Genomic DNA, 144,179 nt, shown 5'->3' on the forward strand with positions numbered 1-144,179 from the left:
GATTTAAAACAAAGGTAAAATAACAATGCAAATAACAGAAGTTTCAGTTGCTATGGCAGATCAATATCAAAGTATATTTGCATAATTTATGTACCTAATTATGGCGTGTAAAAGAAATAAGTCCAAAATAAACGTAAATATATAAAATACAAATAAAAATACAAAGTGCATGTATAAATATATATGCATATATATTTTAAACCAGAAATAAAACAAATAAATAACATAAAAGTGAAATGATGAGGTAAGATTCTGACAGGTAAAAACGAGAGAAACGGCAAAGTTGCAAAGATTATATTTCAGGCAAAATAAGTATTATCAGAATTTCATTACAACTCTGAATTAAAGCAAATTTTGTTATGGCAGCACTTTCAATTCACTCCATATTCATCTTATGCTTTACATATTTTCTTTGAAATTATTTACAAGTTAAGCTAGTGTGTTCATACTTTTTGTCTTTATAAGCTATATAGTTTCCATGCTAGAGGAGGATTGTCCCTAAACTTCTGGGCAATCTCAAGCCTTCGGTGTCTAAAATTTGTTACTGGGTACAGCTGGCATCAATTTTTAGAAATTGAAATTTAAGTTTCAAAATCTGCTTGCTCCAAGTATTCTAAGTATTAAGAATCTTACGAAGTTAGTGGGTTTTGACAAAAAAAACAAACTTATAAAAGACCAGATAAAAATATAAATTGAATGACTGATAATGAAGTTCTAATAAAAGTACAGAATAAATAGGTTCATTACAAGAAATACAGACTACTAACTCTAATGTATCAACCTTACTCTCAACATCTGTAAATGAGAATTTCCCTCTCCTGATTTCATGCTAAGATACCAGCACTGTAAATCACTAAAGTACTGTGAACAGAAATCTCCAATAACGTAAAATTCACAATAATAACAATTTTAACATAATTGTTAATCAGCTTATTAAAGCTGAAGAAGTCAATATTACTTGTACTACTGACTTTTTTCGTATTACATTCATTTACCTTCTGGATTTCTTGCAACACTACTGAGTGAATCCATTTTGACTTTCAGCTTCTCCTTTTCTTTAGTAGTTCAGCTGCAGCTATTTCAGGAGACAGTCTTTATTGAAAAACAATTTTATTCTAACCAATTCTTCTGTTCTAACTTTTTAAATTATCACAGATTTTTATAAAAGTTTCTTTTTTTCCATAGTATACTTTGAGACCCTATTGCCACTAAAGTTGTCCTTTTGAAGGTCAAAACAAGATTCTCCTCTTTTTCTGAGTGATTTCCCCTCCCCTGAGTCTTAATTCTTTTACTGTCAGCTGCTCCTACTTACAGTTACTATTTCCTTCAGGATCATAAACACAAGAGTTGATATAAGGATAAGATCAGTGGTTCCATCAGAGATTTAAACAGGTGCTGGAGACGGAATCTGAATATATAACAGGACCCCCAGCTTTGATGATCCCCTCTCCAAGCCTGGCTTATTCTCCTCTGCCTTGGGGACCTTACGCTGACTGTCATTTAAATTTCCCCTTGGAAGGTTCCCCTAGGCTAATACCTGCTACAACTTGAGTAAATTAAAAACTGACGAAAGCAGCATTAGCAAAAGGTAATGATAAATATTGGTGAATCGGCTGCACACAGTTATCTTGGCGCGCGTTGCAGAAGATGGTGTTAAGACTGACAATGTTTCATACTGTCATAAGTGATCTGCAAGGACTAAAGACTGTACTAGTGACACTCTCGAGTACATGCGGGGCATAATGAGAGAATGTACAAATCACATAAAAGGCAAAGAAATCGACAGGAAAAATAAATAAGAGGAATAAATAAAACACAGATTTTTTCAGTTAACAGAAAAAAATAAAACGTAATACCTCCAGGAAGAAAATAATCTCGAATATACTTGATGTTTCAGCCCAGGATGATCTCCTGCCTCCAACTGCTGACTGTGATCTCTCTCTCACATGCCATGTACTTCGGAAGCACAGGCACTACCTCGACTTTTCAGGAATCCTTTTACTCTGAGTTCCCTTTATTCTCCTTCCTGGGAGTTCAGGCCTCGTGGCTTGTCACCCATCTAAAGCTCTGCTGCCCTGCTTCTTCTAGGGCTTTCCCTGACACCCACTCCAGACCTTCTGAGAACCTCTGGTAACATTTCACTCTGGGTAGGATGACATTTAAAGCAAAGGGCACACACCTTGGGATGGAATTTCTCAACATACACATAACTAGACATTAGGCAAAGCCTAACACACATACACAAATTTCTGGCAACAGGCGTGTCTGTGTAAAAAACCTATTTCAATCTCTGCATGACCTTAGAAACCTGAGGGCGTTGCCTGCACCAGTGAACACCAGAGAGTGTCGGGGCAGAGAAGTTAAACCACCTATTGCTGAAATGCCAGAATGCTCCCTGGTGCCCTTTTGGCACTGGTCATCCGGCACTTCCCCATGTGATACCCTACAACTCAGCCCAGGTGCTGGCACAGGCCAAGGACCATCCCTCAACAGCTGCTTTGGACGCGGCAACCCTGATTAGAAGACTATGAGAATTTAAGTTGGTTTGATGGCCAGAAGAAGGTCCTGGCGCTGGTGACGTGGCCAGTAAAGGTGCAGCCTTTGAATTGTGTGCCTCGCAAGGGTGGCACACACCTTGCACACCTCACAACAGGAACTGCAGCCGGCAGCACCGCAGGCAGGGAGCCATCTAAAGCCAATGTGCTTAGGAAGGCCCTGCTCAGAGTTAGTCACCGGGAGAGTAACGACAAGGATGTGTCTTAAATGTAACCCTTTATGCAAAATGATAGGAAAGTACTTAAGTGCCTAATGCATCCAGCGCAATGTATGGAGGTTTTGTACAAGCAGCTGCAATAAGCACAAGGCAGGCTGCAATCACACAAGGCAGAACAGGTACAGTCACAGCTAGAATTACTACTCTCCAAGCATAATAATGTTATCAGAAAGTTATTATCAAATCACCTCACAGGATATCAAGAGAAATAATTCCACCTGGAAAGACTGAATCATAGGGGACAGTCAAGAGAATTAAATGAAAGCAAATGAAGAATATAAGATCTGACCAGGGACACGGAATATTAAATGGATTTATTCCTGTTTATCAACATTTGGTAGCACATTACCAAGACAACATGTAAAGCGATCTGCTGTTCATCAGTCTGGAAATTAGTAAGATATTTGTTCACTTATAATTTCGAATCTTCCTTTAAAGAGCTGCTGACATGAGTTCTGTCACTGAGCCTAGAAGTGGATTTGATGGTTTGGTTACGATAAGCACTTTTCTTCAAAATGTTTTTGAAAATAATCCATCCAGAACAAATATAGAGCGCAAAAGGAAAACTACACAGGCTTCTTCATCAGTGTCATCTATGAGGTTTTTGTCTGTTCTGCTCTCTGGGGCAGGAGTGCTATGGGAGCTTAGGACTCAGGCCTCTGCTTTCCTGTTAATTCCTGCATCATGTGCGTGTCCTGCAGTTAAAATAAATTAATAAACCAGAAACAGGAACAAAACCCCCCACCCTCAGTTACCCTGAGTAAGGAATGTAAAATCTAACCCTTAGTTATGTCTGTGAGTTTGCAGCAACCAAAATAAAGGTGAAACACCTTGCAAAAATAAAATAGGTAAGAAAACCTCAGGAATGTTTCATTTTAAAGGTGATCACACATTTTCAGTACTTCACCCTTCCTGTTAATTGCCAAGCAGGTACAGATAAACTCTCAGTGTATGGTCTGCCTACCCAAAGATGAAGACATGAGGGAAGGTGTTAACAACGAGGGCAGATGTGATATCTGTGTGCAGTCTAGTCACAAAATGCAACAAAGCCTTTCAGCCGTCAATATTTTCCCCTGTTAAAAATGAAAACCCTTAGGTTATTTCAAAATAACCATAAGGGCACTTTGTGTGGAACAGGATCATTAACGTAGCAGTGAAATGACTTGAGTGTAACCTGCCTCTAGTACCCTTTTCTTCTTTTACTAGAAACTAACGAGTGAAAAAACAGAAAGTGTCAAAAATAATTCCAGTGATATACATTGACTGGCATGTATTTCTTTAATATTTGTTTCATTTATTGCCTTAAGTGATTTTCATACTACAGCATAAATTAGTTTAAGCAGATGTTGCGTGAAACGGGGCCAAGCGGTTTTGGCAGAAGATAAACCCCCTTGCGTTCTAACACTCCTCACCGAGGTGGGAGGCTAGGTGCGGCTAGGTTTAAATTCTGAGTGATGCCCAATTGAACACTATCAGTCCAATCACGTTTAATATGTATTAAACTATTATGATTTGGATACACTAATAGTGGACTGCACCTTCAGTCTAGTCGTGCTCCTGAACTAGCACGGCCTCTCTGTAGTTTTGGTCGCGTTCAGTGAGAAAGCGAAACGACTAGCTACTTAAACAGTGCAGTTTATTTAAACAACAGATATACAGGTTCTTTAGGATTGCCGGTGATAAATACACTGTCTGCAAAGCACGTGCAAATAAAGATATTGCTAAGTATACAAACGCGCGACAAAATTATAAACGATACAGCCTGGCTATAAATGTAGGGTAGAGATTCTCTAGAGAAATTTCTAAGTCCCCGAGAAAGCGCTCGGTATAATCGAAGTCTTACCCAAAGGCGTCCCTATGGGGGGGAAGAAAGGCTCAGCCCGTCGACTGATCCCGGAAATCAGCGGTGGAATTCTTCGCGATGGTGTCTTCCCTGACATCCCCCCTCTCTTGGGCTATTTTTATATTATTTTTTTATCTTCAAAGTGGAGTTTGAGTGACTTTAGTCATACGTACTTTTATTATGATTAATGTATTCAAGGAGGAGTGTTCACACCTCGGGGGCGGATAGCCTCCGGGATGGAGGTGTGTTTTGGTACACTGTGGTGAGCAAAGTTCGCACAAAAGGACAGCATTTCATCAACATTTGACGAAATGTTGGCTCGAGTAGCGTGTAGGCCGCTTATCAGTTCCGTAGTACCATCTCGTCCCCATATCTGCTATTCGTCACAAGGGAAGGCCACGGAACAAGCGTGTTCCGTTCCATCCCTCGTGTAGTTTCGCAAACAACCTTGTACAGGGAATTGCAGATGTTGCATTCTTCATGTGCTAGCTGCGGCTGTATTCTACCTCAGAAGCCTCTTGATTTTATGACTTTCCTTAATGTGTGAACAATGCTGTATTTTTGTATTCTTGGCCAATTTAGTAATTATTCCACAGCAGATTTTCTTTCTCATTTGGAGCAAAAAACTAGAAACGCCAATGAGAATCCTAAAGTTCACACTCAGTTTACTTCTTACAGTTTTGGATGTCTACTTTGGTTTATATAATCATTAGGAGGAAAAAAGCACAGTAGAGTGTGCTGCTCAAGAGTGTACATTAATAGCACACAGAAATGCTTGCAACAATACCTTAGTGCAATAAGGAATTTGGAGTTGAGCGGTACCCATGTGGAACAGGCTTCCTTTGTGCTTCTATTAGCTTCTAATATGTGAGTATACTTGCAAAGGATCAAATAGTACAATCTGTTTTCTGAATAGTAGAACAAACTGCTGCACCAAAAATCTCCAAAAGAATCTATTCCATTATACTCTAATGCTGGCAGACTAACATTTAAAATGTTGCATAATTTCTTACCAATTCTCTGTACTCAAAAGAGCCTTATAAAAACACAAAAAGAGAAAAACAAGGTCTCCTTTGAAATAAAGGGTTTGTCTGTGTGCCTAAAACTAAGGGATAATTAACAGGAAAAATTAACACTGAACGGGATTTTAGCAATCTTCATTGCCCATTTATGAGGGATTTCTTAACTTTTTTTTTTTACAAAAACATATGAAAAACTGCAACTGGTTCTGTATTTAGGAAGCAGACTATGCTTAGTTTTTTTAAGATCGGTAGTGAACTGCCCCGACAAGTGTCCAGGTGCCAGCCCTGGCGATCCAAACCGGTTCTTTCCTGCAGGTCCCAGAGGTGCACGGTGCTGAGGACACTGCACTAGGTTGCAGGAACATTGCTCCCACTGCCTGTGTCGTCCCTGTGCTAGCGCCAGCCTAACGGCAAGGACCCTGCAAGGCTTCATTAGTTGATTTGGCCATGCTACTTGGACTCTTAAAAGGATGACACACTGTTGAAGGTTTTTAACAAATTTCAGTGGAGTTTGATGAGACCTCTGGGAGGTCTCATCAGGGTTTGTCTTTTTATTTCTTTTGTTTCTTTGTTTTTCGCATTTTTTTTTCCTTGCATTGTGAGGACAAGACAGACTCAGAGTAAGATCAATAGGGAATTATCTTAGCCCTTGGAGCCATTTTTATGGGTGCCTACTAAAATAAATTTAAAAATGTAAAGACACTCCATTATCTCTAAGGCCTGAAGAACCTTCATCTTGATGGGGCTCATTACCAGATGAGTAAGAAGTACAGTGAGGTACCAGTGAGGCATCACGATACCCTATAAAACTCAGAGTCCTGAAAAGAGGTACTGAGAGTCCTCCTGTGGAAAGAGTTAGTCCTCTTTCCTCTCCCAAAAAAAAAAGGTTCACAGGAGTCAGTTACTACGAAGAACAGTAAGCTACAAGATTAGTCTTTCATTCTTTCTTTTTCTGGCTAAAGACATATTTCCTCATCTCTGGTATGAAAGACAAAGCCCAGGATATCTGATGGCCAAAAGTAACAACCTTTCAGAGGAAGACGTAGTGAAGGGTTGTGAAGGTCAGAGATGACACAGTATCATTCTCAAGTAACAAAAGGAGTAGTATCTAAGTGTGTTCAAAGCCTTTTGTGGATGTAAACACTTCTTGTTAATTCCACGTGTCAAAAAGGTTTAAGCAAATTAGGCTGACACAGTTTTTACTTGCATTCAGCAGAAACATGCTTCACTAAATCTATGGAGCTCATTTATGTTAGATGAGAAGAGATTAGGCTCTGTATTTCCCTTGTAATAACACCTCTGCTTTCAATGCTTTGTCTTCTTTCAGGACATAATACTCGTTTACAGGAGTTTCAATTTCTGTTGTTTTCTCCAGAGTTTTTGCTTCGTAATATTCCTCTGGCTGTACAAACTTGGCTGAATGTATCAGAGAGTATACTTATGAAATTTGTAGGTGTCATCGTACTGGGGTCAGGGCAGGACAGTAACTCAGGCGGACAGAGTCAAATTTCAGTCTTCACAGGCTGGAAAGAAGGTCTTCAAAGAACATAACTAAATTCAACAATGATAACTGCAAAAAGCTACACTTTTGACAGAAGAAACACCAGAAACAGCAGCTGACAGGAGGATGCAAGAAATCACCAAGACTTCTTGGAGGAGTAACCAGCACCAGTGCTAAGATCTGCAGCGCACAGTTTCTCGTGCTGCTGTGATGGAGAATGTGCCGATGAATGCCTGCGTGCTGCTTTTTAAGCCCCACACGCTGAAGAGTTGTATTCTGTCAGGTGCCGCGATTGGACTTCATCAAGTCACGGGAATTTCTGGCAACCACAGGAGGAAGAAAAGAAAGACTGCCATTTTGAACAATCCCAGAGAAAGAGCTTGTGTTGGAACTATTTCTGTTCACTGGAGGATTTTCCTGGCTGGCAGAGACTGTTTCTTCAAGTGTAATTTGAAAGAGTTGCCTCAAACATGAACTCAAGCCTTGTAAGCTGTTGATATGCAAACAGTGTTCTTTTCAAGGATGAACCTCTCTTCAGTATAACTGTTTTAAATGGTGGGCATAACCCCAAAGAATTTGGGATTAATTTGAAATCAGTAAGTTTAGAGAAACCAAGTTGAAGGAATGGAGTAATTAAAGCAAGGATAAAAACCAGCTTCGCTTGTTCAATTAAAGAAGCAGGTGCAGACTAAGTAAATTTACTTGTAAGAAAAAAGGGAAAACTGAAAGGAAACACAATTAAGGTGGGCAAAACACTTTATATAAGTGGGAGGTGATTTAAAGAAGCTCTAAGTGAAGCACACCATCTGGATGAAGTTGCAGAAACTCTCTCAAATCAAGGCAGTTAAGAACTGCTAAACAGAAAAAGACCCTTTCTGGCACGCAATAGAAGAAAAAGCACAAACCAGGGAAGCTACAAGTATGTAGAGCTGGGCAAAACTTCTCTGAGCTCTAAAGGGAAATGTACATATATGGACAGCTGCTCAGAGAATGAAAGCAAACACTGAAGGAAAACGTCTAAAACTTCATCTTTTGCTTTTCCTGGTTTTGTACTCAGCGTTATGAATAATTAAAAATATTTTAAAACTTGCCCTTTTTTCACTATTAAGCTGAAACAGAGTAAAATGCTAAAGTTAATGTCATCTGTTGATTATTATCTGACTGTAGTTCTTAAGTACTTTTTTCCCAAGCTGACCACTGAAATCTGTGCAGGGACACTAAGGTACGGAAGAGAGTTTTTTAAGGGCTTAGAATTGAAGAAGCTGAAGTTGGAGGCAGATCTGTGGCTGTAAGGGAGTAAGGTGACAATGCCTTAGCTAAAAACAACCTAATTTTGCCCTTGTCTTTTCCCTTCCCTCTGTGAAAAGAAGGATAAATGATGGGTTTTTACAGTACTGATCTCTCTGCACATTGTGTCTCATTTTGTCGCCCAGCCATGTGATATTCCCATACTCTTTGTCTCACCTAGCACCCCCAGGAATGTCAAAGGCTCCTGCTCGTCTGTAACTCCTTCCTCATTTTCTGCCTAGTCTATTTTTTAGGTTAAGCTGCTTCTCCCCTTGTCACAGGATGCTGAAGATAGCTAAAGGAATTACTACTGTGCAAGAGCTAGAAGTTGTTCAGCATGTAAATACTGTGGTTTTACTATCCTTACTCAGAACTCACTGCTATTTTACCTCTCAGAGAAGAAGCACTGCAGCGCTCTCTTGCCGTCGGGAGTTTTGGAGAATGCCCTGCACTTCTGAGGTGTGAAATGAATTATGAGCAGGCCCTTCCACCTCTGAGAAGTAAACTTTGTTTTGGTCCACTTAGTTGTCCCTGCAGGCCAGACATGCTCATGGGTTGTGGGACTAAAAAAAGCAGAAGCTATAACATTTTTTTGTTTGATGAAACAGTCATTCTGGGTTCTCTATTCCCATACCAGCAAGAGATCTAAAGACTAAATTCCCTTGTCTAGATCAATAAAATATAAACATATATTAATCACTCCCAAACCTATGGCTTTTTAAAAAAGGCTAAGGTGAACTGAATTTCAGATTAAATAATTTTATACAAATATGATGTTAATTCTAAAATTTCAAAACTAGATCCTTTAGAAACACAAAGATAAACTTATTTATATTATTGATGACTTTCAAAGTGATTTACATCATAGTATTTCACAGATGGCTTTCAATCAAATTAAACATTTACAAAGGATGAAATTTTTAGTGATTGTAGGCGCAGATAAGGCTAAGGAACTGATGCTTGATGCTTTCTTTGCCTCAATCTTCAACGCAGTCCCCTAGGCCTTTTGCTTAGTGAAATTGTTCAAGGAAAGGAACTATTAGGAGTAGCTGAAGATCAAGTTAGAGTTTTTCTTTGTGAGATTTCAGCCCACATATATCCATGGAATCAGGTCGTCTACATTCATGACAGAATTAGCCAAAGTCCTTGCAAGGCAAGGACGGGATTTGTCTGGATGGGTGAAAAAACATGTGGGTAAAAAAATGGTTTGTGGTCAAGCTCATGCTGTAGTGGTTGATTGGTTGTACTTTACCTGGATGCCTGTGACAAGTTGGGTATCACAGGGAGCTATCCTGGGATGTGTCCTGTTTAACGTCTTTATCAGTGACCTGGAGGATGTCACGGAGTGCACCTGTACCAAATTTGCAGACGACACCAAACTAGGGGTCCTGGTTGATATGCCTGAGGGCAGGGCTGTCATTAGAGGGACCGATATCAGCTCGAAGAACGGGCTGATAGAGACTATGAAATTCAGGAAGGACAAGTGCAAAGTGTCCAACCTGGGAAGGAAGAGCCCCTTGCTTCCTGATACAGGCTGGGAGTGCCAGGCTGGGGAGCAGCAATGTGGGCAAAGCCTTTGGGCGCCATAATGGGCAGTGAGCTGAACGTGAGCCTGCAATGGCCCTGGCAGCAACAACGGCCAAAAGCATCCTGCACTGCGTCAAAAGGAGCACAGATCTAGGGAAGGGATTCTGCATCTAGGCTACTGCTGCCCATTTGGGCCTCCCAGTAAAAAGATGTTGATAAACTGAAGTGCGTTCAATGGAGGGCCACCAAGATGGCTGGGTCTGATGCATCTGCGCTGTGAGCTGGGTTAAGGGACCTGGCCTTGTTCAGCCTGGGAAAGAGATAGTTTCAGGGGGACCTGACAGCAGCCTCCAGTGCCTATGGGGAAGGTATCAAGGGGACAGAGCCAGGCCCTGGGTGGTGGGAAGACTGAGCATAAAATAAAATAAAAGAGGTTCAGAATGTGTATCAGGAAAAAAAAAAATTCCACCACGAAGTCAGTCAAGCAGAAAAGCCTGTGCAGCAGAAGAGCTTGTGAAGTTGTGCAGTCTCTGTCCTTGAAGGTTTTCAATACCTGACTGAATATTTAACCACCAACAAACAATGTGGTTTGACCCCACAGCTAACCTTCCTTCGAGCAGGAGGTTGGACTAGACACCTCTTGAGGTCCTCTCCAACCTGAATTCTCCTATGATCATGTGAACGTCAGCAGAATGTTGTGCCACTGTAAACTCTAAAGGGTTACTCTGTACCTAGCAATGCACAGATAACTGAAAGAAAAAAATTAAAGATTATTACAGGATTAAAATTAGGAAACATTTCATTTCCACCATTACCAATATATACAAGCAATAGCTACCTCCAAAAAAAAATAATCAGTAAATCACAACCAGATTATAACAAGATTCCAAATTAACTTTACAAAATATCGTGAGACAGTTCACTTCAAAATCCCACCCACTGCTGTCATTAGGAGACATGTAAAATTCTTTAGCGAATAGAACAGTCAATGGAGCAGCACTAGAATAAAAATTTATTTTCTTTGTCTCATAATTTTTCCAATCTCATAAAAAGAGACACCCTATCATAAAATTCTTTTTAAAACAGATGGAGACAGGTACAAAACATAGCCAAGCTGGGAAGTTAAGAATGCAGCAAAGTAACAAATTAAAAAATCATAAACCGCTATTAGGCTAGTAATTGATAAGCACTGCTAATTCAGCCATATAAAGATATAATTCAACCATATGTGTGTATATATATATACACATATATATAAATATATGTATAAAAGCCTGAACAATTTGCATTTGCAGAACATTAGCATTTTGCCAAATTCTCAAGTACATATATTTACAAAAAAGAAGTCAGCAAGACAGAAGAAACGTCATTGAACTGTTAATTCTAAAACTGTAAGGGTAACTCAGGTGAAACACTCCAGGGAGCGATGACAGGTCAGACCAAGTTCTTTTTTTAGTGTTTCCTATTCTTTAGTTCGATGACATGTTATGCTCAGCACATGGGACTTTGAGATTATTCGTTTCAGACATCTAATGGTCTCCACTCAGCAAAGACCATAGGTATTTTCTCTGGATTTGGGATTCCTCTCTGGAGGTCAGATATGTAAAAGTTGGATGTCTACATACCTACTTAGTAAATACTTTAGGACTTAGTTAAAAGTTCAAGCCGCAGGAAGGTTTCTTCCAACTGGGTTACAAATCCTCACCTGTAACAGCTAACTCCAGGGGTTGTCTCAGTCACGGAATCACGGAATCTTCAGAGTTGGAAGGGACCTCTAGAGATCATCTAGTCCAACTCCCCTGCTAGAGCAGGATTGCCTAAAGCACATCCCTCAGGGCTGCACCCAGGCCGGTCTTGAAAATCTCCAGAGAAGGGGACTCCACAACCTCCCTGGGCAGCCTGTTCCAGTGCTCTGTCACCCTCACTGTAAAGAAGTTTTTCACAAAAAAACCCTGTTTTATCAGTTTTCTTTTTTTCTTTTTTTTCAGTTTTTTTTCTTTTTTTTTTCAGTTTTCTTTTTTTTTCTGTTTTTTTCACAAAAAAAACCCCTGTCATCCTGTTTTATTTCAAAACTAGAGACAGGGATGTTTACATCTAAAGCTACATCTAAAAGTGACTGTACAAGAGCAGAAATTGTCCAAAGAGCATGGACTTAAACCTGGGATTTCCTATTCCTAAAAAGAGACAAGATATCACATGGGTGGGATTTAATTTGCACATTAAGACCTAAATGCATGTTCCTGCCAATGAGCTACATATCTAAGCTCATGCTATCATCACTGCTCGATTCAGTTCCCTAAGCAGACACATTCAGTGACAGCACCACTGAAGATCCTCCAGAGCATGAGAGGCATCTACGCAATCAGAGAAAACATGACACAGGACTTACAGAAGATCCGCAGTCCTTTGGGGTAGCAGTTGTAGACCCAGTACCATTAAGGTACTTTGTACTTGTTTCATAGCTTAGACATCATAACAACTTGGAGATATCTAAATATTGAATACCTTTGTGCATCTTCATCTTAAGGCAAGTCCCATCTCGGTGAAAAACCTCTTCAAGAAACATGAGACAACAATCTGTCTAATAACTAGTCTGGTTGCAGAGGTTATTGTCCCCATCAAAGCTGAGATGCATTCACTGACATGGTTCAACTGCACTATTTAATTTTGCACTGAAACAGATAAGGAGAGCCCAGGTGACCAGCAAATAGCACGTCTACAGAGAGGCTAGTGTGCATCTGAATTGCTACAATGGCATTACAAGGGAAACTCTCACTCTGCCCAAACGCTTTCAAAGCTGCAGAACAAACGGTTTCAAATCTTTGTCAGAGTGTAAGTGCCACGTAGTTATTCCATCTCTGGACACAAAACCCCCTCTCTCTACATGCTGTGAAAAAGATTTCAAAAATCAGGTCTCAAGTCAGCAGTTACTTCAAAACTTATCAAGGATGCACGTGTTTCCTGAAATATCCATTGCTCTTCCAGTGGCCTTGAGAGGTTGCTGGTGAGAAAATGCTACAATCTGCATAGAAGAAGATATGTGTCCATTTGTGGACAAAAATAATTGACAAAAAATGACAAAAATAATTTTTGCCAATAGATCAGCAAATATGCAGTGGTGTGCAATCTAGTGTTGAAACTGTTCTTTAGAACAGGAGTCTTGAAACAATACACATTTTGCTATTATACCGATTCCAATATTATCCTGTGTTTTGTGTCTTTTCTTTACAAAATACTTTTGAATAAAGCTTTATTAAAAAATGAAAATGATATCAATTAGCTACCAGTTCTTTCTGTTTATTCCTTTCCTTGCTCTTTTTGTAATCATGCTTTCAGTGCTGTGGAAGGAGACGGAAGAACTGATCCTCTACCTTAATGAAGCAAACACACAAACAACCAGTAAAGCAGTAACAAAAAGGGCAGAGTAGTTCCTGAGTGGTTATCAACCTTACATACCATTTAACTTCATTTTCTTTAATTTGAATAAACTTATCTGACTTTTTAATGTGAATATTCAGGAACACTTGTTTTGCAAATCAAACAGGTTTCTGTTGAAAGCATGCTTGCTAAAAGAAAGCACTAAACAAATGTTACCATATGACATACCAAATACGAAGTTTAAGAAACAGAACAGTGGCCAGTGTCTAAATAAGTATATCTTTGGGGAGCCAATTCAACATCAAAGTAACTTTTTTGTAAATATTAATTTATTTCACATATATAGAAAACAAAGGTTTAATATCTGAAACAAAAGCATTCAAATTAACAAGATAAATTATTTACAGTATTAAAAAAGTGGTGTTTCAGAGAATGTTTCTGACATAAAAATGGATCTGAAGAAACAAGTACAAGAGGAAGCATAAGGACTAATGCTAAAAATAGTTTATATTTACGGCGAATATACACTATTGGGAGACATAACAAAACAAAAATGTTTAGTAGAAAAAAATGCCATTCATCAGAATAGTTATCCTCTATATTTATCAAACACTGGATCAGTTAAGGTATTGTTGGACTCATATTTTAAAGACCTTTTATTTTTAATATAATTCCTGTTAAATTTGGTTATTATTATGCATATAATTCCATCACAGAAATAAAAATTTAAATATCAGATAATACATAAATATACAAAGGGGATTTTATCAACATTCATTAACTTCGAAAAGAAAGGGTAAAAGTAATCATTAAAGGTGTTAAATTTATTCAGATTAAATCTTTGAAATCATTAGTCTACTTGGAGTGAATTAGGCCTTTACTCAAGTGAAGCCAAGCAGTAGACAATAAACGTAAGGAAGTTGTAAAACTAAGCACCAGATTTTATTTTGATCAGATAATGACTCTTTTGATTAAATCAGAAACTAAGTCTGTCCCATAAGAATTTGTAGCGATAAGTTACCAAGTTTAAAAACAAACATTTTTGTTTCTGCCAACCACTCACGTTCTCTAAAGCTCACAGAAGCTATACAACTCTTTACACACACATTATGTCTTGACTGTAAAATTCATAAAGTGCTTATTTTAAGCATCTCCTGAAAGAACTTACTTTGCTGTCATTTTCACTGTGTATGCAAGCACTAACATGCTGTTTTCTATTAAGAGGAATTGCATTTATTCAAAACGACACCTGGATTATTATATTTTTTCTATATTTAAAATTGGAAATAAATTGCATTATCTCTGAAACTGCTGTATAGCTTAGTTGTTTAAAGTAAATGTTTTCCAATAACAACAATTTTCCTGTCTGGCTCAAAAATTTTCCAATGCAATCCCACAACAAATGCACTGTTAAAAAGTAGGCTACTGGTTTTAATCCATTTGTATTTGAGACGAGTTCAAAAGAACACTCGCTCTCCATAAATATAAAGAAAACAAAGGGAATTCATCTGAGAGGTGAAGAATAATTTGATCAAGGTTCTTCAGAAATTTGATTTTTTCTTCTCCATCATAGTCTGAGCTTGAAACATTACTGTCTTCTGCCTCATTTTGAAGAAGTTGTTCCAGAATCATGCACAAAAGAAAAATATTCTCATACCGGGTAATATCGTACATGGCCTGGATCTGGGAATAAAGAAAAATCGATACATAAGCACAGTATGAAAATGCTTTGGCAGCCCACCATCTCAGGTGACAGTTTAAGGAATAATTTTAAAATTTGCAGTGGTATTTATATAATCAGAATGGCTACATGCTCAGTATGATTACTTCTAAGAAACGTTTTCCTTTTTGTGATAGCAGCCAAACCAACTCTCCATCACACTACCAAATGAAAAGTCAACATGAGCTCCTGTTCATGAGTCAAAGAGGGTTTTCTCTACCTAATTATCCATAGGCTGTGACATACAATAATGATCTACAGATAAAAAACAACAGCAAAAGCTTTGTTTTAGGCATGTAATTAAAATTGGTGGATTTCTGTTTTCTGAGAAATAAAATAACAAGTGAAAAAAGAATTTTTTTTACTCTGAAATATAAACAATCATCTATTCAAATGACACCTCTAGAAAGCCCAAATTCCCAGTCTCAATAGAAAATACACAAGCCAGTAGTACATATCTGAGTCAGTCACGAAGTGAAAGAGTCAGTTTGTCAAATAAACTCACTGACCAAACTACAAATTCATTAAAAGCCTTACAGCTTTTACAATTTATAAATTTACCTGACCTGTGTTTGGAAACTGCAATTTCAAAACTGAAGCTCTCAGAAACTCAGCTGTACATAAGGAATAACTGGTAAGATAAAAACTTAAACCTCTGGAATGAAATTCTGTGTTCTCCTTAACAGCAAAATCTACCAATAATATGAGATGACCTTGTTCTGAAAAAGGCTGCAATTATAGCAGCTAGATGATCAGAACTGGAATGTAAAATCATAGCTGCTAGAAAATTAATTGCATATTTTAGAAAATGTATGGATAGCTACAGCGAGCCTAAACAACTGTTTAGGCCTGTGGTACAAAGCCAGATGGGTCTAGGCTTCGACATGGGTCTATGAATCAGTATCAAACCATCTTACCCACCCTAAACCACATACTGCTTGACTTTCCAAAGTGTGAAATTTATTACATATTAGTTGTTTTTACAAACAATGTAAATCTTTTTGATTCCACTAGAATGTAACAAAAAGACAGCACTTTACCTTCCTCAGGTAATGCTGCTACTATCCACCTCTGTGGTAGATGGTGGCTCAGGGATTGCTCACTTTGTCTTTCTGAGATAGTAGTTCTTAAGCCCGAAATCTGTGTTCGAAGCTCCCCAGGGTAATGTCTTTCAGGTAACCTCCCACCTCAGGGACAATACTAAGACACCATAGCCATCCTACTCCAAAGCCTCAGTGTAGCAAAGTCATTTTGCTGAGTTTTTCTAGACATCTTGAAAATTAGGTTAATTGCTGGAAAATATTACCCCTAGCCTTGCATGCTCCAGTTCTGTCTCTCTGGTATGAAAAATCTGCAGTTCAAAAGCTGCTGCTAAGAATTCAATATTGACATTCTTATCACAACAGACAGCAAAAAATATAAAAAGGACAATATTAAGCATTTGCATACTTTCAAATTCCAATTAAATCAAGTTGTATAATTAGGGAAAACCTCCTTCTAAAGCAGAGTTAACAAGACAGTCTGTTTCTTCAAATATCAAGCATCTGACTCTACGACAATCATGCCTATACAGTGATTGTTTTGACTATTAACTAATACTGGTGAGCTAAATGTATTTATTTTGCTTATTAGACTAAACTACAGCTTTCTGAGTTGAGAAAACAACTGTTATTAATGACTTCCTGAATTTCTAGGGAATAGATGATTCTAAAAGCCTACAAAGTCTGCTCTTAAGACTGTCAGTGTAGGAGTCATCTGACCAAACACAGGCATCAACAAGCTGAGAGTTATCCTCGATTCTTGTTTTAGTCAACAGAGGGAAGCAAGGGGTGGACTCACCTTGCTTGAATGTAGATATCTATTGCCATTTTGGATGTCCAAGGGTATCCAAGGCACGTGCATGAGTAGAAATTTACATAAGAGTCATCAGCTGTAAGCCAGGAGTACCACCTTAGGGCAGCCAGTATGGTATTAGATGGATGAGTTTTGGCAAGTGAGTAGTTCCCAGGGTCTTTGAGGATGTAACTCATCCCATTCTAAACTAAATCCTCCAACGTACCATGTCCTGAAACTCTTTACAGTGATAAAATATGATTGTGTCCAGAAAAATGACTATGTGGAAACAGAAATTGAAGTTCTATGCTTTTAGTTCCTGTTATTTGGATATCAGAAGTACAATGTTACAAGCAAAAACCTTGCTTTTGATTCTTAAGTGTTGGCTTTGTAAATTCACTCAGACCTTCCTTTCACATGAGGAATCAATAGAAAATGTTTTAGGAAGGCAAATTATGTCACTTCACTTATCCCCGTAACTTCTCTTCCAAGTAGTTAAGCAATTGTGTCACTTCCAGTGGGTCTTGAAAAGCGCAACTAATTGCAACTTAGTAAAACATCTAATTGATTATGGATAATAGAAACCACAAGCTAACTAATTCTCTTTCCTCTGCAAATACTACTGCACTAAAGGAAAATTATTTTAGCCACATAGAACTGACTTTGAACGGAAAGGCTAAGTCTGATGGCAAGGAGGAAGTATTTTTTTTTGAGGTAATTGCTTTTCAGTGGACAAATGCACCTTGAAATATTTTTTTATAAAACCCGGGGGGGAAGAAGGGGGAAACAGTCTAGAACATTTTCTGGCTCAAGGCTTATTAACCTTTCCAACCCATTTAATAACCTGAACAAAACGTATCTCCATTTCTTTTGTTGGATGTCTTTTGTAGCACTAATTGATGCAATTACTACCAATGCAAATTTATGCCACAGAATTTGTAGAGGAACACCTTTTCCTGTTACCTAGTGGTGCACAGTCAGATAACAGACATATTCACCTTGCTCACCAACATGTGTAAGCGGGTAGCAGCACATGCACATGTACACACATACGCACAGCTAGTCCATCCAGAAAGTTCAGAAGATATGTCTGTAAAGCAAGCCTTATATATAGACTGCAGTTCCAAAATACATTAATATCAACTTTAAATAGTCTTAACACTAACTCTGTTTTCAGAAAGAATTTTAAGACAATCACTCTTTTTACAGATCAGATGGGTGTGCAATATAGGTTTTGGATGCTATTTTTTTTTTGTGAGGTCAATCCTTGCCGATTTTTCTTCACCAAGTATTTGGAACTGTATTTTTTAGCCATCTGTGTTCCAGGTCCCTCGGCCTTTATAGTATACTCCTTTATATTATATTCCTTCTTTGCAAAGCAACAGGTCAGATGGCCCTGGATCAAATTCCAAGCCACTGCTCTCTTACTGGACATTTTTGGAGTTGGGGTCTTCATCAGCATTTTGGACAAAAAGTAGGGATCTGAAAGCACAGAATTATTTGAAGTAACAATCACAGGATGGTGGATGTAATTTCTGAAGGTTAAAAAAGAAAAAAAATCCCAAGTGATATTCCACATGCAATTTTTGCACTTACTTAGAATATTTTTGTTTTCATGTCTTAGTGGTTCATGCACTTTTAAATCACCTATTCAAGTGCTCTCAGTAACAACAATATAAAACAAGAACAAGAGAATAAATACTAACTTTGGAGAAATTCTCTACAATTCTTAAGCCATTTACCAGCTGCAAGTTATATTTTTAGTGATGCAATCTGTTGAGGCTGGAATTTTCACATGCAGAAGACTGATGCTACCTTCTAAGTACAGGCAAATAACCTTTACTACTTTTGCATCTCAGAGGATCTACAGAATGGAGACAATACTTGAACAGTGCAAATACAGAGTAGATGAAAAGAAAGAGATTATGTTCCCAGCAACTAGTATTTGCTTCCATGCAGCTCAGATACTTATGTAGGCTATGGACAAAACGTCAGCAACACCTGCATGCTTTCTGGAACAAGCCAGAAAAAGCTCTAACTCAGGAAAACTTCTTCTTGGTTTTGAATGGAACGTTGAAGTGCTGAAATTTCTGACAATATTAAAACAATTAAAATTAATCTAGAAGCACCATTATGTTTGATTAATGACAAAAAGCTTTCCTCCTTTTCTGTCCCTATAATTTAGTTAACACCTGAGATACCAAGTTTAAATGTATTTTGCAACAAATAATTATACACAACATAACGTTATATAAGATACTGACATACTGATACAAATTTCAATCAAACTGGGAGGATGAGTGTTTATACACCTCTGTTGTTTAGAAAATGATAACGCTGACATTCCTAGAAGATGGCTATTTTAGCAGAAAAGTGTTATGTCCAGATCTCCTCAATCCATCATATTCTAACAGTTTTGCTTCTTGTGAATTTTTTTTCTTGCAACTTTTGTCACTTCCATTTCTTGGCAAACTTTTACTACTCAGCAGGGAAATAACTTTTGTGCTAGCAAGGTGTCTTTTCTATGTCCCAAGAAATACTATTTCAAATTTCACTGAGATATCAAGTATTAAAAGTTGGTATTCCTCTCCTTTTACATGCCTATTTTTCAGAGAAGCATAAAAGGAAGATCAAAATAAACAACAGGAACTTCTAAAGCCTGGCTAATACTGCCTTTCAATGGAAGCTGAGGCAGTAGGACCTGCAGCACCGCCAGCTGCTGGGCTGTGATCACTTAGTTAAGGAGGACAGAAGACAGAACAGAACCAAATCTGCCATCTAGCCATTTCCAGCAAAAATCCCCCATGGCCCATCTCCTCCTTTGGGAAGCAAACGGAGCCAAAGCTCCTAGACATTCCTTAGAGCAGGTAGAAGCCAGCAAAGAGCATGTATCTACCTTGAAATAGTCTATCACCAACCAACACATCATCTGTTGCAAGCAAACAGCCCTAGTACCCCTCGGGCAGGTGCATGTGCAGACTGAATTCTTAGCAAGAAAATGAAGATTCATGGGCTAGGAGGCCACAGAATGAGTGTAAGCTGATGTCCCATGTAACACAGAACATGGGACATACCCAAACTACTTCAAACTGTTTGAAGTATGCCTGTTGGAAAATATCTAAGCTTGATTTACACATTTCTAGAGACACAGAATCCTGTATATGCTGTTTTATGGTGAATTATCCCAACTGTTTTTTTAGATCTATTTGCTCGTTGAATTTCTGGAAGTAGGAGGGTTGCTCCATTTAGAACTAAGAGGAAGGCAGATATGGGAGTAAACAACAAGGCAGTGACAAAGTAAATACAGCCACTGATGTCCACAGAAATGAAAAAATTATTTCTGAGCTTACTGTGCCTCCATATAGGAGAGATGCTTCTCTGAAACTGTTTTCTGTATTTTAACACTACATTTGTCCTAACAAGTATATCATTATAAAAACAAGTCCCTAAATGGAGACATATTTGAAAGTACCACTTTTTAGGAAAAGTGTTTCTGAATCATTATAATGAAAAATAAGAAAGAAGTGACTGGCTGGAAACTCTATCAACAAGTGATCAGCATTTAGTAAATTTTGTTTACTAAAGTAATGCTGACAAACTTAAGTTTTCAGTAAAAACAACACTGTTTTACTCTACCAGTCCAGTCTGAGTCAGAGGTTAATAGAAATATATTTCAAGAATGACTGAATTGTTTCCTCAGGTGGTAATACATTCTCAATTTATGAACAAAGAAGATAAATTCTCACAGGGAATTCTGTTTTTGACCCTGCGTTTTTCCTTTAAGAAATCTCTATCCGGGCTACTCATTGCTGCGTTCAAGTCCCAACACAAGACAAACATTTTTCGGAGTGCAGCATGTACATTTGGATAATAGGCCTTTTACTTCAAAACAACACAAAGTCTTTTTAACTGCATGTTCCACAAGCATGTAAAAAACCTCTGCGTGGATCATTAAAATTTACAAAACCAACAATATCCATCACATAAGAAAGCACACAGTAGGATAAAAGAGGTTATCTCTAATTGCTGTTTAGTGTTTTTATAACATGCTGATAAGCATCTCTAAAATATTTAAAGCAGGCATGCATGAAAGACTTAGCTAGAAACCTTTTTGTTCTGATTTTAATACTATTTTATTTGGTTAAAAGGCAATTACCTTCAAAATTGCCATGACTCAGGATTCAGTTTTTAGATGATTAGCATTTATCTTTAATTGCTTTTTGTTTTGTGATTTTGAAATGCATATTTCCCTAACATCCTTCCCAGTAATCATAATCCTCATTAACGACATCAGTATTCACCTGCTGAGAAAGTTCAAACTAATTTACACCCTCTTTCAGTATCTAAAGCAAAATTCACACCACCTCCAATTCCTTATTTAAATTTATACCACCACCACCCCTCAAACTTTCAAAGTATTTTGATCTTTTATTCAATGAGATCAGAAATTCTAGTTGTGTTGTCTTTATTCATGCTATCATTTTCTTCTCAAGACTCAACAATTCTACTTACAGATCAAAACCAAAAGTGCCAGCAGAAAGGGTCAAGGAATTACTAACATTTGTGAAAGTTAAATTCCAGAGGAGGGACCATCATCTAAAATCTCAGAACAAATGAATCTGCAGCTACAGTGTGTGCAGCAACTACAGTCATGGGTAACATTTTGTCAACAACACTTTAGATGTCCCAGCCAGCCCCACACTAGTAAGGTTTCGGAAGCAATAGAAAAAAATCTGAAAATTATGTCTGCCCAGACACGATAATTTTGGCATACCCTGGAAAATACTTTTGATAGCAAAGAGAACAAGCACTTTAAATTCTATAACCCAAGGGGAAGATGCTTATCCCAGAGACATCTATGCATCGTGCCTCTTCCACATATCATTTAGCAGGGTCATCTGTTACTAGCTCTTAATATGACACACTGAATTACAAGAAATTCCCAAGCCAACTTAAGCAATATTATTCTTATCTAGTAATATGATTTCTACAACATATCGTAAGAAATTAAATTTAGCAGCAGTAGAGCATTCAAGCTTCCATTTTGGAGTAAGAATTACGACAACTGCCTTGCAAGCAACATAACGAAGACAAAGAAAGCTTTAAAAAAATACATTCTGATCCCCATTATCCTGTTAAAGAAAGCTAAAATATGAGTCACTAAGAAATATCATTTAGAGAGGACAACCAAAAATGAATATATGAACGTTCCTGGGATAATAGGAATTTATAAACCTATTTTATTCCAAAGTTCAAGGCATAAACCTCAAGTGTCACTTCTGTCATATATGTTATTTTGGAAATCTATTCTAGAATAAAAAAATTCTATTCTTCACAAGCTGAAACATGAAATATGTTGGTTTTTTTTTTTCATAAAAGAATCTGAAATAAAGATTGTGAAAGTATCTATCATAGTATGGGTCCTTCCAAACCAAATGGGCATATTTCTAATTAAAGAAAAAAAAAAAAAAAAGTAAACTTCTAGACCAGACAGTCGCATGCAAAGTCACTATGAGGGAACGAGGAAAAAGAAACCAACAAAAACATTTTAATGAAAATTTCTCAGTTATGAATACTTCGATATTACAGAAAGGCTTCTGCTGTGTTTTTTTTGTTTTCCTGGTTGAGGAGGAGAATTGCCTCCATTCCTGTAAACTCATAGGAAAATAGAACTGTGGGAAAGAGGAAGAAAGAGGTTTATCAATTCAGCTATTAAGCAAAAACTCCCTGGTTTTAGCTCCTTCAGATGTATGCTTCCCTCCAAATAGGAGCTTCAATACAACTTACATTGACTTTCAATTCCAATCAGTCATAAAAAACTGACAAGACTGTACCACATACTTTGTTCTGCCTCACCTTCTACTCCATCTTCAAAGTCCTATTTGGGACTTCTACTTTTCTATCCATATTCCATTTAGCTTTCCAGGAGCCAAAGGACGGAAGATGGATGATAATTTACATGTGGTTATGAACAAGCTGCTAATTGCTAGTGGAAACTGAGACAATGACAAAGAGAGGGGCCTTAGCACATAAACATCCAGATTTTATAACTAGAAGGTCAAGTATCACATCAAAGTTATTCTAACATATCAGAAAAACAACCTAAAAAAGCAGGAAGAATATAAACTGTCAATCCATCTGTTTCCCAATTTAGTAGCTACTGCCTTTAAGAAAAGCAAGGAGTAGAACAGAAGAGAGCTCTCATGTTCCGTCTTTTCAAGTGTTCTTGAAAGTGGTAAGGAAGCCCCTCCTGACCAGAAACCCTATGGGGCTTTGATTGCTGGTGACGTCTCAACGGGCCTTCCCAGACAGAGCTGTGTTCTGTTCACAGGCAGACTTGTCTGTCCTTCAAGGTTTCCACTCAGTTCCCTGGGTCAGCCTTATACATATCAAGCTTCTGTTTTTAGCAAAAAGGCGAGAGGTAACACATTCACAACATCACTTGATTGTCTGATGTATTTTTCCTTCATTTACTGCAAGCAAGTGCAGGAGTACCATGTGCAATAACGGTATCATTAAAATAAGAGACACTGTTTGTTGACATAGAAATTATATTCTCATCCTACAGGAAATACAGCAATGCTAGTTACCTAAGTAGGTCTTGAAAGTAAACATAATACATGTAACACATAGGTGAAGAATGACACTAAGGTAAAAAAATTAAGTTTTGAATAACAACAACAATAAAAAGTCCTCTATTAATTAAAATCACAGTAGAAAACAATGTATTGCTGAAAAATACAGCTATATTAGTTTCAAAATATTTACTGACAGATGTTTAGACATCTTCAGAAAACACACAGAAGTACTGAAAATAAACAGCACTCCCTTTGCTTTGCTCTAACAAACACAATCCTGACAGCAATGCAAGATACACACTTATTAGTACTTAATCACAATTCATTCATTTTTGAAAATAAGCTTTTGAATATGCTTTTCATCTCGTAAGGCCTTTTTTGTTTTTCTAAAAGCATGATAACTTTGCCTTACTTGACTTACTGAAATCATCTCTTCCAACACTAGGGATGGAAAGCATCAAATTAAACTAACAAGTGGCAGATGGCTGGTCTGAAAAAAACCTCAGAATAGCAGGTTATCACACAAGGTGCATTTAAACTGCTTGCCACAGGATATTGTGAAAGCTGAAAGCTCTGATGGGGTGAAGGAAAGTAAACAGCTGTATGATAGTGAAATCCAATGATAAACATGGAAAAATGGTCACCCCCCACTTTAGATAGCCCACTTTGCTGGATACTGGGGGAATGTTCCTAGAAACATCTCCAAACTCTTCCCTGAACTTCTACTATAACTACTGTCAGAAGCAGAGTATTTGACCTATGGTCTGACAGCGTGGCCATTCTTGTGTTCTTCTGTCTCCCAGTTTACTTTGCTGCCCTACCACCCACTAGCAACATTAAACTACTGCAGAAAAGAAAATCCCCTTCACTTTTCCAAGGGAAGTAAACTTGTTTTCAGTTCAGGAAGCCTACAACTAATGGCTCCATACGCACCACAAACATCTCCAGTTTCAGTGAGCTCAGTCCTTCCTCCAATGCCAGAGACAGAAGCCACCGCTCCAGGTTCAGAGTCACACAGAAAAGAAGTCTGAACAGAAGCAAACCTCGGGGGAGTTGGACCAATTGAAAATACAATACATACTCAAAACTGGTATTTATCTGATGCAAAAGAAAATAGAAAAGCCATAAAAAACCAAGATAAAACAAAAACCCTAACAAAGAGCAAGAGGAATGATTCTAGGCATTGCCCTGTGTGAAGACAAGGACAGAGAGGTTCGAATACAAGCCTAAGATTCATAAGAAAAAAAAGTGACATCTGCTTTCTGAATCACTTTCATCCAATGAATCAGAGTCTCTGTACACTTTTCATAAATAAAAAAGGATAATGCTAAAGAAGATTCGTTTCCTTCTAATTATGCAGCTATTTTGGTTCTATTTTAGTTCTATACCATTCTATGATTCTATTTTTCCTCTTCCATAGTTAGAGGCTGAATATTGTATAACCATTCAAGGCAATGTTCAACTAAACCAACCTTTGTCTTTGGTTTACGAAGAAGTGTTTTATTTATCTACTTATCCTTCCTCTCGTTTTGGAAAAAATCTTACATTTTATTGTACAGAAGAAAGTCTTTAGGAAAACATTTATATTTCATATAAATATAACGTTTTCACAATCTAGTTGCCTAAAATGGATTAATATTCCCCTTAGATCTGGCTATGAAACAAGACAAAAAAAATAGGGTGTTTTAATGATTCTAGCATCTGCCTAAAACACCAGCTTTCCACTACAATTATGCCACCAAATCCCATAACCTCCTCCCAACTTTCAGAGAATATCATCACACTCTTCCACATTTTAACTGGAAGACTCAAAAGGCATTGTAGGATATCAATTTCATGACAATTAGACAGGATAGACACGCCGTGCTACTTTCTTATTTAATGTATTTAAAACTATGTGGAATATGTATGTAGAATAAATCTTGAATGGATTAACAGAATTTAACAATATGAAGATGATGTTGCTTATTCAGTTTAAATATGTAAGAAAGTACACAAGCAAAGTATTTAATTGAAAATCATACAAAATATAAAATATCAGGAATAGATCACAGTGTACCTAAAAGTTTACATACATGTTGTAAACCTTAATTTTAGAAGCAATTAATCCTTTGACTAAAACATGACAAAACAGAAAATGGAACAGATTGCTTCCTACAATCTTTTTAGGCTTTACAGAAACTAAATAGGTATGACAGTGAGCAAATACAGTTTCTCTTTCAAATTTTACTTTTCCATTTATTTTCCACTATACTCTTCTGGAAAACCCCAAACCAGCAGTTTTCTAGACATTTTCACATTTTTAATTTGTTTGTTTGTTTTTTTTCAAACGCTACAGTGGCACAGTAGTGTAAAAAGACAGGTTTTTAAGACATTCAGAGCAGCTATTTAGAACTTGTGTCACAGTGAAACAGGTGCTGGAAAGTGGTGATATGCAGTGCAAGACTGGCCCTCTAAAATTCAGCATGACAGGAGAACTCTATAAAGACAGTTACATTTAGAAAGATCCTTTTGAAACTGAAAATCTGCAGCTTGTGTGAAAATTGCAGCATCCTGACAGAACACAAAAAAAGCAAAGCACACATGAAAGGGATTAAATTATAAATTGACCGAGAGAAAGCCAATTAGTTTTTCTTTCAATTTTTGAAGCAGAAAAGGCTGTAAAAACATACAGGAAGGATTATGTACAGGAAAATGCTTACAATTCTAGAACTTATGACAAAATGAAACAAATAATGGAAGAATTATAGAAGAAATATCTGTGGTCAATAACAACAATTATTACTATTGTTGTTGTTTAATGAAACATACATGGTCATACCAAACGAACCCAAGTCCTTCAAGGCCTTCCTACACCTAAATCTTGAATAGCTTGAGTCCCACTAAAGGTAGTTTGGGAAAAGTTCTCTGCTATGCAAGTTACAGTTTGTGCATGGGCAAACATGTCATCTCAATTGTTCCGAAAATCTCAAATGTGTCAGTTAGAAATGGTATAACTGGCCTTAACTAAAGAAGCAGATTCTGGAGAGTGCAAGGTGAAGCCAAAATCTGGATGTATAGCACCACCATTTTCAGCAAGCAGTTACAGTAGGCCTCATTCCATGTGCTAACAGGATGCCATCAAGAAACGATGAATGTGGGAATGCCAGGATTTCGAATGACCTAGAAGAATGCTGAAGAAAAATTAGGGAGATTTACATATGGCAAGAGAAGCATGTGGTTTTTCACTTTTTGGTACCATTTCTTATACCAAAGCTTCAACACAGCTCAGTAAGACTACCTAGAATTGACAAGTAGTGGTGGAGAGGTACAGGCTAATTTAACCTTCCCAGAGTCTGTTTGAAGAATAATATTCCGTAGTTGAGTTGTATATCTAAGAGCTGAGTACCCTAGCAAAAGTACACATGATTTTACCAAATGGCTGTGCTAAGCCAAAGACCTGAGAACAATAAAGCTAAAAATGACCAGAAGTGCACTCTATTGCACCCAAACTACAGAGATATCACAGAAGTTTAAAGCAATTAAGTTTGAGACAGAAGCATCAATTCAAGAAATAACTAGAAACAACATCCCAATGAGAGCTCAAAGTACGTTCAAAGTCAGAAAAGATCTGTACAAAGCCCAATGAAATAGCATCTACATTCAGAAACTGAAAAGACAGTGTTTTAGGCAAATGACTGAGGTGCCTGGTGGACCTGTTACAGAACACTGACATAAATGTATCTGCAGAGACCCATGTGGGAGCCTGATGACAGTCAGTAAGCTGAAGTTCCAGAAACAGATTGTTGTTCATGTGAACACGGCATGACAGCTACATAGAAGAAATGTCTGGTATCAAAAAAACAAAACAGCCAGAGAATAATAAACAACTGCAGCAGTGTGTCTGTCTGTGACACCACTGGAAGTCAAAAAACATACTTGCACTTGGTGGAACTGAATTTTGTAGGAAAAAAAAAAAAAAAGAAAAAGGAGTCAAATCTACCTTTCAACTAAGGTTGTGATGTCCTCTAATGGCCTGAACCAACCATAATATTAGGTGAATTACACCCGAAGACCTCTCCTCAGTCTTCCTTAGCAGTTACAACCTGCCCTGCCATCCCTTTCCCTGCTGTACCCCCATCTCCATCCTTTTGGCTCTTCTCCATTTTTTTCCCCTCTGTCACCTCAGGAAAACAGAAGGTAAGATAAAGTATCCCAGTGGCATGACCATTTTCTGGGCCATGAGTGGAATCACAAGAATCTGAAATACACAGGAGGTCGTACTTCATCAATCACAACAAATTCTTTTTGTTCTTAATGTCTCCAAATTCTGAATCTGAACAAAATGTATTTTGCTTTTTTCCACTTGATTTGGACTTCCCACAAGAACATGGTCTTGGGTAAATAAATAAATAAATAAAAGAGTAGAAAATAATCAACTCTGCAAACTGAAGAAAAAGATACAAATCTCTACATTCGCTTCAAAACTATGCATGTTTTGAAGGGGACTGGAATAGCAGAATAATTAGCAGTATTTAAAACGTGGCATACTGCTTCTATAGAAAGTGGAGTTTTAAAATGCAATTAGAGTATCATAATTACCTAAACAATTTCAGATCTTAATACAGTTTCAAGAAGGTTACAGAAAACAATCCCTAATCCGCACCACCATTAAGACAGCACATGACCTTTTGTGTAAAACAAGTAGCACTGTACCAGGATTAAGGTAACTGACATTCAGAGCAGATTCTCAGCGATGATTCTCTTCTGTCTGCAGGTGCTAGAGTACTTGCCAATTACTAAATGAGCAGACATAGGTGGAATGCAATGTTAATGTCAGATTTACCATGTAATCAGAAGGCAGTGTTCATGATATTTATTAAAAATATGTCCTGAAAAGATAAGAAAAATTCTAACATTTCAGATATTGACTAGCCTTTCAAAAGGATAGCTAAGCTTCAGTTTGAAACAGCTTTTTTTAAAAAATTAAATGGTCTGGGACAAAAAATAAAGCATCTTCCTAACTGTGGACCTGACATGATAATTCAAAATACCTGCTACTTCATTTTATGCACAAAGCGATTTGCAATCAGCTAATTCGGTTTAATAACTACCAGCAGGCAAGACATACAAGAACATAGCAATGCTTCTTTAAGTGCAGAGTAACACAATAGCATTCCTCTTTTATCAGATATTGAATTTTGCTATTTTAAACAGATATAATCCTGTACATTTAATGCAATTTAACATAATGACTTAATTTATTAGGCAGGATTAAAACCACTGTGAAAGATATTAAAAGATTGCATTAACAAATCATACTACATACTCAGGCTACCTAGCTCTTCAAAATTATTTCAGATGACTGCAGGAAATAAATTAACAAAAATATGACAGGAAATCATTACAGATTGACTCATTAAAAGAGAAGAGAAGAAACAAAATCAAATCCTATCAAAATTAAGGCATGCAGATCATCTTTGTTACGCTGTAACTGGCTCCTAGTAAATTTCTAGTTATTACAAGGTCTTGCCTACCCGGCACAGTAATCACAACATTACTAATGAGTGAAAGACATCAGCTGCAATACAAAGAAAACCTTCTATTTTAATGCTGAAACTTACTTTACTAGAAGAAAGTCACTATCTTGAATCTGACCTTTTGTACGTTCCACTGCTACCAGTGCTCTTGTAAAGAATACGTACGTTATAGTAGAGGGGAAACTTCTGGGGTAATACAGCAATTTGCAGACTGTGAACAAATAAGAAATAGACTACTGCTACATTTTAATGGCTGTAAGGTTGCCATGCAATGCAATCCAAGTTTCCCTGATGACAGCAAATTCGCCAATAAGTAACTCACGCTGTGACTGTTTCTGCTACCAAACTTAACTCATTTAAATCAAACTCAGAATCTCCTATACTATATGGGCATATAGATGTTGATTTAGAAAAGTTTTTAAGCCTTCCAGTCTGCGAATTCTTAAAAAATTTCTCATTTCGTTTTGTCACAGGTCCATCCCTCTTCCTTAATATCATATATTTTATATTCCCTCCTGGAGACGGAGATGGGATTATCACCATGTAGAACTATGGTTCATTTAATGTTCTTTTCAGTTCTCAATCCTCTGGCCAATAAGAATTGAAAGACTTTGACTTCCTTAATCCTAAAGGGTTAATTAGATTTCTTCCACCTGCTGCTCCCTCAGTGGGATCTCAGTCCAGTGTTCAGAACTGTACAAGGGTCAGCCTTGGGCCATTACCACTCTGTATGTTGCTTTACCTTCCCACGAAACTTTCTCGATAGCTATAATCTCCTTCCATAATAAAATATGCCTCACGATTTGTTCCAAACACCTTTGTCCCCAGCTGACACAGGGATTTATCAACAAGCAAGAAATCAATTTATTTTTTCCCCTCAACTCTTGAATGTCTGAGATTACGTCAGGGCTATCAACTCAAATGCTCACGTGTAAATGAAAGAATTTAGCATCTTGGCTCTAAACTGACTTTAATTCCACTCCTTTTTGAAAAAAAAAAAAAAAAAGCAAGAACCTATGAGCTGGAGAGCCTTCTTTCCTTTTACAGGAAACTGATCTTGCCTTCAAGATCAGAAGAAAACTTAACCTGTTGTGAAAGATCTTCATGAGGACCATCCTTGAAAAGGGGCAGAGTAACAGTGGTTCAAGATGACAGTAAGGAAAACTAAATGGACCAGCTTCTGGCTGTGGCAATACAAATCTATGCACATAGATACATAGTAAATGCACTTCTTAAAGAAGGGATTATAGCCCAAACTGGAGAGAGTAATAAAAAGGAAAAGCAATGTATCAGCCCTCTTGGGTATGTCTACAATGTGACGGCCAAACTACGCCCTCCCTCTGGGTGATGTTAATGCCATTATTTCAGCTCTGGCTGTATTTGTGGAACAGCCAAGAAGCATGTCCTCAGAAGGAAAATTCTTCTTGAAGTCAGTACAAAAACATTGGTGAGGGAAGATTAAGAGATCAGGTGGGTAGCACTTAAAATATTTTTACGTAAGTAATCCACATGCATTGTTCTTAAAAGTAACCACCATTTAAAGGTGGGAGGCTACAGGGATAAAGAAATAGTTATTCCACCCATATCCAGTGTTCCCATCCTTGCCACCAGGTGCCCTGTTTTCCTTCTGAAAAACTGAAACAGCTTTGGAAACATTCAGAAACAGTAAGGGAGGGTCTTCAAGGAGCAATTTCAATTTTTGAATTCTTTAGCACATTTAGGACTTCTTGTATAAATTGCAGCATGTTCTAACATTTTCCAAGAAGAAAATAAAGGTTAGAAGCACCGTACCTTCCTGAATCTACCCTTCTTACTCACCCTTTAGGATCCATTAGATGTGGATCCTCAGAGAAGCACAAAGTACTGGCTGAAAATTACTGCCTTAGAGAGAAGCACATCTGCAGTGATATCAATAGTCCAAAGATAAAAGGTAAAGCGGAGAAGAAAAAAACATTACAGAGAATTAACTCATATGACAAGAATTTTCATGGAATAGCCACACAGAGAAAGCAGCTAGAAAGTTCTTGCACAGGATTGGAAAATATACTAGATATTACCTTTGAACAAAGGTGTTTCTCTCGTAGCAAAGGTTTTTTATGTTCAAATTTCAATGCCATCTAGTTTTCCATAACGATAAAGGGCAGAAAAACACTCGATTTATCTTCTTTACATCATACACTAGTTTATATACTTCTGTTGTAATCCCCATTTGTTTCCTCTTTAAATCACAGTCTCTCTCTCAGAACAGATACTTTACAAGTCTCTAAATCTGTTGATTTTATCCAAACCCCTTTATTCTGTTACATACTTTCTGAGAAGACGTTATCACATGACCAAGTCTGCTACTGTCGCGGGTGGAGTGAATAACTTCACTTGTAAGAGAGTAGTGAAATGTTTATTAACATAACATTTTGGTTATGTTGCCAGCCATCTCCCACAGTTCAAGTGCAACTCATAACAACTCCTGCTGATGGCCATGGCTTGAGCAGGAGCCGGGGGGGGAAAAGGGGAAAAGGGGAGAGCACACCACCACAGCTACAACTCATCATCTATATCTTTACCAGTTTATATCATTATCCTAATAATATTTTAGAACAGCTGCTCTGCATGGAAATAATAGCTAAGAACCTATTTTCTGTACTTGGTAAGTGACATGAAATTAAATTTAAAGAACTCACTCTTAAGGGTTAAACAAGATAACCATTCATTACAGTTATGAGTAAAAATTACACCAACTACAATCTTCAAAATTTAAATCTACAATAGCTAGCACCACCTTGCTACACTAAGTGATGAAAGAATAATGACAAAATAGTCAGAGCGGTTTTTAATTTGCTGCTCTTCCATGCAGTATGATTTATCTTAGGATTTAAAACTGTGCTTAATTGCATATTAAGAAACGGCAATATGTGCAACAAGATTTTATTAATACCACTGCATGTCATATTTCATATTGAAAACAATCTACACTGGCTCACCTATAAAATGAACTCATAACAAAGGCCTACTTCATGCAAAGTAACACATTAATATTCTGCACAGACTGTAATTGCCATTCTACTGTTTTTTTATAATGTTCATGTTTGTAAGCAGTTTTGAATAGCAGTCAATTACTTGGTTCCTTTGGAATGCTCCCCTTGCATTTATATTACAAGCCCTTGAGAAGACAGTCACTGACTGGTGAGAATAATTTTGCAGGAACATAGGTATATTTTTCAGGTTTAGTTTGACTTTGTGCAAGTCTGAAAGGATTACTTTTGTCTTTGTTTTTGAAAAAGTTAACTAATTCAAGTACAGTGATTATGCCAATAGCTGCAGTATTCACCACAGAGATACACAATCAGGTTCTGAATGGCTTTAGGAAGATGCAGCACGATAGTAACACCATTAGAACATACTGACACAGATGCTTAAAAGACTAATGCAAATTTGATAGTCTATTTTCAGCAGCAACTCTGGATGTTAATGGTGTGTGTAAGTAAATAAAATGAAAGAGGAGTAAATGCAATACAAATATGAATGACCTATAACAAGATTAGCATAAGGGTAATACTTAAGGGTAGTTTTGATGTGAAACTTCGAGTTAGCAAGACTGGAAAAATGTAATGTGTCAGACAAACATCGTCCTGTGCTGCTAACCCTTTTATGCTGGCCAAGTGTTGTGAAAAGTGATGCAAGAAACAAGTGTTTTCCATGAATTACATTCCCTGTTTAGTCCCAGACTGGTTTTGCTGTGCTTGTTAATCAAATGTGAATACTATATAGGTGGTATTTCAAGTAGTCTAGTACGGAATTTAGTCATCTGTGAAGAACAGTGCAATCTGTTAGCCTAAATCACTGATTAGGCTGTATGTATCTATCGTTTCCTAAGAAAGGTTCTCGGTAAGAAAATGGGACATCAGAAGCCCTGGTACATACTGACTTAATTTAAAAAAGGACATATGGAAGTCTCCTTCCTATTTCCAACTTGAAATAAAAGATTCAGGTGCTTCAACTAAGGAAACCACTTTGGGTTTATAAACTGCAACCCTACAGGTGAGTTGCACAGAAAAATAAAATTTAAGAAACATTGATGTCTTTAACTTTTTCTACTTCCTAGAACAGATGTCTCTCACTCATTGTACCTACTGCTGTCAAGGCTGTTCTGAAATATTTACCTCTTTCCCAGCACTGTACCAGGAGCTTACTAAAAGATTTCACACCGGGAACTAGACATATACAAGTGGAAACACTGTGGTATTTTTTCAGTTATCCCCCTCTGTGATACAGCACTTAGTCTTACAGTACAAAGAATTTCTGTCATTCTTTAAAATCAAGAAATATACAAGATAAAAATATAAATATTTAATAAAAATAAGATTAATAGTTTAGCTTTAAACATAGTCAAACAAAACTGAGAAGTTCTGAAACTAGGAAAATCAACAGCCTTAGAGCAAATCATGCAGTGAAGTGACAGGAAACAATTATTAAAAATGCAAAGTTGACAGAGTTGCAAAAAGCTGTGAGAAAGGCAGCAAAATCTGGCTGGCAGCAAAAAGCCAAATGGACAGTGACGGTGACTTACTACCCCACTGTGGGAAGTACACCCTAACTAGAAAATCACAGTTATTGCTCAGTCTCAAATATTAGCTACAAGCAGGCACACAAATTAAGAACCAGAAGCAACACTAAGATGATAAGAAATCAGTTATTTTAGAATTTATAACTAGACAGTCCTTCTTTGTATATTATGTGTAGCCTTTCCTTAAGTTTGTGACAGGCATTATTATTTCTATTCTGTGTGTGTGTTATCAGACTGCAGAAGGCTGAAATTCTACACACTCCATAAAAACAAAACAGAAAAGTCCCTTTGCTGCTTTGCTTACTTAGAAATCAATTCTCAAAGGTTTTTCTTTTTGCTGCTGTTGTTCTTGCATCTTATGACACAGTCACTTTACCTTTCCTAATTCCAAATTCATATCCACTCAGTGGCATTTCTACAGCACAACTGCCCTTGAAGTGAAGACAAGAACATACAAAAACAAACTAAAACAAGCACATATTTTTCATAACAAATATTTTGATTTAGAGTTCTTACAGCAAAGAAACATAGACAAAAGCACAGTACTAATTCTGCCTTTTTATAAAAATAATTTCAAGTTCTTGGTGATGATGTATTAAATAATGTAGTATGTTTTTACATAGCCTTCAATTTTAAATCTAGAAGGGACCCCAAAGACCACACTGCTTGATCTGAAAGTTCAAGGAAAAAATAGCATCTTTTTTTCCCAGAAAATTAATTTAATCATCTTTCAGAAAGATACACAGCTTTGTCTTAAAGATGATAAACTACGGAAGTCACTATTTTTCTTTGTAAATTGCCTGTATGGCAGCTGAATTTTCCAAGTATCAACATTACAAAGTATGCTGATATAAAAATGAACCCATTAAAAGAAAATGTGAAAGCACTGATAAGATATTAAATAATCTATACGTAGGGAATAGAAGAGGAGGCAATTAATGGCACTGAAGGTAAGGTAAAAATTTATAATGCAAGTAACTGATGAGAGAAGCTGAAGGGATCACAGATTATCAGTAAGTAGTAGAGTTAAAAAAAATCAAAAACCAAAAACCAGAAACAAGAACTTTAAAGCATGATAGGAAAAAAAGAAAAACCACAGATGAAAACAAAATTATCCTACTAAATGCAAGTAGGAAAATTCTAAGTACTTATGCAAAAAATCAGAAATAGTCAAGAGTGGCTTCTTCTCCAATTCTGAAGTGGAAGAAGAAAAGGATATTTCTATTCCATATGATATCGTGGACAGAACTGAAAAAGTGGGGATATGAAACACCATCTGCCTAACACTTTATTAAGAGATGCTCTCAAGTTCTTTCTAGAGCACCTTTGTAATATTTCTCACAATGAATATATATCAAGACCCACATTAAAACATCAAACATAAATGTATATTAAGCCCTAGATCACCACTTGGAAGATCTATTTCAACAGGATATTGCATTTGTGAAAAAGGCAATGGGGCCTGTCTGCTAAGGAATTTCCTTTACGTTTGTACTGATATGAATTAACTGGAGCACAGTTCTGTCCCCTTTGTTCACAGTGAATAGTAGAAAAAAATAGAAAATTAGAGAAGTTTGCTGTGCAAAAAGTGTTATATTCAATACAAGCACAATATTTCATGGTTTGGACTGTAAATAAGGAGTATCAAAGGAGGCAGACCTTTCTTCTCCCCCAGAAAGATCCTGGCACTAACAGATACTTGATTAAATCACAAAATCATAGTTTACTTTAATATAGTTAATTAATTTTAAAATAGCATGAAGAAGTGGAGAAGTAAAATTCATTATTATGGATAATCATTTCAGGTATTATAATTATTTCTCAAATAGTATTTGTAAGATGCCAATTTATTTTAAGTATCACAGTTCACTGCCTGCGTTCCTGGATACAATTGGCAGGTGCCTTTTATTTATTAACTTAGCAGGCAGACATGCACTTACTAGATTTCACATTAATTGCTAGAATTTCCCTACAGTAATGAAGCCCTGAAGGTCTTGTTAGAAATATGTCAACTGCAACTGGATGCTTATACCTGAGTTTGTTTTTCAAATGCAATGCTTTTACATCTGCCAATAATAGAAACAGTTATAATTTGATAAAAGAATTGTTCATTGCTGCTCCTGCAGACCCTTGATATACCACAAGAGCCATTAAATCAATATGACTTAATTTCAACACAATCATAAAAAAATGTCCACAGACTGCACTGTCAACCTAGCTTTATAAAAGTTCCTGAAAATCTTGTTAGTTCACATGATGCATTTGACTGCAAATCCTGACTCTCAAACTTCCTACTGAAGGAAACAGGTTCCTTAGAATAAGTCAGTCTTTAGACTCTTGGCTTTGGACTATTATTTTTTTTTAAGTCTTTGCAATTTAGAGCTTAGCACCTGCTGATATTTTGCAAATAAGATATTACCAATCAAATGAGTACTGGCATCTCATCTTTGTAAGTGAAATTCTAGAGATCTGCCTCCTGCTGAGTCAAATGCAATGAAAAAAAAAAAACCACCAAAAAAACCCCACTGCCTTGTGCACAGATTACAATAAAATTTGCCATGTTTATGCTATACCATTTTCTGCTTGTGCAGAAATTCATTGGGAGCCATCAATTCCAACACGTAAACTGTCCTCAGTCATTCACAGTGAATTCAGAACTGTATACTGATGCTGAGTAAGAAGACAAAAGTAATTTTCTTTCCTAATACTGCACTGCTTATTAGAATGAAGTGGGCATGAGGAATGCATCTTTAAAGACAACAAAATAAATGCAAATTTGAGATCTTCGGGCTGGAGCTGGTGTTACATGTAGAGTTAAAAATAACATTATATCATAGAATCTTCATGGTTGGAAAGGACCTTTGAGATCATCGAGTCCAACCATACATACACAAAAAAAACCCCTACAATCTCCGTCACTAGAGCATGCCCTGAAGTGCCAAATCTACACGTTTCTTAAATACCTCTAGGGATGGTGACTCAACCACCTCCCTGGGCAGGCTGTGCCTGCCCTTTCAGTGGTCAGGCACTGACCTCTTTCAGTGGTCAGGCACTGGAACATTTCCTAATTTCTAATATTCCTAATATCTAATCTAGACCTCCCCTGCCACAACTTCAGACCATTTCCTTTGGTCCTGTCATTATTCACCTGGGAGAGGAGGCCAACACCCACCTCTCTCCAACCTCCTTTCAGGTAGTTGTAGAGGGCAATGAGGTCTCCCCTCAGCCTCCTCTTCTCCAAGCTAAACATGCCCAGCTCCCTCAGCCTCTCCTCATATGACCTGGTCTCCAGACCCCTCACCAGCCTGGCAGCTCTCCTCTGGACACGCTCCAGCACCTCAGTGTCCCTCTTGTAGAGGGGCCCAGAACTGAACACAGTACTTGAGGTGAGGCCTCACCAGTGCCGAGTACAGAGGCATGGTCACTTCCCTACTCCTGTGTATGCTATCTGCTATTCTGAATTTTTGCAAAAGTGACAGTAAGGTCTCTTTAAGTCTGACAGCAAAGATATTTAAAATACCCTGCTTTGGTTCCTCTGCCCTCACTTTTCCAGCAGGAGAATCAATCAGGAAGCACCTGAGGATGACAAAAGATGTGCCAATGTGCCAAGTCAGCAAATGGTTCTTGGGCTGTGAGGGGAGAGCTGCCGCTTGCAGGCTTGGCATAAGCTGTCTGGGGTGCTGTCCCACAGGACCTGAGACTGATGGGGTACCAAGGTCATACAGAAAAGCAAGAGCCCTCCCAGTTGCTTCGCCTGTCACAAGAACAAAAGCTTTGCCATGGCAACTGTGCTATGCATTTTTCATCTTTGCTATGTTTAGTACAGCTTATTTTATCTGTATCTTTTGGGGGCTGCACTAAAAACATAAAATTTCTTCCCCATTCCAACACTGTTAAGGAATAAGACTGAATTGCTGAAGCAATCTCAAATACCTTATTTTTTTGTATCCTGATAACCCCTCAAAATCTCCACTGTATTTCTTCTTTGAATATCTTATGCTGCAATTTAAAACTGTTCAAACAAGAGGAATAAGGAAGAGAAAATACGTGACATGAAAATGATCACAAATAGTACAGACAACTTACACTATTAAGATTTTTTCTCTCTTTCAACCACATTTGCATTTGTTACTGAATACAAGTTACTGTAACTATTGTTTTCTTATGGGAATCATAACAGAAGTGGCCGATAAGGAGAAGTTTGAAAATGCAAATAGAGTATTTCAGGTTTGCTAAATGTGGTACTTTCTGTGAATAAGGAGACTGATATAGAGAATGCGATTTCAGAGCATCAGGTAAGAGAGACAAGCAAGGCAAGACATCACTGATAAGTGCAGGTAGCAGTAAGAGTTTGTGTTTCATTAAAAACAAAAGAATTACGAAGTCATGCCTTACATAGGGTCATAATAAAAATTACTGATTCAAAGTCCCTTCCAACCCCTGTCATTCTGTGATTCTGTGAAAGTAAGGATTATGTGAAGAAAAAGTTATAAATCCCTAGATAAAAGGAAACTCAATTATGTAAACAGATTTTAAATACTCGTTCTATTATTTTAAAAGTACCCAAACTCAGCAATGTATAATACTATCATACTATAAACCCAAAGGTTTAGCACAATTTGACTGCAAAATGGAGGTCTCTAGTGCTTCCAACAGGCTCTGGATCTGGTTTTTGAGGTAAAACAGGACTAGCAGCCTCAGAACACTATTAGACCACAACACAGCCAGGACTGGATAATTCCCAACTATCTTAACTGATACTGAAAATTTTGGAGTGTTCTAAGCATTTGTAATGCTTCTTTCAAATGAGTTCTAGTAGAAATTTTGTTTCTACCAGCTGGATTTCTTCCTCAAATAAATATTTTAACAAATACATAATAAGTAACAAAACAAATCCATATTTAGTTAATATTATTGATTCAAGTTGATTCAACATAAAACTAATTACTTGGACAATTGCTTACACTTCATTCATAATTTATCTAGCTTACTTTATAACTTTAAATATAGCACTATACAGCTTTACGCAGCTGTACTACTATTTCAGCACATTCTATCAATCTTGATCGGGGCTTTTTTTTTCCCCCTTAAACTATTACTTAATTCAAAGCAATAAAATTCAGATAGCAAAAGCCAAAAAAATCATGAACTATCATTAAAGAAGGTGGAGAATAATAATTGTAAAAAAATGAGCAGAATCAGTAACAGATTTCAGAGATTCTGGAAGAAAAAAAAATAAAAAATACATTGCCTGTATAGAAAGGAGTTGGGACTAAATGACTCCCTGTGACCTCAGAATCTATGAATCAATAATATAATTTAACTTTCAAATGCATTTAAAATTGTTTGCAAGGAAGTTAAGATGTATGTTCGGAAATTGAAATGTATGCTAAAAAGCATTTTGAAGAACAGCTCTTATGATAAATAGAAATATTTAAAAAATGAGTAAAAAGGCTCTTGAATATTATTAATTTTGCTATTAGCATAAAACAACCCAGAACAGTACATATTATTTGAAATGCTATTCAAGTGAACACAGCTGTAAGCTACTAGTTATTCAGATCCTTATACATACGTATAGCGCTACGGTAACTGTGCATAACTCAATAAGGTCTAGATCAATGGTACAGTCCAGTCTTCAGCCGCTCTTTTCTCCCAGTTTCCAAGAAATCTTGTAAAATTACTGTTTCCTCCATCTTTATAGATAAAATATATTATACACAGGTGTTACAGTGAATACTGAATGTAAGTGAGGTCATCAAAAGTAATCTGCCCAAGAAATACAGAATTCACAGGACTCCAAACATGAAAACCCCAAGAGGCTTCCTCTGACGCAAACCAGTCACTTCAGCGCAAAAATCACCTGTTTAAAACCCCTGCCAGGACACATCTAATCTACAACGTGAATTTTTATTACTGCCTGAAGAAGGGAATTTTAACCTCTTGCACTTTGAAATCATGACTGTGTGTTAGTCATTTTCTAAAATGAGTCAAATTTTGTAAATTTTCTGTAAAACCTCTTTTCTGACCTACTAGCATTAAATATTAAATCCTCATTATACCAATCCCCCCCAAACTAGCACATCTAATTAGAATAGTACTTCAATTTGTTCCAAAACTCAGGAGCAGAGCAAATCTGCAGTGGAGTTTCGCCTCCTTCCCTCTCCCTTGTAACTGATGAAAATTTTTACCATAATTATCAATGTTTATAATATATAAATAGGAGTGCAGAGATCAGATTTATGGCTGAAAGGGTCTTCAAGTATTCTACTCCCGGCCCTCACCCTGAGGCTTTAGGTCACCGCCAAAAGATGCTCATCATGAACGTACTTAAGACCTTCAGTAAAAGAAGTCTAATACCTAAAACCTTAGTCACCAAGTACACCACTTCTTGTTCGCACCAGAAGTCAAAAGGACTACTCCTTGTATAGCAGCTTTTCACGTTATGGAAGACTATTACAACTGTTTTTCCCCCTCTGTCCTCTCTTTTCTAGTTTAATTTAGGGAAACTCACATTTCGTCAACAATACGTTAAAATACATTAAACATGCATGCAAAGAATCCCATGCAAATTCCCTATCGAACATGAAAATACCCTATTCTGTGATTTACTGTATTTTTAAATAGATCAAAAACTTTAAGAAAAACCCAAAACACAAATTACCAATAATCATTATTTTTAGTAAACATAATATATTCTTGATGTTTTGATCAACTGGTTCTTTATGTCACAACTTGCCTAGTTATATACTAACACAATTGTAATGAATGTTGGGCAACATTCCACACTCCTCATCATAAAGCACCTTTTACAGTTTGGCCTATTTAGCAACATGATGGAAAATAGATTAAACCAGCCTTGAGGAATCTCACATCTCTGAGACCACTGGGAAAGTCTGGAGGCAAGGAATACTTACCTGCAAAGGAGAAGAACTAGGTTAGGGAACATTTAAAGAAACTGGACATACATAAGTCTACAGGACCTGGCAGCATTCAACTGTAATTGCTGAAGGAGCTGGTCAATGTCACAGAAAGGCAACTCAATTATCTTTGGACAGTCATGGTAATCAGGGGCGGTTCCTGAGGGCCTTGATTCCTGGGCAAGCAATGGAGCAAATAATCCTTGAAACTATTTTCCAGGCATCTGATGGACAAGATGGTGACTGAGAGTAGTCAGCATAGATTTACAGGCTCAGTAAGTGGACAGTGAGGTCAACTGAAATCTGCCTGAATTGCCATTCTCAGACGGTTGTGATCAGAGGCATAAAATCCTGCTGGAGGCCACTCACTGGTGGTGTACCTCAGGGGTTCACACTAGCACCAGTACTATTTAACATCTTCACGAATGACCTGGACAATGGGACTTTTGCATCATCTCCAAACTCAGGAATTTTGGAGATGATACAAAAGCGGGAGGATCGATGGACACACCAGAGGGTTATGCTGCCATTCAGAGGGATCTTGACAGGCTGGAAAAACTGGCCAAGAGGAATCTTGAGTTCCCACAAAGTGAAGTACAAAAACTTATCCCTGGGGAGGAATATCCCAGTGCACAGCACAGACTGGTGACTGACAGCCGCAAAGCAGCTTGGCAGAGAAGAACCTGGGGGCCCTGGCAGACAACAAGTCGAACATGAGCCAATGCTGAGTCCTTGTGGCAAAGGTGGTCAACTGTGTCCTGGGCTTCATGAGGGGAAGCGTTGCCAGCAAGTTGAGGGAGGTGATCCCTTCCCTCTGCTCAGCACTGGTGAGACACACCTGGAGTGCTGGGTCCAGTTCTGGGCTCCTCAGCACAAGGGAGACCTGGATACACTGAAGTGGGAACAGTGAAGAGTCACAAAAACTATGAAGACCAGAACATACAAATGAAAGAATTAATTGTAAGGATGAAATAGAGACAAAACTATCTTGTCTCAAGACAATATACCTAGAAGTTTAATTGTGTTTTGCCAACTCAATTCAGGGATTGACAGATGCCAGGAAATTCAAAACATGGGAACTAAATCTTGAAAGGCTGCACTGTAATCGTGTAACCTGGGATGCCATCATTTATAAAAAAGGAGAAATACAACCACACACATTTTTTCTTCTATTTTCCTAATTTTCTTACTGTATGCATTTGACTCAATTAATTTCTGCCAATGTGAATTGTTACTGGAAACAAGTGAAAATAATCCATTCTTACACAACAGGAAGTTAAAACTGGAGTGGATTCAAGAACATTATTTCCTAAAACTAGTTTTAATTCTGTAATGTTAGTGCAACATGCATTTCAAATGTATACATCAGCAGGAAAGAAATAATTATAGAAGATATGCAATAGAGATTGCACTGCTGTAAATTATTCTGTGAGTATGTATGTGTGTATATGCATTCTGTGAGTATGTCTGTACTGTTTACAATTGTAGTTCATCTCACCAAAGGTATCTGGTTGCCTGTATTTCATCCAACTCCAAGAATGCAACCAACAATGTCTTAATCCTAAATCTAATCAAGACATATAAATCATATCGTCCCCAAGCACAATTCAACTCCTCCTTCTGGAACACCTCCAACTTTAGCAAAGCATTCTCTGCCGTACAAATCCCAGACATCCAAGCCTTGCCCTCTACCTTAACACCAATTACAGCAACTCATGTCACTAACATTCAGATCTAAACATGCTCAGCTGCTGCTCCCTTTCTCCTTCACCGCAAACCTAGCCCAGCATCCCATTCCTGTGACTCCAAAGCCCCTATAAGTCCCAAAGGCATTAATAAACTCACTTCTAATTCTTACACTTACCCAGGCCCACCAATACATTACTTCCACAGAATTAGTTGTTGATTCAGAAGACTACATAATCAGTGCCTACTTAAAACTGAAACCTTAGACTACTAAGTCCTCAGCACGACAACCATAAGTCTAGCTCTGCGTCTTCTGTAAACATGTTCAGCTTTATCTCATCACATCCTATCTCCCTAAATTAAACCTATACCAGAAATCCTGTCAATCTAACAATGAATAGGAGTTGCTGCTGAGACCAGTCCTGACGCTTACTTGCCCCTCTAGGCACAGCTTTAGCAGCAGTTTGCTACCCTGCCAGATCAAGCCTTAACCAGACAGGTAAGCAACGTCAGCCAAAATCTAGGCTAAGTTTAAGATAAGCTATGGAACCAGTTTTAACCTACCATCTCAGGTATGCAAAACATAATTCCAACCTCAGCTACAAAACAAACTCCAGGGAGCCAATTCTTTCATCCCAGACATAAACCTACTCTATTTATCACTTGTACATCAGTCAAATCCTAGCAACACAAGCTCTGCTTGTTTTGGAGACAAACTTGGGACAGCAGCTCCTCCTGGATGTACTGGCAGTTCATAAGCATATTCACTCAAATCCATACCACCACCACAACTGTAGCCTATGATAGTTTCAATTGAAAACTTAATCAGAGAGTCTGTTCTAACACTGACTCTAACCTAATTAACAGTGAGCAGCTGAATTAGTCTGGCAGGTCAAACACACCTAAGCACAGTCTTTCAAGCATTCCCCTCTGTGGTGAGGATCTTATTTTGCCATCCTAAATTTAAATCCTGCTCTAACCCTAGCCCTAACTCTAAACCCGCTACAGCCATCCCTCCCAACTAACAGCCTAAGCTAAGTCATACGGTCCCTTTCCAGAGTTCAATCCAAGTAGTACACAGACAAACAGAACATAAAGGGAAAACATTGCTTATCAAAGAAGAACATGCAAAGAACAGAGGCAGTTTTCTATGCTTTATGGCATACTGCAGCATACAGCAGAAGATATGCCACTGTGTGCATGCTTACAGACCACAGAGTTGCCGAGGTTGGAAGGGACCTTTCCAATCATCTAGTCCAACCTAACTCTGACAAAAACCATCACTAAGCCATATCTCTAAGCACCACATCTATCCGTCTTTTAAACACCTCTAGGGATGGCAACTCAAGCACTTCTCTGGGCAGCCTGTTCTAATGCTTAGTGGTTATAACATCTCACAGTGAGTACTTTAACATTTTTAGAAAACACTGAACAAACATTAGTTAATCTTCCTGGTATTGTGATTTAAAGTAGTGACGGTTATGCATAAGCTCTATAAGTACACAAACATATCTTCAAGGGTACAGTATGCGAGAATGCTCCGTGAAGAAAGGAGGTTAACGGGAGCATTAAAACTACCTATTTGGAGACACAGATTAAGTAATAATCAAATGGTCTTCCAGACTATCGGGTATACCACATATGCCACAAAAATCAGATGCTGCTTCCTTATTCACATTCTGCTTTCAAGCATGCAAAGGATTAACTGAGCTGTAAAGAAAGCAATAGGAAAAGGACAGAATTAACACTGAGAATAAGGAAGTAAATGCAGCATAAACTCAGATAAGCTTTCATTGCACTTTTTTTTTTACTGTACCAGGAATTCCAATAGGTTGTTTTAGAAGATTTCTAGGAATATTACTTATTTACTTGTTGAGGTACGATATATTGATTTCTGTGATTAAGCATTTTTCCTTTTTCAGTATTATGTTTCCATGAATGAGATGATTCACCAATATTAAAAGTAATAATTGTCTAGACGACAGTAACACAGAGTTCTCACGTAATCAATATTTGCTGCTTCTATTCCCAAACACACCTGAGGTTTTCTGATTACATGTCATCCTCAATTTTGCCAAGCACCTAAGTGTAAAGCACTGCTACCTTTTAGCTCTGTAAGAGCACGTCTAAACTCCTTTCTCCTTAGCACTATCATTTTATGATGGCATGAGAGGGAAGAGAGAAACCACATGAACCATTTGTCATTTTCCAGTTCTGTCTGAGACGTATGCATCTTAAAATCTAACGTGTAATAGGGGATGATATATGCAGCAAAAGCAGGTGTACACTTCAAAGGTGTATTGCACTCTTCCGACATATACCAAATCTTGACTGATTCTTTCCCTCCTGCCTTTCAGGGGAGAGATTTGTATTTTCACAAGTCTGTATCTCCAAACATGAGATATGAGGCAAAAATATGAGGCAAAAATATGAGGCAAAATGCAGATCCACTGATTATTCTATCCAGCCATTATTTCCTTTGTTAGCAGTAGCATCAGCAGTCACATGGAATAAGAAGTAATCCTACATTTACCCAGAGTACTGTTTTGCAGCATCTTTAATCATTCACAATTTGAAATATGTTACAATCTGTGCTTACCAGCATAATAATGAAATAAATGACATCTTAAAAAGGATGAACAGATGCAAGTTTAATTATTTTCATGATGTCTACATGGCATCAATCTCTTTTCTTTTACCTGGGTAATCTGAATGCATTAGTAGACGTCAACAGTAGAAACTACAAGAAGTGAAGTATGTTGGATAGCCCTTTCAGTACCTTGAACGACAATGGACTGTAAAACACATTTAGCTTTCTAGTTGCATAATATTTTCAGGCATTTTTTTTTTCTAATTAATGATTTTAGCCATTTTCTATCATACTTGGGGAAAATAGCATATCTTTTTTTCTAACCTATATAAAAGCTGTATTACAACATATATAAACTTATGGCTGAAGAGCCTAGACATACTGTGTAAACGAAGTAGACTTCTTGGAAAGAGGAGCTTATCTAAAGAATTCTCTACATCACATCAGACATGCTTGCATTTGGAATAAAGCATGTGGTGGGTACCATACCTGCTCAGAACACCCACTGGATACAGAATGGCTGCATGGAGAAGCGCTTACGAAGACAAGAACTGAGCTATTAATGACAGGGCTTAGCACTTTAAACCTTTCTGTTATCTCACTGAACACAGCTCCAGTCAAACTCCATTTTCCCCAATGGACTGATTACCAACTGAGCTAGTCCATCATTTGCAACGCCTCTAATTTGCAGGTTCCTGCTAGAAACAGGAGTATTTCAGCCCTTCATTTGCTTCCACATAGAGCTGTTGTCGTGTAGTTTGACATTTCAGTGACATGACTGTTTGCTATGCAGTGCTGAATGGCAACAAAAATCTCAGAAAATGCTCAATATCATACTGCATCCATGCTCCCCCTTGTTCTTTTTCTTCCTATGTACACTGCCTGCATAGACAGTTAGTTTCACAGAGCTTCCTATTTAGAGGCATATACATCAGATACACCATAGCTGAATGCATGTTACAAGAAGGTCCAGAAAGTGTATCCTGCACCCTAATTCATCATCATTCTCTTCCAATGATGAGTACGCTTAAAGAATTTGAATATCAGGGAACTAAGTTAATTTAGTCATCTGTCATTGGCCAATCCAGCCTAAACCACGACACTTATATATTTCAGTTAGGATAATTTAACTTCTTACAAGCACCTAATAAGGTTACTTAAGATAAGTTAGTCAGTGTTCAGACAGAAGAATGCTTTTTTATGACTACTTTTTACAACTGTTTTGCAGGATCAGGGCTTTCCTGGAATAACAGCTTGTCCTGTTTTCAGCAGGGACAGTTAAATGTCTTACTAGCAGCTGATATAGTGCTGTTTTGGATTTAGGATGAGAATAATGTTGATACACTAACATTTTAGATGTTGTAAGCAGTCAAGGACTTTTCAGCTTCTCGTACTGGCCTGCCAACAAGAAGGCAGGGGGCACCCAAGAAGGTGGGAGGAGATAGAGCCAGGACAGTTGACCCCAGCTGGCCAAAGGGATATTCCATACTGTCTGATGTCATGCCCAGCACATAAAGCTGGGGGAAGAAGAAGGAAGGGGGGGATGTTTGGGTTAAGGCATTCTGTCCTCCCAAGTAACTGTTACATGTGATGGGGCCCTGCTTCCTGGAGATGGCTGAACACCTGCCTGCCGACAGGAAGTTGGGAATGAATTCCTTGTTTTGCTTTGCTTGCATATGAGGCTTTTGCTTTACCTGTTAACCTGTCTTTATTTCAACCCATGAGTTTTCTCACTTTTACTCTTCTGATTCTCTCCTCCACCCCACTGCAGGGGAGTGAGCGAGCAGCTGCGTGGTGCTTAGTTACCGGCTGGGGTTAAACCACGACACAGCTCTGGTTCAGATCATCTAAAAGAGATCTTCAGAGAGATATAATGGGATTTTCCTCCCTTAACTTTAGATGTATACAACATAAATATCTACATTTCAGTTGATCAACTTAAGTGTCCTTCCTCATAGCTAGAAGAGAGAAGCAGACAGCTCTAGGGCCAATTATCATAATTATGTACATCCACAATAGGTTGGACAAAAAATGCCTCTTTCCCTCCCTTGGCTATGAAGGAAAACTAAAGTAAGCAAATCAGACAGAAACATAGAAATCTGAAGTGAGACAAATCCCACCATATGTCTAACTCCTTTGGCTCATTTGAGCCAAAGCTATTCTGTCATAATGAGCCTGATGCTTGAGAATTTATGTAACATTCAACAAAGCCTTGCACAACTATCTATCCTCACTTTTGCAAATTTTTTAGTTAACCTTAGCTGCTCGGTTGACTTCTATGAGAAGCAGACACCAATGTCTACCACATACATCTAAACTAAATAGGATGAATCCCACCCTGAATCCCGTGTTAAAGTCTAACTGTACCATTCATTTCAGGAGGAAAGTTAGCACCCACATTTGGATTTGGACTTAATGCTTACATATAACATTAAGAATTACATATAACTTGGTGGTTTGATTTAAAAAAAAAAAAACAACGATATTCAGTGCACAGTTTTTGTGACAGAAATTTTAAAGTTTTGAAAATGGAAAAACAGCGTATAGAAAGTAATGTGATATAAAAATGTAATGCTAGACAAGCTATGTCTCAGCAATTACTGAATAACAGGCCTTTCCAAAACCACACAGTATGTCTTCCTTTTTCTATTTTCAAATATATTTTCTGGTTTTTAATTTTCTTTTTCAAAGTTCTTGGAATTAACACCTGGGGGGTTAGAAATGGGCACCAAACCAATATGTGCTTTCCACTTCTGGTCCTCTATCTTCAAAACAGTTATCATAAAGCAAGATCAGCTATCATGGTGAGAAGCTCAACATTTGAAAAATAATCCATCTTCCACAGTATCATTCTGAAATCTTTGTATCTTATAATTGTATCTGCTCTGCAGTAGGAATCCAATTGGGGAACAGAAGATATCTATTCCATTGGAAGATAAGGTTCAGTTACTGTATTCTTATAAACCGTATTTATGAAGCATGAAAGGTTCCTATTACAGATAAAAATGAAAAGTACATGTCCAACATCAGTAAAAATTAAGGGATACAATTGAGTTTATATTAATATGCTTTTGCATAGAAGTCAGTGTCCTGCTGTCAGCAAAGCACTGAAGTATGAGCTTCACTTTAAGTACATGATGAAGTACTTCGATGAATTAAAGCAAACTACTAACTTGCTTAAGAGTTTACTACCATAAAACTCATCTTAACTGAGTGAAAAAAAATAAAATAAAAAATCAGGATAACTATACAGTTTTACACACTCCTTAGTTACTTTGATTTTCTATATTAACATGTCTGAATATTGGTCCAAAATATTAAACATAATTCTATTATTCATATATTTCACATTAATTTGTCATATTCTAAGATTAATGGATTTAGCCGATTAGGGAACAACACAAAAATATGCAGAATAGCCTCTGTACTTTTCTGGTGTAGTTCATTAGATACGCTCTCCTACAGTCAATCTATTTTTTCAATTTGTAAAGCTAGGGGCATAGATAGCTCTTTAAAACTGTGGGTCATAGACAGATAAACTTGTTCTAGGAGTACACAGATACAAACTCACTAAAATCAGTCAGAATTTTAAAGTAAAAAATTTTCAATATTTATCAAAGGATGTATCCGTAAACCTACATAACCTGAGCTGAGTTCCTATTGAAGAAATGACTGAATTTAAAGTTGCAAATTCTGGGATGCAAACATCTTACAAACTATTTGTAGCTTAGCTCAAGTCTTAATGAGGAAGTTATAATAAAAATGTTGAGATATCTGGATGATTCATTTAGAAAAATTAAATGGGATTTTGTTTTCAATCCAAGTCAGTGTTAAAAAACATCTTCAACTTAAAAAAAAAATAAATTATAATTATAGAAAAATAAAACATAGAAATTTGCTTGGATTAATAAGTTATTTTTTCAATTTCTGTTTTTCACCAAATGTTTAGAAGTTAACTGCAAGCTAACCTGAATGCATGTCTCAGATGATTGCTTTATTTCTCCTATCTGCCAACAACAACAAAGAAACAAACAAAAAAATAAAAAGAAAACAGGTATTTGCACACTTCTAATCATAACTAAAATTCAGAGTCCCTGATTTGATTGTCTTGATTGTTAGTTTTGGTTATAAAACAAGAAAAAAAAGTATTTTAATCCAATGCCTACCCTAAAGTAAGAAATATTCAGGAGCAGGTCTTTAAATCAGGCTGTCAGAAAAATTAGAGTTTAGTGTCCTGTTGTGATAAGTAGAAAGGTTTTTGTTAAGCAATATTTCCCAAAATAATCATCACATACAGAACATAAAAGGGTTTATAAATGAACACATCTATCTGGACTAAACTCAAGAATGCATAAACTTTAAAAACATTGACTTTGCAGCAAGCTAAGCAAACCAGAACTTCAGTTATTTTCCCTACATGAACCCCAGCTTTTCAAAATCTTATAGTCCTACAAAGTGTCAGTTACAGATTGACACGCAGCTCCTGCAGCTTCAAATTCAGCCACCTTGAACCTTCTGCTATTCCCAGAAAAAGTCCAACACTGTGCTGAGGGTGCAAACATTTCAAGACTACTTTGTCATGGTAAAATTAGTCACTGGAATTTCTACCCTAAGTGCCTGAAGCTCACTTATTCTTCCCATCGTCACTTAAATGCAAAGTGTTTTAAAAGGACTCAAAAGAAAGCCCTATAAGCTTTGGCAAGATTATATGAAAGTCCAATTCTAAGTTGCGATTGGTTGATCAAGATGCATTAATCTTCCAAGAAACGCTTAAAATGCTGGATGAGGATGATATAAATAAATAAATTATTGTATGAGTTAAAAAAAAAAAAATAAAAGGAAAGAGAGGGTCTACCACATTTCAGTAGCAGAAGGCAGACTGACAATTTAATGGGATGAAGCAGAAACCGAGCAGGAAACTCTCCTAATGTAAACATGGCTCTAAATTCTTGAATATGGGAGAATTTTATTATTTCTCTGAGTAAACAAAAAGGGTTGTTAAAAAAAACCAAACCAAAACAAAAAGGGTTAAAGGGAACCTTATTAAGTGTTTTGTCACAAAATCTTTCCATGTTTCCTGTTGCACAATAATAAACATACATTCCTCACCTGTAAAGTTGGGAGGCATTTTGAGGCTCTTGGTAGTAGAAAGTCTGAAAATTGGTATATTGTGGACTGATAATGGGTAAGATTTGCAGCAAGCACAACTGCAAAGTAATTAAAATGGGACAGATGGAGGGCTGCAGTAGCAGACTGAACCGGAAAAAGGATTTGGTCCAGAAGCTGAAAAGGTCAAGTAACAAATGCATTTTACTGTCCTGAATTTTAGTTCACATACGCTAAGTATGAAGAAACAGAATAAATTTACAAGATCAAAAAATTCTTTATTTTTTCTTTTTAATAAATGAGTACAAGTTTCTGTCCCCTCAGAAATTGTCTCCCACTCCACGGGCACCTTCAGTGCTAGATACAACTTTCTTCAGTTGCTCCAGGAATCTCTTACTCATTGCAACAAGCTAAATACAAGTTTAAGTGTTGGATAACTTTTGCATCATGAAAATTAATATTATAACAGGAAACATGAAATGTAATTCTGAAATAAAATAATGGCACATTCTTTCCAGTTTCACATGAGCTAAAATGAAAACAATTCTTTGTGGGTCCAGCTGGATACCTAAGTTGTATTCCCTGAATAGCCAACAACTTACACATTGCAATAATTGTTTTAACTAATTATTTCAAGTATTTTCCAAATTTCATAGTATGATCTTAAAATCTATAGAGTCTATTTATTGTACATTATATTACTTTTATATTATGTCTCTTTTTTTTGAATCTGCTGTTAGAGTTAGGTGTTAGCATGTCTTGGGTTCTTAAACCTGCATATTCTATGGAATGATCCATTTATTACATTTTATGAAACAAACAGATACAGATAAAACACTCCCCAACACCACTCTTCATCCCTTCTCCAAAAGAAAAGATGACAGTACCTGGTGAGCTTGCAACAGCTGCTCAGCAAACTGACGTACTTCTGAGAGTAGAAGAGATATTAAAGAATTTCTTAGTATGTTGTTCCTTGCTAGCAAAACCAGCGTGTGTGATACAGCATGCAATGCCTGAAACTAAAGAGAAATAACAGTAAATTTAATCTTTCAAAAACATGTCTCCATCTTTTTTTACTCCAAACAATTACCTGAAATAGAAATGAGATTTACATATTAAAATTTTCATGAAAAAAAGTAAAATTCAAAATTTTAGAGTTTAAAACTCTTATTAATTACATACACATGAAATCTACGGGAAACCCACATCTATTACCTAGAAACTTTCCTTTCTCAAAAGATTAGCACTACAGGAAACTGTCATATGAACAAACTCCTCCAAAAGTGTGAATTCCCCAGGAGGCAGCTTTTCAGCATTAGCTGTCATCATGCCCATCTGCTGTCATAGAAAGTAGGTAACTACCCTGCACATACAGTAATTCTCTTTGTCACAGGTAGACAAATGAACAAACGAATCCTTTGAAATTCAAACACATGAGCAAGCTAAGAGCTATACTGGAGTTTTCTGTCAATAGAGTTATCAGGAATAAACTTGATTAAATGCTAACTGATAGAAGATACACTATATTTTCAAATTCAAATGATTCACTGTCTACTTGCTGTAACAAAGGCATTTCTCCTGAACCACAGAAGGATTGACATGAACTTACATGAGAATTATAATAGTAATTTTTTTTTTTTTTGCCACAGCCTTTTCTATCAAAAAAAAACCCCAAAACTGTTTTCTTTTTTCTCTGAAATGGAAACGTATAGCTATTATGAAATGAAACATACTACTCTACAAAGTAAACACTACATTATTTTGTAAAACATTACTGGAAGAAATTATCATATATATATGTATATAGGAGTTCTCTGAAAGAAAAAAGTAATACACACTAAATATGACTATAATTTATATTTTCATATAAATGTATAACCCTAAAATTAACATTCAGTACCTCTTTGTAAATGAGTATTTTTGACTGACAAAAGGACACTCTCACCCATATTTGCACGTCTAACTACCATGTCTTAACGACTCAAAAGTAGACCACCACTATTAACAAACTAGTTTATTGCTCCAGCCAGCTCACGTATATATACACACACACACGAATAAGAATACTTGCCCACCATTTACAAGTTTGCATAGGATGAATCCTCTTGGAAATCATTTCCAAGCGCATGAAAGACAGGAAGGCGATCCAGTAGCAGTCAGCGTGGATTTATTAAGGGAAAACCGTACTTAACCAACCTGATAGCCTTCTGCAGTGAGGTGGCCGGCTGAGTGGATGAGAGGAAAGCAGTGAGGATCATTTACCTTGACTTTACCGTGTTTTTCAAAACTGGCTTCAGTAAAATCGTTACTGATAAAATTTTGGGCTAGGTAAGCAGACAGTGAGGTGGACCAACAATTTTTGCTGTACAAACTGTTAATTAGGCAGCTTCCCATTTACAGTTACTGCTTGTCTGCCTGATCAGATGGTCAAACTGCCCTGTCAGTTGATGCAACGCTTATTTACCACGCTCTTACAGCTGAGGAGTTTGAACAGCTTAGTTACCATTTGCCCAATATGACACAATCTCCTATTCACAGTAATAACAATCAAACTTCAATAAATCTTTACTGCTCATCACCTCACTTTAGCATGTAATCCCAAAAAAATCAAAAAAGAAAACTATAAAAGACAAGTCTTATGTTCAGAATCAAATCTGCAGAGATACAAATTAAACTCCTTATATTAAAGAAAATTCATAAATTGTACACACACAGCTTTGAAAATCTGTGAGATTAAAATCATTCATAAATTTATATACGAAAGATTCTACAAAGATGAAATGTGAATGAAGGTGAGATAAAAACAGGTTTCTAAACAACTGAAATGATATGAAAGGTTAATGTAATACATGCACCTACATGTGCTTTGAGGATATGTGAATTGAAATAAGACTTCCATATACTGGAAATGTACAACCTTCCAAACAAAACAATAACTCCTCTTCCTAAAAATAATCTGGACTTTTACAGTTTTGAAAGATCTTCCATAGTATCTGCTAAAACTGTATGACAGAAACAAAGCGTGCAACACCTGGATAGTTCTGCCTTGACAGCACCCATGCTCCAAAAGGGTACAACTGCTTCAGATCATTACTTGAGGTTTAATCAATGCTAAAAACCTGCACATTTTCCATTGAAGTCCCCATTCACTCTTACTTGTTTTTATAAATTAAGGATGGACACATATTTTATAGTTCTATATTTTCAGAGCATAACATTGAGTATACTTGCTAATTTGCCTTTGGAAAGCAAACAAACTAGACAATCCAGAGTGCTTTTTCAATGCTACCTCTCCCAAAGAGCACACTAAATGTATATATTTACACACAAACATGACTATGATTGTTCTTTTTTAAGTTCTCTTCTATTTGCTTACAAGATTTTTAGACAAATAAACAAGTAATTTTTTTTCTTTTGTAGTTATTAATGCTAGTAGCTAAGATTTAATTAAAATTGGACATTTCACAAAATTTCTGTATCCTTTCTGGTTTGGAAAGAGTTACCACTTTGTAGTTGGAAATTTGTAGGACTAGATAACAGGGGATCTTCAAATTTAAAGCCTGAGCCTTTACTAAGGGAAGCAAATACGGATTTTGTAATGACAGTAGTTTGGGTAGTTCAGATATGGGTATCGATGCAACTGAAAAATCCTACCTATTAACTGATTTATTAAAGAATGTGGATTTAATATTGCTTTTTGGTGAATCTCAGTATATTTTAAGCAAATAAAGAGACAAGAATTAAGGTTAAAATAACACTTGCAAACTGTATGCATTAAATTCACACAGAACAAATTTATAGCATAGAAGCAATAAATCTGTAAATAGCAAAAGAAGTAAGACTTTGTGTTTCAAAGAAATGCTGATGTATTGCTAAACTCTGGAAACATTCACACTGATAATAGTTCAAATAGCATGCAGTTTCATTAAAGATAAAAACCTATCTTCAGCTCTCAAATCTATCGAACGTTAAAAAAGGAACAGAAATCTAATCCCTTGGGCTTGCTTAATGGTATAGATGAAATAAAACCTATGCTCTTCAGGGATTCTTAGGTAAACGCAGTCAGAAAATTAGACTGTAAAAAAACATATGATCAGAAACAAGAAAATAACAGAGCCTGGTTCACTGTTCAGGAGCTGCATCACCTGTCCCTAACCGTCCTCCCACGCCCCAGGTTCTGCTCTCTTCCCACGTTCCTCAGGATGCAGAGTGAGAGTGACCAATGCTGTGCCTGTACCTGGGAAGGATGTGTGAATTATTTGGCAACCTGCCTGTTGCCAAAATGAATATATAACATCAATGTTCTGCATGCCTCAAGCATACTAATTTGGTCTCTCCTACACGCAGACACCAATTTTAAAGCCTATTAGAAGGTATTTTTGACCTTCCACTTCTTTCCATGTGGTTTCAAAGTGGCTATCAGTCTCAAAAGTTACTAAAAGAAGAAAACATTGACGAGCAAAAGAAACAGCACACTCCTATGAGCCTCGTTTCCCCAGGAAACCAGGATAAAAGTCTTTACTTATGAATTATTTGTTTAGAATTCATTTATCAGAATGTGTTAGACACTTCTTTAATAACGGTTATCCAAAAGTTGTGAGTTTAATCCCTTCATGAGTTGCATGATTCACTACAACCTGCAACTATGAAGACTGCACCTTAGTTTCCGTTTCACTAGTTTACAGCTTTCTTGCCAAATAACAGCTCTCTTCCCCAAGCAACTGGCATATTTGGCAATTCAGAACTAAGGCAAATAACTATTACAGGTGTCCTCAAACTGTGAGGTGTTAAAAACAAAACAGTATTTTTGCCTTTGAATTCACATCACATTGCCCATTTAGTCCAATCTGACTTCTACTCTTAACTCATCAATGTCAATTGAAAAGTTTCACTTTTACACAGAGATCATTAGTACTCCTTATCTCACTGTCATATTGCTTCCTTCGTTAATTTGATGGTTGTCGTTTCGCTCTCCTCCTGTTTATGCTGCACAATTTCTCCTACCTTCAAGTCTTGGATTTGATATTATTCCAATTCTTTGCTCTATAAACCTCATCTCAAGCCCTTACTCTGCCTTTACCCCTTCCTAATCTTGTTCATGCTTCTCTTCACTCTTCTAAACCTGATGTTCTCTGCTAGGACCATCAATTAGCTTCGCTGCTGCAAGCTGCCTTTTATATGACTGTATTTTGGTACTTTTTTGCAGAGCTTTAATCTGAAAAATATTCTGACAGAATATTCAGACAGTGTGACATACAATAGACGCAAGTCTATTTGCAACACGTTTGACTGCATGCACCAAAAATGTTTACAAAAAACAAGAAAAAATGAAAAAGGGATGAACAATTTCTTATGTTTTTTAAGAAAAGATTCATAAAAGGTGAAAAAAATTAATGAAAATTAAACCAAGATATTTCAATACCCAGGAAAGATTTTTTTGTAATACAGCACCTGCATGCCGTGTGGAGAACAGAGATGAAAAAACAAATAACCTGCAGTCAGTCTACTAACCATTCTGAAAACCAGAACGCTTTGGTGAATGGTGCTGGAAAAGCCAAAAATGCCAGCCGTAGGTATCATGGTACTCACTGGAAGAAATGTGCAACCTACTGGCTTAAGTACAGCTTTGGTGAATTTGAGTGAGGAGGCAAGATCTCCAAGGAAGCGTACTACATGAACTCCTCCCAGTCGTCTTTGCTGACCACGAAGTCTGTACGTCAGACTGGGAGCGTGAAGGTGCGATTTCTTCTGTGCACAGATTGAAAATATCTTTCTTAGATTTATTCCTTCATGGCTGCCCAGAAATCACTCTGATTCCCTGGTCGCTTTGGCTCCATATATGCTTTTATCCAACCCCATACCAGTGCCCTAGCGAAACAGGCAGGAATTAGTGCATCTGCTTGCTCCTGTCCAGAGGCTAAACAAAGCCAAGTCGGCTGCTCCTGCCACATCAGCAAGCAGAAGGAGAAATGAGAGACCACAGAAACTGGTGTGAAGGAGAAACGTACTTGCAGCCACCTTCCTATTCCCCCCTTCCTTACTGCTTCTTCACACCACCAAGACCTCTGGCAGAAGCAAGTTTCCCAAACTATTTCCTAGCTGTTTATCCTCTGCTTCCCTGCACAAGGGAAGACTGTTACTGCTGAAGTAAGGAGGACAGACCCAGCACCTACAGAGACTGGACTACCCTTGAGTGGTATATCCTCTGGTTGACTGACATATGCAAACCATTACGCTCCTCTTCCTGTCAAGTATAAACACACAGTACATAGCACAACTTACTGCTACTTCTCTAACTGCTTTCTTATACAATTACAAAAGAACATATTTTTCAGTTTCATTAATATTGTTCTCGTATGAGTTCCATAACAAATGCTTTACTGAACATCAGATAGATAGAAGCTACCAATCTCCCATTACTTTACAAAGAATGCTCTTCGTTATTCTGCCACAATTTACCTCTCGTAAACTCTTGTCACATTTTATATAATTTATATCTAAATCTTTAGTTATTCTTTTCTTTTAACTTTGTTATAAGGCTTTGTATGCTACTGAGATAAACTGCTACCCAGGTAACTTCCTTTTAACCTTCACTTTCAAACGTAGAACATGCTATATTAGAAATTCTATACTTAAAATAATATAATCTCTAAGTATTTGATTCTAAACTTATTTAACTTCTTTTTCTTTCAGTTTCATAGGATAAAGACTTATCCTGTCTTTCACGTTTTTAGCGCCTTACATTCTCTTGAGTTGGATAATATATATAAAACAATGCCACCTTGTTGATGGGATAAAATACATATCACAGACCCTGTTGTGAGTTTCTGTGTTTTTGTTTGTTTTAAAAAAACACAACAAAAAAAAAAGGAAACCAACCAACAAAAAAACACCAATCCAAAACTAAAGCACAACCTGGATGTCCTTAGAGGAATTCAGGGCTGCAAATCACTGTCATGTCTAATTTAGCGTCTATCCCAAAACAGTAATATCCATTTCCATACACTAAAACCAATTGCCTTGCTTATATCGCCTCATCCCAATCACCTTCACAGAAAAGGCAATGCTTTCCTTGAGGGCACGTAAACACACGAGTCATCAGTTCCTCTGAAGACTAAGTACAAGAAATCCAGCTAACTACTGAAGACACTTGGGATCCTGCTGGCATCAGAGTTTTCACCAATAAATTTACTTTAAACAATGCTACCTTGACAGAAATCAAGAATGTCTGCACCTTCTTGGGTTTCATGAATTAGGCGTCTAAATATACAATTCATCCAAAAGGCTGGAACCAGTAAACACTGTCAAAAGGAATACAGTATCAATCCCAGTTAAACAAACAGCATTCACAACAGCTGCCACTCAGACAACTCTGATGTTACTGCTGCCCATTTTTTTTAAATATCTACTGCAAATATTCTATTGATTATGAAGAAGCAGCTCTAGATACAAAGTCTTCCCTGCCTGAGAGATTAAAATTTGTATTACTCTTGATTCCTTCTTCTTAACTATTCCTGGTCAGAAGCTCAGAGGAGTGAAGAACTGCCTATTCAGCCTGCTGATGCTGAGTTAATGTTAATGGATGCAGAAGGCACTAAACGGCAAGTGTGAGCTCACTCAGAGCAAAAGAGTTACGAATTCAAATTTTTAATCTGAGGACTGCTTAGAAAAAGTCACTGGATAAATTACAGAAAACAGGTATTCTTTAGCTTTTAGGTTTTTAAACTAAAGAGCGACCTGGTCATCCTTAAAGAAATTCAGGGATGTAAATCAATGTCTCATTTAAGTGTGTAAGATTTACAGACAGTCGTTGCAAACAAAAATGGATTTCAGATGTTTATTTCCCAATCCTTCACTCTTCTTCCCTCTGCCCAAAATGTGCGAGCTACTTTGAATGCCACTTAAAGATGCCAAGTATCTGGCATGCATACCTAGGAAGCACAGAGGTACCTTGTTCAGGGTTGTAGATTTCACTGCAGGAGTTGAGCACTAAGAAGTTAGGCAAGGAATATGCAACTGTCTTTGCAACTGGGTAGATAAGTAAGCTCTGTAGAGCGTGTTTTCATTTCTATCCTATCGTGAAAACACAAAACACACACCCTATTTGGGCACAAAAAAGTATTTCCTAAAGAAGCATGACAAATTTAAGCTATGAGAAAAGGTTCATTAGTAAACAGGCAAAAGAACAGAGAAACCCTAAGATTCTCATTATTAAAGCATGTACACACATTTTAAGTAATGGTTGAGGACTACTACCAAAAACCCCTTGGGATATACAGCCACCTTCAAAAACTAGAGGATGTAAGAGGTAATCTTCCCCCAAGACACAACTGGAAAAAAAAAAAAAAAAAAAAAAGCACCATCTCCATTAAAAGCAATACACTGAATTTTTTTATGAAGAGAAAGACAACCTTACAGCAGAACAGAGCCTTAGACCTCCATCTGGAAGTGACCAGAATAGAACTAAAGAGCTGGGGTAAGTACTGATGTGATGGAGCTGAGGTGAATAACCACTCACTATGGTACCCCTGAGACCAAAAAAAACCCAAAAAACCACAAAAAAAACCCCCAAACAAACAAAAAAACCCCCACAAAACAAACCAACCCCCAAACAATTTTAGGTACTTTTGTTCAATAACATGGCTAGAATAACAGAAAACAAGGCCTAGATAGAATTCAAATGCTTTTACACAGGTACAATAAGTGAAGGACTGAGGGATGGGCTTTGATGTTGCTGTTCCACATGGTCTCAGCTGCAAGTATCACAGAGATGCCAAAGAAGCAAAATGACACTGCTAATGAGACGCTACAGAAAGTTGAAAGTGCCATTCACTGGAGTGAGACTAGGGGCAGAGGAAAGAAAGAAAGAAAGAAAGAAAAAAACAGGTTTTGATATATATTTCCTACCATATTCAACAAAACCAAGAACTTCCTTTATTCTTGTGTTAAGGGCCCCCATTTATTTAATCTGTAAATGAACAGCAAAGGCCTATTCCATCCCTTTTTTTTGTCCCCTCTTCCTAGTGGAAATAAGCTGTAATACCCTGAATACTAGTTAATTACTTGGATAAAAAAAGGCAATGACAGCATTTCTTATTAGGAAAAGGGACAGTGCTGACAAAACAGTATTACGGGCAGGTTGGAGAACATGAATATAACTTTTTTGCTCTAACGGTAAAAAAAAATCTTGCTAAGTTCATCCTGTAACTGTTCACTAATTGCAGCTTTAGTGCATGATGTATATCAGCTGAGGCTGGCTGAGGAGGGAAGGTGGACAAAAGTCTAGAGGCAGAGAAAAAATTTTCTTTCATTCATTCCTGTCTGGTTACTCCTGTGATCCACTTTACTGAAGTAAATGAGAGAGTCAGTCAGTTTGGTGATTGCTTTAGACTGTAGTGATTTACAAGACAATGGATTTTGATTACCATTTGACTTAAATAGCTCTCCACACAGGACAACAGATTGCTGTGAAAATTTAATTCAACAGTCAAGAGATTCAAACATTGACTCTTACTAGACCATAAAATCCTGGCAACATGTTTTAATATTCATAAGAATGAACTGCTCTTTCACTATATGAGCAAAATTCTTTGGCAGATGAAAATGTACTATGTCTCAAGAGCCATGATATTCCCCTTGGGACTCAATTAATTTAGGAAAACTGAAGCCCACTGGTTTTATACTTGGGAACCACCAGTGACATGAACAACTATTTTTAAATCTTATTCGTCCTTGAGCAGGCAAGACTCTTGTAAACTGATGAGTTAAGTACTGTCCTGGCAGTCACTGACAAAAGACGTGGCAAACTGTACACGGCCGGGGGAATTTACTGACACCCACAACTAGTTGGAACATGTATTAAATACATACTATTGCATGTATTAAAACCATCAGAGTAAGTTTATGATTACTCTCTTCCAGGCATTTTCAGTCATTAATGAATCATACAATTTGTATCCTAGATAAGAGAAGATTCAAAACCATGGTTCTGATTAATGTGTACTTTTTCCGTTACATGAGCACACTTCTATACATTTCATTATATGATTGCCAATGAGATTCAAACATTTCTCTTTTTGCTTTTCACTGTACTACATTTCAACTTGCTATTTGCATGAAGAATTGTGAATCCCTTCTCACATAAACATCCGGTAAAGGCATTAAACTACTACTAAGAATTCTTGCATTTGCTTTTCTGCTAAATATATCAACAGTAATATTTGAGCATTTGCAAAAGTCTACATAAAGAGGTTTTGATGGAACATAAGAGAGAAAAATGAAAACAGGCAGTAAAGTCCCAAGCAGTATAATAAAATTTTCTAGAGACTATGTTCATGTCTCAGCATCCATTCAGATACTGTTAACACAAAACAACTTCAAAACAATTACCCTAATGCTAGGGTAGCTAATTTCCAAAGGGGACAAGGGTAAAAAAAGAAAGGAAGTAGTACATAATTTTTTTTTTCCTTTGTTTGAATGGAGCAGGCAATTCATGACTCTTGACAGCATCTTCGAAGTCAGTATTGATGTTTTAAACACAGCATGAGAAGAAGCAAACAACCACAGTTCACTGAAACACATCTCTCTTCCTTCTGTGTCTTGTTCGAAAGAGATGGTGATTAAGGTGGGGCAGATGGATGAGGTATTTGTTGAACAGCTACAAGGCACCAGAAAACAGTCTCTTCTGAGAGCCCTACACAGCTTGACTTTACTCTACAATCCTGAGGAATCCTGTAAGATTGTCGTCTGTTTTTGATTGTTGTCGTGTTTTGATTAACTCCTTAAAACAAGAGGTGCAAGAAACAAACGTAGATCTCTGTACAGAGATGAAGGATGAAGGCCAGGATCTTCTGGCACACAACTGATACATTAGCCATGCTCCAAATTACAGTATCAGCTGCACCTAAAAGAAGTACAATCAGTGAACTGAACTTCAATGCTGATAAACTAGTGTGACACCACTAGGGATCGCATCACATAAATCCTACGTAATGCAGCACTTTGTGACTGTATTTGGCCACAACACCTTTGAATACAGCTGAACTGGACTGAACGAAGCCAGATATAAGAGTCTTTTTCTTCTATCTCCAAAGTAACAACCGAGACTCTGAATTCCTTAGCAATAACTGTTTTGAAATTTTACAAAGCTGTATATATAGAGAGATGTAAATAAGACGTGTATGAAGTACCTTAATTTCTGTTGTAGGGCCTTGACTTCTAGAGCTAATTCCATATACTATGAAACTACAGCCAGTCCAAGTTCACCACAGAAGGCTTCCAAGAAGCTTCAGGACACTGCCGATGTAAAACAAATTTTGTGTCCCCTCTGAAGTGCCCTACTGCAATGAGCTGTGCAAAACCTTCACCGAACATAAAACACACATGCTATTCTGAACAGCATGGGGAGCTGGGAATCCCCAGCACCCCCAACTGTTGAATTTTTCTGATATAGGAGAAATGATCCCTTGTTCCAACACACCCTGGACAACACAGACAAATCTCAAGAGAACAGGTACGTCTCAGTGCCAGTGAATGAGTGATGCATCCAGGAGCAGGAGAGATGCACATTCACTATGTCCCTGTGGAGGTGGATAGAGATAGCTGTTGTCAAATCCCAAATGGGTACCTTAAGGAAAAAAAATGTCCTGTGCTTCCCTCTGAAGGGGAAGAGAAAGTTTCTACTCCACTGTGCTTGCTCCATAGATCAGCAGCGACTACCATAGATTTTACAACACGAGAGCAACAGCTCATCTGTACCAGAATTAGACACAGGATCCTCATGAGCTTTTCTGTGGCAGCCATACAGGAATGTGAGACACAGGATCCTCACAAGCTCACAAGCAGCCACACAGGGATGCAAGACCACGCCAGCACAAGGTGCAGAGACAGGCTTTTGAGCAGATGATTTAACTTCAGAGCATTCACGCTTCACCCTTAGCCGCTGTGACTCGAGGCTCCTTCTAGGTATTTCCAGGCTTCTTCCAAAAGATTTTGTGCATGACAATCGTGTGCTGCTCTCCAGACATGGAAGGAAAGGAGAAAAATTAAAAAGGGAAATTCAAGAAGCTTCCTTTATTTGTAGTTCTTTGATTTAAATGGGTTTATATTTTAAGTAATATGTCCTTTTATTTTACCTCTCATACCTTAAATGACAGATTATTCTTTCCCCCTTTTGATGCTCCTGTCAATTTGGAGTTTCAGGTCAAAAATTTTATCAAAAGTGCAGTTTTAGACAACTGAATCCAGGCAGAAAAGCTCTGAGTACACGTCTTTGCTGGTTCCCATAGCTTCCAGTGCTTTATAATTAAAAACATCTCAAACAATAGGACTCAAGAGTTACAGCAAGTAATTCTGCTTCCTTTACACCCAACGTTGAGACAATCCTCTTTTCCAATTCTCAAAGGTTTTTTTAAATTATTTAATTTGCTCTGCAAATTAAACACTGGGATCGCTTTTGAAGATGAGGCAGGCATTAGGAGTAGAGTTTCTCTCTTTGTTCACCTTTTGAAGGTGTTTCTCACAGCCCTTTGTCCTCCCTGACAGCTCCTGACAGTTTTATAGGGGAGGATGGCAAAGGGAAACTTGCGTCAAATACTATAGCTGTATTGGTGCCTGTCTGTACAAATGCTTTTTGGCAGTTAGTAAGGTTAGATACAACAAAATTCCTGATGTTTTTATACTGGAGGGATTTAAGCATCCTCCTGGAACCAAAATTCATACAGTTTGCCACTCTTTCCAGATGACAGCCTTATAATTAATGGTAATTTTATTTTAAACCTATAATCTTGATATTTCAATCACCACTTGAGTAAACAGTGATGATTAAAAGTGAAGCATAAAGTGTCCCTGGGAGATATCTGGTACACAGCACATGAAGAATTAGTTATACAATTTCCACTGCTAATTCTGAATTCAACATATTTATTTCCATTCAGTTTAAAGAAAACCAAACCTCTAAAAAGGATTTTTCAGTAAGTCTTTATAAACATTGCAATTACTACATACATCTTCCCTTTTTCCCCTAGAAATCTGGAAACTAACAAGATTATCCCTTAATAATTAGTTTATACAATTTTTAAACTCTTTAAATCTGTTTGATTGAAGTTAACGGCTGCTGATAGGAACGACTGTTAAGTCAATATTTTGGTGGAAGCAAGATATAAAACATCTCATAAAAAGCCATCTGTTTCAGTGAATTTATTCAGAGAAAAGATGCCACTTACAAATTATATGGACATACTTCACTTTTCCTGAATGATTTATAAAAGCACTTTGCAGACTTGAAACATCCCTAATCTACCAGGGTATTTTCTGTCATTTAAAATGTGACACCTCTCACTTAAGCTTTGTCAGGTTGCTCCAATCAACAAGTAATCCCTCTCTGGATAACCTCTTGGATGCTCTCCTACAATTAACATTAATTATTTATTAACTTCAGGTAGAGGAGGAGAGCAGGTAGAAACACTGGACATCATCAACTATGAAGTCCTTAATGAATGCCTGCTCAAGTTTTCTTTGTTCTGTATCCTGTAGTCACACACACAAAAAAAAAAAAAAGGAGTGACACCTGCATGACTGTATTCCTACCAAACAGTATATATTCTCATATCTTTCAAAATACTGGCTAGCAACACCTCTAATTAAAAACCTAAGTCTTTAAGTCACACAATGGCGACACTGATATAGAAAGCACCCTGGTATTTGAGACACAAGGCTCCAGTCCTGGAAAAGATTTCCTTCTGAATGTTTTCTAACCAAAATCAGGCATATCTGCCCCACCCCCTTAGTTTGTTAATAATACTTGTTTGATATTTACATTCTGGGGTAAATACTTAATGCACAGTGAATGGGATTCATTTTAAATTAAGACAAATGGGTACATCTTTCCACAGGTCTACAGATGTCTAGGCTCTCATTTTGCTAAAGGCAACTTTAGAGCTCATCCTGAAATAGGGACCTAGTACCTGGTCAGCATTCTTTAGGGTCCAAGGATTATAGGGATACGATCTTCATTTACTATAACGGTAGTGTAGTTACATACACATGGACACAAAATTGGTATATCTAAGTCTCAAACAATTCCACCATCACGTCTGTTCCAAGTTACTCTAAAAGACAGAATAAAACCCAAAAATCCTAAAACAGAAAATGGAATTCATTATTTATGGGAAGTCTTGTGAGGACAGACTAGGGGTATTTCAGTTGAATGAGGAAACTAACAAGATGATGTATGGAACAATGCAGAATGATGAATACAGACAAAATGCAATTCAGTCCTATTTGCCGTTTGTGCCGGGGACATGCTATTTCTGAATTCTTCACTCATTGCTGATTTATTTTTGAAACACAAATTTGCAAATGTCTAGAGAGTGACAGAGATCTTCTGAAGCAAATCAACCTATTTAATCTAGGTGCACAAGAAAGAACAAAAAAATTGTATAGTCATTACTTCATAAATATCTACAATATATCTTCATATAGCAAGAGAAACATGGGGGTTTCTATCATATTTTCTGCAAAGTTGTTTTAATCTGCCTTTTTAACAGTTTTTTAAAGTTCTATACTGAGGAACAGACCAGAACAACTTGCATGCATGAGCAAGAACTTTTTCAAATGCTTTAGAGCATTTATTGTCCATATCACAGAAAAGAAGTGTCACAAAAATCTCTGAGAAGTACTCTTCAAAATATAGCGAGATAAACTAATACTAAAAAAGTGCATAAACCCAGGAGAATATTACAATATGCTGAAATGGTATAGGAAAGATGAAAGAAGTTTTAAACTTACCCTATTGACAGTGCTGTTTCTTAAAATAATCTGAATCAGGTTTTTCTTAAATTCTTCCAGCTTCTTGAAACACTTCTTCAAAACATGATTAGATAATTTACTATCAGTTATTAAACTGATCAAAACACAAACTGCTTCACTAAGAAAATTCGAAACTGGAAATTTAGGGCTGTTGTAAAAAATAGTCAGTCCATCAAGCAACTGAGACACTGAATTGCATATGGTGAAAGAATCATTCTCAAGCTCTGTGAAGTCTGCTTGAAGAATTCCTCTTTCTGACAGTTTTCTTATTTCAAGCAGATGTTGCAAAAATTGTACTGGAACAGTCAGAGATTCCTCCTTGCCAGTACAGCAAAGATTCAATGGAGGAATTCTTTCCAACCAACGTTTAGAAGTGTTGACATTATGTTCAGATTCGTGAAAGTCAGAAGCTATGCCTAAAGAATCAAATGCATAATCATTAGAGACATCACATCCAGAGTCTTCTAGCTGGCTTGAATAACTCATAGGGTCTATACATTCCTGATCCAGAAGAGTTTCAGCAGAGGCATCTGGTTTTCCTGAAACAAACATGAAAGTTATGTTCGTGTAATACTTAAATACATGCTTATGAAAAGCGTATATTACATGTATGGAAAGCATATATTAATCCTTTCTCCTTTTGCTTTCATGCAAAAATCATTTAATACATATGTTATCTTTGCTGCCTAAGAACTTCCCATGACTAGAATTTAGCTGTGGAAGAAGGTGGCATTTTTAAATTAAAGTTAAAACTTTTAGAAGGTAGTGTCTATTTGTGAACATGATGTTTTATGCTCACAGTAATAAGAACAGTAATTTTGAGTTTAAAATTACTGATGTTTTAAGTTTTCACATATATAATTTAAGTGGACATCAAATAAACAAGTTAAGCGGACATCTGTACTTCCATTGATTCTCAGGGAAGGAAATGCATGTAAATTTCTGGCCCCCCAAACATTTACACTACTTCTATTTTCAATAACTCAGACTGCTTTTAAAAGACAGTGAAGGTCCGTTATTTTAACTGCATCAAATAAGATCTTCTCCGTTACACGTACTCTTTCTCCCCGGGTCAGGTAAGGAATTCTAACAGAGTCAAAGCTGAACAGAACACTACACTTGAGATTTTTATTATTTAACAAAGAAAAGCATTCAGAAACAAAAATTTCTCCAGTCACCACCTATCTCATACCATCATCTTCAAAGACACACAAAATACATTACAGAAGGTATGCGCTGCATTCACACTATTAAGTTATTTTCGTACACCATTGTAGAATCTCTTTCATCCTATTTCACACATTAGATACATTTAAGTCAGTGCCTCAGGGCATAAACTCTGTACTAGGTGACAACAGACTCCCTCTGTGCTGCATGATACCAGTGCCAAAAGATTACAGCCCAAACAAGCAAGAGATATTAGAGCAGTGAAGTGGCAGACCAACACACGTGAACATCTCAGTGCCACAAGGCAAGGCTAGAACACCATCTGACCACCTCCTGGCTGAGCCCTGCTTACTGTGGCACAGCCACAAACTTTTTTTTCATCTCACTCTTAAAAAACATGCATATACTGTTCTCACTTTCCACAAAGATCCAAAGCAATACCATACTCCTCTGTGTTTGTATTCTTAAATGAATAAAAAGATTTAATAGATGGTTTGGCATGACAGGAAATAAACATTCTATTTCATGGCAAGTTAAAAAAAGCATTTTTAACAGAGAAGACATCACTAAGTACCAATCTACAGTGTTCTGTACACTAAGGAAACACTACTCAAAAAAGTTTAAACAGACTTCATTAAATACATCATTTAAAATTGAATTCTGACCATTACTTCAATCTCTGAAGACATGCAAGATTATCCAATGAGGGTACCACTATTGAGATCAAAACTGGAAACTTGGCTTATTTATTTATTTATTGTTTAGTTTCGTGCCTTTAACTTTCAGACATACCCAAAATTGAACAGGATTGGTGCCAACTGATTCACAAGGAGAGGGCTAACTGCACAGGAATCAACCCACATTTCCAGGAGGTAGGAAAAGCGGGGCTTGCAAGGCCAGCCTAGCGTTTTATATATTAACACTGTCCTCAAATGCCCTGCATACCCAAAATTGGAAAGCAGGCAAAGAAGCAAAGTGCACTTCCCATAGTCTGACTGACAAAAACAGGCATTGATCTTTCACATGTTCTCTCCCTAGGGTTTTGAGCAAAAGACATTCCAGAAGAAAAAAAGTGAGAGTTTTTTTCTGGTGCTGTTTAAGCAAAATAAGCCCTTCCAGGGAATCCATCTACTGTGAGTTTCACTATGTGGATATTTTGGTCCTGTTCTTAATCCCATGGAGCAACATGAAAATTGCTTTCGAGGATGTAATGCCAAGAGTAAAAAGAAGCAAAGCAAGAACTAGGTGCAAAAAAAACCCATATGTATGTTTGCTGATTCTCTTGGGGGGGGGGGGAAGACGTGAAAGAAAGAAGAAAAGAAAAGGGGAAGGAAAGAACAATACAGAAATATCCACTGGAACCAAACTTTAGACTGCCCCCAAATAAAAGAGGCAGCATATTCAACGAAATACTCCTACCAGTAGGAGACAGTGTTGAATTTATACTTAGGTTCCTACTCACTGAGATATCAAACTCCCGTCCCATGATGAACTTCCATAAAACCCTGTTATAGTAAGTCCCCAATAGCAGCACATTTCCAGTTCAACGAATAACACAAAATGACAAAACGCTTTGTAATTTATATGTTCTAGTAATTTGGGGAGGAAGTAGAAGTTACCTTTTTAAAAAATAAATCACCCACCAGGAAATACTCATTATTTCTCTAAAAATATCTAGAAACAGTTTATCATTTACTTCTTGAAAAAAGGTAAACAAATCCCTTTGTACTTACCTACTATTTAAATGACAAAGCAGTCTTGATGTTCACACCATGTGGTTATCAAGTGAAAAAAAACAAAAGGGGGAACAGCACTAAGCCTATTATGCCTGCCTCACACTAAAAATAACCTTTAAACAATAATTTCAAGAACATTTGACAGTAAATACACCAGAATAAGAAATATGAAAGTTTAGTGCAGATGATAAATTAACCACAAAATTTTACAATGCCTTTATATAGGTAATGAAATACCTAGTTATGAGCAATTTTACAGTCTCCTTAAACATGTCACATCAGATTCAGGACATCTTTAAACTCTTTAGGACCTAAGCTCCTTACTAAATTAAGATCCTGAGCTCAAAATCAGAATTGTGTACTGCCCAAACAAAGCAAGGAAGGTTACAAGAACAGCCTTGGGGTGCAAAGGCTGAAGAACTGACATCCCTCTACACATACCCACCACTGCAGAGAGTGTTTGGCCTGAAAGCCACCAGTCGTTCAAGGGTCAAGGCAGTGACTTGCATACTGTGTATAGTATGTAAGGAAGGTTTGTAAGCACTTCTGTGAAGCATAAGAACTCGGATATACATACTGCTGTGGGACCACAGAATACAGAGGCTTTTATCAGGGGAGTGAGATGCAAATCAGTCTCACGATTGTGTAGAGTCTTCAGCTAGTCCTGAGGAAGCAGAGTCTGGCAAACACCAAAGTCCACTCCATCTCTCACGTGAATTCTGTCTCTTCTGAATAGCCACCTTAAAACAGACACCAAGACTCAGTTTACCAACAAGAAAGGGAGGAGGAGGAGCCTGTTGCTTCATCAGGCCAGGAAAACACCTGTTGTGTCAGAGCTATGAAGAGACAAGGGAACGACCCAGCTCGTGGTCCTACCCAACGTGGAGTAAGAGAGGCAGCATTTGTAACATCCATGTAGCAGGAGCAGGGGTGGTAGAAGACACTTTCTCAGACACCTGTTGCGATAGGACAAGGGGTAATGGTTTTAAACTAAAAGAGGGAAGATTCGGACTAAATAGATAAAGAAGAAATTTTTTATTATGAGGGTGGTAAAACACTGGAACAGGTTGCCCAGAGAGGTGGTAGATATGTCATCCCTGGATACATTCAAGGTCAGGCTCGATGGGGCTCTGAGCAACCTGATCTAGTTGAAGATGTCCCTGCTCATTGCAGAGGGGTTTGGACTAGATGACCTTTAAAAGTCCCTTCCAATTCAAACTATGATTATCACTTGAAAATCAAAACCAATTACATTAGACATGTAAAGCGCTCTTAAAACTCAGTTACAATTGAGAGGCTCAGTTCTACTTCTAACAAAAAAAAAAAAAAAGACAATTAAAACAAAAAGAGACAATCTTAGAAACCTCTTTGATGATACTGCACTCTGCTTTCCAAGTAGGTGTTCAGACAATAACTTCTAAAAGTAAATGAAACCATATGTGAAACTATTCATATTTCCCCCTATTGTCTTCACTTCTCCACTTCTTAGTTTTTCAGGACTCTGTTATTCTTCATTTTGTCTTCATTGATTGGTTTGTTACAAGTGCACTTTCCAAGAATGATGAATTAAGTTTATTCTCTTCTTTTAAAAAAAAAAAAAAAGTCTCCTCACACATATTAAGTGTTTTCTTCACATTTTGTTCATGCGTAAGCCTGTCTCTATTCTGCTGTTTTCATTACTAACCAAGCTGGCTGGTTGAGAAAAAACATCTCTCCCTCCTCCCTCATGAACCCCATCATTGTTCTGATCTGGAACCAAGCCAAACTTCTGTATATATCTGTCGTGGTTTAGCCTCAGACGGCAACAAAGAACCACGTGCCGCTCGCTCGTGCCTTCCAAATACAGGAAGAATCGTAAGAAAAGGCAAGACTCTTGGGTTGAGACAAAGGCAGTTTAACAGAACAGCAAAGGGAACAGGCAAACAACAACAACACGGATAGGGGAATATACAAACGCGATTACGGAACCGCTGCTCCCCCGCCGCTCACCGCCGGCCCCGGGCCGCCCCAGCCCGCTTTTAAGCAGCAACTTCCTGCCCCCTCCCCCGGCAGCTCAGGGTGGGCGTGGCTCACATGGCATGGAATACCAGGAAAAGTTAACCCTATCCCCACCGGAACCAGGACATTATCCACCCCTTATTCCATACCATCTATGCCATGCCCAGCAGGTTCCAATGAATTGCCACCACTTTCCCCTGTTATATATATATATATATATATACACACACATATAATGCCCTTAGTTTATGGGTCATCCCTCCAAAGTGTCCGTTGAGTTCTTTTAATCCACGGCTTTGGGCTCCATCTGTTAGAACAGTCTCTCAGGGCAGGTGAGATGCTGGGTGGTGCTGGTCTGTTGCATGCTGTATTTTTTTTTCGGAGCTTGTGACTGGTGCACCTGGTGTGGCTCATGCACGCAGTCCGTGGGCTGAAGATGTAGATCTTGAGGAAACTCCTGGGCGCCGGCTGCTGAGATCAGTTCTTATCCCATCATCCCTGTGCCTTACTTGTAGTACAACTGATAGCAATTATAGCAATGAGGACATACAGTGACAGTGTTACTTAGCAATTAACAGCACACAATCTGATTCATTGGCTATTCTCGCCCAAAATCAGATCTCCATGAGGTACACATCGGACTTGCCCATCCTTCCGCATCACCCACCAAGTGCACCCAGGTCCTTGGGCAAAAGCAATCCCACGGATGGGTTTGCCTTTGCCTGAGGCAGGACTAACCCAGACTGTCTTCCCTAGCATATTCTTCATGTGCACTACGGGGACTTTATCCCCTTCTACAGTACGTGGAAGTTTTGATTGGGCAGGGCCAGCCCGATTGTTAGATCCCCTGGTGTTAACTAGCCAGGTAGCTTTTGCTAAATGCGTATCCCAGTGTTTGAAAGTCCCACCACCCATTGCTCTCAGTGTAGTTTTTAACAGTCCATTGTATCGTTCTATCTTCCCAGAGGCTGGGGCGTGATAGGGGATGTGATACACCCACTCGATACCATGCTCTTTGGCCCAGGTGTCTATGAGGCTGTTTCGGAAATGAGTCCCGTTGTCCGACTCAGTTCTCTCTGGGGTACCATGTCGCCACAGGACTTGCTTTTCAAGGCCCAGGATAGTGTTCCGGGCAGTGGCATGGGGCACAGGGTATGTTTCCAGCCATCCAGTGGTTGCTTCCACCATTGTGAGCACGTAGCGCTTGCCTTGACGGGTTTGTGGCAGTGTGATATAATCAATCTGCCAGGCCTCCCCATATTTGTATTTCAGCCATCGCCCTCCATACCAAAGAGGCTTCAAACGCTTGGCTTGTTTGATCGCAGCGCATGTCTCACATTCATGGATGACCTGTGCAATAGTGTCCATGGTCAAGTCCACCCCTCGGTCACGAGCCCATCTATATGTCGCTTCTCTCCCTTGATGGCCTGAGGAGTCATGGGCCCACCGAGCTATGAATAATTCACCCTTATGTTGCCAGTCCAGATCCACCTGAGCCACTTCAATCCTAGCGGCCCGATCCACCTGCTGGTTGTTCTGATGTTCCTCCGTGGCCCGATTCTTTGGTACGTGGGCATCTACATGGCGTACTTTCACAACCAGATTCTCTATCCGGGCAGCAATATCTTGCCATAGGTCAGCAGCCCAGATGGGTTTGCCTCTGCGCTGCCAGTTGCCCTGCTTCCACTGCTGTAACCACCCCCACAGAGCATTTGCCACCATCCATGAGTCAGTGTAGAGATAAAGTACTGGCCATTTTTCTCGCTCAGCAATGTCCAAAGCCAGCTGAATAGCCTTCACCTCTGCAAACTGGCTCGATTCACCCTGTCCCTCACTGGCTTCTGCAACCCGTCGTGTAGGACTCCACACAGCAGCCTTCCACTTTCGATGCTTTCCCACAATACGGCAAGACCCATCAGTGAACAGGGCATATTTCTTCTCATTTTCTGGCAGTTTATTATATGGTGGGGCCTCTTCTGCACGCGTCACCTCTTCCTCTGGTGACATTCCGAAATCCTTGCCTTCTGGCCAGTCCATGATCACTTCCAGAATTCCTGGGCGACTGGGGTTTCCCATTCGAGTTCGCTGCGTGATCAGTGCAATCCACTTACTCCATGTAGCATCGGTTGCATGATGTGTGGTGGGGACCCTTTCTTTGAACATCCAACCCAGCACCGGCAGTCGAGGTGCTAAGAGGAGCTGTGCTTCTGTACCAACTACTTCCGAAGCAGCTCGAACCCCTTCATATGCTGCCAATATCTCTTTTTCTGTTGGAGTGTAGCGGGCTTCGGATCCTCTGTATCCACGACTCCAAAACCCTAGGGGTCGACCTCGAGTCTCCCCTGGTGCTTTCTGCCAGAGGCTCCAGGTAGGGCCGTTCTCCCCGGCTGCGGTGTAGAGCACATTTTTAACATCTTGTCCTGCCCGGACTGGCCCCAGGGCCACTGCATGGACTATTTCCTGTTTGATTTGTTCAAAAGCTTGTCGTTGCTCAGGACCCCATTTAAAATCATTCTTCTTCCGGGTTACTTGATACAGAGGGCTTACAATTTGACTGTAATCTGGGATATGCATTCTCCAAAAACCCACAATACCTAAGAAAGCCTGTGTTTCCTTTTTACTAGTTGGTGGAGACATAGCTGCTATTTTGTTGATCACATCCATTGGAATCTGACGGCGTCCATCTTGCCATTTTATTCCTAAAAACTGGATCTCCTGCGCAGGTCCCTTGACCTTACTTCGCTTTATAGCAAAACCAGCGTTCAGAAGGATTTGGACTATTTTACTCCCTTTCTCAAAAACTTCTTCTGCTGTGTTTCCCCATACAATGATGTCATCAATGTACTGCAGATGTTCTGGAGCTTCACCCTGTTCCAGTGCAGTCTGAATCAGTCCATGGCAAATGGTGGGGCTGTGTTTCCACCCCTGGGGCAGTCGATTCCAGGTGTATTGGATGCCCCTCCAAGTGAAAGCAAACTGTGGCCTGCACTCTGCTGCCAAAGGGATTGAGAAGAATGCATTCGCTATATCAATCGTGGCATACCACTTGGCTGCCTTGGACTCCAGTTCGTACTGGAGTTCTAGCATGTCCGGCACGGCAGCACTCAGCGGTGGCGTGACTTCATTCAGACCACGATAGTCTACAGTTAGCCTCCACTCTCCATTAGATTTTCGCACCGGCCATATGGGACTGTTAAAGGGGGAGCGAGTCTTGCTGATCACTCCTTGACCCTCTAGTTGACGAATCAGCTCATGGATGGGAATCAGAGAGTCTCGGTTAGTGCGATACTGCCGCCGATGCACCGTTGTGGTAGCAATCGGCACCTGTTGTTCTTTGACCCTCAACAACCCCACAACAGAAGAATCCTCCGAGAGACCAGGCAAGGCAGACAACTGTTTAACTTCCTCTGTCTCCAAAGCAGCTATGCCAAAGGCCCAGCGGTACCCTTTTGGGTCCTTAAAATACCCTCTCCTGAGGTAATCTATACCAAGGATGCATGGAGCCTCTGGGCCAGTCACAATGGGATGCTTTTGCCACTCATTCCCAGTTAGGCTCACTTCCGCCTCCAGTACAGTCAACTCTTGGGATCCCCCTGTCACCCCAGAAATACAAATGGGTTCTGCCCCTCTATAGCTTGATGGTATTAAAGTACACTGCGCACCCGTGTCCACTAGAGCCTTATACTCCTGTGGGTCTGATGTGCCAGGCCATCAAATCCACACCGTCCAATAAACCCGGTTGTCCCTTTCCTCCACCTGGCCGGAGGCAGGGCCCCCCTAATACTGGTTATAGTATCCATTACTCACTTCTTGCATAAATGACTTGGAAGTTCCTTCAAGAGGATCAGAAGCAAGATCAGGCCTTCTGCTTTGTCTGGGGAACGGCCCACTGGAAACTGGGGCGGCACTTTTCCTGGAGGGATCCCCTTTTGTGGTTGTCCTTCCTTGCAACTCCTGTACCCGTGTCCGCAGGATCGAAGTAGGTTGTCCATCCCACTTCCTCATGTCCTCTCCGTGGTCCCGCAGGTAGAACCACAGGGTGCCTCGTGGTGTGTACCCTCTGTACTCTCTCTCTTGAGTGGGGAAATGCCTGCTTCTAATAGCTGAGATGCTGGCCCGTGCAGGTGGGGAGTAGGACATATTCTCTTCAAGTTGCTGGACCTTCCGCGACAGTTTCTCCACAGCTGAGACAAGGGGGGAAGAGAGACTTTCTTCATATCGCCGGAGCCGGCCAGCTACCTCATCCACCGTTGGTCCCTCTTCACCTTTCCATTCCATTACTGCCAGGGAGTTGGCATATGATGATGGTGCGCTCCGTACAAACTTCCGCCACATGGGCCTTGTGCATCGCACCTCATCAGGGTCTGTGGGTAAGTCTGCATTGTCCAAGTCATAATAAATCATCTCCCGCACGGCTAATTCTCTCAGGTACTGGATACCTCTTTCCATGGTAGTCCACTTGCTTGGCTGACATACAACATCCTCGCTGAAGGGGTACCTCTCCCTCACGCCTAACAGGAGTCGTTTCCAGAGGCTGAGGGCTTGGGTCTTTTTCCCGATCGCCTTGTCAATGCCGCCTTCCCTAGACAGGGATCCCAGCTGCCTGGCCTCCCTACCCTCTAATTCCAGGCTACTGGCCCCATTATCCCAGCACCGGAGCAGCCAGGTGACAATGTGCTCGCCTGAAAGTCGGCTAAAATCTTTTCGCATATCCCGCAGCTCACTCAAGGATAGGGATCGAGTAATTATCTCTGGTTCTGCCTCTTCCTCCTGCTCTCGTGATGGCCCTGGTTCATCATCATCTCTTACTAAGCAAACTGATTTCTTTGTGTACTTCTTCTGTATGGGGGCAACTGATACTGGCATGGGTTGGTTCCCTGGTTCAGTGGCAGTGGCTACCACAGGGGTTGCAGTAGCCGCAGTGGCTACCACAGGGGTTGCAGTAGCCGCAGTGTCCGTCGCAAGGATTGCAGTAGCCGCAGTGTCCGTCGCAAGGATTGCAGTAGCCGCAGGGGCTGCAGCAGCCGCAGGGGCCGCCGCAGGGGCTGCAGCAGCCGCAGGGGCCGCCGCAGGGGCTGCAGCAGCCGCAGGGGCCGCCGCAGGGGCTGCAGCAGCCGCAGGGGCCGCCGCAGGGGCCGCAGGTCTGGTTTCCATCTCTTCCCCTTGAGGGTGCTGCATAGTTCTGAGCAGTGCCTCGTAGATACTGGCCAGGGCCCAGCACAGCGCGGTGAGTTGTGCCTCTCTAGAATAGCCACAGCATTTTCCCTTCAAATATTCTACCACTTTATCAGGGTCCTGTAATTGTTCAGGGGTGAAGTCCCAGACCATTGGAGGTGAGTAGTTCTCTAGGTACCTGCCCATGCTCTCCCACATGCCATGCCACCCCTGACTATCCAGCCTCGGAGCAGATCTCCGGGTGGTAGTCTTAAATAGTCGCTTAACTCTAAACAAGACCTGGAACGTATTCAGGAGACATAGCACTAGGAACACGCTAGTTTGAGTATCCCAAGGATATTCAAAATTCTCAAAAGCTGTCATACCTGACCCGAAGGAGAAAAGGGAGGCAAAAGGGCTGGGGAAATTATTAACAAATTCTGAGAGACGGTGTCCAATGCACGGACAGGACAGCAAAACCACATAAACACCCCAAAATAGCCGTCTGAACAGTGATGTTATCATATCATAAACAGATATCGCACAGGACAGCAGAATGATAATCCTCATCCCTTTTCCAGACATGGTAAACAGCATCGCAGGGAGTACATAAGCCATATAGGAATTTATGTAACACAGCCATGAGAACAAACCAAGCAACATGATGACCAGTGACTACTTACCTAATAAAATAAATGCATACAAAAAAAAACCAAAACCGTTTTTTTCCACGTTCTAGTTGGATTCTGTCGTTATCTCAACCCTTCGGGCCCCACGTTGGGCGCCAAAAAGGACTGTCGTGGTTTAGCCTCAGACGGCAACAAAGAACCACGTGCCGCTCGCTCGTGCCTTCCAAATACAGGAAGAATCGTAAGAAAAGGCAAGACTCTTGGGTTGAGACAAAGGCAGTTTAACAGAACAGCAAAGGGAACAGGCAAACAACAACAACAACAACAACAACAACAACAACAACAACAACAACAACAACAACAACAACAACAACAACAACAACAACAACAACAACAACAACAACAACAACAACAACAACAACAACAACAACAACAACAACAACACGGATAGGGGAATATACAAACGCGATTACGGAACCGCTGCTCCCCCGCCGCTCACCGCCGGCCCCGGGCCGCCCCAGCCCGCTTTTAAGCAGCAACTTCCTGCCCCCTCCCCCGGCAGCTCAGGGTGGGCGTGGCTCACATGGCATGGAATACCAGGAAAAGTTAACCCTATCCCCACCGGAACCAGGACAATATCAAAGCAAAGAAATACTGTTTCACATAGCTTCATATTAATTTTGAAATAATAAAAAGCTTCCAGGAATCTCCAAATGAAGACATTTCTGAAACTGTGTATTCCACGTTTTAGAATCATAGAATCATAGAATTGTTGAGGTTGGAAGGGACCTTTAAGATCATCGAGTCCAACCTTTAGCCTACCCTGACAAGAGCCACTTCTAAACCATGTCCCTAAGTGCCCCATCTACCCTTTTTTTAAACACCTCCAGGGATGGTGAATCCACCACCTCCCTGGGCAGCCTATTCCAATGTTTAATAACCCTTTCAGTGAAAAAATGTTTCCTAATATCCAATCTAAACCTCCCCTGACGTAACTTGAGCCCGTTTCCTCTCGTCCTATCACTTGTCACCAGGGAGAAGAGGTCAGCCCCCATCTCTCTACAACCTCCTTTCAGGTAGTTGTAGAGGGTGATAAGGTCTCCCCTCAGCCTCCTCTTCTCCAGGCTAAACAACCCCAGCTCCCTCAGTCGTTCCTCATAAGGTTTGTCCTCCAGACCCCTCACCGGCTTTGTAGCCCTTCTCTGGACACGCTCCAACACCTCAATGTCCCTCTTTTGCTTCTGCGTTTCCATGTTTTTTGGGTTTGTTTTTTTTTTTTTTTTTTTTTTTTTTTTTTTTTTGCAACCAGCTTGGAAAAGAAAAAAAGCTAGTCTAAAGCTAAGGTATTCCATGCTGACATACTTTGTCCCATTTAGGAATAACGTCACAGAAATGAATACAGGACAGAGTATGTAAAATTCTCAAATTAATTGTTCAATGCCAGGATTTAAATGTTTCTCAGAAGGTTTAGAAGCATATACTTCAATTTGCAAGGGATTTTGCTTACATAAAGCGTCTAAGTGTTTAGAATTCAGTAAGAACCAAGAAGGATTTTGAGGATATAAACATTCATTTTTAGGGGATTTCTGTAGAAGACACCACAAATCTTTTGTACTTCAAGTCAAACAAAGAATACTTGCAGCAAAGATATTGAAAGATTGATAATCAGGTAGTGAACATACATATCTGAGTCAGTTAATGCTCATCAAGCAGCTTTCATGACAAAAGATCTAACATATGCTTTACAATATTGACCATCTCAATGAGATGACTGAAATTTGAGTTCTAAGCTAGATGGGGGATATTTCAAGATATTAAGTGAATTAATGTTACCTGTGAAGACTGCCTGTCTGAACTGCTACTACTGAACTGGAAGTACTACAGCTTATTAAAAAATTTTGCATTGTCAAACAAACTGAGCTTTGCTAAGAAACAAGAAGTATCAGTCACTACAGCCAGCAGTGATCTGGGTGCAACTGTAATGAGCTGAAGACTGAAATGAGATGGACTCCCTAAGAAATCAGCTAGAGTGTGCATTCCTAAAAACATCTCTTTTTTTGAATACAACATGGTAAAAATGTTTGACTTTTGTGTTTATATACCCAGCAGCCCACAAACAAAGATCTGATTGAGAAACTCAAATCTAAGCTTGAGTTAGGTTAAGGCTCCCAAAGAGGTTGCGGAATTTCTATTCTTAGAGATACGCAGAAGCTGTCTGGACATGGTCCTGCACAACTGGCTCTAGGTGGCCTGCTTGACAAGGGGGTTGGAAAAGATGACCTCCAGTGGTCCCTTCCAACCTCAACCATTCTGTGATTGTATATTTCAGAGAAAAATTTGACTGATCCTTAGCTCCCCACAGTAGACTTACAGGCAAGAAGATCCTAATTGCCATGGCCACACTTCTTAACTAGTTTTCACCATATACATTTAGCTTTCCCCAAAACTATCATTCTGTTACCCAGAAGAAAGAAAATGAATCTACACTGAATTACGAATCCCATCTGCCTTTATGAACCTTATTCCTTAAAACTACTATGCATCTTCTCAGGAACTTGATTTATACAGGGAATTTATAAAAGAATAACAAACCCTTCCTCTTGCTGGGACAACTGGGTTGGTTTTGCCTCTGAAGAGGTTCCTTATACAGTAACCTGGAAAGAAAAGGATGCTTCTTGGGTTCCTTTGCCCCAAAAAATGTCCTTAGAACAGCTGTAGCAAGGCCATCTTATAAGACAGACAGCATCTGCTTTCAAAGGGAGAAAGTTTCCACAACCAAAACAGGCCTGTTATCCATGGAAGGCACAGTACTCTGAGATTTCAATGAATCATTACACTCCAGCTGGTGCTTTTTCCAGATTGCAAATTAACTTATTTAATTATCCTGAAAAGGCCTCAGCTTTCATAAAGTTCCCCATTGTGTCACTACAATTATGGGGAACAGATTTATCTCATCATCATATTCCAAGAGCCATATTCCCATAAATCTGTGCTAAACACATTTTAACTCCATTTTTGTCATCTCACGTATTTGTTCTCAATTCCCTGCTCCCTTCCTAAACAAATAAAATACTTTCTAGGTTGTGAGACATGCAATGCTGCCTACTTGCATTAGTACCGCTGGTAGAAGCATGGGAGTATACTAGTACACTTAAGATGTCAAATGACAGTTCATTTTTGAATTACTGTCTGTGTGACACCATCATGCCTTAGAGAAAATGCTGAGATGACACTTAACTTAGACTGGGCTGTCCTTATGGATCTGTATGGAGAGAAAGCCACCTTTTTGGGGTGGGGTGGGGGGAACAACACAGACGGAGGGAGGAAGAATCTCTTCATGCAAAAACATCACATCCCTAAGCACCAGACAAAAATAATCAGATCTGTTTTCCATGGTGACATCAAACTAAGTGTTGACTGCTGCCCAATGGGGAATCCTCTCACCTTGGAAAAAGGACACTAGAAAAAAAAAGAAGCCAAAGATACCCCTCAGAGGCTGACAATTCCTCTGCAACTGTCGTTCTTTTGCATTCCTTGCTTCCTGCCAAATACCAGGGGGGAAAAAGTGGTGACAGGACACAGCAACCTATAACAGCAGCTCACTCGAACATACTGACCTGAAGAAATAGTTTTTAAATAAGCATACCATGATAACTTGGAAATTCTAGTCTGTATTCCTCTACCTTACTACCATACCATAGGAACTAAAATCTTTGCTAAGTGCTATTCAGGGCAGTTGTAAACATTTCACACTGTTTCATCTTCTTTCCAGGAAGAGAAGTAATTTCTCCTAATAGACTAATTTGTTTTTATCATTATTATTCATTCTGATTTGGACTGCTGCTCCCTCCACTAACAAGGAAGATTCCTTTATGAGGCTGCAGATAACATATTCTCTGAGGAATCGGCATATGTTTTGGTCTCATCTTTCTGAATTAATCTGATTGGTTCCTCTTTGAAAACAAGGCTAAAAAAATAATCTATTATCAATTATGTTATCCCACTGCTCCTTTTAATGTAAGCAGGCAGAGGAAACATCACAAGTTGTTATTTAAGTCATGGTGTAGAGTTTGCCCTTTCAGGAGGTTTGAAATCAAATTATGCAGAAAAGATTTTGACTGGCTATCACTCTTCTGCTCTCATCAAAGCAGGACTCATCTGATCGAGGAAGTGCTGGGACAAGAAACACCCAAGCCATGACTCACAGGGAAGTGGAAAGGGAAGAGGTGGTAGAATTCTGTGACCCAGAACAAGGCTGCTGGTAAACAGGAGTCGTGTGTTATTTCTAATTAGTTTTACTCCAGCTGATGAGCTGGTTGGCTCCCAATCTATATGCTTCTGCAGCAAGTCTGAGCTTGAAGCAAGAAGAAAGGAGACTGAATTGTCTTCATTCATACTAATCTACAAAGAAAATCACTCTTTTTCCACACATACAACTAAATGCCTCAAGAAACACACTAAGTTAAGGAGTGAAGCAGGAGATACAAAAATCTTTTTGTCTCTGGTTCTTATTCCCTAGAGATACAAGTTGCTTCAAACGTCTTGACACAGGAAGCAGAATTTAGGGGACAGTATCCTCAAAAGTCAAACACAGCCTTAGGACAGAGTTAAAAATCAGACATTCATGTTAATCACATTCTGACTCAGAGTTCAGCATTTCCCTAAACACAGAGACACACTATGGTGGAGGGTTTGGCAGCCATATGCTACCGTGGAGGCTAAGAACACAGGACAGGACTTCAGGGCGTGGCAGATGAAGTTCTACTGTAAATGACCTACAAAAGGAAGAATAAACTAATTCTAAAAAAACACAACAAACCACCAAACAACAAACCACCAAACAACAAACCGGGGGGGAGAATCTGATTTTTTTTTTTTTTTTAATTAGAGGAGCAAGCAGTTCAGTAAATTCCTATCGACTGCATTAAGGAATAATATGAACCAAGACTGAAGGTGAAGCTAAGGAAGAGAACATACATACTCAAAAAAAGTTTTGCTAAAAATATACTCTGGATAACTGATTTGGAACCATTCAAGAGTATCAGCCTAAAGCAACCAAGGCAATAAACATCTATCCTCTAAATTATCATTCCTAAAATACACGCTTGGCAAAAAAGGGTAGAGTATGCATTTATGTCTTCTTAGGTTGGAATAACAGCTGCAGGCTTTTCAGATCTCTTTACCAGAGGCTGCCAAGAAACAATATGATTGTTGATTTGATGAGCTGGTAACAGCTAAGGAATTTGTCTTAAGAGGACAGGTGCTTCAATCCATGAATCTATCACTTCATCAATGCTTTGTAAGACCCTTTGTCTTTTCATGTAGCTCCAAAGCAAAGTGACAACAGAATGCTAAAATATTCTATATTCTTACTCTTGGAATAATACCAACAACTTTCTCTCCTTCTTTCTGTGATATTTCAATACCAATCAAAGAAAGGCAAGAAACTTTGATTAATATGAAACCTGTTTTTTTTTCTACCCGCAAGTAGAAATAGGTCTACCCTATTGTTAGGACAATACTGGCAAGGTGAAAAGTAATGAACAGACTATCACAGAAAGATTTGCTTCTCCTCCTCCTCTTCGGATGGCTGATGTACAGACAGAAGTACCACCGTGTAAAAGGAATACCAGCGTCCTTGTATTCAGAGCTACACATTAAATCAAACAAGGAACTTTCATTGAATATATACCCAGTGATTTTATAGAAAACCCATTAAACTGTAACAACTCATACTACCAAACAGTTTACCCGTAGCAATGCATTCTCCTCCCCCTCAGCGAGGAAACCCAAACTTTTTTAGGGTCTCTGAGGACAAATAACTAGTCAGGTGGGACAAAAATAATTTAGGCAACATATCTTTAAAAATGGATACCTTGTTCTTTCTCCTTCATGTACTTGTGCATCCATGCCGTGTGCAACTTTATGTGGAGAAGAAAAACAGGCACTGCAGCTTCAAAGAGCTCACAAGTTTTTCACATTAGGGAAATAAAACTCCATGGACAGTCCCTAATCATTCCTGAAGCCTCTGAAAGACCTACTATTATTATTACAAACAGCAGGTGGGAGAGGAAAGCTCCCGGAATGCAGAGCAGCTGCAAAGTGAACCTTGGCTGAAGGACTCGAACTCTTCAGCTCTCAATAGGCAGCAGCAGGCACAAATGCAGTATCTGATCACGGGACTTTTTCTAAGTCAGTCAGTGTATTGCTAGCAGAATGGAGAGGGATGTCATTTGTCGCCAATTCACCATATCCATATTAATGAATATCGCAACGGGTGAAGTCAACCATAAACAGGTGTTATTCCTGTACAGATAATGAAGAAAGCACAGAAAATTTAGTGCAGCTGTAGACATCTAAAATTAGACAAGACTTACCACATTTTAGGTCTGTGAAAAAACTTCACTGACTAGAGCAATGAAAATTAGCATCCTTTGGAAAAGGTGTTATTCACCAAGGACAGTTGCTTTCCTCTGCCTATCTTGCAACTAGAAGAGCTTACTTTGGCAAGTGAAATATCAGTACTGCTCAGTTCAACAGCTTGGGGTAAAGAATCTTTAAAAAGTTAGACTTGAAACACAGAAGTTGCAGATTAATTGATTGCATTTCTAGTGTTTGATGCAAACATAGACCCACCACCGGTGAAGGAAAAGCTGGTATGCAACTATTACAGGAGCTTGACCCCTACAAATCGACAGGTGCTAACGTTATCCACTGGAGGGTGTTAAGAGAGCTGCCTGATGTCGTTGCGAGGCCACTCTCCATAATATTTGAGAAGTTGTGGAGATTGAGGGATGTCCCAGAGGACTGGAAGAAGGCTAATGTCTCACGCATCTACATGAAGGGCTTAAAGGAGGATCCAGGAAATTATAGGCCCACCAGCCTTACTTCAGTCCCTGGGAAAGTCATGGAATGAATCTTCCTAGGGCCTATCACAAGTCAAATGAAGCACGTAATTGGGAAAAGCCAGCATGGATTCACAAAGGCCAAATCATGCTTGACAAACCTGATCGCCTTCTAAAACAAAGTAACCTGCTCAGTTGATGCGGGATGAGCAGTAGACATTATCTACCTGGATTTCCCCAAGGCTTTCAGTACAGTTCCCCACAACCTCCTCCTAGAGAAACTGATGAGTTACGGTACAGACCAGTGGTCTGTGCAGTGGGTGGGGAAATGGCTGACAGGCTGCACCCAGAGGGTGGTGGTAAATGGCTCCTTTTCAAACTGGCAACCTGTCAGCACTTGTCAGGCCACACCTGGAATACTGTGTTCCATTTTGGTCCCTGCTATACAAAAAAGATGGGGACGGTCTGGAGAGGGTCCAGAGAAGGGGCACAAAGATGATCAGAGGACTGGAGCCTGCAATATGAGGAAAGGCTGAGAGAACTGTGTTTGTTCAGCCTTGAGAAAAGAAAGCTTAGGGGAGACCAGTATTTAAAGGGTGGCTACAAAGAAGATGGAGACTCCCTTTTTACAAGGGGACACATGGGAAAGATGAGGGGTAATGGGTACAAATTACTCCTGAGGAGATTCAGGTTGGACACGAGGGGAGAATTTTTCACCATGAGAATAATCAGCCATTGGAATAATCTCCCCTGGGAAGTGGTAGATTCCCCAACATTGGACACTTAAGATTGAGCTGGACAGGGTGCTGGGTCATCTTGTCTAGACTGTACTTTTGCCAAGTAAAGTTGGACCAGATGATCCTTGAGGTCCCTTCCAACCTGGTATTCTGTATGTTCTTCTTAATCTACAATTAAATTAGATTAGATGTTAATAAATATGTCCTGATGATATGCATCATATGCAATCAGTTCTTCACAACATTAAGACACCTGTTGCAAACAGCAGCTTGAAAGTTACTTTTAAACAAATTTCATGTTTGGAACAGGTTGCAAAGAACAGACACACAAACAATAACTAAGTATGAGTAGTCATTAAATCCCTTCTCTAGAGAGAAAGGTCTATTAGCTTCTAGCTAAAGTCTAATACATCCCCCATTTTAGTCAAAGTTAGAATCCAGACATCTTTTCACAAGGCAATAAAGAAGCTACTGTTTCAGCAGAAAAGCATCCCAGTAAAGCCTTATCAAGTTCTCTATCACAGAACCTTCTAATAAATCTCATGTCATAAAGCAACTAGCTATACATTTTGGTTTTAGAGATACCCTCAACAGTGACCTTCTCTCTCCTTCAGCCCAGAGCATTTTGACCTCCATCTCCTGGGGGAAATACCCCCCCAGAGCCTGGAGACGTCCTCCACTGTCGATTTCCAAGCTCATCCTGTGCCATTGATCTCTCAGATGGAGAATGACTCACTTCACATACACAAGTCAGAGAAACAGTGCTGTTTGAGCTCATCTTCCCCCCCGCCCCTTCGTATTCTTTAACTAACAGCTTTCCTGAATCCTACAATATCAGGCTCACAATGTTTTATCACATATCATAAACATTCACAGTATCCACAGTCTAAATACATTAACAGAAATAGCACACATACAGTCCTTTGCCTGTCTGACCCTCCCGTAATCCATATTAGGGATCTATGCTTTTAACACATTAGGCTTAAATTCTCCTTTTAAGCACCTCCAAAGTGGTAAAAAAAATACACAATATGTCTTTAAGACATGTTCCAAATGTAAATAGGGTACATCAATATATTACTAGCTCATATCTCCAAGGTTATAGAGTAACACTTTGTACTGACAATTTTTTCTGGAATTATTCCATAAGATACACATTGATTCTGAAAGTTAAAAATCTAAGCTCTGAGTAATCATCATATTCTCAAGCTCAATCCCATTACAAATGAGCTAATTGTTCTACTACTTCAGAGCTTTGGGAAAAATAGAAAGCTGTACACCGTACACAACTGTACTTCATATCTAAGTACAAGAAGTGGCCCAGGCAACATGAAAGCTGTTTGTTTCCTTGCTACTGCAACACAGCCAGACATTATTTCAGAAACTTACCATTTTCCAAGCGGATTCTTGGACAGATCTTGTTCAGAAGAAGTTCCTGACGTAATCTAAGAACTTCAGCTTCCAGCGCTTCAACTTTTGATTTCCATCCAAAATCTTGTTTGGATACAGTTTTGGCAAGGTGTTCAGTATATTCTTTGCAACTCTTCCCTGGTGGTTTTGAGTGGATAATTGCAAAAGCCAATGCTAGTTTTGATATTTTCAAATACCAAACTTGATTTTCTCTTCCGCCTTCAATTTCTATTACATTAGAAAAACAGAAAGCAAAAAAGTAACTTCACTATGGCTGTATTAAGCAAATTATGCACAGTATTTTCTTGGCTTTGAAAACTGTTCAACAGTGAGACCAATTATTTTATTTCTAGTGCATTCCTAAATCATCAAGAAAAAGAGTAGAAATATAAGCATCTACGCATAATGTGAGAATAAAACATACATGAGCTGCACTCCGGCTATAACAATAAAATTCAGGCAGTTTTGAGAATAATTGTGGAAATAGCAAGCACTTCAAATATCTTATCCTAGCAAAATTTTAAATGCAAATGTTATCTCCACTAAAAAAAAGTTTACACCACTAAATACAAAAGAGCCCTGACACACGTCCCCTCCCCCCAAAAAAATCCTAAACTCATGACTGAAGAATGCATATGGGGTTATTTATACTTAGCTTAAACACAATACATACACTTTCTTGATACACTTTCTTGAAAGTGTACCAAAAAGTCCCAGTGCTCAAAAGGTAAAACTTCTGAGGTGGTTGTTAGTGTCTGGTTTTGGACACCTGGTATTGCTGCACATGCAGTTCTAAGTCTACACTAAGCCTCAAGCCTGCAGAAAAGCTAATGGAAGACTAAACCCTTAGAAACTGAACTATACGATCTACACCCACTGCTTAAAGCAGTTATGCGCTAAATAAATGGTACTTTTTGCAAAATTTCTAGCTTGTAAAAATCTCTTTCACACAACTTTTCCATTCATATCTAAGAATTCCAGTGAAAAAGCAGACGTTAATTCTCTTAGCCTCAAAGGATCAGCACCTCTGTGGGACAACAAACTGGCTCTTGTTTGCCTTATACATCAAAGGAAATGTTTTACAAATGCAGAACCATGCAAGTAATTGAACTGCCTTCAAAGCTGTGAATAAAATGAAATACGTGGAACCACAGTGAAAGAAGCCTAAGTAGTAACAGTAAGGTATCCAAAATCTTTGACTTTGAACCTGAAAGGTGCTCCCCAGACTATCTCATGTTCTTAATAGAAGTTTCACCCAGATATCACTCAAACAGCATCTATCAAGCTTCATTCTTACAAAGTTCCTTTGCAGAGCAGAGCCACAAATTAAGGCAGGCAGAAAGATGTCTTACAAATGGCTTTCACTGCTGGTTTATCATTTTGATATCTCTGGAGACTACTTTGCAAAAACTTTCTGATTCACCTACTTTTAAAAATGGACAAATAAAGATTTGCTTTGTGCTTTATAACATGCTTTGTCAGTACTATCATTTTCCTTTAAATTACATTCAGGGAAGTTGCAGAAGGACCAACATTCCACTACGGGTCAGGAGATGGTATTTAACTTCAGCATTTCATCAATGTTCAGGTGCCTTTTATCATTAGAGAGTCACCATCAATACCTTCTTTTCTCTCATGCTCTATTTATTTCTACTTACATGACACACTATTAACAAAGAAAAGTCAAACTTAGCTGTTTGACCACTGATACTTTACCACTAGGAACTTCCCACATCTCAGCCCACAACTCTAAATCAAATGATTTAGAGTCAAAAAAATCCCCAATAAAAATAATCCAGTAAGTAGACAAGTATTACAAGGAACTGGAATGAGGATAGTTGAGACTGAACTTCTACAGCTCAAGGAAATTTAGAAGTGTGAATTGATACTTTAATAGTATTTTTTCACCACTTATTACCAAACTAAAGAGGGTCACTTTTCTACTTTGTTTTAAGGGGGACTACTATATTTTAAGCAGAACAAAAACCTTAGTGTACATGCTAATAATACAACACAGACAAGAAAAGGTTCTTTCACCCTCAACATGCCAAAATGCTATTTCCTAAAGGAGATGTATCCCTAATAAATCACAAACAACATTGTATCTTTCCTAATTTTGCTTTAAATCACAATCACCAAAATCTTAAATAGCACTCCACCTTAATACTTAGGACATACAATTAGGTAATAAAATTTGGATTTGGAGGGAGGCCTTTTTCTCTTTAACATCTTGTACAGACTCACTTCTACAGTAGTAGTGTCTTACACTGAATTAGTTTAATGAGGTACTCTTACTCTGGAGAAAAAGAATCATTCATTTTCTGGAATAATAAGTACTTGGAGAGATGCTGTTAAAAAAAAACCAAACAAACAAAACCAAACAGCAGCACAGTTGGTTCTATCTTGGGAACAAGACACAATCAAAGCAGTTTTTGGAGAAAAAATCTTGTTGGAATCCCAAAATCTCTTGTTTAAAACCACGTAATTAATGACACATAGCAATATACATGCATGTACTTTCAGAAACAGTGGATTTCATAAAGCTTTTATAGAGAATATACAGCTCTTTCACCTCCTTTTATTACTATTACTATCACCATCTCTCTTTCTTCTATGATTGTGAAAGAGAAGTTTGTGGAACAAAAAGCAAGAGTTGTAAGAATTGATTCAAGTTTTTCCACAGTTCCCTAAAGGGACAACTGCTCTCTCAGAAACCACTGTAAAAAATATCTGAGAAAATAACACACCGGATGACATTATTAGAAATATGGGGATGCTGGCCAACTGTGCATTAGCAAAAATTGCACAGCAAGCTGTTGCTCTCAGGAAGTGCTGCACCAAAGACCACCAAATGAGAATGCATTCCACTAAAAGCATATTGGCAGCTACAGAGTTTTATCAATAATATTTTTGCTCATATCAGCACAGAAATTACACCAATGGTTAGGTAGAAAAAAGGTTTAGAATTAAACCAGAAACTTTCCTTGATTGGGAATAATACCAGGACACAAGCAGAAAGAAGTCATCAGTCTAACCTTAGTTGCTAATACCAAAATAACGTCTGACAGGAACCAGAAGGATCAAAAATTATCTATCAAAACACATCTGGTACCCAAGTTACTCAGCAAGATAACTACTTACTACTAACTAACTAAGCTCCATTTGCGTGTTTACTCAGTTTAACAGAGCCAGTAATCCTTGTGAGCCCTGACAGAAGCAGGGCACAGTACCCTAACAACAGATACCATCTGGTGACAAGTTTCCTACTGAACTCCCTCAATCCACAGTCTGATACTGGAAGTGCACACAGAAGACAGGATTGGCTAAAATCGCTGTCAAACAGGACTGGGTCTCCAGATTTCCGACATGAGAAAGAGAGACCCCCTGCCTCTCTCCAGACTTCTGTCTCTTGTAAAGGGAGAGCGTACTGAGGGATCACAGCCCCATTGAGCTGTGGAAGGCTTCTAAGTTATCATTCAGCTACTGAAATAATTACAAAAGAAATCACGAACTGCCCTGTACAGCTCTGTGTTAGATAACCAAGGAGAACTAAGAGGTGGTGTAAGATCCTTTGAGGACCTTAGATATAAAAACGATAACGGAAAGAACCTCGGTAAATCTGATTCAAAAACACTACCCCACTCCACCAACCTGCCAGTCCCACTGTTTTGCAACTGGATTTGATGCAGCAAATCCATTACACCATTAACTACAGCAAGATACCTTTCTGGTAAGTTTCACCTTGTTTTTGATGCTGTCTGCAACGTGTGCAAAGGAAATAATTCACACTAATTAGAAAAAAAAACACCAAAACACTACTTTCAGATTATCATCTTTGTGGTTTGTTTTCTTTGCAGTCGGAAACTTCATATATTTAACTCCATTCCAAAGGTCAAAGGTTTCACATTATTCGCTAAAAAATCTGAACAATTAAAATCATTCATTGTTATTAAAAAAATGGAAACATCGATTAAAGCCATGAAACTTACATCTAAACTTAAACCATTCATTAAAGTCATTTTTACAAGCTACACAATCCCCTATTTCCAAAAAAACTGCAACCCCACCAACGGGCTGTTTATGCACCTTGCTAGTTAGTGGTCCCCACTTTCATACTGATAACATGCTGTCAAAGTCTGGAAGTTGGGGTCAAACATGTGACATCTTCAAGAAACAAGGACAATTCCCTGAGCTGACTGCTGGCATAAAAGCATGCCTTCCTCCCCTCGCACCCTCTTAGCTGTCAGAAGATGCTTTTCTGCCTCTTTCCTTTTAATTGTTTCTTTTTTCACTGTTAACTACACACAACTGAATAGTCCAGCCTCTGAATGCACAGCAGTTGCCTTCACTGCTGCACACAACACCAAATTAAGTCTCGAGAGAAGAAAAAATACTCTCGGATGCTATTTGGGTTTTTCTACCTCATGCCAGAATTGCACCAGTGTCAACAACAGGCTGACAGGTATAATAATCATTTTCTGTCTTTTAACAGAAGTGCAGGGATGATCTCTTCATTATTCTTTGCATTAGTACACTGAACTAGAGGAGTCAGCCTCCCAAACAGGATTCACCTAGGAAGGGGTACAGTTAAGTCTGCAGTCAAATCAAAATGGACTGCTCCCTGAGGAAAAACCCAGTGATCTTGGGATAAGCCTCCTCCAGCTCCTGGGCCCATGTCCATTGGTCTCTCTTAGACAGCTCTGGGTTCCTCTACCCAGAGGAACAACAGGCTGTGCTGCCCTCAGCCATCAAGGGATGAGCTACTCAGTTTGCAGAGGTGAATCCTCAGCTCCAGAGGTTTTAAGAAGTCTTTCAGGGGTGGTTTTGGACAAGGGATGTGAATAATTTTAGATAATATACCTTTTTGAGAGCTACATGCAGTTTTCTGACTGACCTTGGAAACAGGGGAGTCACAGAGTGATGGGGGGGAAGGGGACTAAGTTCTACTGCAATTTAAAATTATAAGGCACCTCAAAACAAAAACAAAACCTAAACTTGTATGAAAGAATTCAAGATGTGAGTAATACTCATTTATGTCACAGAACTGCACACCTTAGACATGATCTCTAAGTTTGCCCATGAAATTCATGGCTAATAATGGAAGAAACTTGTACAAATATCATAGACAAAACCTTACTGTTTATGACAGGGCATTTATTTGTTATTCAGATCATCATCATCTAAGATTGAACATTTTAAAAAATAATAGAGTAAGACATAGAATAGACTGTAACTCATTTAACCTCCAGGCCATTCAACAGCTCAGTTTTTTTCACATTTGAAATAGATGGGACATGTAAAAGGATTTGTCAGGACAGAAACAAATTGCCATTCACCACTAGTACACAGCTAAAAATCTTCAGACAGTCCTAAATAATAGTATGTAAAAAAATATCCCAAAAATGTTTTTCCTTCTAAATTTCAGTGTATGGTCTGTCTTTAATGGCACAAACATAACAGGAAAAACTGGTTTTGCCATGATCTTTACTTTAACTAATCTGACAATTATACACTACTGCCAATTATACACTGCAGATAAAGGTGGAAAAAGTTACCCACATCTTTGTAACCTCATTCTGCATTATACAATAGCCATTATACAATAGCAACCAAGATATTGACCCATTATAATGGAACACAAAATGGGTCACAAAATGATGCGAGTGCTCTAGCGAAACTGGGCTGAGCTGCAGACACATAAGGCCATAACATTAAGCAACAATAAAATAAACTTGATTTAACTGGTATACCTAACATAATACTGTCTTTCATGTATATAATAAATAATGATAATGGGACGGCTGCATAATCAAGATGAACTAAAGTATGTCTTGTGTTCCAATTAAGCAGTTTTTATTGTAAAAATGTGTATTAAACCAAGGCTATTCCGCAATGTCATTTTTAAACATCCTATACTCATAACGTTGACATACTTACTGAGGGAAAAACTCAGTTTTACTACCACAAGCCTAAACAACACCTCCAGCATATTCTTTTTTTCCTCTTTCATAAAATGGGCTCAAGATGCTAAAATGATACTGAAAATAGTAAATATTTAAAATACATTATGTCAAAAGCGCAAGGAAACTTGATTAAAATGTAGCATGATTTATTTCTTCAAACAATTTAAGTTTTAAATCATTTTAGCTTCTAAAATCTAGTCATACAAATTCTCCGAAACCAAACAACATGAATGATTTGAGAAATATTTTAGAGCTTTTATTACTCCCCAATTATAACCTTTTCATAGCACTTAAGAACATAAAAAAGCATAATCCCTCTGGATTTCAGTAACACCTTAGAGGCAGGATTTATCTCCTCTTAACTACAGTTTAGAAGGCTACAGCTGAGACAGCTGTCTAGGCTCCCCTTGTCATCAGTGGGAGATTTCTAATGTCAAAAATAAGCCAAGTGATTTCTACACCTACCTTGTGATGAACTAAGCCATGACGCAGAAAACGCTTGTTTCTCCTCCCCGGACTACAAAGAGAGTCAAGTCGACTAGATCAGATGCACATACCTGTACTGTGGACAGCAAACTTCAGCGAGATCAGTTGGCTCAGTACAGGCAGCTGAAGCCGAGACCTTCAAAAAGTATTTAAGTACCTAACTCACAAGCGAAATCAGTACCTAACTAACAAGCGAACCCTAACTAACAATGCTAAAATCATCACCTTTTAAAAAGAGGTTTGTAATCCTAGATCTTTTGAATATCTCTGAAAAAGAATTCTTTCTAGAAGAAAACCTGAAAATCATGGAAAAATGTTGTGAGAATAGCCTTGTGAACATTTAAACATTGTCCATGCACAAACAAAATAGCATACAGGTACAAAGTAAAACACATGGGAAGCATCAAGTATGCCCAGAATTAAATGAGCATAAAAGAATCAGCTTGGCCCCTCATGAAGTCACTGTACGTCACTCTTCAGTGAGATCACGCGTGAGGAAATTACTTCCTCCCTTTTGAAAATGTGTAAATTCGCAGTTTAAGATACCACAAGTATATCGATACCCCCACAACTATATGCTTAGATTAAGTCTTTCCAGGTTTGGACTGTTGTGGCATTTTGCTTTCTGAACAGAATAATTTGACAGGTTTTTTAAACTGTCTTTTTTCTAACATGCTGTTGTAGTGACATGTCTACAAGAGAAACACCATATCAGATTTGACATACAAGAATCCCAAATCACTCAAGAGTTAAACTTCATCAATCTTCTTAAAGAAACATTACAAAGTATTGACAGCAAGGACAGTTTATGCACCATAGAAGCCTTAAAGGGATAAAAGGATTCACTTGTGCTCTATTCCCATTAGAATATGCCAAGTGAAAAACCCTAAAAAAACCTAATGTAATCCTGAGATTTCTGATAGTTTTAAATTATATATATATATATATATATATGTTCTCCCTACAAGCTGTGAGTTCTTCCCTTTGCACTCTTTTTTCTTTGCCAACAGGCTTTTTTTTTTTTTTTGCTGTATCACTTACAATATTATCCAATGAACCTGGCACACAGTACTCTTACCACTACCATGTTTTTGATTACTATTCTCACTACTAAAGATTTGCACATATTTACACAAAAGGGAGTCTATTCTATAAAGCCTGCTGTTCAAAAATTAAAGTGTAACTCAATGGTGTAAATGTATCTATTCTTATGTCAACAGAGATTTCTTCCCCTACCAAAATAAAACTGTAATCAGTTAATCAGCTGGGTGTAAATCCATTTGGTTTGGAAATTGAGGATATACTTTTCATTATAGCTTTATGAGATAGACCATCAAAGTCAGACCCTTAGTCATTTACAGAGTTTCACATGTGCTAATAATATTTAATTACATAAAATATAAATTTACAACTGGCATTTTGGACTGTGGAAAATAATCCCAGTCTTTATATACTGCCAAGTTACACCAAGAAAGCAGCCATATCTCCTAAGTTTTACCTACTGCAATGTCTGCATTAGTTCCTGAATGTAGAATTTTAAAGCAGAGTTCAAAAAAAAGCAATCATGAACAGTTTGGAGGATTATAGAAGGATTATTTTGCATCTCTTCTCTTCCCATGTTAAAATACATCAACTAAAATATCACTATACTTTTCCTTTTTAATTTCACATTTTCAGCCTTCACCTGAATAGTTCCATTTCCACAAGTTTTTAAATCTGCAAGATCGGTATCTTCCAGTGAACGTTTCCTTCAGGAAAGTTACCAGAAATCATCTGTTGTATTTTAAAAACCTTGTTCTTGGCTTTCTTACACGAATTTTATACTAGCAGAATGAAAGACAACATTGTTCAAAAGAAAGCAAATGTTTGTAATATAAAACAAGGAAAAGAGAGAATAGGAGGAATACTAGGAATCTGGTACTCTAAAAAGCATACAGTATGCACTGAAGAACAAAGTCTTATATATACGCACTAGAGAAACTAATGTAACTATAGCCACAATTAAATACATAGTGCCTGAATGGTAGTTTATGAAGCACTGGAAGCTGTAAAAGACAGTGGACTATGGAAGTGACTTGTCAACCACTTGCAGCCAAGTCCATTGAAAAGAAAAGTATTTTTTACACTTTAATTTGGCTCAATGACTGGATTATTCAATTAAGAAAACAAACAGAAAAAAAAGAAATTAACCATTACTTTCTTCTGTTGGTCACTGAGAAAAGCGTAGCAGACTGAGCACTACTATTTCTAAATTCCTAAAGACGAGGTGATCAGAAACAGTCATTTCAATTCACTGACACTAGAAATAATCCGTTTCAGGAAAAAACAATGATAATTCTTTGATAATTCTTTTGTATTGTATCTGCATATTTAATGGAACTTTGTTTTAGCAAGCATAGCACTAAGAACATTAATTGCATTCCAGCAATTAGAACTTAGCAACTTAGCTAAGTTAGCTCCAGCAAACTTAGCAACAAGACAGCATTCTTACTTGTGAATAAGTAAGAAAACAACTTCAGATTTGTGCCATATTAGAAAACTGAGACTATGAATACACGTAAACAGAAGTCATTCATAGCTTATATTCTTCATTAGAAATAAAAAGTAAGAGGTGCATCTTTCATAGGAAGGCTGCTGTGTCCTTCCAAATAAGCCCATAGAATCACAGAATGGTTAGAGTTGGAAAGGACCTTGAAGATCTAGTTCCAACCCCGCCTGCCATGGGCGGGGACACCTTCCACCAGACCAGGTTGCTCAAAGCCCCATCCTTGAACACTGAAGGTTCATTAAACTGAACCATTCTTGAGGAATCCACTCCTGAAACCCCCGAGGCTGCCCACACAAGGCCTCCCACGCACTGCCCTCAAGGGGAACCGTCCCCAGCAGCCTAACCCAGCCGACCCAGCTGAGGCACCGGCTCCTCTCACTGGATCGACCTCTGCTGTCCCAGGCGACCCCCAGACCTCCACCCGAAGACGTGGGGTTTACCAACACCAAGGATGTCCCCAAGCACAGATGGGGTTTACCAACACCAAGGATGTCCCCAAGCACAGCAACAGCCGCCGCCAAGGAGGCAGCCCACCGACACCCCCTACGGCGGCGGGCTTAGGGCACCTCCTCAGGCCGCTGCCTCCCACCCGAAGCCCTCGCCCGGAGCCTCCCTTACCGCTTCCCCGCCCGCGGGGAAGCCGAGGCCCCCGGGAAGCCCTGTCAGCCCCTCGGGCCCCAACCCACCTGCGGCGGCAGCCCCGCCGCGGGGGTCGCTCCCCGGCTCCATGGCGAGGGGCAGGGCCCGGCGGCGGCCGCCCTCAGAGAGGCTCCGCGCTGCTCCCTGGCGGGCGGGAGCGGCCCTCACGCGGGACCGGCCCTGAGGGACTGTCGCGGGAGCCCTTCGGTACAGGCCCTGCTCGTCCCGCCCGCGTTTATCTGGGCGGAACACGGGTGTTACGGGAGCCGGATGGCTCGTGCCGTGGGCCTTTCCCGCTGATGAGGGAAGAGGAGAGAACGACGAAGGCCACTGTTAAAGGAGAAGCCACCGCCCCAGCATTCGCCCACGGTCCATGGTGTCGCGCACACACACACACACTTAACTCCTGGGTGGGCTTCTCGCTTCTTCAGGCTCGACCCTTGGCTTCCTGCAGCAGAGTCTTAGGTGCAGGATTTCATAAAATAATTAGTTTAATTGGAAGATACAGCAGCAAGGACAGCCTGGGCTGGGTGCCTCCAAAGAGAGCAGAACTTGAGCACAGAAATCCCTGGGCAATTTTCCCTTTGTGATCCATACAGCCGCCCCTCAGGCACCCTTCACGTGCTCTCCATGTGTCTTTTAGCACAGTGGTGATTTCTGGTCAAGGGTCTTCTGGCATCTAATTGGATTCTTTCTCTGTGTCCTGGCAAATTGTGTCCCTGTTGGTTTGCAGTTTCAGCCAAGGGTTGGAGCCCCTGTATCTCCTGGTTTACACTCCTTGGGCACCTGCCCTTGTTGGCAGAAGATGGAGGATCAAAGAGCTCTGGACTTGGGAGAAACACTACCAAAACATCAGTGTGATATCCAACACTTTCCCATACTAAAAGACTAAAACACAGCGCTGTACCAGCTGCTAGGAAGATTACTAAGAAGAATAACTTTCTCATGACCTGAAGGCTTCAGCAAGCCTAGCTACTCATGCTAAGTAAAGCTAAGCAAACAGCACAAATCACACTGTATTATAATCCTAGGTAACATTCTAATTAAAACTTATAGAACCATAGAATGGTTTGGGTGAGAAGGGACCTTAAAGATCACCTAGTTCCAACCCCCCTGCCTTGGGCAGGGACACCTCCCACTAGACCAGGCTGCTCAAAGCCCCATCCAGCCTGGCCTTGAACACTTCCAGGGACGGGGCATCCACAGCTTCTCTGGACAACCCGTGCCAGTGCCTCACCACCCTCACACATAAACTTATTTATGCTAAACAATTAATATCCCTCAACAGCCACCTTGCTGCAAAGGCAAAGATCGCCTTAGTCTGGAAGCGGAAGGAAAGGGAAGCAGGGGAGCCCCGCAGGAGATGTCTGAATTGGCAAGGCCAAAAGGGAGGGGAGTGCAGCTGTGGGCAGGCATTGGGCAAGTGGAAGGGTGCGGGCACAGGCCCAGGGCATGCAGCCTGTGTGGCTTTGGCCTCGGCCGCCTGAGCGTCAAGGTGACACTTCTATTCAGAGCTCACCATCACCCGAGTCACCTGAAAGGCCCCCCCTCCACGTTTGTACACTGATGTATGGTCTCAAGTCCATGTCATTTTTACTACTCAGAGTTGCCTGAAGGCCTCTTGAGCTGTTTTGTTGATTAATTTTGGTCTCCTTAAATATTTCTTATGTTTGGATAGGAGCAAATTAGATCATAAAACTTCAAAACTTTTCTTGGAGAGAGAGGTGGGGGAGAGCATCTGTTGTTCATCTCAGCAGCCAGTTCGGCCCAAGCCACGACGATTGGAAATAGGAGCTGCCTTTTAGCTGAAACACTGGTTTGAAACTCACTGGTTAACTTAAGAAATTAGGTTTTTTATGTAAAATTATATTTTTTACGCAAACTGTGCTGAAAAGGCTGTGCTGACACCTTCTTGGCCCGAAATGAAACCTCTTCAGTTGAGGTGGGTGAGGAGAGAGGACAGGAGAAGAGATAAGAAATTAGCAATGAAGTCAGATGCATTAGGTGTAGTGAGGCTTCTCACAATGTATCAAGTTCTTAAGTAGAAGGGGATTGATCTTTCTAAACACAGTATTCAGATGTGATAAGCAGTGTATACTTTTAAAATTGTCTTCCCCATTTTTTGTTCTTGGATAATCAAACAGCTTTATTTTTTAACATGTGAAATTAATTTATTCAAAAAGCTAACTTTTTTATCAAGATACATAGTGGTAGACTTCTGAGCTAATGCACTTAATTTGTTTTTAATTTGAAAAACACATTTACCATCCCATCTACAGAAAACCGTTAACACATTGGAACTTTCCTTTTAGACTTCAAATGATAAAAATAAATTGGACTGAATAATTTAGAGACTATTTTCATTCTGACAGCACTACTTATTTCTCAGTGAAACCCAAGGGAAAAAACAACAAAACATTCTCCAGCCTTTTATTATGGTGACATATCAGCAGCTACACTTGGTTTATAATTTTCTGTGTATCTTTTGTGCGTATAAGTGATGCAGGTGCTTTGCAAAGTGGACAGTCATTATGTAGATTGGAACATCCATGTTTTAACACATAATCTTTTCAACTGTGACTGAAAGAAGAGATATAGAGGCATCAGTGCTTTTACCTGCAAACCTGGCATTTATATATGGAGAGCTTAATTTAAAAAGCAGAATTAGGCAGAGGCAACATTATTACTGTTCTAAAAAAGAAAGTGGCTCTGACTGCTTTTTGTGAGAGTACTTGTATTAACTTTTTGCACTGATTACGTGAGCTAACTTTATTTTTTCATAAATGAGCAATGTGTGTGTGAGCACATGCATTCGTGCACATATGCAAATTAATGTTATATCGAATAAATAAAAAATAAGATACAATTCCCATTTTGATACCCAAATGTGGGATGATTAGCACTGTATGTAGTCTCAAGTGAACCAACAATAAAATCAAGCTTTGATTTGAAATAAGCAGTTTGTACATCATGAAGGAAGCTGATTCTACTAGTTGCAGATAAATTCTTTTGATCTCTGTTTCTGAAGATGCCTTTTGATCTCAAGAACAGTCAAAGGATATATTCATGGCTAAAGGTCATACAAAATAATTAGCCGCTTTTATTAATAATTAAACATAAAAACAGTGCAGGTGTTTAATCACATTAGAGGTCATGGATTCTCAGTATTTAACCAATCCACATGCTGAATAATTACAGCCAAGTCAATGGTCAACCCAGAACAAACTCCAAAAACACAGGCTTCAGTTGTTAAAAGTAAATGCATTACATTCCTCTTGAACATGCAGGCCCTGCTCTTACTGGAAGCCTACAGTATCAACAATTTGAGCAAACATGAAAGAATAACTTTTCATTTGGATAACTACAGTCTGTCAGAATCCATCAGACATCTTTATATTTTAATGCATCTCTGTTCACCTGAGAGCTGGAAGTGTCTGAAAACACGTATGAAATACACTGTCTCAACTGTTATTTTGTTTAGCTGATGTGGGGCAAGAGATCGAGCAGCTTGAGAAGAGTGTGTGAAAATCACGAGCAGGAACATCAGTGTCTTCTCATTTGAGCTTTCATTCTTCTGTGTTACATTGCTATATTTAATTAAAAGTAAAAATTTTGGCATCATGATTCTTCATTACTCAGCATCATGCTCTTTTCAAAATAGATTATGGTGTGTTTGTGAAGGCTCTATTTTGTATGTAATTCTGATGACAGAAATATGGTTCAAGTAGTCCCTTTGATCATAATCTGCAATTCTAAACAAATCATCTGATTTAGGATATTGAGGGAGTTATGCAATGACTTCTTTGTTACTGTTCAGAAATAAAGCATTACCATCAGGAAAAAAAGATAACACTTCAGCATCAGATGCAATGAGAACCTCGATCTACAGAAGCAAAATAGAAAGTTAGACATAATATGAGGAGAACAGGGAAAAAACAAAACTTGCTATCATTAAGAGGCAACATACCATCAGTTATGACAGTATGCTCTGCTATGAATACATACTTTATAGTGCTTTATTTAAATGTTATCCCTTATATAACTCTGTAAAATTAGATGTACGCAGAAGATAATGAGAACAGATTCCATTCTTTTCTATACAGTATATACAAAAGAAAGAGGAAACCTTTCCCTCAAAGAATTTCACCATCTGGAAATCAATACTAAAAGATTCCTACACCACCAGGCAAGAAAAAAGGTAAAAGCTTGTTAGCAAATAATCAAAATGATGTTCGTAGTGTAGTGTGGAGATGTTTAAAAATGAATGTGGCAATGTAGCAGATGATTTTCTGCATTTGCATTGATCAAAGACTAACAAAACACTTCTGTGAGAGCTTTTTTTCTGTTCTCTCAGCATAGGACAACAGACATCTGGGAAGAGAGAAAAATTAAAGTAAGGACATATGAAAAGAGTTTTCATTTAATTTAGTACTTTTTGTTGTAATTCCAAGGTTTTCTTCATGAAGTTTATAAAAAAGCAGAGAGAGGAAGAGGTAATTGCTATCAAATAGCTATCCTAGGACATACAAAATTCAGATTGCACTTAAGACACCACCGTGTCTTAAGCGGGCTAGCATCTGGCATTTTTTTCTGTGTGAAATACGATTAAGTGAGTATGTTCCAAGAGGCAAAACTCATTTCACGAAAACTTATGCCAGACCCATTTGAGTCAATAGAAAGAAATGGTTATTGTAACCCACGATTCAGCTGACACCCAATATTTGCGCAGAGGAATGCTAATCAAAATGTCTCAGGATAAAATCAGAATAACGCGGATATTTTAATGCACTCCATTTTCTATATTATGAGGCAGCTAGGGAGGACTACTCAGATGCTCTTTGATACTAGCCCTGTCTAGCACCTCACCTGTCTAACCAGTAGTTTATTGTTCAAAGCTTGAAGGATACAGAGTAAATTCTTTTTCCTGGGCAGAATTTACACCTTGTTTCCCGCAGGAGCATTGCACCCAGCAATCACAGTGGTGTTATGGAAGAGGTTTGTCTCAGTTCCTTTTGCTAAAAATGCTCTGCTTTGGATAGAATAATTAAATACTCTCGAGGCTACAGGGAGCTTTAATATATTGAAAGAGCAATTACCTGGCAGGTATGAGGGATCCAGTTTCAAACCCCCCTCCAGGTAATGTGTATTTTTCTGCAGCAAGAACTGGAACTTGCCCTACTTTCAGGTAAGAAACCAAATTACCTTTATGTGAGGGGTCATATATGACACCATGTAACATGCTGTCTACACCAAGGATTTTTTTCTTTGATGGAAGAGTTGTAATAGCAATGTTGGTCTTGGTGATAGTCCTGCTGGAAATGGGATGTAGAACTGACTAGGCAACCTCCAGAAGTCCTTTCAAATGAAACAAAATGAAACGAAGTGAAACCAAACCAAACTAAAACCAAAGCAGAGTGCTCTGCCCCTGCCTTCTCCCCAGCCACCTGAAGATAGCCTATAATCTGGTGAATAGGGCTGCAAGGTGAGAGAGGTGGGCTTGAACACTGTCTTGCAAGTGGGTATGTGTGTGCCACATTGCAGATGAGCCCTCTGGCCACTGAGTTCTGGGCAAAAACTGGTAACAGTAGCTACTATTTGTATTTTGTAAAAATTTCACTATTCAAGACCTAAAATCAGGACAGGTTTTGGAGGCTGTGAGCTGTACGTGGACATACATGCTCTGATCTGCACTGGAGGAAATTGCATACGGTCTGGTGGTCTTACACATGGGTAAGAATTTTGACTCCCTCAAGAAGCTCCTTGCTCGGCACCTGCCTTTCTTTGTCAGTCTCATTCTTCCCATGAATTACATCAGGATCCTTGGTAGTAGCGCTGAGAAGTGTGCTACTAAAAAATATCCTTTGCTCTGCGGAGCAACATGGAAGTTATTTTCTGGACCTAGCAGCATATCTGTGCTCCACTGTGTAACTTCATGAGACCTAGAGGAGACCCACTGTGCAATATCAGTCTGGCTGTGCCATGCAGCTGGTGCCAAGCACAAGGAACCCCTATGCCTTAGGAAATCCACGCCGATTGACCAGGCATCAAAATACTCTTCCTCCTTCAATCCACAAAGGGCAATGCAGACATTTGCTCATTTTGTGGAAGCTTATATCTTTTGCACACACTCACTTGCACACAGGCACACACATAACTAGTGATTATCAGACCTATTCTTACAGACTAAGCAGTCTGGTTTAGTCTTCAAAATTAGAGTAACTTCTCCCCTCCAAAGGCTCTCATAGGTGAAGAGAGGGAGGGGCACCTGCTCAGCTATGTAAATTGCCACCGTTTCATTCACTTAAAAGGAAGTTTTGTCAGTTTTCTCTAATTGCAAATGTGTCCCGCTGAGTTTAACAAGCTTAAACCATTAATTCATTCTTTTTTCCTGGTGTGAAATGTAGGCTTCAGGTTAAATTATTAAAAATGTAGATTCCTGGACCCTAAAATTCCTTGTATCTAGCAAATGTGGAAAGAAAATTGGAGAAAGAAGAAACTGTCCTCAGAAAAACTTAAATATTTTAGACTAGTAAAACTAATTTCTAATGCAATATATAATATAAATAGAATAGGTCACATACACAGATATACACAGATAAATATATAGATACACATTTAGACAGATAGAGAGAGAGAGAGATAGACAGACAGACAGACAGACAGACACATAGACAGATACAAGTGACAAAGTGAAACAGGTTGTGGTAAAGAGGCACAGAGTAATTTTTTGTTATCTGACTAATATGTTTCAACTATAGCAACTGGCCTCCAAAGATAAAACACTTTGTCCCCTCCACATGCCACTTTCCTTCCCTCAGAAAAATCCCATCACATGTCCTAGTTCAATGGTTACCGAGCTTTACAGCTGAAGGGTTGAACATAATTTTAACAGATCAAGGGAACTGCAATCAATACTGTATCTGCTTTGAAACTCTTATCCTGTGCTTCCTGGGGCTCCTGGAGCCCATCAGGGAAGGGCAGTGGACCTGACATAAATCCTTTCTTCCTGCAGCTGAGTTGTTGCTGCAGAGAAGAGCATCTGCTTACAGCATGAGAAAGTCACATTACCATGGTTCCCATGCCTGAAATAAAATGGTGGTGATATACGAATGTGAACATCAGTAGGTACAAATGAAGATGCCTTTTAAAACTTGCATGGCATGACTCAAGCGATGCAATTTCGAATTCAAATAAAATCCATACAAGTCATGTCCTGATGCAGCTGTCCAGAAAGCTGAAGGTCCATACGTGGGCCTCAGGCTGTGGATTAGAACTGCAAAGGCTGAGTTGTGCATATTTTAAGGGGAGAAAATTGCACATCCCATAAGTCTCCACAAAAATCCATTCCATAGGAGGATTTAAGAGGCAATCACCCATCTGCCAAAATGTGTATGCTATCTTTAATCATGTTTCTGCTGAATGATGAAAAAACATCGGACTAAAATACCAAAAAAATTAACAAGGTTGCTAGCTGTGTTTCTCAAGTAGTTATTAAGAAAACAAATTATTAGGAGGAACTGGCTGCAATGAAGGTGAACCTAAATTTTATCATATGTGTAATTTTGGAACTAGACCAAGTTGTCATGACTTATGACACACTAAAACCTTCATTAGAGGGGAGGACACTTCATTTAAATCCATGAAAACTACTGTATAAGTGTAGTTCATAAAATGAACTAAATTCAGTTCTAGATAACTAAATTTTATTTAGTTTAGTTCTAACTACATTCTAGACTGTTGTTGAAATAATTCACAATTTGATTTTTTCAGTTGCGATATGTAAAATCAATGCCCAGTTTTTAATTTCAGCTGTAACATTTGGTTGCTTTTTACTATAAGCTTGATTGATCATGTAACTTGAGGTCTCGAGGATTTGAGGAACAATGAAAGAAAAAGCAGGAAGTCAGCACAGTAGAATTCTTATGTAGGTTATTTGGGTAATTCATATCTGAGAATAAAGAAATCTGAGTTCTGTGAAGTACATATGGTACTTGATATACATGATATATAGATATATAATTTCCTTAAGGTCTATAAGAAATTTAAACTGGAGTTTAATCAGAAGTTTTGCTCTGCGCTGATCTGTGAGAACCTAAGGTGAAATTGGACCAAGAAATGTATTTATGGAGATAATCCTCTTGTATTCCCATGCACCTTGCATTTGGAGGGGAGTTATTTTCCAATAGCTTTTATAATTTTCATTCCTTCTTCAACTCAACTGTTTTATTTATGCTGTATCACCACATTCTACACACAGATGCATGCATAACTTCATTGAGAGTCATGCACATACACACATATTTCTCTCAAGGGAAAATGTGGCCTTTAATAAATATGCAATGTGGCACAGTTGTGATTGAGGTAGGCAGTTTTAAGATGCATAACTTGATTATTTCAAAACCAGATTTCTTCAAACATGCCAAAGGCAGATATATGTCAAGCTAAAAGTTACAGGAATTGGAGTGTAAAAGGGCAACCTAAACATTTTTCAAATTATGCATAAGTCTGTCTGCTTGAAATCCAAAACTCAGAACCATCTATACTGAATTTTTACCACACTTTCATAATAATTCATGTTTGGGTAGTGAACAAACAGGAATAATATTATCACAACAGATCATGTTCTTAAACTTCTAAATGTCATAACAGAAATACCTTTTCAACCATAATTATGGCCATTGCAAGTGAGATACTATAAAAAGTAAACAAAATATGTTTTCCTCTTTGTTTCTTCATTTGAAATGTTTATTTAGGTAGCCCTCAGAACACTATTCTTTGCTATTAAATGTCTTCAAGGAATAATATTTTAAATGCTCCAGGCTGCTCAGAATTTTGAAGTCCTGTCAAAGTTCAAAGTTCAAAGAAACCTATGTTGCAAATGGTGTTTCTTATATGCTAAGAATCCCTCTCTTCCTCAGAAATAATTACTTCTACACTTGTTTTCAGGGCTGCAAATTGTTCTGCCAATATTCATGAAGACCAGCTTGTCCTGACTATTTTTATTTTATTTGTGGAAAAGAGATCAGATAGATTGTCTGAGTGCACTGGGAGTTTAGTTCAGTTAAAAGTCAATACCAAGCCAAAGAGATGATCCCAGTGTCCCACAGATCATTCCTTAAGACTGTCGGTCAATACGATTTCACCTGGGTCTCCATATCTGTTAAGTCCAGTAGCACGTAACACCAGGGATGGACGCACACGCCAGTTGAAAACATAAGAAATGCTGCAGTGGGTGAGACCAAGGGTTCATTAGCCTAGTTTTGTCACTCCTACAGCAGCAGTGGGAAAGGCTGTTAGAATATTCTCTAGAGGTTGCTCGCTGGCTTCTGTTTTTCCCATTGTGTGTTGTTTCAGCTTGTAGACACTGTTGCGTCCTTCATTAGCGCCATAGCTGAGCATTCTTCTCTTTTCCTTGGCATCTTCATGGTAATAAAGTGCCATTGCTTAAACTTTATTGAACAGATAAAGGGAATCAGCCACAGAGTAAGAAATTAAACTTTCATCTCCAGCTTCTTTACTAGCACCCTGCCTGATAAAGTCAGTTACCCTATTTGACCCATGTGATTAACAAAGATTAATTAGCAAGTAACTTAGACAGAAGTCTTGCCGACTCTCTTTAAGCTGTTTTAGCTGCTTTCGTAGGTGTTCTTTCCTTTACCTTCTTCAGCGCCTATTTATTTGTTTCCAAGATCATCCATTTTCTTACTTGTTATATTCAAAGTAAAAATGCAAATTAAACAGATAGTGTTTACTCTTCTAGGTAATGGTTTTTACCCAGAGCAGTTTCAAGTGTTAGTGATCATATTCAAGATGACTTCAGCTAATCTTCCATAGGAAATAGGTCACCTGTTAGCCTTTTGACAGTCCATTAGCAGTTGAAATAGAAAAAGATAGCATTACTGTTTAAATTTAGATAGTAACGTGAAGAAACTGTCTTCAATAAAGCACAAGGGAGGAATTTAACACAGCTGATAGAGAACTTGAAGCAACAAAGAATGTGGAGGCATCAAGGGGAAGATGGTTTCCACTAATTTGCCTTTCTCCTTCAAAAGTGACTACCTTCCATTTATATTTATATCAAAGCTCTTTATCTGTAGTCTAAATTTTACAGGGCCTTACTGAACTCTTTTCCTGGACGGCTTATTTCAATGGGTTGAAACTACACAGTGGTGTTTTCTCCTTCTTTGGTGATATGACAGCTATAAGACAGGCTGTGGCAATATACAAGATCAATATTTATATTTTCCAAAGACACTGATGCAACAGAGATGTTAATTCAGTTTTCAAAAACTGGGTGCTTAGATAAATTGATTATAAATTGAGTAAGTTTTAACAGGTGTCCAAACTACTGTTCCACAATCCTAAGTTCTCTGCACATTTGCAGGACAGAATATTAAAAATTTTCTAAGAGAACTCCTGAATAAAGATACTATGCCATTAGTGACTGAAAAAATTGCTGTAAGTACTGTGTCAAATGTCATCCCATACTGATTTTCTATGCTTAAATTACAGTTTCATGAGTTACATGCAGTAAGCTTGGACCACAGGGCTAAGAAAGCCCCAGTGAAATATCTAAGTAGCTCACAGAAATCTTGCAAAATCCTGTCAAATATGAGACCCAAAAAGGATCATTCAGATGTCCCTGCAGGAATTCAAAGATGATGTAAATGTCCTTGAAAATAAAAATTTATAATTGAAAATCTGACAGGTCCTTCACTATAAAATCATAAATGCAACTCAAATCAGACTTTTACAAGGGGTTAAACAGGGAGTTTTCAAAGCAGATCCTTGAAAGGAAATGTTGAGTTATTAAGATCAGAAAAACTTGAACAATAGGTTGTTAGGTGACTAAAACTGTTCAAGCTAAAAAGAAAAAATTTTAAAAGTTTGGATTTGTATTTTCAATTTAAAAAACAATGAAATTAAAAGATCTTAAAATAATTTTAAGCCTCCACAAAACTCACAGGGAAAACCTATGCATTGGAAACTTTTCCATCTTCTTCATTATTTTTCCCCATATGATAAAGGCTAATGGGTAGTTTCAGTTTTTAATTTCTAGAATCACTTCTTAGAAGCTAAAGTGTCTTGCATGGTGAATAGATGCTGCTTTTTGGTGAGAGCACATTGAAAGATCCCCTAAAAGTTTCAAAGAGTTAAAAAAAAAAGCGGTATTCTGCCTAGTAGCCAACTCTCCAATACCCCAGTTGTAAATACTACAAAAGCTATATTGTTACAAAAGTTATAGAGGTAAATACACCTTTGATTCTGAAAAAAAGTTAAAAATATTTCATAGCACCTCATTTTAAAGTATATTTTTAAATCCTTTCAAACAGATAATTTTCTTCTAATGTCTAACATGAAAAAAAAACAAAACAAAAAACCAAACAAACCAAAGCCTCATAATGAAGTATCTTGTTTAAATAGTCACTAATAATAATAACAACTGAAACTAACACAAAGACTCAGAAACTGGATAGGAGGAACTGTAGAAACTTTCTGCATAGAAAATGGAAACAAGAACCAAGAATTATTACAATTCATTTTATTAGTAGTCTTGAATTATTAAAATTCATTTTATTAGTAGTCTCAACATAGTATGTTTATTCACAAAAATATGGTATTCAGGTATGATTGAACTGATTAAAAAAAACATGGATATAAATTTTTAAGATCAAAGCAAAAGTCCTTTCTTTCCAAAAATGAAAATGTTACTGCAAAGACATTCACCTAAATAACCAATGAGGTGAAAAACAGCTGAACCTGCTTTTTTGATACCATTTTCTAGAAGGATGCTCTTCAATCCCTTCAGTCACGGGTCAATGAATAAAAAGGAAGTAATTTTACTATCAATCAGTACCTGCCATCTTTACTTGCTTGTCCTATTCTGCTGCCAGTCTCGCTGAGACTGAAATGTAATCCTGGAGGAGCACAAGTGACACAGAGTGGTTTTGACTTCATTTCTGTCTGAGTTTGGACCCATAAGAGTTGGCCGCTGGAGGACAAGCCTTAGGTCATGTCAGTTACTCTATAGTAGCCATGAGCAAGATATTGCTAGCCATCTTCATTAAACTCTCCTTAAACAAATTCCTTGCAAAATCTTCATCAGATCAGCTGGCAATCTTCTGTGAAATTGATAAAGAGGAGGAGGGAGGATACAGACATCTGAAAAGTAATATGAAAATTGGGGTGGTTTTACTGATATTTTGGAAACAACCCAAACTTCTCATTTGGGTTCCTATTTGCACAGTTTAGTTTGTCAGTCTTCCTTTGACATCCTCTAAGGTAAGAGATTAATGGGAAAAACAAGGACACAGAACAGAGTTACAAGAGTGCTTAAACTGACAGTCCAACTGTCATGTAGGTCAACTCCCCCAGGCAGTAACTCCTGCAATCCTCCAACGTGTGGGCATCGTCTCTGCCTCCAAAGAGCTCAGCAGGAGCCACAGGATGCTTTCGATCCAGGATGATCTGTTTCATAGCTTTGTGTGCTGGAAGAGGGCATTAATGTGCGTTGAAAGAAACCTTTCTTGGTGGATTGGATACATTTTACTAGTGAAATTAATAAACTGGATTTAGAGGTACTAAACTGGATGTAGAGGGACTGTACCTCTGTTTAATAGGTGGAGATAAAGGCTTCACAGCTAAACACAGCAGGCCAAGTTCTGAGGTTCCTGAAGTGTTAAAGCTTCTGCCCGCTTTAGTTAGAGTTTTGTATAAAGTCTAAAACACAAACTGAAGAAAGACTTTCAAGATTTGATTCATTGTACCTGTTAATATCCCACACCCTTCCCTTTTGCACTGCTCTCTCTACAAACAAAAAGTGGCGAGTTCAAGTCAAGTTTTCTGGCAATTACTTTTCTGAAGACAAACGAGCAAACAAAGGAACCATCAACGAGCCATGCAGAGGCTTTCAGGAAATCATTTAGGAGCTTGAAAGTCTGCCTGGAAAGGAGTTTTCCCTTTCTTATTGAACGGATTGCTTCCTCCTTTGGTATCTCCTCCTCTGCCCTGCAAAGGAAACATCCAGTCCTGTCTGGCTGGAAAGAGCTGATGGATGAAACTGTTTCATACTGGAAATGATCTCTACGCTGCTAGTCAAGCTCCTTTTGTCCCAAAAGGATTCTGCATATGTCTGGTTTTCCCCATACAGAATAAGAAGTAAACAGAGACTGATAGATACTGGCTTTCCATCATCTGAACTGTCAGCTGCTGTACATTAAGAAGTTATCTATGCCTTTAATTGTGAGGAGGAGAGGGATTTAAAACTTGCAGGAGCGTAATTGTTTCACAGTAAATTTACAGATAAGTTCCTCTTCCTTACTGCCCACACACAGTTCCACTGACTTTAAAACATTAAACTGTCCCTTTCCCTTCAAACGTCGGTGCCTAAAGCAAGATCTATTATCCTGAAGCTTTCTTTGTAGCTTAGGCTCTAATGAGATGCCGATATTGCAAACCAATAACCAAAATGAGGAAATATTAAAATGAAGCATAAGGCTGCCTTTATTACTGCCATATTTCTTTACTGCGTTAATTTTGAAACATGTTTCTGTGTTCTGTCCAGTCCCAGTCTTAGTGATAAAAGTTTTGATAACTGACAAGTTTCTTTCTCATGTGACATGTTCCTAGAGACAAGGTGTAAGCGTGTGGGGGAGGGCAAGGCAGGGGAGGATTTTTATGTTTTAATGTGCCAGAGACTGCAAAATTTTCCTTTCAGTTCACTTAATCAGATAAAACAGTCTTGTTTTGATGTCTAAATCTCAAAGTTTGGTGAATTGCTTATTCCTTCTTATGGGTGGGTTTTAATTCAAGTGAGAAAATAGCTTAAGAAAATCAGGTAAATGGTCCTGTGATTCAATAAATACCTGCAGTTCCCCTGGGATTGTCTTTGTTTCTTTTGAGTTCCAGCAATCTTGTGTTGTTCATGTGCTGATGATTCAAGAATATGTGTCTATTTAGGAAAAAGTACTTGTGTAAATGAGCTAACGAATAGTCGCAGTTACTTGTATTCCCCATCCTGCCTAAGAAGACAAGTGATTTTGATTATTGATATTATTAATAAAAGAGGAATGCACTCCAGAAAAATGCCTCTGTTTATCCATCCTCAGTTCCCCGACTGCAATTTACACTACAATAACATTTCTCACAGATGTAATATAAAGTGTTTTCTCATTTAGGGTGAATCTAATTGCATTCTTTGAATCAGTGAGTGATGTGAGGGAATCATTATATAAAAGAGACAAACTCTGCGTGCACCAGCCCTGGGTAGGACATGCTTTTCCTGTCCTACCTCTCTGAACAAGACGGACAAGTCACGTCATACCGGTCACATCCTCAGACATTTCATGTGACAAGAGTAACCAGGTCAGAGGACACAGAGATGTGGATGGAACTGCAGCTCATCTCCAGGTGGGCTTCCTGCTTGCAAGACCCTATAAGCCTGGGTGTCACCAATGAAAGCTGGTAGTTTCTGAGTGAGCTAATGCCTCCTCTATACCCTTTGTCACACAAAGCAGCCAATTATCCCAGTGTCAAGGGTATTTGGCATTTTTATAGAGAGATACATGACTGTAGATAGTTTATTTTTGCCTTGACTTCCATTTGTTATTCCTACTGTCCTCTTTCTTTCCATTCATTTCATGAAAACAAATCTCTTAACACATGCAAAGAGGCATACTGAAAAATAAAATGTCAGATAAATTATAGGAATAAAACATTTTGACATTGTGCAACTTCTTTTAAAACAAGAGGGTGCAGTAATAGCATTCGGATTGGTATTTCCTCCAACAAAGAGACAATCTACTTTCACAGGACAGAATAATGTTAAAGGAATATTTAATAATTTGTGGAATTTTTTATGCTTGACATCTGTCTTTCCATTTTAATTGAGTTAATAGAATTCTCCTTTATGTTATGTGTGTATTTCAATAACCATTTAGTGCTAAAATTTTCAGGTAGAGCTTCAAATATCTCAGAGTAGCATTTTGTATGCTGAACACTGATGAACAGAAAAGACAATTCTCTTTTTTCCCCCTTCCTATTTTTCTACGATGATGAAGTGGAGCGTATACTGTTACAAAACCAGCGAAAATGACAAAGTCAGGATGTGGCAGATCTACGAGCAGAGGCCTGCGTACGGCCAAGGACACAGTGAGCAGAGCACACAGAAACAGGAAGGCCGATATCGATACGGATGGAACGAAGAGGAACTGGTTCAATATAAACATGAAACAAGAAAATAGCTTTGCGTGCTTATCTTGGTGGGAACCGAATAAGGCGACTGGGTTAGTGATCTGAAATATGTGTTTACTTGCCTAGCAGGTGCATGGAAAGTTTTAGAGCTCGGGTATAAAAGCCGAGGCCTGAGAAGCAATAGACGATTTCGTGCTCATCATAGCCGGAGTCCGTGCCGCCACATCAGGATGTGATCCCAGTATTCTTTATGAAAGATGCAATCATATAACTCAATGAATGTACAAACCTAAGTAGAAAAATGAGAAGACTTTGACAATAGCACCTGAGATTGACCTGACTCCACGTTTACTGGCCTCTGAAACCAAGCAATTTTTGTGTGCTTAAGCAAGTATTCATAATGACACTATATTTTAAAGAGAACAGTACTCATGTTATTCTGTGGGTACTTGGCTACAGGGAACAGAAATATATCTACGTAGTGAGAAAACAGGCAAATAGAGGTTCAATAAAACATTAAGTGATTACGCTAATGACAACCACAAAATAAGGTGGTGGAAAAAGAAGGGAACTGACCACTGACATTGTTCAACAACCCATAACAGTATAATATTAATCTTGAAACACTGACTTGTGGACTAGCCAGTAAATTGCATAAATTACTTAAGGGCCTTTAACATTAAAGGGTTTAATGATTTATGTCATTTGCAATACGCAGCATGTCACATCCTATTGCAACACTCAATATATTATGTGTAACCATCTATCCAGGCTGTTGTTGCTAAATTTTCCTAGCTCCTGGTTGGTATGTGAGAGAATAAAATTCCCTCTCCTCATATAATTTAAGGAAACAAAATGAAGATTTAAAGCTACGTTGAAACCATTTGTTATTTTGATGTTGAAATTTCTCCTCTAAGAATCTATCTAGAGCCAAGAGTTTTCCCAATCAGACACCAGGGCTCTTGGTTATAACTGGTTGTCAAGAAGCTGACAAACAAAATAGCAGATAGTTTCTGATAGTTATTAACTTTATTCACTTAGCTTATCAAAAACTCAGCGTAATAGCTTTTCAGTTTTATTGGGCACTGCCAAGTTAGTTAATTGAGCAAAAAGCCTTTTAGAAGAAATCCAGTCTTCTAAGAATTTGAGGAGTTTTGGGCATTTCAATTACTTTATTTGCTGATGCTTAATTTGTTTTTATCGATGTTTGTAATATTACTGTACCTTGATTCTTGCCAGTGATCTCATAATGTTTATAAGCAGATCAAAGAAAATCTTCAGATTCTTTGATATTTTCCTCATGGGTAAAAGAAATCTGAACTGATGAAGCTGGCTGTTTACTGCAGTGGTATGTAACTATGGAGCTTCGAGCTTCTTGCCTCCAAGACCTTGGTTTAAATCTAGTTTTAACCTACAGTAATTAAAAAATTAGTTGATGCTAGGAGAGCTATGTTATTTATGGCAGTGATCACAGTAGGAGGAACATTTTAAAAAGTGATATCCTTACCGTTTCAGTTCAGTGTGGGCATTTATATGTTCTTGTGTCAAACAGTCCCTCTTTTTAATTTTGGGTGTAGATATTAGGTGTCTGACTGATGTTGTCTACGCGTTACAGCACATGTGTGTGGATACGTATGTGTGAGTGTGGATATGCACATTCACACTCAGAAAATTCATTTTGCATCTTCTGGGACAGATGCAGTGCAAGAAAGGATTTTTGTATCAACTTATGGTAACTTTCTACAATAAAAATACAGGAAAGTATTGGAACAGAAACAACTGGGGATGAGTTTTGCAACATGCTGAAAAACTTTACTCTGATACAGAGGACTGGTGGTCTGCTTAGAGTTGTGCATGTCTGGTAAGAGTTTGCTGAGCTGGAAATTGCATTTTGCAGGATGAAGGAAATCCTGATGAGATTTTGCCAACAAAGATTTGATTCTTATACAAATGGATAAAATATATTCTGAAGTCTTTGTCTGCTGAACATTTTTACAGCAATAATCTTCTTGCAACATAAATCAACATAGTCATGTTGTGTCAGAAGATAGCACTGATTAACCACTGGAAAAGGCAAAGGATATCGAAGTATTTGACCCGGAGAGCTATTTTTCCTCATTTCAATAAGTGTGAGAAGAAAAACAAAGGGAAAAATATGATGGTTACTGAAACTTGAAAAGACTTTAAATGACATATGAGTATGATGGGATATAAACATCCTGAAAGGTACCTAGAAATTAGGGCAGTTAAGATTAATGTGTTAGGACCCAAGAAATTTCTTGTTAACTTTCTTTATGAGCTGTTGCTACCCCCTTCTGAGCTCGCAGCTGTAAAATACTTCCAAGTTCCTCAAAAAGAGATATTTTTCACGGCCTTTGCAATCCCATTTATTCTTTCCAGCTTGGATTCAGATCTACAAAGAAGGCAGAAAAAGGATTCTTTGAAAATATCCTCTTTTTCTATGTCTTCCTACTTCTGAATCTGCCACAGTCACTGGCTGGGCCAACCTGGGCACAGGCACTCTCACCATCAGCAAAGACAGAGGAAGAAATCAGCCAGGGCTTGCTTTCATGCATTATTCCCTTTTGACCCTTGGCTGGATTGTCTACGCCCCGAACAAGGGGAAAACTTCACAGGGGAAAGCACCTGCTCTTGGTGGATGCCCACTGCCCAGGCTGCCCACACTGAGCTCGAGAAGCAAAGCGTAGGATGTACATTTTCCCTTCACCACCACCCCAGCACTGCCAGCAGCACTGGGGACTGCAGAGTAACCCTCCCTCCCACCTCGGCCTCAGGAGACAGATAGCTAGATATATATATATAGACACACACACACACATATATATATTTGTATGCATATATTTGGGCTGTCTGGAAGAGAAGTTCCCCTTCTCAGATCAGGCTGGGAGAAGCATCTACAACCCCCCACTCCCAGTGCCACACCCGGTCCTTATGTTAACCCACCTCTGTCACCAATCAGCTCAAAACTCTCCATCCATGAAACACAAAGCAGGAGGCAGAGTTGGTCTTCTAAAGATTTTAAGGAGAAACTATGGGGGGGGGGGGTGTTTATTCTTTTATTATTTTTTTTTCTTCTTTTCTCTTCTGTCCCAGAGAAAGCCCTCATCTTCTCCCTCCGTTCTGGAGTTCTTTGTTCATAAGCAGAAGAAAACGTTGATCTAAACGTACCAAGAGACATGCTTCTATATTTATTTCAGCTTTAAGAAGAAAAAGCAATGCCTGAACAAGGCTCTCACTTCAGTTAAACGGAGATTTTTCACTTACTTTTAAAACTGTGAGATCAGACAAAACAGCTCCATCATAAAAAAATAAGGTACAGAAAGTATATTTGTAAAAAGGAAATGCTAGTGCTAGAAAGCAAGCAAGTAACCTTTTTTCCTCAGAAAAAAAAGAGAAAAAAAAAAGCTTAAAAGTCATTCGCTATACTGGAAGGGCTTCACAATAACATCCTGGTACCAGATGTGCCATTTGGTGAAATGTATTTAAGCAAATTTCAGATTATTTCTTATCTGCAAATGAAAGATTTGACTTTGGCTTTCTATTCAGATACGTCTTTAACGTACAGAATCAGAGTGGTGACATGAGAAAAAAAGTTTGAGAAAGTTTATTGTGGTACTAAACAAGAGCTTCATATTGAACACTGGCAGATTTAGCTGATGTTTTTTGTCCCACTGATTACCTTTTATCTTCTGTGCATGTTATGAATGAGATGGATTTATTCAGTGGTTCACTTCGTGTAATGAGAGCACCGTTATTCTATACCATATGGCTTTTAAGTGGATCAATACTCAATTAAATTACTTTTGTAATATTATTTTAACTGTGCTGATTTATGAATAATACCTGCTTCAATTTCCCCTATGTATTTATAGACATAAATATACTTCAGCAATAATGTTTGAGAAATGCAAATAATCTCCTTCTACTTATCTTGGTTCCACCTTTAATTTTGCTCAGATAATTTTAGTGTGGTTTTATTTATTCTATTAATTTTAAAAAATCAGTATTTATAGTCTTTTTTAGTTAGCTCAGGCTGGGCTTGAACTATTGGCAAAACAGTGTAAAATGGTTTAGAAAGTTATTTTATTAGCTTCTAATGACAATATTTCTTCATCACAAACCACTTTTTGTTTGTATCGCTCTTGCATCTTATAATCTGCAAAATGAATTTGAAGTATTAGGACCAGATGCTGGGATGCCCACGTGCAGATCTTTCCTCATGTAGAGCAACTCACTTGGAGAGAAAGGTTCTGCTAATGCTGAAATGATTTTGGTGCACATTAACGTCAGGTTCGGTCTCTGCGAACTCTCGAGACCTGGCAATGCCACATGCAGTTAGCATTAGCCAACTGATGTCCCTGAACGTGGAGGACAGACACCTTTGGAGAGTGGTGACGTCCACCCGGAGCTTCGGCTCTGAGCACAGCTGTTCCTGTCTCCTTCCATTAACTGGAAAGGGACCAGGCCAATATCTAGTTCTCTAACTTTTAGAAAGCTGGTGTTAGGTGAGAGGAATTTCAACCTCAGTGGCTTCAGGCTTTATTGCAGCCCCTGTTGCGCTGGGGTACGGGTATGGCCAGCAGTGTGGTGGTACCTCGCAGCAGCAGCTGCCAAGGTGCTGACCTGAGCATCTGGATGGAGGGGGCAGGTGGTCATCAGTGAGGGTGGCTCACTGCGTGCACTGCCACAGCCGTGGGTGCCCAAACTCCCCTGACACCAGCCCCTGTGCCGAGATAATAAAGCGTGGGAGGACATGGACCTCCAGCACGCACTGCCGGCAGCATGTGTCCAGACTGCGTCTTCCTGGCTGAGCGTGGCACTGATGTGATGGCAAAGAGTGGGCTTGGGGTGAACATGGCAGGTGAGTGAAGAGATGCGGCTGGGTCACAGTGTTGCTGCGGAGAAAGCTGTGGAAATGGATTATGTATCAGTATGAATGAATAACCGGTGGGTAGGGAAGGAAAAGACAGTGAGACATTTTTTCTTGCACACAGGCAAGGCCTGATGGAGAACCAGGAATTGCTGTCATCAGCACCCAAGCTACCTTCAAAGACAACTCAGCAAATTAAGTTTGAAATGCCCTGCTATAGTATTTTCCCAGTGCCTCTTGCTCCCAGAGAACACATTAGGACCAAAGTTCATTTTCTCACACTGAAAAATCCTGACACATATGGTATGAAGTACTGCTCACTAGGATTTCACTAAATAGGAATTCACTGTCAGAGCTGAGATTATTATTGAAGAGTTGTGCTCTCACAAAAAGGCTTTTTTCTCATCTTTAAATCTTCTTTTATTGCTGTGATTTTCATTCAGTTTGTTATAAAGAAATTACTTGAGTTGTCTCAATAAAAGTTTAAGCAGTCTTTATGCTGTAACTAAAAGGATGCACAAGAACAAGTAATTCCGGAGATAGATATCAAGTGTGTGCAAACGCTACAGAATCATCTCTTTTGAAGCAATTTTGAAAATACACTTAAAATCACACAGTGAGACATAAGTCTTATAAATGAAACAGGTAAAATGAATTTAAAATATGCAGAATGAACTTCTTTGCTTCTTTGTGAACATTTACTAATAAGACATGTTAAAACAGAATGAGTAATATTTACAAACAACTCGCTCGCTCTCCTCTTACCACTTCCAGCATTTCTGCAATGGAGACAGATTTCTGAAAAATTATTACTGTTTTGTGATGAGTCATTTTGGGCTGAATTCAGGCACAAGATAAATGGTACTTTTAAGTTGTTAAAATCACAAGCCTGTATAACTCTTGTGAGGGTTCTGGTCCTGAGTTGAATTAAAAAACTATAATCCCTGTTTCACTTCAATAAAAAAAAAGTGAGATGTCACATTCAGCAAAGCTCCTAATGGTCATGTATGGCACCTGTTTTCTAATACTAAAATGGTTGTGATAAAATATAAACCATGTTCAGGAAAAAGAATAGCATGTAAGAAATCCTAATGTTCCTTACCCTGTCTTCAAGATGGACAGTTTTTCTGGAGTCAGTGCCGGAAGCCCTAAATGGTGGCTCAGTGAAAGGGAAGATCTCAACCAAGTACGTAGAGGGGAAAAGTGGCTGAAAGTGGCTGCTCTCTGCACTTGGTCGTAGCATGGAGAGCAGGATGGGCATCTCTGTGTGGGCTCACGTACCTTACCATGGCCCCATGGAGAAATCTTGGCCAACATTATAGCTAGGGATGTTCAATATAGCTCCGAGGAGATGGTCAAGACTCCCTGCTGAGGAGGAAAATCGTCACACAAACACAGAGTAATTCAGCCCAGGCAAAGTCTGAGTACCAGATATTTTTCAGTGATTTAGAGGCCAGGTTTCACTGGTAATAGACAAAGAAGGGACATTACCAGTTTTTCTTGCTTGATGGAGCTTAACTTGTTTGGCTTAATCCAACGTGTAGCACAAACCATAATGTCTTACCAGGTATGCTATGTTAAAGCCTGGAGACTTTTGTTGTACTGAAGCATGACAGTTCTTGTGAAATTAAACTGTGTACCCGGCAGAAAATAGAAGAAACCAGAAGTGTCAGGGGTGCACAGGCCAGTGTAATAGCAAAGAAGTGGGTACCTGTGCTGCGCAGCACCCTCCCTCCTTCCCTTTGCGCCCGCTTTCCAGGTGGGTAAAGAGTCATCCAGCATCTTCCTGCACTAAAAGCACTTTTGAGTTCTGGACCAGTTTCCACCTGGAAATACATGAGCTTGCACAGCACCTACACAGAGCACACGGTGCAGGCTCTCTGGTCATCCCTGCTGTAGTCCCTGTCTTCAAAGAGCATTCAGAGGCCACATCAAACCAATTCTTGATCTACCAGTGGCTCATGAGCAATGGATGTGTCACCACCAGCCTGAATAAATCTCTCCAGCTGTGGTAGATACATAGCTTGCCCCAAGACGTTGCTTGAATGTTCACACAGAAGAGAACACCCTCCATCCCCATCTGTTGTGTCTCTGTGGCCTTGGTCATTTCTGCGACATTGGCTGTGCTGCCTGCATGGCCTGCTGCCTTGTGTGCCATCCCCGTCCCTGCACCAGGTGACAATTCAGAGACAGCTCTGTGTTTTTGTGAGTAAGGTGAACTTCATTCTCAGGTATGAATATCTTTCTCACAAAGAAAGGATACAGAGCCAGGAGTTTAATCTCTTTGTATTAAATTAGGACAGGTGTAGGTGATCTGTTAGGTGCTACCAGGAGGTGAACAAATTAAAATGTAAGAGCTGTGGCCCCGTCAGACTTTCTAGTCTAATTTTTGCCTTGAGCCAACATGTGAGCAATAATTATACTCTCTGGTGAGCTGCTCTATGGACACGAGTAATTACAATCCCCGATACACAAAAATGTGTATTTCTCATTATAATGAAGCACAGAAGTAAAACAAAAATAAAAGGACTAGAACTAAATGTTCAGAATGTCATTTATATGCTTGGCTTTATACAGTCAGCTCAAGTTTTACATCACGAGGAAGTCTGCTTGTGGAAATTTGGTCTTATAAGTGGAGTTTGTGTGAAGAATAGCCATTAGAGATATTTGTCCAATACTTGAAAATAAAATGGTTATTCAGTTCAAATATTTCATTAGGTAGTAAGGGAAGTGAGAAGTTCGCAGAGATACAAAGCTTCTAAAGTTAAAATACAATTCTGTGCTCACAATTCTGTGGTAATGAGCTCAGTAACATTAAATAATTCAATATTCCAGACATATTTCATGAAAATCCTAAAGTACTTACCAAAAAGTAAGTATAAAATTATAAAATTCACGTGACTAAATGTAGTTAGTTACTGTAAACTTCTCTTAGAGTCAGTGCAGATCTAGCGAGCAACTCAGTTCATCGTGGAGCAGATGTCTTAAATATACTGTAGATATGTGTATTTAATCAAAAGAATCTACCCTAGCAGCATGAAAATTTTAGACTTAGAAATCCAATCTCCGTGTCTTCAGCTTTCATTAAAATAAATCCAATACCAAAATTTCTAGGTATCCGCAAAATGTATAAAGCTTACCCAGCAGAAAGGTGCAGTGGAAACCTGGGCTGGCCACCAAACTGTGAAGACAGATTTGGAGATCAGTGAGTTCGGTTCAGTCTGATTTTTCTATTTTTGTAGGGAAATTGACTACCTGGATACATAACTTCACATCATTTCCAGTATTCCCATGTTTTCTTACCTGAAAGAATGTGGCACTGAAACATGTACATGGTAGAAATCCTGGTTCCACTGAAGTCAAAGGGAACATTTCCTTGATTTCAGAAATGCCAGGATTTCACCCAGGGATGAAGATGGTTGTGCCATGTCACCACAGATCTGAACCGGGACTGAAGATAATCCCCCAAACCTTAAAACAAAACCAAACAACCCCCCCCTTGTCTGGCGGGTGCCTCATTTCACGTTCCATCAAGGCATCTGCAGGCAACTCTGTCGCAGGGAACAGGGTGTCTTGTGCTTGAAATGTGAACAAAGGAACGAGTGCTGGAGTTCAGCGATGACTCACATCTGGCAGCGCATATTCCTGTCACTTCTGAGCGGCACTGCCCTGCGCTGCTCCACGGAAACATTTTAAATGATGTGGGAGATATTTTATACAGAGAAGCAAAGCACTCCATACGTGACTCACAAAGATCTCGTTATTATTTTATCCCTTATTCAAATTACTCGTTAGATCAAGATTGTATTAATACTCATAATTAATTTGGCCTTACATAATGCTTTTAATCCAAGTATCTCACAACACTTCTTGAGCATTATCTAATTAAGCTAGTCACAATATCTCTGTGATGTAGTCAAGGAATCTGTGTGGCTTGTTTCATCCACCGCCAAGAAGCAGTCACCTCTGGGGTCAAGTAAGGTGGCTGTTCAATAATGCATAGCGCCACATTTTGGGAGAGGAAGTGAGAAATAGCATCCCTAATTGGAACTACAGGAGGATTAAGGCAGAAAAAGGTAATTATCTGTAATTTCAGATTTAAAGGTGATAACTCGTCTTTCCTTCTGAAGGTTGTCAAAGGCTCTTTAATGTCCAATTGTTTTTTTAGCTTATGGTACAGATGTCTCAGAAAATATCACGGGTCCTCTGGTACCCTTTGGTCAGAGTCTGAGAGGAGTCCCTTACCATGTCATGATTTCATGACCTATTTTACTTTCAAATTCTGTATCTACACATATCATTTACTCGCCCAAAGTAAACAGCTAGTGTGATCCTCAGATCAAAACCCATAAGCAACTGCCATTATTTAACATTTCTCCCCATAAGGCTTATTTCAAGTAGTAGTATTATCCCCACTGTACAGAAAGAAAGTGAAGCACTGGGAAAATAAATTATCTTCCTCCGCATACCGAGAAAGCCAGTGATTAAAAGGTCATCAAATCTTATTTTCCAGACTATATTAGTTTGCTAAGCTCTCATTCATCCTTCTTTCTTCCTGTTAAAATATTCCTAATGTACAGTCTGTATGACAAACTCTTTCTGTATTTTTTTATATCCTTCAGCTCGAACACAGAGTCTAAAATATTCTGCCTAATGGGAGAGCTTTCACATATCCATTCTCATTTGTTCCTCTATGAAAACAAGATTTAAACAAACAAACAAAAAAAAGGTACTAACCCCACTGATGCAGAAGCTCCCCAAGTGTCTTTTGGACGCTTCACCCTGTGGGGAGATGCAACAGGCACCAGTCACCCAGGCTGTTCAGGGCTTCACAGGCTGAGGCACACAGGACATAGGGCTCCGGGTGTCTGCCGGAGTGGGACAAATCACCTTACGTGCAATTCCCTCTTCTTGAGAAGGCGTAGGAGGAGCAATCCATGGAGAGGATAGTCACTGAAAACAGCTCTGAACTTTCCACAGGTTCCTGCAGACAGATCAGGCTGTGGTGATCTCCCATAACCTCCTCTGTGGCATGGAAAGCAGCAGATATCACTGAGGAATTTTTGCATAAGATAAGAACCTAACCTTAATTTAGATGCTGAGAGACAAAGGATGCGCTGTGTCTCTAGGTAAAGAATTGGAATGGAAAATTACACTCACCACTGAACAGTAGAGAATTTACTGAATCTCCGGCCGCTCAATCTCAATTATAAGAAAACATGTCCCTTGTAGGTATTTATAAATACGTTCGCTGGGACTGGGGAGGAGCCTGAGAAGCCCAGATATTTTCTCCAGGGCCTAGAAAAGCCAAGAGGGCTGGAGAATTCACCTTTCTCCATCCTGCTCGTGGTACAGCCATTTTTCAGGCCTTGGCTTTCATGTGCCTTTTTTTTTTTTTTCCCCAGTTCCTCTGTAACAGAATGTGTATTCTTATGAAGCAAAAAAATGGAGAAAAATTATTAAGGAACATGCTAATGATTCTTGATGATTATTAAATTTTGAGAAAGCACAGCCACTACTGTAGCACGTGGAAGACACAGCTCTTAAAACACATGGAAAGTTACATAAAATCATCTATAAACCCAGTATTTTTACTATCTAGTAATTACATAATCTGCAGTGACTTATACCAGCCTCCATTTTGTGAAAACTGAGAACTGATGTACATTATTATCATAAAGGAAGGAGACAGCCAACATGACTATTCCCAAGATGAAAAAATCTTTGCAAGATGACCCTTTAAGTAGAGCTCCGACGAGGATAAAAATTCCAGTTCTTGGATGATTTCATTTCTCCCCAAATTTTGATGCTTTCAGATACTTTATAAAGAAAAAAATAATCCATCAAAGTTCATTTTTCCAGTTTTCTCATTATAGAATAATTACAATTTTGAAACAAAGTAATTCCTGAAGGGAAAAAATATGAAGAAATATTTCAGTCTGCAAAAGCATTGTAACAAAAATATCTGACATGCTCAATCTATCTCTATGTTATTTGGGTTAAAATTAACACAGCTTCACATTTCACCAGAGCAGAACACCTGTCAATGTTTTAATAGCTTTTGTTGTGTTCTTTAAGCAACTTCACTCACTTTAAATGAAGAAAATAAAATTCTTTCTTTCAGGGAGAATTCTTTAAAAAGGAAGTTAAATTCTCTTTCCAATTACACCCAAAAGTATCCACATCTCCTTCACAGTAGATAATAAATTCCAGATGACTGTATTAATTGTGTTCATCACAGTGTGCATCGTGAACAGCTGAAGCTTCACAGTCACAGTGGCTGCACTTATATTTTCACTGTAGAAAAATGTGTGCCCCTTCTCCTCAAAAGAGAGGAAGAACATCTGTAGAGTCAGCTACTAATAGCTGAAAAATGCTGAGTTCATCCCATTGCAGGGCAGGGAACCATACACTGGGCGGGAGGGCCGGGGGTGTGTGTGTGAAGATAACTTCAAGGGGCTAAAAGTTAAAGAAGTCAAGGTTGAGCTGTTGTTAGTGGTGAGGGATGTGGGCTCCTAGCTGATTCATCTCACTCCAAATTAGCTATCTAATTACACACCTTCCCTAAGCTAGGGAAAATAATTGTAAATTGGAAATTGCTGTTATTCTCTGCTGACACTAAAGGGAGCAAAAGGTAACTAACTCAATCCTTGACAGCTAACTTTGTCTAAATTTTGGTGAGAAGATCTTACCCTAAGTACCTACAGTTACCTTCAAATACTATTTTTAAACTGCTTATGGACTTTGACAGCCATTCCTAAAACCAACAGGAAGCCATCCAGCCTGGGCAAGTGCCAGGGATTACATGCCTAAGGATGATGCTAGAGCGGTGACATTAGCAGTGCTAAGCGTGCAGGGAGAGCGTATTATAAACTCATATTTCAGGTGTAATTCTTCATACAATATTGCACGTGAGTGAAGGAATGAATAAAACTGTTGTTTGAGTATTGCTATAACTATACCTGCTGCTGTACACAAAGCACATGATGAAACATCAAAGCACAGCAGATATAATGAAACACAGTGCTGTAACCAAAGCAGAATGACTAATTGGCTTGGCTTGGCACAGATTCGTGAATACTTTGCTATATGCAGAGCATACAAGACCTTTGCATGAATTTATACAAGAAGGGAAAGTATTATTTAGAGCCAGGTTTAGGTTTTAAATGTGTGTGTGCTACTACAAAAATCTAGCAGAAGCAATCAGTTGTTGTTAGAAATGTTAAACGAAGGTATTGCTGCGTGTCATTTGTCTGTTAGGATTTAGAGGCGCTTTGGGGGAAAAGTGTACAGAACCAGCTGCATTGATACAAAGGGACTGAACTCTCCTCTTAACGACATTGACACATCATGGCTGGCAGAATAGCAGAAATAGCTAAATCAAAAGCTAATTTGTGTATCTCCACATTGTGCGGCAGTCTGACATATTCTGAGGTGCCTTCAGTGGGACCGCACAGATGTTACAGAGGAGACAGTAAGCCAGTTCTCATCACTTCACAGCATATGTTTTGCTGTACTGCTCAGATTTTCTTGGCTTTACTAGCCAAATTCAAAACGCGTGAAATGTCAGTGATTTCTCTCTCCTTGTAACCATTTACTCCGTGGCAAAATTGGATCACTGGGAGAAAGGGAAAAAAACAGGTGATGAGTGAATGTAAACAAGAGAAAAACAATGGGGATTCTCCTAGAAAAATGTTCAAGAGAGTTATTTGCACTGAAACAGGAAAGGGCATCTCAAATGCTAAACGGTTCAACGTCCTACCCAATAAACCATAGTTAACAGACTATACAAATTAAGACCATTATAAATAAATTCAACCCCCCACCCCCCATACAGCATTAATCAAATATAGAATCAAGGCAGACGGAACCCCAAGTACCAAAGAAAACACCTCGTTTCTCAGTTGTGCTCAGCCAACCAGGAGAACAGATGGCCCTTAATAGCATGCCCTGAAATGTCTAATTACACGAGAAACTTTGTATAGTTTTTCTGGACTTTTAATTGGTCCCCCAACTGTGTGTGAAGAGAGCCAAATGTTTTAATAGATTAAATAATAAATATCAAGATAGACTGTGTTACAGCATGTGCAAGACCTTGCTGGGTTATTGTTAATGTGGATTTAAAAAATATGGCAGTGCAGGGAGAGATTCAGCCCTGAGAGTCCAGACTATCACGCAGACAAGCTATATTCATTTCTTTCTAAGTCCTCCTCGTAACAAGTTGGGTACCTTGCCATCCCACAAAATGGAAACAACAAGGTGTGTATGATAACAGATTAAGGTCACTAAGAATTTAGCCTACATAAATGACATGAGAGGAGTAATGGGCAGTAACTATAGCAACCAATACAACCCTAAGAGGAAAGGGGAATGGACATAACACATCAGCACGCTGACTGAAATGTAACAATATAACTAAAAGATTAACAATATATTGCAAAAATCTAATCTGCAGAAATAAGATGTTTCATTTATATTATTAAAAGAATTCAGGTATATTTAACGACTGAGATGTAGTTAAGTACCTAAACAGTTGCAAAACAATGTATAATCAAGTTCACAAACTATCGTTAACAAAGAAGACACAGAAAATAAGCATTAAGTGAGGCAAGAAAAAATCAGCACAGCAAATGTGTTTTTCAGTGTGCACTGAATTCAGAAACTTACCTAGAGGTAAGGATCTATACCTCTATTGCCCAAAACCTTGTATAATGTTTCCCTTTACTAATAAAGGCCACACAAAAGCATTGGAGTTCTGCTATTTTGGTCAATCAAATCATTTAATCCAGGTTGTGATCATGCTGTTTAATCACATTAAATTTTGTGCTGCAATTAGAAAAGCTGTTCCAAAATGTTGCTGCTCTGATGCTTAGAAACCTTCTTTTCAGCATAAATTTATTAATGGCCAGTTTATATCCATTTGTTCTTATGCCAGCAGTGGCTATTAGTTCAAATAGCTTTTCTCTGGTGTATTCACATGCAATATTATAGACACGCAACACTTTGTTAGGCTGTGAAAGCCAAGTTCCCCTCAGAAGATAGAATCACAGAATGGTTTGGGTTGGAAGGCACCTTTAAAGATCATCTAGTCCAACCCCCCTGTCATGGGCAGGGACATCTTTCACTAGACCAGGTTGCTAAAAGCCCTATCCAGCCTGGCCTTGAACACTTCCAGGGATGGGGCATCCACAGCTTCTCTGGGCAACCTCTTACAGTGTCTCAGCACCCTCATTGTAAAGAATTTCTTCCTGATATCTAATCTAAATCTATCCTCTTTCAGTTTAAACTGTGCTGTGGAGCTGCTCGAAAGGGTACTTGTTTACTCAGGTCAAACTGCGCCAGCGACTGGTTTAACAATTCATCAATGCACACATTTGATTGCATCAGTTTAAATTATCATTGAAATTATCACTGAAGACAGCCACAATGATGCTCATACTCTTGCTATTTAAGTTACAGCACCCATATGCACATATTTTCCTTTGTGATCCTGAGAATTACCCCTTCTCAGGGTCAGATATTTGAAGTAGTGGCAAAACCTTTATTTGCAGCTATCAGAAGGTCTGGGAGCTCAAGGACTTCTAAGATTACAGCTCCTGAAGTTCAGAGATTTATGCCTAGCAATTAGCATTTTTGTGTCTCTGGATGTAACCTGTCCCTGGCATACAGGGCACCTGCTTGTGGTGCAGAGGCCTGTGGGCTCAGTCCCTTTGTGTAATGATTTCCAGAGCCTGGCAAAGTTTCCTTGTACTTCAAAAAGTCTCCAAAGAAGTACAACAAAGATAGCCTCAATTAAAAGTGTAAAGAACTAAAAACTAAATTCTCTACTCTTTAAGTATCATGACAATGGCACTGCTAGAGGCAAAGCTGTACTATTGGAAGTCTTCCAGGGTGGAGAAATAGGATGAGAAATCGGATAAGAGAAGTAGCATTAGAGAACCACAAAGCCCTGTATTACTCACAGGATGCTTGCTCTGCAAGATGTCCAAAGGAAAGAAGATTGCTAAAATGATGGCAAAAGGGGGAGGTAGAGGAAAGCTGAGCTTGGAGGAAAGAAAACTAGTATCAGCAATCCCAGGAGCTTCAGAATACTTCTATATATTGTCCAACTTGTCCTGTTCTTATGCTGAAGGGAGAGTCAGACCATGGGAATTCAAATAAGGAAATATTGCAGCAGTCAGAAAGGGCCATGAGAAAACAAATTATAGATAAGAAAAGAAGAAAGTTATTTGGAAATACTATTTTGCATGATAATCGACAAGCCAAATAACATTCTGGATGAAATCACCTTACACAAATAGGGAAGGTGAAACACAACAGGCCTATAATTGAATACAGTCCTTACTAAGATGACTACTTCTGATAAGTGTTCAGCACAGAGGATTGCAAGTTCATAAAAAAAACAAGAGAAAGCACATCCCAGAGACACCTACATGTGTGATCACTGCTTAACCAGTCAAGCAGATGAATAAATCAAGTTAAGTATATTAAAATTCCTAGCATTAGATTAGAAAAAGAACAGAAAAAAACTTGTTTGCAAGAGAACAGATTTATTCCTACGGAATAAGAAATACGAAGGAGCCTTCTTTGTAAAACTATGGAAACAGTTCTTAACCAGCAATACATAGTGTAGTTCTGCAGATAGTTCTGCAGGTATTCTGCATTTAAATTAGATGTATGCAGAAGTTAGGAGTTGTGATCAAAACGGGATAAGCCATCTGGGTAGCGTGACAATTTGTTTGCTATTTCCTATCTGGTTGTGTATTTGCTTTACTGTTTTTTAATTTTTCATTCCATATCTCCGCAATTCTCGCCTTCTCCAAAATAAAAACAGGCAGATTGAGGCAGAGGTATTGTTTACTGGGTGCTTATTAAAGGGTGGCTGTTAAACAAACTGATTAGGGTTTCAGAAACCATAACACAACCAATCTAGATCAAGGCACAAGGTCACATGGTCAAATTAAACTTCGTTTCCTGTGGTTTTTAGTGGTTACCTCTGGGCTTTCAAATTAGACTAGACAAGGAATCCAGTTATTGCAAGCCTGTCACATTACAGATAGATATTACTTTAATTGAAGTACCTGTCCACTGAAAGGCCCTTCATGCATTAGAATAGTTTCCACACCTTCTCATTCTAAAAGGTACCATTTCTTCTCTATAGAAAGATTGAAAATATATTATTTCAGTCTGAGATCTTGGTAATGCAGGTTCCAAGGAAATAGTTTTATATGCAATAAATTGGAGTCTAGCATAACAATATTGTGAAAGTAGAAGATTACATAAAAAATCTAAAGTCAAATTGTCAACACATTGAAACAGAGGGTTATAGCAAAAGATTGTTTTTAATTATTTGCCTGCATTTTCCCGGATTTAAACCAAGTTATTGTGGGCAACATAGTATTCACAACATTTTATACACAAATAACAATGTAATTATGTAATGATTATAGAGTTCTAGACACTTAGAATGGAAAATGTCACAAATACTATGACTGCTTGACATAATATCAGTGTAAAGATGCATTATGTAATAGCTTCAGAATATTCAGTCATGGCTATGGAACGGTTATGAAATCCTCTGCTCTGGGTTTAGAATGGAGATATATGTATGTCAGTGTGTGTACATACACACGCACTTATAATTGTGTGTGTGAATGAAGAAATGTGATGTTCTTTGGGATGTTCTCATTTACTTTTTAATCAGAAGTAAAAAGGGCAGGGGCGTTGGAACTAGATGATCTTTAAGGTCCCTCCCAACCCGAATCATTCTGTGATTCTGTGTGAGTTGTGAAGGCTCTTATAGAAACTATTAGCGTTTGAAGAAAACAGTAAGCATGCACAATAAAAAGATGTTGTAATAGCCATAAAATTGTCAACTAAAAAATATGTTTGGACATGACAGAATTTCACTGTAATTATGGAAACAATAGAAAATTAGTATAGAAGTAAAATAGAGTCCTAAAGAGAAAGACATACTACTGCACAATATCAATATTCAATTTAAAAAAAAAAAGCAGAAAGAAAACAAACAGAAAAAGATTTAATATAAGAATTTTCTATATATTCTTCATTGTAAATTCAAATTTTCTTTTTTACAGAAAGAAAAAGAATGGAAAACAAAAATATTCCTTTGTACTTAGGTTAGGAAGCTGTTAACATCTCAGATATCGCTCTCTTAAGTATTTGACCCTAGTTAAAACTGGAGAAATATGAATTATAAATCATCTCAACTGCCTGGCCAAAATGAGTATGACCTTTAGCTTGCTTTGAATCAATTCAGACTAAAGAATTAGGATCTCAACCTGCATATAAATAAACAAGTACCAAAATGTGATGACCCAAGATTATGTGCGCCTTTCCCACAGTACCGAGGAGCCAGCTCTCACCAGTGGTATTTGCAGTAAGTGGGAAGCAACGGTACAAAGCTAGCGGGAGAGAAAGGAAATGCTGTGAGGGAGGAGATAAGGAGAGAGCACCAACAGGGAAACAGGGAGTCAGAATCCAAAACCAGCACAGTTTTTTCCAGGAATTGAAGTAGATCTCTAGCTACAGAAATAGCTACAAAATAATAGTGCAGTATTGAAATGCGAGGCCTCCATCAGATACCTAAGAGCAGAGGCCCATGTTCATAACTTAGTACTTTACAAAGACTATTACAGTGAAATAGGAAAAAAAGAAGCATTTCTGTAAGTCAAAAACACATTCATAAATTGTTTGGAGATTTTTCCCAAGTTTCTGGATGATCTAAGACTAGGTCCAAATGCTAGTCTTAGATTGCTGGGAAAGCAGCCTATGGGAGAAGAGATGAATCTGTCCCAACCATAGTGCCCCATAGTGCCAGGATAAAAAAATATAGTGACTTTTAAATAACTTGAGGGTTTTCTTCTGTTGGAACACAGTAAAAACCTCTTGCTTAAATTAAGCCCAGCATTTTTATAAATGATGTGTAGAGCTGATTGGGAATTTTTCAAAATTAAAAACCAACTCAACGACAACCTCCAAACCCAAAAGCAGAAGTTGAAATATTTCAGCTTGCCACTGGGAGATGAAATATTTAGTTTGGGACTGGGTTACAGAGCACTGAGGTGGTTAACTTTCATAAACTGAGTTAAAATAGAGTGGAGGCACAAAGACCAGCTCTTCAGGAGTCAGTGCAGTAGCTCAAAATCCAGACTAAATTGGAGGAAGATGAAACTAAAGGCGTTGGTTAAGCTCTCAGTGAAGCTGGTACCTGGAAATGTCAGAAGAGTTCTTTAGCTTAGAATGACAAAACAAAAAAAAACAATGGGATGCTGTGAAATTTTATTTCTGTGTAAAAAAATGTGTCAATATTTCTTTTGTCTGATACAGTACAAATTTTGAAACCCTGATATTTTCACAGGATGTAAGTATTAATTTGCAGCCAATTCTGATAAACTGAAACACTGCATACTGTTTAGCAAAGGATGCGTGAGCAATGGTGTGAGAGGAGAGCCAGGTAAGGCTCTGAGATGCATGTCTTGACCCTTGCCTTAGGGTGGATACCAGAAGACCAAAAAGCTCTTTCAACTCAAAGCCAGATTTTATTAAAATATAAAGCAAAAGAATTAACCTTTAAAAGAGAGAAAACTTGGAGTGACCAAATTAAGATGGATCAGAAATAAAATTTTATATCAACCAATCTCCTTTATCATATACTTAAAGGCAGGTTCTTGCTTCTCCGCTTGGTTACTGTGATCGCAGTAGGTTTTGATTTGCAGCTCCCTCTGATCCCTAAAATGTTTCTCTCTGCTACTGTGGGGGTTGAGTTATGGGTGAGTCAGGTCCCTGCTCCCTTCAGCACTATCTCCATGGGCTGCAGCTCCTGCCTCTTGCCATGACTCTCACCCACAGACACCCCCTGGGGCCGATGACCATCTCCCAGCCCTCTGGAGGCACCACCTGAGCTCACCACTCTGTGCTGAATGGCACGTCACGTTACAGGCGATCTGAGAACAAACTGTCCAGCACATGTGCCACAATCTGTTTTTATTTAGTTTTAGAATCTGCTATTTGGACCACACAGCTATACTGTTTGGCAAGATGACAGCTTTCTGATTTAGTGAGCAGAAAAGTATCATATATTTGACTACGTGAGAGGAATGTTGTTTCCTCTTTGTGAATCCAATATTAATTAGCTTTTTCCCTGTATAAGGGTTTTTTTTTTTCTCAAAGAAGAAGAAACTTCTGATAAAGTCTTTCAGAAGTTTAAAGACTTTATTTAAGTTGTGCTCAAAGTATTTAACAGCTTTTACATCAGCGTGATAAATTTTGACTTTTTAGTGGGTACCATTTTTATAGCAGCAAATTAAGGAAAAGGTTTAAGAGCTGTCACCTCCAACAATTTCAATTTCATTCAAAATAGCACAAAGAAAATTGCCTGAACCAAGAAAAAGAATGTAGATGTATAGTGATGATGATACTGGCGGCTTGGAGGTGATGAGAGCAAGGATGAGTGCCAATATTCTGCTCGTGGAAGAAGGCACTGAACAAAAGACTCAAAGACAGAGAGGTCTCCCTGAAGTATTCACCACATGCTACATCCAGGAATCAATATGATCTGTGCCCAGTTCAGGCCACTTAACTACAGATAGTTAATTATAATAAAAGCTGCAATTTTTGCTGAAGAAATTGGTTACACCTATCAAAAATGTTTTCTTGCTATTGTAGATTACTTCAGCAATTATCTGTAACTCTTGTTCAGTACACAGACTAGAGCCAATAGCTTTATGTGTAGACATCCTTAGTGAGACATTGTGGATGCAGTAAGTTTAAATTTATGAAAAAGGAGAATGTTTCCATTACATTATTCACGTAAGTAAATTTAAACATCTGAGTGGAAAATACAGTCCCAAATTGGGAACGTATTCGTGCAGTCACAAAAATTACTTGCAAAATCAAGAGTTCATTCACACAGATTTCCATTATAAAGGAAAATGATGGTATTTCTATATAGAAACAAGCTCACTTCAATTTGCCGTCTGATGATGAAATTTGCATATCTAAAAGCAGGAATGTGATAGATGCAGAACTCAGTTTTCATTAACATCTTTCTCAATGAATGGACAAACTTGTGTTTTCTGAGAATGTCTCTGGAGCATCTCAGAGGATGCAGCATTAGTTTGATAGGGTACCAGATTTACTTTTAAATAGATTATGAAAAAAGACATTAGAGTATGGAAACAACCATGGATTGTAACAATTTGGTTATTTCACTGTTTTGTGGAGTCATTCAAAAAGAAAATATTGTGTAGCAAGTCCAAGTAATTAAAAGGTATATAAAATGGACATATGGTGCTAAAACCTCAAGATAAATATAGATAAGAGATCGACGAAGAAAATACTGGAAAAATAATTGAAAAAGAGCTATCTGTACAGCCATCTGGTAAAAGCATTAGTCATGGACTACATCCAGTATTGGCTTGAGCAAACAGCGAACCTATGCTCTAGAGAGAAAACAAGACAAGCACTTTGTAATTGAGTAAAATGGCACATGGAGATAGGTTAGAGAAGCTTCCCCTTTTGTTGCACCTAATCCTGTTAGGAGATCCATGATGACAATAACATTTAATAAACAAGTACCAGTCTTAACTTACTAAAAGTCATGTTCTTTACTGGATTTTCTTCCAGTGGCCTTCCGTCATGAAAATCTGTTTTTCTTCAGGATGTCTTCTGAATAAATGAAATTTTTATTGAGTGGTACTCTGTTAGAATAAAAAATGAAAGTTGATATAAATTATCTTTCTATACATACAGAGAAAATCTACACAGTCAAGCGGACAGGATTTAATTAATAAAAGAGGGAAATGAAGCCAAAGATTTTTTAAAAAAAAACCACTATATAATCAGTTAAAACCTCAAAATCCTTAAATTGCTAGAGAAATTTAATTCTCTCCTTGATTCCCTGTTTTAAGAATTTTAAAGCCAGAAGGTTCCCTTAAGGCTTTCTAGCATTAGCATATCGCCCCAGGCTTTATGAGGGACCCTGATGTTTCTGTGGATGATGTCAAAACCAAAATACATCCACATTCCTGGCTGCTTCTGAGCCTGGACTTGCCATCTGCATCTGACGTTTGCCTGGGCCTTTATGCCACATCAACTCAATGCAGTGTATTGCCGCGGAAAGATCACCGGGTGCTTCTGAGTGCTAGTGTCAAGCAGAAGTGCTTGTTCAGACCCTGTGATCAGCCACATTGGTGCTTTTTCAGAAGGACTAATTCATGAGGGTGGAGTGGCCGCTACGCTTCTGCTTATAGACTAAGCTCAGGTATCTGTGTAGCTCTGCACTGGGCAATGTAGATGTATTGTTTACGTTCCACAGCCAGTGGGGAGAGAGGCATTTCCCGAAGGCAATGCAGGGTATCTGTCTTCATGCCCATCTCAAGATGGGTTGAATCACCCTCTCAAAGACTGTGCTTCAGTCTGGGTCCTCCAGGACCTTCCCAAAGCTTAAGAAAGCTTATCCCATTTGAAATGAAGGGAAATGATGTCCAGAAAATTATTCATTGCTTAGAATGAGTTGGACTAGAGCTCTTTGTAATAAGATGCTCTGGCAATTCAAAATGGGAAAAAATGGTGATTGGACAGAAACACAGCAGAGACCTATAGAGATGAGCACACTGGGATGACACATTTTGACCAGATGAATGAGGAATATGGACAATTGTTACACCTTGTAAAAATGACATAGGATTCTAGAGGGAAACTGAAGGAAAAGTGTGATCGAATGTTTTAATGTGCTACTTAACAATTTGATTTTTATTTAATCAGAAAACCTGTTCTATCAGTCTTTAAAACTGTTCAAAGTGATGGCTTATAATCTTTAATGAAATTTTGTTTAAGTGAATAAATATGTCAAAGTATTTTAGTGTCAAATCAACACTAAAGCATGAAGTCATTGTTTTATAGGGTGTTTGATGTATGCCAGAGTGCTGATAAATGAAAAAAAAATTAGATGCTCATGTAACAATTGAGGGGTCCTGAAGAAAATCTCACCTAAATGTCAGTAGCATTTTCCTGCCAAACAAGATTGCTGTAACTGAAAACATGAGTAGTACTGAGATCTCCCGTATGGAGAGCATGTTCTATAAGATCAACACAACAATATGTGGCGTCCCCTTCTAATGACTGCACAAATGACTTGCAAAGGGGAAGCTTATCCTCTGAATGCAGTAAGTTTCCACAGTGCCTACATTTTTTGCTATGGAGAAATAAGTCAAAAGCATTAAATTTTCAAAAGCATTTATTCTTATTCAAATACAATGTTCGTGTCTGATAAATATATTTTTTATCAGAAAAAAATTAATCTCTTGGATTTGTACTTTGTGAATTGGTTATGGAGATAATTATAACCATAATTATATATCATCTAAAGCCTCATGACCATACAGCTCAGTGAGGGTGAGAATGCTAGAAGGGACATCATGTCATCTTCTGATGTCTTTCAAAATGCCAGGAAGATATTTTATAGGAGAAGGAAAATTAATTTATATTATTTATTTAGATTTTGAAACTGTCTTTGACAAAATCCCTCACATCAAAGGGATAAAGGGATCAGTGATAAAGAAATTCAGCAGGATTCAGGTGAGAGACAATTTGTTGCTATGGACTAGAAACTGGCTAAAAGAGTGAAAAAAAGGTGACTGCTGAGGTACACCAAATATATTCATAACGTTTGTGCAGTTATATAGGTTTAGCAGGGTTCTGGGGAGGGTGATAAACAGCAAGGCAGCAAATTATATAGGTCGAGCAAACCCAGGCAAAACTAGAAGGACTAACATGGGGAAACAGGCAATGTAGTGAGGTGGCAATATGAAATTCAATGCTACGGTACATCTGGATGCAGTCCTAAATTACTAATCACAGCTCTCTAAGGATCACTGCTCAACAGAGATGAAAATCAGAAAGCAAATGTTAGGCTACAAAAGGCTGGTTTGAAGAATAAAAAGAAAAAGGTCATAAACCCATTTATAAATCTAGATACATCTGCTGTGCTAGGAATACCATCCTCAGGTTAGCCTATCTCAAAATATAATCTTTCTAAGGATGCAGGTGGGAGCAATAAGAAACATTAGGAAGAGACCGAAAAGTCTGTGCTAAGAAAGATGAGAACTGGAACTCTGTGCTTTACAGAGACCTTCTAACCTACCTTGTCTTATCTTAGTGAAGACTAGTGGTTAGGAAGATGAAAGGAATTTAATCTTACAAATGAGCGTACTTCTCCCCTTCATGCTTCTGATACAGATTTTGGAGGAGGAATATGTTTTATAAAGAAGTAAAACAGTGTGAGGATCTATAAATATTAAATCCAGGCATGTGAGGAAATTGGAATTGTTTGATACAGAAGGTGACATTTTCCCTTCCGAAGTCCAGTTAATCATTGACCCCAGAGTAGTAAGCGCCATGCAGAAGCAGCATCAAGTGTAAAATGCAATGAGTCCCCATTACGACTTGCTTATGAAGTAGCCGCCTATTTGGGAAATTCTCTGAAGGTGAAGATGGTGAAGAAACCAAACTTGGACCATGCAGAAGTATCATGGCAGGGACCCAGTTGCATTCTGCCACTTTTACACAGAGCTGATCTTGTATATTTAGGCTAGATCTTGTGTCCCCCCATGAATTTCCTAATACTGGCATACACGCTGTTTCCTGCCCGGAGACCGTGTCTCTGCCAGCATCCCATAGAGAGTGTGAGCAGCTGACAAACTCTTGAAGAAGAGTACAGGGCCACTTTCCTTTTTAATCTCTCTCCCTAAAACTTGCTGATAACTTCCAATCCACTCCAGCTGAGTTTATCCTCACACTTGCCCATTAAAAAACCCCCAACCTTCAGTGTCTATTTCGCTCAACCCCTTCTTGCTTGTTCCCTCCCCAGCTAGCACAAAGGTCAGGATTAGGGGAGGTGAGCTCTTTTTATACAGATGGTTATATTCCTGACATGAGGGGGAATCAATCAAATGCAGGAGATCTTGGAGAAGGCAGGTGGGGTTAGGGTCCCTACCCTGGATGTCAGTCATGAGCTGGAAAGGCACACCAAAGGCTGAAAACATCTGTGGTTGCCATGGTATGATATCTTGACACCTAACTCCACAATTTAGGAGGAAAACAAATTCAGGCTTTAGTTCTTATTTTCTGACCCAAGCACAATATAATTCTTCAGTGGAAAATGAAGCTTCCCCTAAAATCAAACTCAACTGCATTTGTGAAGAGCTTTGGGATCATTCTAAACTAAATCTGCTTACCCAAATCTTGTTCATTTTACACTCATTTTATGGTGCAAAGAAAGTCAAATGAAACACTTTCCTTTTCCCAGTCAAAATTTCTCAGCCTTCCCTCTCCCCATTTCCACTATTTCTGCTTCAGTTCTCAAATAGTTAAAACAGATACCCTTTTCCAGAAGTGCAGTTTTCCTCCCCAGCCTGAGTTCTCTGATTCAGATTACAAAATTAACTGGGAAGTGGATAGTGTAAATGACATGGAAAATATAGTAACTGCATTAATGCTAGGACTGGCTAGAAAACTAGTGACATCTTTATGCTGCATCGCTTCTGTGCGTCATTTTCCACTGCTTCGTTCTGCTGCTAGCCTTTGTCCTGTGCTGCTCAGAAAGTGCCCATATTATCTGAGTAAGACTCCAAGCCTTAATAATTTAGCTTATTGGTTTGAGCTGGCACAAAATGTGGCAGAACTGATGGCAGAAATAAGACCAAAATAGATTTGATGGAATTAATGGAGCACTTGTGGGCAGAAGTTGGCTTAACGCATTAAAGATTTTTTTTCTAGCTTGACAGTGAAATGCAGGACTGTATCTACAGGGGATGGAGTTAAAAAGGACTGATAAAACAGTGTAATGCAATATCTAAAACCACAGCTACATGGGAAAGGGCCCAGAGAGAGCTAGGGCTGTATAACATTTGGGCAGCACTGCTGGAGGTGCTCTGCCTTGGGAGGGTGATGAAATGAGCAGAGGCAGGTGTGCCCATAAGCAGCCATTTGCTGCAAGCCACTAAAAACGTGCTCTTTTGTTCCCACTGGAGCACTGTGCAGAACAGGGCTGAGCTATCTATCCCCTGTCCCTTGGATCGACTGCCCCATAGGTGTGGTGCATGCAGCATTTGCCTTCCTGTGAGCTACAGATGCAAGGGGCCTGCGGACAAGGATGAGCCTTGGGCTTCTGAAGCTCCCAGGTGGAATAAGTGATCTCAGGCATCATATGTCCCCGTGCAAATGTGGGGAAGGCCTCCAGATCCGTCAGATTTTGCTCGAGGTCATGGCAGGAGCAACATACGACTCCGTTCCCTTTGGGAGCAACATTTTTGAGAGGGAGAGGGCTGACTTCGTTTCTGAGGGAAGTGTCAGGTTGTCTTGTGGGAACATAAGGTTGCCCTGTCTGAGTACAGCTTGATGTCCAGGTTTCAAGTTCGCCCAAATAAACCCAAAACTTTTCCTTTCCTACATAATTTTTTAAGTGAACCTGTCCCACATGCAGATTACCCTGCAGAGAGATTTCCCTCTTACCTTCTTCCCCTGGGTAGCAGAAGAAAAAAAATAGTATTTCTGGCTTTAAGGAGCTGCAACACATTTCACTAGTTTCAACTGCGACTTCCTAAGCTGCTGCTCCAGGATGGCCAGTACCCAGCATCCAACTTCTGTGTGACTCTGCGTAGCGTTGGAGCAATGCCAAAGAGACTGAGGGATGTTTTTCAGGGAACAGTGAAATCCTCCTGCATGTGAGCGGTGAGCTAGGAGAAGAAAGGTGGACTTTGAAGGAGGGAGTTCTGTAGATCTACCCCTTCATAAATCATGCTATCGGCATCTTTTATTCATCACAACTGTCAAAGTAAAAAGGAAAGAGAATCATGTAATAATCTGGCCTTCAGACTGAGAATCTTGAAGAAATTCACCTTGGTAAAATGCCCCCATCCATGCTGTGGCACAACACGTCAGTCGGCTGGCTGGAAGATCTGGCCTGTATGGCTGAACAGTTTGAAACCCAGAACATCAAGTGCCTTCTGTTTTGTTGCTCTTGAGTGCCCTTGTCTTACTTTCCTTGCTAAGCGGCAGTTGTGCAGGTCTGACTAAACACCATGGAAACTATTTTCCTGAGGTTTCCCCCAGCGTTTGGAACAGTTTGTTGTACAACACGCTATCTCTAATTGCTGGCAAGCAAAATTACTTTGAGCAACAAAAAAACCCTAAATCAAATTTGAGAGGGTAATTAAAAGAGTCAGAATACTCAAGAGAAATCCTTCCTTTTTAGTTTTATTTTGGGTGGAGATAGAAAGTAGGGAGGTGATTCTGCTATTTTAATTATGAAATAATTTTAGAAATGAGACCTTAAAGGATACTGATGGGAAAAAAAAAGCAAACAATGAAAATAGATTTAAAAATTAAAGACTTTTGATACCTGGAGGAAGTAATGGTTTAATTGCTTTGTTTTTTTAATGAAGGTAGATCTTTCATACTTACCTATACATACTGAGGAAATATTTTCCATCAAAAGGTGCAATTTCATATCGATCAAAACACGGCACAAACATAAGAGGTGTGTAAGGGATCAAGATTTGTTTTGTGAGGAAAGGGTGAGTGTGAAGAGGTTCTGCTTCTCAAGGAGAATGCAGGTCACCACCTACACAGAAGAAAGAGAAGTAGGACTGGAGTGGTAGAAAAAAGCTGGTAGCATCGATTCTCCCATTTTATTCCTTTCCACAAGAGCCTGTATTTATATTCCACATCTGATGTTAAAAGTCTGCCTAGCAGATGTGGCAAACTACTGCTGATGTAAACATCTTCCAATAAAGTCAAGGAAAACCAAAGACGGACAGAAGCATGTATTGAACAGGAGGATAGATCAGAAAACAAAACCATCACTCTCCACACACACCACACCACCCCAACAAAATCAGAGGAATGATAAGACCTGTGCCTAGGACAGAACACCTTTTTTTTGCTGGCTGAGCCTTTTGGCTATTTGAGTAAGTTGCACTTAGCCAAGTGGGTATCCTCCCCAATTTGACCGTCCCTTTGTTCCTTATGAAGAGAGTCCAGAGGGTTACACAAGAGAATTTCCCCAACCAAGTCCAAGCACAAGGACCTGGTTCAGCACAGGTCACAGCTTTGAAGTGACAGGCTGAGTCTGTACCTGCAAAACCCGGTAAGATTAATTCTACTGCATAAGAAACTCAAGGTCCAGTGTGAATCATCATCAATCACTATCGGTTCCTGTCTATACCAGAGCTTTAAAGAAACTTACAACGAACCAGATATGATGTAGAATGAGTTCCTGGTCCCTGACAGTGAAAGAAAAGATTTTGTGAAAGTTAAAAGACTTCAAAGGAAGGGGTCGAACCTCTGAGAAACGACTTGCAAAGTAACTCACATAGCTGTCTCCAGTTTGGCTGGAGAAGGGATTTTGGCAGAGAGGTAGGACATGTTCAGAGAAGTAAAAGACGTCTTAAGAATACGGCAATGACAACTGTATAGGCTAACCAACAATTTTAAGCATATTTTGATGCCAAAATTGTTGAATGCTGCCTAAATCAAGGCATTCTGAGGATCCAAAATGCCCATGGCAAACAATGTTCATTGTGAGTAACAATGCCTGTGCCAGTTAAGATACTTTTTCAGCAACTGATTATGTAAATATAGATTTAAGTGCACATGCTTAGAAAACCTCACCAGTCTACATTTATATAGAACCTAATTCTGCCACTCTTGGTGATGAGGAGTAGTAGCTGAATACGTGAGTGATCTTGTTAAATAAATTTTGCTTTCAGTGTGAGTTATACACTTAGGATCAGGTCCAAAGATATTACAAAAGAAATATCAACAAATATTTATTAAAGCAGAAGAGCATACAGAGGAGCATCCAAAACTTGTATATTTGTAAACTGACATGCAAGGCAAATGAAAATAAATCTAATCCAAGCCCAAAGGCAAAACTGGCTTTCTTATTCATACAACAAAAGCAATGACTAACAACTGCTACTCTGGCCTTGCATTTCTAGAACATATATTTCTGAAAGCTTGGCATCACTGAATTGCTCACAAAACACTGAAAACCAGAACTTGCCAAGCAACAGCTTGATGAAATGGGTTTGGGGTTGGTTTTTTTTTCTGTATTACTGATAAAATTAGCCTACATCAATGACCCTACTATCTTGTAATCCTAGATGTGTTACCAGGCAACCATTATACGCAACAGCACGTAGCTTGCACCCCTCTAAAAATAACCCATATCTCCCAAATCCTTCCAATCCAGGCACTAATGAAAGTGGCAACTTTCTACTGCTAAATGCTTACTCAGGTATTTTCCTTAAAAATTTCAGAGTGACAAAATGCTGCATATCCTTTCATGAACCTGCTGCTCTAGTTCACAATGTGATTCGTTAATAGGCTCTAGCTGCATATAGTTATATTTTCATTCAACTACATACTTCAAATGAGTCTATATTTGGAAACTAAAGCCAATTATTTAGAAGTTAGCAACAATGTCAACAAATGTAGTATGAGTCAAAAATGTATGAGATCTGGATGACTACACCAAAAAATTTATCAGCAGCCAAATGTATTTTTGTATCTTCAATGATATACAACTCTGAAACAGTAAATTAGGATCATAGAATCAAAGAATAGTTTGGGTTGGAAGGGACCTTTAAAGATCATCTAGTCCAACCCCCCCTGCCATGGGCAGGGACATCTTTCACTAGACCACATTACTCAAACCCCCATCCAACCTGGCCTCGAACACTTCCAGGGAGGGGGTATCCACAGCTTCTCTGGGCAACTTGTTCCTGTGTCTCACCACACTCATCGTAAAAAAATTGCTTCCTAATATCTAACGTAAACCTACCTTCTTTTAGTTTAAACCGTTACCCTTGTCCTGTCACTACTGGCCCTGCTAAAAAGTCTCTCTGCAGCTTTCTTATAAGCCCCCCCTAAGAATTTAAAGGCCACTATAAGGTCTCGTCAGAGCTTTCTCTTCTCCAGGCTGAACAACCCCAGCTCTCTCAGCCTGTCTTCATAGGAGAGGTGCTCCAGTCCTCTGATCATTATTATAGCTGAAATTTGTATGTAGCTTTTCTGAGGTATCACCAAAAGGTGCATAGTTAGCATTTAGATTATGAAAAATGACAGAATAATGTTTTCTGTACATTTTCTTAAGGCAGACATCACGTACCAATGAACTTACGAATTTGGTGGATCGAGACCAAGAATAAGCTGAAGAAACTGCAAAAGTGTAACTAATGATGCTAGAATAAATAGCGACTAAATGGTAGTCAACGTCTTCTTTGCAGAATAGGGGGTCCTATATAAAAGGATAACTTTCCAACAAAATCAAAGCCCTGCAGTTAATCACATGGCATCCTAAGTTTCTACAGGTAAGCTCTAAAATTTAATGCAGAGGACACAAAACCCATTCCAACCAGCCTGACTGTGGGGACACTTTAGTCAGATTGAAGATGAGGTGTAAAAGGCTTCTGTGTGCGCTATCCATCAAAACCTGACAACCTGAAACCACTGTGCAATTAGTGGCTACCAGCACAGTCTTTCTGATGGATTCCCAGCTAGCGATAAATCCAGTAGAGGCAGAGAAACTGCCACCTCTGCTGGGCAAAAGATTTTGTAAGAGGAAGGCAGCGTTGCCATACATCATGGCTTTTGCACCCTGAGTTGAGTTTTTCCACGGAAGAGTCTCTGGTATCTGTGCCACTTAGAACTCTTTAGCAGTTTGATTTAGGATAGCAAACAAGAATTTAAAAATTAAATACGAACATGGATCTTCACACACTTCTGCAGGCCTCAACAGGGTGTCCTATCACACTACAGAATGGCCTCAATGCTTGATCAGTCACTCCTCTTGAGTCTCCCCACAATCGATGCCTGAAATGGTCAGTAGAATTTTACAAAGCCAGAGACATTCAAAGCAACAAACATCCAGCAGCAGCAGCAGCAGCTAGGGCATGAAAATGCACTCTGGAGCAAGGAGTAGCAACGCAATAAGCAGAGTACTTATACAAGCTTAACAGAAATCTTCAAGAGAGCTAACAATGACGCTTCAGAGGCAGGTAAACATGTCAGTGGAATGGCAAGAGGGAGGTAAATGAATGACACTGTACACTTGCAAGCCAATCTGCTTTACGGTATGTTTAAACTCCAATGTAGATTAAGCAATAAAGAACAAAACTTCTGTTCTCTGAAGAAGCTACACAGAAAAAAACAAGAGGAATCATTAAGCACTCAAACCTGCCATTTTTAAACAGGTAAGCATGGTTCCATTTTTTTCCTCATTAGCACGTCTCTTAAGTGGAAGAGCTCCTCACACAGGCAGAAACATGAGCTAAACAGGCTGGATTCAGCTTTGGGGGGTAAAAGAATTCTCTGAGAAGCAGAGCTCTGCTGTGACTCTGGGGTACCCTAAAGATCACAGCCAGATAGAAAGGAAAAAATAGTTGTGACTGGAACAACCTGGCATCCGGAAAAACATTGCATCTACTGTGCAGCCCAGGAAGTGGAAAAAAATGAACAATGCAAAAAGATGTGCTTCTGCAGAATAAAAAAAAAACTAAAAAAATATTTAAAATTAGCAATTTTTCAGCACCATGAACTATATTTCCTAAGATGTGATTTGTAGTCACTGAAGTCAGTGACAGTTCCTGATTCTGTTTAAATGACTAAGTGACCCCATGAAGGACTTTCCTGTTCTGGTTTTCTATGAATCTATGATAAAATTAGTGGTGACTAGCAAGGCCAGTTCTAAGCATTTTGAAATTGGTTAGACTTTCTATCAGCTTAAAATGTGTTCAGTCAAGCCCTTTTGTCCTGGATTTTGAGATAAGTCATTATTGAAATTACAGAATCATGAAGACAACAGCAGGGAGATATGTTCCTGATGGGTTTTATTCATGGTAATACTTTCCTAAAAATTTGAATTAATGTATGCCAATTGCTACTAATGCAATCTCTTCTAAAACAGAATTATTTAATTGGTTAACAGGAACACATTTATAAGATCTAATTGAGACAATGGTAGAACCGTTCACAGTGACATTTTAATCTATGATAAACCCCAGAAACTTAATTTTAAGTGTATTTATGGCTGAACAAAAGTCACAGAATTATATGAACCAGAGGCATAAAATCTACTATGCAATTATCCATTAAATTTGTCCGTGGTAACACGTAGAAAGACAAGGCATTTAAAATACTATCACAGGTTATGTCAGACCACACTAACAGTTGTCATACTGCAATTTAAGTAGTATCACCAAGAGAAGATCTGGGCAATGAAGACAGTGTTGCATCAGGTTGAACTAAACTGTCTTAGCCTGTTACATGTTTATTTAAACCCAGGAAGCACAATTTGATGTTAATCCCATGTAGCTAAATACCAAAATATATTCCAGCTATATTCAAGATCTAGCAGTGCCCTGCTTAGTAAAGGTATGACCCAGCCAGTTCTAGAAGCCAGTGCAAAATATAGTTTCTTGTACCATTGTGTACCACAGTCTGGATTTCCCCTTCAGAGAGGAGGAGTATAGGTGATTTCTATACTGGAAAAACTCGTTTATCCTTCATCAGACAATCTGATATACTGCCTCTGAGAACAGTAACTAATTTACAGGTTGAAGAGACTAAGTGCATAGTATGTAACAGTGCGTGCGCGTGCCAATACAAACACACGCAAAACATGTGCCATGGATACCTCTTTGCTGATCTAATGTCTACCCGATCATCAGGCTGAGGATCATCAGCATTATTGCAAGAGTATACATTCACTGGCTTAGTAAATCCACCACCTAATTGTAACAATTTGTCTAATTTTTAAATTTATAATATTATTTAGACAAACTCAAATACTATATTGTATATATGACATGATAAAACTGAAAGGTTTGGCTTACTGAAATGTAATACCACTTAGTGTCTGTCCAAGGTATTAAAAAAGAAATGCATTTGAGAATCTGCATGTTTTTTGAAAAGTCTCATCTCTTCCTGACATTACAGATCTATGGCTGGAATGTTACTTTGACATATTGAAGAGAAGGAGCAATCTCTTCTTGTCGGGCTTTGCATTACCTTTTCTTCTGTGACATCTTTTATTTTTTTCTTGTTGGCTCCTTGGGACTTTTTCTAATATCAAAATTGTTCATAGGTCTTTAAATTTAACCATTATAAAATGCCTTTCCAGATAGGTGGCAACCTGCATTCTTTCTTTCCTTCTCATGTATTATCACCAGTGCTGGTCAAATTTCATTTTTGGATACGTAGAATTATAGAATCATAGAATGTGTTGGGTTGGAAGGGACCTTTAAAGGCCATCTAGTCCAACCCCCCTGCAGTAAGCAGGGACTTCTTCAACTAGATCAGGTTGCTCAGAGCCTCATCAAGCCTGGCCTTGAATGTCTCCAGGGATGGGGCCTCCACCACCTCTCTGGGCAACCTGTTCCAGTGTCTCACCACCCTCGTGGCAAAGAACTTCTTCCTAACGTCTAATCTAAACCTACCCTGCTCTAGTTTAGAACCATTGCCCCTCGTCCTGTCGCTGCACGCCCTTGCAAACAGCCCCTCCACAGCTTTCTTATAGGCCCCCTTCAGGTACTGGAAGGCTGCTATAAGGTCTCCCCGGAGCGTTCTCTTCTCCAGGCTGAACAACCCCAACTCTCTCAGCCTGTCTTCACAGGAGAGGTGCTCCATCCATCTGATCATCTTCGTGGCCCTCCTCCGGACCCGCTCCAACAGGTCCATGTCCTTCTTGTGCTGAGGGCTCCAGAGCTGGACACAATACTCCAGGTGGGGTCTCACGAGAGCAGAGTAGAGGGGGAGAATCACCTCTCTGGATCTGCTGGCCACAGTTCTTTTGATGCATCCCAGGATGCGATTGGCCTTCTGGGCTGCAAGTGTGCGTTGTTGGCTCACGTCCAGCTTTTCATCCACGAGTATCCCCAAGTCCTTTTCTGCAGGGCTGCTCTCTATCACGTCATCCCCCAGCCTGTATTGATAATGAGGATTGTTCCAACCCAAGTGTAGGACCTTGCACTTGGTCTTGTTGAACTTCATGAGGTTTGCATGGGCCTACCTCTCTAGCTCATCCAAGTCCATCTCAGCCATGCTCTCTTATTATGCCTCTGTAGCTGCATGTTACACAATGAACTCTTCTGTTCATGGTAAACAACAAAGAGGAGAATTCACTTCTCTCTCTTGTTTGAATTGACTCTGAATATTGCTCAAGGAATTGCTATGTATATAGATGCTATAGCAACTCTATTTTCCTTCCTTCTGTCCTTCGTTAATGCTGAAACACAGGGTAGATTTTGTTCTGTACAAACCTCTTTCAAAAGCATTAGATGCAGTCTGAGTCTCAACACTTCTGCACATAACACTCTGATAAATAGGTGTTAATAGTTTCCAGTCAACTTTCAGTGCTTACAGCAAATAGTGTAAATTGTAAAAAGCATACAAATGGAATCCTGTAAATCACTGCAAATGCTATGGAAGACTGCAAATAAATTTTAAAGAAAAGCTATTATACAGTAAACCTACTGATGTTCCTCACACAGAATCCCTACTTTGTTGCTGTGATACATGTTCAAATGCAAAAGTTTCAGCATTTATGTCTTTATATCTAGGACACGTACATAAACACATTCTTCTCCTGTCTTTTTCCAAAATGTCTCAGTATTTATAACCCTATATAATACATAATGTGTGTTCATTTTGCATTTTTTTGTCACTGTAAATCCAGCCTTTTTTTTGTAAAGATTTTGCTTTCTAGTGAAATACACAACTGGAGCTTGTTAAAACAAAGGCATGGTTTAACTATGCCCAGTTACTCTGCAAAGACGGGGCAGATGCTGAACACAGACCTTGCCAGCTCAGAAGCAAAAGCCACACAGAAGTGTCAATACAATGTGTGGTCCCTGCTACCAAGTGTACATAGATTTGGAGACTGAGTTGCTATCTCTACGAAATGTTCTTCTTTCTGTTAGGCTGTATTTTGGTGTGGGCATCCTCAGACATTTGTTTGTCCTTGGCTAAAAGACAAAATAGCTTAATTAAGCAGAGGCCCCTGTAAGGGATAAAAGAATAAAACTCCTCAGATCCATCACAAGTTTTGTACTTTCAGCACATAAACCATCAACTAGTCCCAACAGACTTATAGTCTGGTAACATACCCTGTATACTTCTGAAAGGAGAAATACTAAGAGAGGATACAAAAATGTGCACCTCTGAAATGCCACACATTTTGTGTCACATTAGGTCACATTTTGCCCTGCAGCAATCCTGCTGGTTTTGCTAGCAGGGAATTTGGTTCACCAAATAATTCTCCCACAGTCCCTGTAGAAGAGACAACATTAAATATGCCTGTCTGCTTTTTGGAGATGAGGGAATCTCTGGCACTGACGTATAAAGTGTCACACATGAACGGAAAGCCACATCCTCCTCACTTCCAGGCCCACACTCCTTCTGTGAGGGCACACGGACTGTTTAATTTATTAATGATGATTATCCAAAAATAGACATATGACAAACTTCTTAATCTGTAAAAACCCCAGTGTGCCATGAGCAGGAGAAGGAAGGGAACAAACAATAAAGAAAGTGAGGGCAAGGAACTGGGCATAAGGAGCGGCCAGGTTCAGTGTTTCTAAAAGATCAGACTGTAAATGCAGAAAAAAGGACCCAATTAGTGGATCAAAGAACAAAAAGTCTAGCAGTAAATTAAAGAGATGACAAAGAGGTAAGAAATGGCAGTGGTGTTAATCACGTGCAGCTATGTGAGATTGTACAAACCTGAGTAAGTGAAAATGATTAGTGAAGTGGAACAAACTGAGAAGTCCTGCAGGACCCATGGGAGGAACTGGTAAAACTTACAAAAGAACAGCTTTTGCTGCTGTTTTAATATCTTTTATTGCACAGGTGCTAGTTACAAATGAATACAGTTGGTTTCTCCTTATCAAATAGATTAGAAGTGCTTTGCTGATCTTTTCCTCTCTAACCTCAGAACTGCTTAACCTCATACTTAAAAATTATTAACTACTGCTGCATCCTGACTTCCTCCTCCTGGCAAGTTCCAAATAAACTCATGCGCCATGTTTGGCTTTGTTGTTGCAGAGT

At 38.8% G+C, this 144,179-nt stretch overlaps 1 protein-coding gene across 1 annotated transcript; it reads right to left on the reverse strand.

The window, feature by feature from the left end:
• Window positions 1-14,762: 14,762 nt before the first annotated feature.
• Window positions 14,763-94,054, reverse strand: MEI4 (meiotic double-stranded break formation protein 4). Its single transcript, XM_054195953.1, has 5 exons — window positions 94,012-94,054; window positions 84,308-84,556; window positions 64,632-65,191; window positions 50,732-50,863; window positions 14,763-15,014 (listed from the first exon to the last, which is right to left on the reverse strand). The coding sequence occupies exons 1-5, from the start codon at window positions 94,052-94,054 to the stop codon at window positions 14,763-14,765; spliced, it is 1,236 nt and encodes a 411-aa protein (XP_054051928.1).
• Window positions 94,055-144,179: the final 50,125 nt, after the last annotated feature.

This window comes from Rissa tridactyla, chromosome 3 (assembly GCF_028500815.1).
Source record: "Rissa tridactyla isolate bRisTri1 chromosome 3, bRisTri1.patW.cur.20221130, whole genome shotgun sequence".
Lineage (NCBI taxonomy): Eukaryota > Metazoa > Chordata > Aves > Charadriiformes > Laridae > Rissa > Rissa tridactyla.

Bases quoted from the DNA above. Each gene is read 5' to 3' on its own strand.
- MEI4 (XM_054195953.1), bottom strand. From the start codon at position 94,054: ATGGAGCCGGGGAGCGACCCCCGCGGCGGGGCTGCCGCCGCAG. The intron at 84,557-94,011 runs GTGGGTTGGGGC...CTAATGTAATAG, and splicing joins CGGCGGGGCTGCCGCCGCAG to AAATTGAAGGCGGAAGAGAA. The intron at 15,015-50,731 runs GTACTGTCATCT...CTTTATTCCCAG, and splicing joins AGCTGTTGCAAGCTCACCAG to ATCCAGGCCATGTACGATAT.